The 144,179-nt window shown below is 41.7% G+C and overlaps 4 protein-coding genes and 1 long non-coding RNA gene across 13 annotated transcripts; 3 read left to right on the top strand and 2 right to left on the bottom strand.

The window, feature by feature from the left end:
- Positions 1–3,439: 3,439 nt before the first annotated feature.
- On the bottom strand, positions 3,440–46,389 carry TMEM164 (transmembrane protein 164). 2 transcript variants are annotated; one of them, XM_075107240.1, is made up of 7 exons: positions 46,232–46,389; positions 45,373–45,968; positions 29,269–29,318; positions 27,514–27,580; positions 16,860–16,938; positions 5,626–5,726; positions 3,440–5,237 (listed from the first exon to the last, which is right to left on the bottom strand). In XM_075107240.1, the coding sequence occupies exons 2-7, from the start codon at positions 45,835–45,837 to the stop codon at positions 5,031–5,033; spliced, it is 969 nt and encodes a 322-aa protein (XP_074963341.1). In that variant the 5' UTR covers positions 45,838–45,968; positions 46,232–46,389; the 3' UTR covers positions 3,440–5,030. The 2 variants fall into 2 exon arrangements, with proteins under 2 accessions (XP_074963341.1, XP_074963342.1); XM_075107241.1 differs by lacking the exon at positions 46,232–46,389 and having other exon boundaries at positions 45,373–46,069.
- A 185-nt stretch (positions 46,390–46,574) lies between these two features.
- On the top strand, positions 46,575–52,331 carry LOC142063451 (uncharacterized). The gene is made up of 2 exons (XR_012662768.1): positions 46,575–46,989; positions 49,851–52,331. It is a non-coding gene; the product is annotated as an uncharacterized LOC142063451 (long non-coding RNA).
- An 11,363-nt stretch (positions 52,332–63,694) lies between these two features.
- ACSL4 (acyl-CoA synthetase long chain family member 4) lies at positions 63,695–113,384 on the top strand. 5 transcript variants are annotated; one of them, XM_075107230.1, is made up of 17 exons: positions 63,695–63,772; positions 65,554–65,602; positions 93,586–93,632; positions 96,904–97,140; positions 97,462–97,639; positions 99,383–99,492; positions 99,584–99,722; positions 100,618–100,768; positions 101,931–102,054; positions 103,017–103,088; positions 105,958–106,097; positions 106,531–106,703; positions 106,903–106,977; positions 107,215–107,406; positions 107,941–108,055; positions 108,769–108,926; positions 110,870–113,384. In XM_075107230.1, the coding sequence occupies exons 4-17, from the start codon at positions 96,913–96,915 to the stop codon at positions 111,025–111,027; spliced, it is 2,013 nt and encodes a 670-aa protein (XP_074963331.1). In that variant the 5' UTR covers positions 63,695–63,772; positions 65,554–65,602; positions 93,586–93,632; positions 96,904–96,912; the 3' UTR covers positions 111,028–113,384. The 5 variants fall into 5 exon arrangements, with proteins under 5 accessions (XP_074963331.1, XP_074963330.1, XP_074963329.1 ...); XM_075107229.1 differs by having other exon boundaries at positions 96,901–97,140; XM_075107228.1 differs by lacking the exons at positions 63,695–63,772; positions 65,554–65,602; positions 110,870–113,384 and adding exons at positions 73,552–73,658; positions 109,740–109,947 and having other exon boundaries at positions 96,901–97,140.
- Positions 113,385–119,450: 6,066 nt separating this feature from the next.
- Positions 119,451–119,945, top strand: KCNE5 (potassium voltage-gated channel subfamily E regulatory subunit 5). The gene has a single exon (XM_075107224.1). The coding sequence runs from the start codon at positions 119,515–119,517 to the stop codon at positions 119,830–119,832; it is 318 nt and encodes a 105-aa protein (XP_074963325.1). The 5' UTR covers positions 119,451–119,514; the 3' UTR covers positions 119,833–119,945.
- Positions 119,946–125,571: 5,626 nt separating this feature from the next.
- On the bottom strand, positions 125,572–143,870 carry NXT2 (nuclear transport factor 2 like export factor 2). 4 transcript variants are annotated; one of them, XM_075107220.1, is made up of 4 exons: positions 143,757–143,870; positions 131,071–131,157; positions 129,767–129,911; positions 125,572–128,866 (listed from the first exon to the last, which is right to left on the bottom strand). In XM_075107220.1, exons 2-4 carry the CDS (start codon positions 131,086–131,088, stop codon positions 128,685–128,687), a joined length of 345 nt encoding a protein of 114 aa, XP_074963321.1. In that variant the 5' UTR covers positions 131,089–131,157; positions 143,757–143,870; the 3' UTR covers positions 125,572–128,684. The 4 variants fall into 4 exon arrangements, with proteins under 4 accessions (XP_074963321.1, XP_074963324.1, XP_074963322.1 ...); XM_075107223.1 differs by lacking the exon at positions 143,757–143,870 and adding an exon at positions 133,632–133,723; XM_075107221.1 differs by lacking the exon at positions 143,757–143,870 and adding an exon at positions 132,748–132,861.
- Between the last annotated feature and the right edge of the window lie 309 nt (positions 143,871–144,179).

The following is a 144,179-nucleotide window of genomic DNA, read 5'->3' as shown; positions in this document are numbered from 1 at the left end:
TGCTTAAGCAGGAGCAGGCTTTGCTGAGCCCAAGCCCAAAGGAGCTGAACCAAAACCAAGTATAGGTGCGAGTTCATAGACTGTGGCTTTTCATTGATTGATACAAGCATGGTTGAGGGCTGTTAATTTTCACGCTTCAAAAGAAACAAGACGCAAATTCTTCTTTGGCGTTTAAATAGGCAGCAGTTAAACAAATAGCTACAGCTCAAACACAGCGTACAGCGCCCAAGTCCTTGAGAGACAGCGCTGCGTGGATCCTGGCCAGCTACAGCCGTGGCACGGTAACCGCGGCGTTCACAGGCTGAACGGCCAGGTGTTACGGAGGGGGCAGAGATTTCACTGGCTCCCTTTTCTGCTTTGGGGGGGCTACTTACTCTAAGGCTGCGTGAACAAACCCATCAGTGAATGAGTTTATTGTAGTTACTAATGCTTCGTTTATGTGTGCATTTGGAGGCACATTTCGACACTCATTCACTGGCGGAAGAATCAATGTCATCGCTCTTGTTTCTTTTATTTGAAGCGCCGCAGTACTAAAAGGAGAGTAGAGGGCTCTGGGCAGACACCTGACCGCGTACCAGCTTCTCTGTGACATCCAGGAATTGGCACTGCACAAGACTTCTGTCCTGGTATTGCAGCTGACTTGCTAGCGAACAGCACGCCAGTCTATTCCAGGTTAAAACTTTAGACTCAGCTTAAGCAACTGCTGGAAGGACTAGCCTGTCTGGCTCTATAGGCCACCTCCTGCTCTGCCCCATAGCTATGGCTAATGTTTTAATACCTGGTACTACTGTGAAAAGAGACGTAGGAACACTTGACCTGGGAGGGCCCTTTCAGTTGCACGGCTGCAACGTGAAATCTCATCACCAGGTACCGGGCAACAGCTTCAAGTTACCTTGACACAGATTGGGTGCGTAATACCGCAGGAGAGAAACGCCAATTAGCTTTCAAGAAAAACAGTATAGTTTTGCTCTTTCATTTCCAGCATAAATAAGCATAAAAGCAACCAAAGGAATCATCTGTATAGCGAAACTGCCTACAAAACAAACCATTCAGGGAAAAGAAAATCAGCCTTTGCCAGGGAAGAGAATAAATAACCCCTATGGAGATGAAGTATTTGCTTTCCCTTTCAAACCGATATCCTGCAGATTGAACAGGCTCTGTCTGATGCATAGTCCAGATACCAGAGACAGCTGAGGAATAAAGGATGTGAAGTTCCGCAGCATTAGCTGCAGAAGTTCCGCTCCCATTCTGACCTGTTCTTCACCTTCTGTGAAGCTCCTGTCAGCTATGCCGACACAGCTTCTTGTGACCCCATACCATAGACCAGAAGGAAACACTAAGTTTAAAGAGCCTTCAAGATGGGGCAATGGGAATAATTTAACTTTTGGGCCCCTCAGGACAAGAAGGACATGGAGGTGCTGGAGTGTGTCCAGAGAAGGGCAGCGGGGCTGGGGCAGGGTCTGGAGCACAAGTGTGCTGGGGGGCGGCTGGGGGAGCTGGGGGGGTTTAGCCTGGAGGAGAGGAGGCTGAGGGGAGCCCTTCTCGCTCTCTGCAGCTGCCTGAGAGGGGCTGGAGTGAGGGGGGGGTTGGTCTCTGCTCCCAAGTCACCAGTGACAGGATGAGAGGAACCGGCCTCAAGGTGCACCAGGGGAGGTTTAGGTTGGATATTAGGAAAAATGTCTTCACCAGAAGGGTTGTCAGGCACTGGAAGAGGCTGCCCAGAGAGGTCGTGGAGTTGCCATCCCTGGAGGTATTTAGGAGAGGTGTAGCTGTGGCACTTCAGGACATGGTGAAGCAATAGCTTACTCTCAAAAAGAGGTGAAGGTTCCACTTCCTTTCCTCCAGCCTGAGTCCAGTTGCACCATTTGACTATTTTACAGCAGCTCTGGTAATTCTAAAATCTTTACTGAGTGTAGCAGTTGGTTTACCTCGCTTCTTTCTTGCTGAATTACCTTGTTCAGTTCGCTATTTTAGCGACTTCAATGGATATAGGTGAGTTCAACAAGCTCCAGAACCTGCACAGGTAAGGTTTGGAAGGGGAACACAAGTGTCCCATTGGCCTGGGTGAACAGCTGCATCAGCATACTCCAATTTCTGAAATTATGCCTGAAATTTCTAGTGTGACTCCAAATAACAGGACCGGCGTGTCAGGGAAAAGCACAAGTCATGGCACAGGAACAGCCACCTACGGTAGGGGGTGGGAGGGAGGGGAGACGGGAGCAGTCACTTACAGTGGCTCGGCCAAAGTCAACAGCCAAGCACTACACCATGAATCCTTTCATCCAAAATGGCCCAAGGATTTCTCTCGCGTTGGCTATATTTAAACACTGCCATTCCAGCTACTGAATTTTAAGTCCAGAGAGTTCACAAATTTTGCATTCCAAGCAAACAGCTCACACTGAGTGAGACACCTGAGCTTATTTAAATGCTTCTGCATTTAAATAGTCTTCATTGCAGTCTTCATGCAGTCTTCACTGACCAGAGGCAGTCAATGGTGGCAAACAGCAGCTGGTTTATACTTGCTTAGAATGCCCTGGAGCATATGGCTATGGATAGGAAATGCTGCAGTTTTAAAAAGAAAAAAAAAAAAAAGGCTGATACTTTCACATAGCTCAAATTTTTCTGGTAGTTACAATATTCTGAAGAAAAAAAAAGGTACAAGAAAGATTCTTAAACAAAAGAACAAAACAAAAAACCCCATAAGTAAAGTTAAGCAAATAGTAATGCTAAATAACACTGGCAAAATTTGGCGAAAATCATTCTGTCATAATATCAAACGTTCCTTCTAAATAGGAATCCAACATAAGGCATTTGGCAAAATTCTTCAGTAAATAAGCCACGATACCCTTGTCAGTGACTATGGGGAGGGAAGGATCAGTGCGTTTCATTCAGCCACCCGCAGGGGATGAAGCGTGTTAGTGGGGGGCACGTTTGAACGTCCAGCACGGCGCATCTCGGCTTCTCCCAACAACATCCTGTATTTCATCATGAAATACTGAATCTGCTGAAACGAACAGCATGAATTTCTATCCTTCAGCAGCTAATGAAGTGGTCTTGCACAGACAGATTCAGGCCTCCAGTACCAACACATTCTTTCTTTATGCCCCACTCCACAAATACTTAAGCAACGCACGGCCAGCTTCACTGAGGCAGCAGTCAGGCTGCTCGATGAGACTGTCACGTACTTAGACATTCGCAGGATCAACAACTGACATTAACTCTCTAGGCTGGTAGTTCTCATTACCAGGTGCTTAGCTTTCACAGGTTGAATTTAATTAAAAACACCAGGAGCCGAACAGTCCGTATAACTGGGGTTAGCTATACACGTCTGATGGATACTTTAGGTATATGATGCATGTTCTCAAGTTGTGAGAGTACAGTAGTGTATTATGTATATATATACACACAGCAAGGCATGGAAGAAAGTCAGAAACCAGGCTGTAAATTGGAACGTGGGACACTATATCTGATTGACGTGTCCTTTTTTTAATCATAAGGAATAAAAAAATATTTGAAGTAGCCAGTTGTTCCCTCTCCCATTAAAAGTTTTCTTTTTTAAGGGGGGGTGGGGAAGCCAACGACTTCTCATTCTTACTTTTCCTTCTTGAGGTATAAATGACTGTACCTTAACTTCACAATATATCTTCAGGTGATCCAGCTGGAGGAGGTATGATGGTTTTATCTTGCAAGTCACAGCTTTGACAACAATATGAATCTATAAATTGCAACAAACTTTTGTACAACAAAATTCCTGCAGCCCTGAAACACAGTCTGCATAATCGCCTCAAAACTCACTCTCTGGAGGAACACACTCAAGTTCTCCCATCTTTCTGCCCAACAGTTTCTCCTCTAGCCTTGGAAAATTTGATCAGTGACGCACAGTTTACTATTTATCATTCTGCCTATCTTCATCCTGTTCTCCAAAACCTGCGTTGACAGCAAGATATAGTCATACGAGTAAACTAGAACGCTTTCTTTTCAGTAGAGGCCTGCACTGATTTGATGTTCTTTTCTATATCTGTATTTTTAAATCAGTATATACAGAACGAGCCGTAGAGAGAGAACATTGTTTCTGTTTGTGACTTCACCAACCACTCTACTGAGTGAGGATCAGTACAGAACAGAGGAGGAATGTTTCAAAACTAGTAAGTAAAAAAAAAAAAAAGAGAACTCTGATGTTTACACCGGACTTTGTATCTCAACTCCCTCTCCAGTCTAAGCTAAGTGAAAAACCCATTTTGTTCAAAGTCAGGTCAGAACAGTGGATGAAATATCTTATCATAGCTTATATGTAAACGTGGCCATTTGAAGTTATTTCTACATGGTGTTTTTATTTGAGCAAGTGGAAAAACATCTCCAAATCATCAAGATCTGATGGGACTTACCCAGATAGATATTTATCCACAGCAGCTTAGAAATTAAGTAGCTGATTAAAGAAAAAAAAATTTTTTTGAATGAGTTATTGTTCCCCAACATTTTCAACCAGCTTAAAGAAAATACAGAACCACCTCACCGTTTTGCACTTACGACTGGGAGGTTAAGTGCACATCGTTTCCCCGTGACCATTCTGCAACACTCGAGTGCTGAGAGTTAAGCCAGGATGATGCACTTCAACCTGTGTTTTGTTCACATCTGTGCAGTGTTGTAATTCGGCTTTGTTTCCTATCCTATAAGTGTACTTATATTTAATGGAAAAAAATCAGTCAAAACGAGGTAGCACTGCCACTCTCTTTGCTGGAATGTGGACAGATCCTGGCCTAACTTTAAACAGTGGCTTAGCAAGATTCTACTGTCATCTACACAAAATGTACAAAACACGAACCTTTTCCAGAATAAGGCCACTAATTTTGCCATTGGCAATAGGCAGTGAGAAACAGCAGTTAAAAAAACCCCTCGCTTGATTATAGAGGTGTTTCTGAGGCAATAAACTGTGGGGAGAAGTATAAACACGTTGTCCTCTCATCCCTCCTCTTTGTTTTCCAGTATATGTATCTCTGCTTCCTGTACGTACTACTCCGTGGGGAGAAATTTCAGTCTATTTTCTTAGCTGGGAGTCTAAGCAAGTCCACGCTACATTTAAAGATGGGGACAGCACTATAAAACAGCAGGATGACAAGCTTCCCGTGAGTCATGGTCATGACAGTCTGATGTCCAGATGCCCAGATTCGATACCAGGGCCCATAAAAAGGATCTGAGACGGCTGGGCACAACATGTTGTTCAAATTCACTTCTGTAACCTGAGAAAGTGACAACAGATTTACAAATTAACAATATTTTTTGTGTTGCACTAATTCAGACCCCTCAAATGGTAATTTTAGAATTACCATAATAATCAGAAATGTCTGGGTGACAACCCTCTGTTCAACAGCAGCAGGGCAGCTTTCAGAAGGAAAGCAGGTCCAAATTCAGTTGTGCGTTTAACAGATGGATTTGTGCAGGTACATAACCAATTTATTAAATATTTTACTGATATTTGTGAGATACGAGATACAAATGCCCATTAGAACATGCAATTAGAAAGTTGCATGCAAGTAGTCTTATCCATATATTTATATATGGACACTTTGAAAAACCAGTCAGTGTTTTTACTTTGCAAACTATCCATTTTAACCTGTATTTACTTACCAGTCCCAGAATCTGCAAGATGCTAAAATGATATACGAACATAAACCCCGTGGATAAAAGAGCCCACCAGAAATTGCAGAGTGGTTCTGGAGTGTAGATACCTTGGAAAGAAAGGAATACGTTAGCATGCAGCTGAATAGCTGTGTCCGTCAAACACTCATGAATAATCCTCTCCTCCTCTGTGGATGTTACGGCATCTGGCCTTAGCTGATAACCTGCTCAACACCATTATAGTAATTAATATTTGAGAGCCTTGTTTCTTACCTGGAGTGTCCTGATGAGTTTCTTCCCTCCTTCAGGTCCAGCAGTAAAATGTACAACACATTACCTCATGAAGCTTGCCTATTTTTCACCAACACCAGTGATTCTTCCTTCTACCACAGAAGTACTAAATGATTTTTAAATACAGTAATGGTATACAATCAGTCTTCAAAAATCAGGTTATTTATACTTAAACAACTGCTTCTTATGGGGGCTGTGACTTCAGCAGGCACAGAACTAACGTAGGTAGCGGCAGTTCCTGCACAGCGCTGTGTTGGAGCAGAGCCTTTTCGCCATTTCCTAATTCTATGGTTGTTTAACAAGCATTAAAAAGCAACTTGCACCAATAACGCCTAGGAACAGAAAAGCTGTGTAAAGTACTCAACCTGTTAATGACCTGTAAAAATGTGCTTTTAAATGAAAACTGCTGTGGAGATATTTTCAGATGTACACTACAAGCAATTTTATAATCAGATATCACAGACACTGTAAAATATTTTCCCCTTCAAATGAAGTAAGCAGCTATCACATTATTCCTGGGTTCACCTTTCTCCCTCCTCCTGAAACTAGGTTTTGTCAATTTACCAACAAAACAACACGTCACGTGATCTAGAATGTACCAAGGAAATCAGATCTAATGAAAGTACCTTTAGACACAAGACTATTTTTGGAATTAAATATTCAAACATCAAATGGTGAGAACAAAAACAGTTCACAGAATTCTCAAGACTCACTGGCAGACAGGAAAATTTCAGTGTAAGATATGGGGAAAAGATATTGTTTTCCTTATGACTTTAACAACTTAACCTAGGGACGCAAAAGAAAGATGCACAACGTCATGCTGCTCAGGTGCTGTAAGAAGTTGTAGAGTTTCAGATGATTATGAAAATACACTGGCATTTTTTAATCTGCCTTTGTCTGCTCACTGACCTGTTAGACATCATTAACTATTGGAACGTGTCTCCAGTACTCACAGGACAGCTTACAGCACAGAGCGCAATATTCACGCTAGCCTTTGCCAGCTAGCACAGCCAGGAATTGCCAGAAAGATTCGACAGACTTCAGCACATACTGCACAAGGCTACTGGGAACTCAAGTAACTGCACGCGCGAAGCTCGCTGTGACAGAACTCACCAGGCCGACGCTGGTATGATCATGCCTGTGTATGGTATCGTGTGTAGATAAAGGCAAGTAACTGCTGTTACTTGCTTTACCACACCACCACACAATGGTGCATCCTGTCTCAGGTTGAAAAATCTCTCGAGGATTGCTTTATCAATCCCTGCTGCTCTGTTACGATTCTTTTCTGCATAGTTTTCTTCCATAGTCTGCACCCATCGTGCCTGTTCAGATTGATTTTGCAGTAGCTACCTGAAAGAATCTAATTTAAATATCATTTTGCTAACATTAAAAATTCAAATTTACCTACAGTTTATTTTCTAAGACTGTACATCCATTCATTGTCCATTCAAAATAACATGCCTTCTCTGTCGCTAGTCGACACGAGTAAGGAGCTGATTGTATGCTGGAATGACAGCAGCACGTATGCACCCCAGAGATCACTCGCTGACCTTACTGAGCAACAACATTAGCGTAATTACCCAAGACACAACTGCACACCATGCTTTAGTAAGCAAGCTGTGACTTGGTACAACCACGATAAATATGAGCAGAGAAGCTACTCTGCAAACATAAGGCAGAGCTGATGAGATATCTGGTCCAGCGGGTAGGTGAAGGTGAGAAGTGTCTGAACATAAGCAAAACCCAAAGGTAAAAACAAACTCCACACAAATAACTTAAGTAGAGTGCTCTACCGGTAAAGGGAAAAAATTCACAACAGCCTGGTTCTTCAAACATACTTAGCAAGCGTGATCTAAGAGCTGGTACCCTATTTGGAAAATGCTACAGGAGACTTTACTTAAATAGCAATGATATTCATTAAACTCCACTGCCTGAAAGCACCAGATACGTGACACCACCTTGAATATGAGTTTTTCATTACAGAGAGCAAAAGAAGAAGGAACTAGCCCTGGTGTCAGGGTTCAGGAGACAGTGGCTCTGGTTTTGGCTGCACCAACTTTAAGGGACTTGGTCAAGCTATACAGAAACACTCTGTGCTCCCTCCTCAGCTGTAGAGTAAAGAAAACATCGTTTGACTTGCAAAGTTTCTTTTGTATTGTCTTTGCAATTTTAGGTGCATGGTTAACCTAGATGCAAAACACAAAATAAAATTTAAATAAAGTATCTGAAACAGCTCCCAGGAACTGGCAGAGTAGTGCTATACCGAGTTTGGTTTCACGTGAACTCGCCTGGTCAGCAGTTGCCTGTGTTATTTCGAAAGTATTCTACAAGGCCTGAGAACAGATGGTAGCAGTCTAAAGAAGTAAACACTCAGAAAAGCTAGAACCCAGAGACCTTGGTATGTGGGGCACTTACAGTGCAGGTAGTATATAAACACTAAAACAGACAAGCAAACCCAGCTCCGAAACAAGACTGGAGGGAGAAAGCAGTCATTTAAAGAGTAAGGAAATTGCACAAGATGACAAAACAGATCAGCGGCATAATTTGGCTTTGAACCCAAGCTTTTCATGCCCAGCTTCAATCTAGTCAGGGAATCATGTTTCAGAAGTCACTTAGAAGAGCTGTTCAGGTTCCTCCTGCAAAGAATTTCACACTGCTACATCTGTTGCAAAGCTTAAAAAAAATACATTACCAAATCTCACCGTCTACAGATTTTTGATCTCACTGTATAATAGAAAAATCCCTCCTTGCTAGCCTTTGCAATCTGAAAATAATAGTGTGATTTTCAGCAATATCATTATTTGGACATCAAGGGACAGAAAGGAAACAATGACCTCACACAAAAACATTTCAGAGCGCTCTGGATTCCCAAGTGTGCTTTGGGAAACTAATTTGAAATTCAAACCTGGGATATTTTCTGTACATTTCTCATTAGATAAATAATCACTATCGATTTTATTACTCTATGGTCCTGCTGTTCAATAGATGACTGTTTAAGGGAGCAGCGTGGTCTGTTGCTGGTAGTACAGTCTGTTAACAGAAACATACGAACAGGAAAATTGAGACCCAGCTGAGCGGTTGTTCGAATGGCCTGTGTTGGCTTTGGCAAAAGCTACTTGCTGCTTACATAGGAAATCAGTTTCAATAGGTAGCAGTGAGTTTCACTCTCAACAAATAAGAATTCCTGCGATCCTTAGTGAGTAAAGCACTTTCAAAAATTTAATCCAAGTGCCAAGTCTGCCACTAATCTTTCTCAAAAATGCTCACGCCCCAGACAGTTGAGACCGGTCCTAACCGGGGTCATCAGGTAGGCTATATATTTGCTCTTGTGTTGAAAGAGCACAGCAGTGGATATTTCAAATTTAAACTTCATTATTTCAATAGCCTTGATAGGAAGGATTTAATATAGATAGAAAAGTTTGGGGTTCATCATCTGCTTCTGCAACAAGAAATTGTTGACCTGAAACATGCCGAGTGATTCGTTTTGCCATCTAGGAAATGGAAGCATGGCTTTAAAAAAATCTAAAGATCAATGAAGAGACTCAATTTCTTTTATACTGCTTCCAACCAAATGTCTCGTGCTAGTTTAGTGTTCTTATGAACTATTATTCTTATTTAAAGTTCTCAAAATATAGGCTTGTAAAAATTTGAAAGCAACTTAATAGAAAGTAATACTCTTCTATTTCTGTGAAAACGTATTGCAGGAGAAAATTACTCCTCTGTTTGAATTAAAGAATTAGAACCTAAATATAGTATAATTTTAATTTAGTAGGGTATTAAAATAATATTTTTCCTAATTACTGTCTTGTTTTCATTCCCACTACATTTGAGCTTTACCCGTTTCCCATCCCAGCACGCTCTCCTTCAGTAGTCTCACAATTACAGGTAGACCTGTTTAATCCAAAACTCAGAGCAACTAATACAACTCCTTCATTTTCAAGCTTAAAAATGTCAGGGCAAATTTATTCCATTTCACTTCCCTTGATCAAAGGGTTAATTCTAATAGTGTGGCCTGTTGAGCTAGACTAAAGACCAAACTTCCTTTTCAGGGGAAAACAGGAAAACCGTTCTCAAGAGGATGAGCCTGAAATCCACTGTTTCCCCTACAGCTGTTCTGAATCTATGCGGAGATGTCAAAATACCTTATGCCAGGAGATCTGTTCCCCTGAATGCCAGCTACTGCCATTAGAATCAGCTCAGACAGGTGTCTTGTATTACCTGCTCCTCTCAGAAACCATTTTTTGTATTCCATAAAGAACCAGCAGCAGTTCTTCATATAATAGTAGTTCTTCCATATACTGGTACATACCCATCTTACCTCCTCTGCCTCCAACAGAGAGAGGCTTTAACAGACCTCGACCCACTCAGAGAATGCCACGTTAACTTCCTTATTTAGTTTTTAAGTGTTTCATAACAGGCCACCATAGTGTCAAAGGAACTGTAACTGCCCAGTGCATAACGCTCAGAGGGTCACAGGACAGACACGTCCCCTCCTCTTCCTCTCCAGCTCCCTTAACTCATCAAACAAGATTATCCTGAAATGATCAAGCTCCGAGAGGGACTGCAGCCTCAGCAACAGCACACACTTCCAGGTGCTGACAGAGCCACAGCTGCCCTGCTGCTCGAGGTGCCACAGTACGAGCACGCCTGGACAGTGAACCAGGCACTTACATCTAATATGTGGGATTCAGGAGGTACAAAAAGGCTGGAACGGGAACATGGAAGCTGCCAGGAAAGTAGGAGAACAATACACGGGAGTTGACAGGTCTCCAAATAATTAAAGAGTTTCACTGAAAGATCTGTACTGCACATTATCAAGTATTTCAGTGAGGATGGAGATAAACTAGATTTATGACTACCTAACTATATTCAAATATATAGTGATTTTTTTCCTGGATTACTACTGGGGTATATAATAAAGCCTGCTTTATAACACCATTTAAGAGCTATGGAAAGATATTGCTAAATACAGGTAAGTGTCACAAAGTGGGGAAGTGGCTGAGAAAGGGTACAGCTGCTAGATAGGACTTGCCAGTGAGTGAGGGATTACCTAACAGCCAATGGAAAACACACTTTTAGACCCCCAGTTGGTTTAATTTCGCTTTGCTAGCATACAGCCACAGGAAAAATGATCCTTTCTTCTCTACTTGATATCTGTGTTCTACACCTTACAACTTAGCCCAGCTTCTCATTAGGTAAGAGACAGTGGACTGCCCTTGAGAAAGCTGGCTATGCAGAGCTGCGCCTGCCTGTCTTCCGAAGTGCGTCGGAGGTGTGCTCGATGAGAGGGGAAAAGAAAAAACCAAACCAAAACATCCACTTCTACTGACTTTCTGCCAATGCCACAGATCTTCATCTCTTCTGGTGCCACTTTTGAAGACGCTTAGATCAAAAAAGGGCTTTATGACTTGAATCAGACAGTTTCTTTATCACTTTTAAAGATACAGCACTTGCCTTATAAGCCAAAAATTCTGACTCTATTCCCAACAAAAACTCACCTACTTCATTATTGAGAGTGTATATGTCTGCCCACGTGTGCACAGCTGTACAACAGTGAATCAGTGCTTAAAACACCTGGGGCCATACCACAGGACTGTCCAGAATTTGCATTACTGTCAGTTTTGGCCCCAAAAGAAGATTCTCCCCACAAAAAATTACAACCAAATCAACTCACCTTCCACAGTGTGGACAATCTGCATTTGAATTGTGAATTTTGAGAATTTATGTAGCCATTTTGATAGAGTGGATGCTGGAGACTATCTCCCCCTGCAGGCTGAAGTGTCAGAGCCACACAACCCTTCAGTGACACCAATACAAAGGTCTCTGATGAAGCATACACGATATCCTGGGGCTTCAGGTACGGTTGTTCCTACATCAGATTGCTCCTTAAAGTTACAAAATCCTAAAAAAACTCATCACCAACATCCTTTTCTATTTCATTAAGTTAACAAAATAACGCTGAGGATCTCAAAACACGAGAAAGATTATCTCCTGAACTCCACTGCTAGGGAGGTGCTATAAAGTAACCCTTATTTCAAACTGTTGTGGATATATAATTTTCTCACAGCACTGGAGAAATAACAATTCCACTTTGATTAAATTTCAGTATGATTTCAAGCTCTGAAAAAAGGTGCACATCTGATCTTGTCAAATCCATCCAAAAGCCTGACCAAACCAGCTTAAGGACTGAGACAGCCAAGAACCGTGACCCCCCCAAGGCAGATGCAGTGCAAACTAGATTTTTTACATTACATTAAGAGTATATAGTTTGAAAAACTAAGTTGTCCTGAACACCACTGAAGGTCTCTAATACCTTGATCTTAGAGGGTCAGGTTAATGAACTGCTGAAGTAGTTGTGGCAGTTTGAGACATTACACTTCCTCAGCTGCCAGTTCCATGGTCTAAATTCGCACTGCTGCGGCTCCTGCTTCTTCCTTCCACCCGAGAGCACTGAGGGAGCTGCCGGAGGAGCTCACCAAGCCACGTCATTTATCAGCAGTGCTGGTTAGCAGGGGAGGTCCCAGACAACTGGAGGCTTGCTGATGTGACACCCATCTACAAGAAGGGCCAAGAGGAGGATCTGAGGAACTACAGGCCAGTCAGCCTGACCTCAGTACCGGCAAAGATTAAGGAGTGATACATCTTGAGTGAGCTCACTAGGCAAGTGCAGGACAACTAGGGGATTAGGCCCAGCCAGCACGGCTTCATGAAAGGCAGGTCCTGCCTGACCAACCTGATCTCCTTCTATGACAGGGTGACCCGCCTGGTGGGTGAGGGAAAGGCTGTGGATGTTGTCACCCTGGACTTCAGCAAAGCCTTTGACACTGTCTCCCACAGCATCCTGCTAGAGAAGGTGGCAGCTCATGGCTTGGACAGGTGTGTTCTTTGCTGGGTAAAGAACTGGCTGGATGGCCGAGCCCAGAGAGATGTGGTGAATGGAGCGAAATCCAGCTGGCGGCCGGTCACACACAGGGTTCTCCAGGGCTCAGTTTTGGGGGTCCATCTTGTTTAATGTCTTTATCAACGATCTGTATGAGGGGATCAAGTATGCCCTCAGCAAGTTTACAGACAACACCGAGTTGGGCAGGAGTGTTGATCTCCGTGAGGGCAGGAAGGCTCTGCAGAGGGATCTGGACAGGCTGGATCGATGGGCCAAGGCCAACTAACTGTATTGGGTTCAACAAGGCCAAGTGCCAGGTCCTGCCCTTGGGTCACAACAACCCCAGGCAACACTACAGACTTCGGGAAGAGTGGCTGGAGAGCTGCCCGGTGAAGAACCTAGAAGCATTGGTTGACAGTGCCTGAACACGAGCCAGCAGTGTGCCCAGGTGGCCACAAAGGCCAACAGCATCTGGGCTTGTGTCAGCAATGGTGTGGCCAGCAGAAGCCGGGCAGGGATGGGGCCCCTGTGCTTGGCACTGGTGAGGTCCCACCTCAAATGCTGGGCTCAGGTTTGGGCCCCTCGGGACAAGAAGGCCCTTGAGGTGCTGCAGCGTGTCCAGAGAAGGGCAGTGGAGCTGGGGAAGGGTCTGGAGAACGAGTGTTCTGGGGAGTGGCTGAGGGGGCTGGGGGGGTTTAGCCTGGAGAAGAAGAGGCTGGGGGAGCCCTTCTCGCTCTCTGCAGCTGCTTGAGAGGGGCTGGAGGTGTGTGAGGGGGGGGTTGGTCTCTGCTGCCAAGTAACAAGCAATTGGATGAGAGGAAATGGCTTCAAGTTGTGCCTCAAGGTTTAGACTGGATATTAGGAAAGATATCTTTACTGCAAGAGCGGTCAGGCATTGGCACAGGCTGCCCAGAGAGGTGGGGGTGTCACCATCCCTGGGGATGTTCAAAAAACATGTAGACATGGCTCTTGGGGACACGGTTTAGGAGGCCTGGGGGTGTTGTGTAGACGGTTGGACTTGATGACCCTAGAGGTCTTTTCCAAGCTTAATGATTCTATGATCGACAATTCAGTCATTGCACCTCCCTTTTGCTAACCCTAGCACTCAGATGATGTAACAGTAAACCAATCCAGAAGCTACAAAAGCATTCATACTTTTTTTGACAGGGAAGCAAGGGCCTAGCCTCCTAAGGACCAGAGAAAACAGTGATCTAGAGCTCTATAGCTCTACAGTTCAGGCTATCCAGCTATTTCAGGAATGCTATGTGCTACCCACATGCATACTATAATTTTTGGCATGGTTCACAGGTGATACAAGGTGATTCATTCAGCATAAAAGCTGCCAACTGCAGATATACTCATTTAAGAACTGCCTTGAGTTAGGAATCTGCAGTGCTAACCTGTCCTATCCGCACTACATCTATTTTGCATGAGCGCCTCTCATTGCAGCCAAGAAAGATCTGAGGCATAGTGCACAGGTGTTTATTTTGTCTAGCCTGGCATGCCTGTGTATGTATACATGCATATGTGCACTTGGAAATAAAATATGTTAGAAAGGGAAATATGGAAATTTACAATCACTCAGTACAGAGGGGAGGGAGAGGGAAGAGGAAGAGAGAAAGAGGTCTTAATCCCCAGGAGGGAATACATCCTTCAGAGAGTTTGCTGTGCAACACTGAAGCCTGAGTTCTGAAAATCTCTCTCATCAATTTGATCCTACGCACAGTAAAGCCCCCACACTTACATGGGGGGATGACACGAAGGTGATGCTGCCAGTGCAACATGATCCGTCTTCACCACTGTAATGAATAGCAGGGAGGGAAAGAAAATAGATGATTACAGCCCTTGCTTACTGTCACCCAGTTTCCTTTCAAAAAGGAAAACTTCAACAGGTAATTGAATGTGTGTGCATGACTGGTATGATACTTGATGAGCAAGTCAGTCTCGGGCATGCAGTTCTGTATGGGATGAGCCTCAAATCACCTCTGCTTCAGGTGTTCTGCTCAACCTTCTTTTGAGAAATGCTAATACTACAGTTGAGATCCCATTAAGGCCATCAGTAATACTGGCAGATTCCTAATATAACTGAATTAGTATATTTTTCCATACACAATCCATTCCTTTTCATTTTTCCAAGTCACCCTTCAATTACATTCTCCCAATCATAATCCATTGATTCACTGATGGAAATTTCTATTTAAGATACAGAAATAGAGCTGCATGCTGTGATCAGTGATGAAAAAGCAACTTCAACAAAATACAATTAGGATAAAGGGTGTGATCTACTCAAAGTACTTTAAACAAAGGTGCTCGTGAAATTACAAAATATTAACAAAATGTTTTCAGGCTGAGTACTTGTTCCATTAGAAATCATGCATCAGGTCTCCTGCGGCACTAGGCTAGCCATAACTACTACAAGAGTCCATGGGTGTTTTGCTAATGAGGTATTAGTCAGTCAGGTGATCAAGAGCCAGTTGTGTAAGAAAATGAACAGTTATAAGTTACACAGCCTAGGACAATCTCCACTGATATATTTAGCCAAAGTTCTTTTAGAAATTTCACTGCTACCATGTCAACGTTAGATGGCAGCAAATAGCTGTAAATTAATAAAGGGCAAAAATGCTGGAAACTGCCCTAGGGTGACAACTGTAAAACAAAGTCCTTCAAACTGCAGAAAGAGCCCTGTCAGCCCCAGAAAACAGGTGCTGAAGTACCCAGAGAACCTTTACTTCAAAACAAACAAAACACCAAACCAAAGCGACCCAACAAAAATCAAAGGAACACATCAAGTGGCATCCAAGGCCAGACTTTAAAGCAAAAGAAATACAGGTCTTCAAATGAAGTTCTATGGGAACTTCAAGGCCATCAAGGGAAGTGATTTAGTGACATCACAAGAGCGTGGTTTGTCATTGCCTACAGCGTACTACGTGGCCGTTTACACTTTCTTCCCACTCTCCCCACCCCCTTTCTGCAATGATTAGGAGTTTGTGTGACTTCTACAACTATACTGAACTTTAGCATGATTTGCCAGGGTTTTAAGATATCACAGTGGATTAAAATTAAACATTGTTGGCATACTTCTCTGGTAAGAGAAACAAACAGAATGATGCTTTGAACCATATTCACTTTTTCCTTTGGATTATTTTTATTTATTTTCATTGAGCAGTGAAAAAATAATAAGGTTACAGACCTATAGTGAAATAAGTGTCACTGCTGGTATAAAACACAAAAGATTCAACAGAATGGAAGAGGCTGACTATACTTGTCTGAGCATTTGCTAAATTGTATCCCATTGCTTGATATCTGATCCTCAGGGTTTTCATTAAAGGCTACTACTGAACATCTGGACCATAAATTATTATCTTTAATTTCCTGGATGAAACAATTTAGCTCTGCTAGAAAATGCAGCTGGAGGCAAGTCAACACTAGAGGGGAGCAGAGCATCATACCAGATGAATACGTACTGCATTCCCTCCTAAGGAGCAACAATTAGAAAAATCACTGGCCAGCGGAACAATTTGGGATTCCCATACTTACTGAACTATTGTGGTATAAGTGAATGCAAGATGGTAAGCTTGTTAGAAGAGATAACAAGCAAGCTAGTTCATTGCACTAATACGCATCACTTTCATTAGAGCTTCAGAATTTCAGGAATTTATCTAACAAGCCAACTGATATTTACATGGGGATATAATAAATTTTTTTTCAGCTCTTTTTAAGTTGCAGTAGTTCTCACGAGACATTCCAGAGGGCAAAAGTCTTAAAAATACATCCCACCAACACCTTAGGATGTTGCAAGATGGCAGAGATGCTACTCTGTAGAAGATAGTGCACATTATGCCAATAAGTTCTTGATATCCCTTTGGGCAAAAGACAGGGTTTTTTATTCCCATTTCAGTGCCTGACAAAAGTCTTTGTTACCTGGGTTACAATTCCAGCATAACATCGGCAACTATTAAGTAACAACATAGAGAAAATTTGTAAAAAAGAGTAAGAGTAAACCCTGTGGTAACCATTAAGCACAGCTATTTCATCACGTCAGACCAATTCAATAAGTAAATTGCCAACCTACCTCCTTTCCGCAGCAGGTAGATGGGCACAACATAAAGCATCACGTGCTGGATGTAATAAATTTCCATTTCAAATGGAAGCTGTGGAGTAGGAAAAATATTTGTAAATGTTTTTCATCACTAACAACTGAGTAACAAGGAGCCATTCTCCTCACAACCCATGAAAACCCCTTCAGTTCAGTTATTTTATTACCTATGTACATTAACAAAGAGATTACATTAATGGTCAGTGCTTTGAAAGCACAGCTGACTGTACCCCTTCCATTCCCCTTGCCACCAAGGCAGTGCAGCACTGCAGGGAGACAATTCTCAATTAGCCAGAAGCACAAAAAAGACGGAACAACATAAGATTGCTCTCTTCCCTTTTTTAGTTAGCATAAATTAGCAATAACAATGCAAAACTCTGAAGTAATCAAACTAGAAACTATGCACACCCCATATGACACATACATATGACACATAGCCTGTTTAGAAAGAAAAGATTATTGCTACCTTGAGAGAGACAGAACTCTATAAATGAGGTCCTATATATATAAGTATATAAATAAAGTAATTACAGGAGGCCTGTGCAAAAATCAAAAGACCAAGTTATAGCAATCTGCATGGATGTATGAAACTGCTAGACTTCACCAAATAGAAAATAAAATATAAAATAACCAATATTTTATTGTTTTTAAGGAGAAGCTGCAGAAGTATGTATGTAAACAAGTTACCGGTTCATAGTAAATTAGGTTTTTCTCCCACCTGCTGACAACTTTTGGGAAACAACAATTAGTCATTTGTGTGTTTAGTTGAATTCATGTTATTTCTTAGAGGAGAAGCCAGAGAGTGTGTGCTAAAATAACACCGCGCTAAAAATAACTTGGACTACAACTCTGAGTCTAATTTGAGCCCCTTAATCCAGACCCAACTAATTCTAGCTCTTTCTCAGTTTGGAAAGGTGATACACTGTATTTCAAAGTTATTCCCACCTGTAAATGTCTTTGCCTATATCTATTTAATAAAGTAACATGGAAAGTTGCGTGCAAAGCAACACATTTAAAACTGAACAGTAGTAGGAAAGATTCCAATCCAAAATTCAGAATTCAACTTCTTGCTGCAGCTCATATACAAAGCTGAAAAGACATACTTTTCCATCATTCTTCAGAAGTGAAAACTGGACAATACCACCACACAACTATGAAATCTCACAGGAATAGTGCAAAGCCATTAGCTTTGGTTCAAATGCAGACATATCCTATCATTCTACAGGCTAAAATGAATCCAGATGCAAGTCCTACCGTTGTGGCTTGTCTGTTGGGAAGGAGGAAGAAAAAAACCTCCAAACCAACCCTCCTGTTCTGAGACACTGAAGTAATACATTGAAACAGAAACATTACAAAAATTTGTACATCAACTAAAGTAAAGAGAGGTTGAAACAGAGTTTGGTTTTCTTCCTAAATAGCAGTCAGTAAACAGCTGGTAATGAATGTAGTGATCTTTTAAATTCAACAGCAATTCTTACATCCTATTTTGACTGTAAAAGATGCTAAAACCAACAGCTGGATTGTGCTAGTCCTGGCATCCCCCAGCTGAACACTATCAGTGTCCTGACTGCAACCTCCAATATGTTCAGCCAACTCTTGGGAGACTAAGCTAACAAAATATTCCATACAAGCTGCTGGGTTATTTTATTCCAAGTACTTTGTTTCAAAACATAAAACCAAGAAAGATAACAGTACGCAAAAGCAAGAACTTCACGGAAGTTTTGAGGTTTCCTGAATCTGAACCTTTTCTGCTGTTGCTTTTTGAACGACAGAGGGCAAAGCGAGGGAATCAAAATTATTTGGAAAGAGGCTAAAGCAGTTTTCCAAACTGGAGAAAAGACTGTAGCTCTCCCAGCTGGACAGGCACACTTCAGGAAACAATAGCTCCCGATATAAACAACACAACGTGAGGCACTCACTCCTGCCAAGGAGCGTTCTCTATTTAGTAGCTGTGGTTTCATAAGGGCTTCTACACTCGGCAGAGTTGTGAGGGCCAGTTACACAAACACCACGCTCAGGACACTTCTGAGAACAGAGTGGCAGTTGTTCTGCTGCAGTAGCGCTAACAGTATTTTTTGTGTGTGTAAACAAAACATCTTTTTTCTCTAGAAAAGATTGCTTGTTCTGAAGCCTGGCGAATTATGCCAGTGCATTTCCTGGTATAGAGCTTCAAAAGCAGAATTTCTGTACAACCAAGCACTCAAGTTGTACAGCCAGGCTACAACAAACTGAAAAAGAACAAACACACAAGATGAACTATAAAGTTGTATGGAGCAACTGACTCACCTAGCTCTAAAGGTCTTGTCTATAAATAGGTTTATTCAATAAAAGACTCTCTCACAGATAGCAGATAGGTACCTTCTATATGCAAAGAGAAATTGCAGGTGAAGAAAAGGTAGAAGGGATTACCCATCAGTCTAGGATTTGAAGAACCTCTTTGTGAAAGAGGTTCACTTCAGCAAGTGGTAAAGCTTGAGAAATTTAAAAAAAAAATAAAAAAAAAATCAAAGCAACACTTACAGATCAAGGTAAGTCAAAATATTGAGTTGGTGCCTCTAATTATATTTGATCATAGGCACCCCTGAAGGCCACATGTATTTAAAGCCAGACTCCAACAATCTCCAAAGTGGACCCACTTCATGGGCCCCAAGAGTCTTGTCCTCTCCTGTTGGATGCCACTGTGGAAACCCAACAGCCACTCTGAAGAGCAGTATTACCCTAGTAACAAACCAATGATGTTCATGGCACATTTATTCAGCCACACCTGTGCCCACAGAGATTCAGAATCACTGGATATTTGTTACCAAGATAGAGCCATCTGAACTCTGCATATTAATTGTCATTTATTTGCCTTTTTTTTTTTTTGTACTAAACTCCTGCCTCCCTTACAAGCTGCCAGATTCACTCTTCCTGCATTTCATCTTGTTTCCTTACTGAGACTCTTAAAACAACTAATGGTACAAAACAAAGGGACAAATTACCTATTTCTTCTACTAAATTATAGTCTAGGCTCCCTTAACAGTGCACATGAATACATAGGACAGGCTATTCTGTACTCAAGACAATAAGTAATTTTTTCTCCTTTAAAGATTTACTTGTGGCAAAGTAAAGCTGCTTCACCTATTCATAGGTTTTAACACGGGTATAAAATCACGTATGTTTCAAAACACACTCAACTAATACTGACATACACAATTCTTCTAACATACTAGATCAAAACACGCAAACAAAGTACTCTGGACAGGAATATTGAGACTATCACTTTTTACATTTTGTAATGAAGTTTCTGTTAGAAAAATAAATGGTGTTTTGTTCCTCCAGGAAGAGCTTGGCTCAAAGCAGCCACGTGTGCTTCTGGCGCCTACCTCAGCCTGGTATGATGCAGATTCAAAAGCACCACGTTCCCTGGACACATGCTGAAGGCCCTCTGGAAAGTACCAAGAACAGTGAGCAGGCAGCAGACCTCCACCCCGGGATCAGGTAAGTTACGTACAGTTTTACTAGTCTAGCTAACTGCTAGCAGCTGCTTACATTGCTTGCAAGACTGTGGAAAGGAGTGTATCACAAAGGGTTAGAGCTCACCTTTGCACCTCTGAGCAGAGTGACAGCCAACAACAGCAGTCCTCTGAGCACATACTTGATGTCCTAATTTAAACCAGCTGCTGCCCTAAGCGGACAGCTAGGTCTTTCCATTGACTGCACTAAGCTTTAGAAAAATCTCTTCAAGACGCAGTAGAGTTGAATCCAAAAGTCAGATAGTCAGGTGAGAGTTTCACCCCAAAAAAGCATGGCACACAATACTAGTTTAAATCCACTTAGACACAGCAGTTGGTTTTCAGTGGGCTAGGAGGTTACTACTTTGCTCTGAAAGCAGTATTCCTCCCACCATTAATTATTTATACCTTGGCCTGATATTTGCAACAACAGCTCAAGCACTGTACTGTGCAAGAGTTCTCCCTCCATCATCCTCTACAAGGACTGCAGAGTATGGCAGAAAAAGGAATAGAAGGAATTTTACTCCCAGATTCCTGTCTTTTCTGCAGCACATCTAGCATGGAATCTAGTGAACATTAAATGTCATTCTGTACCAGTCACCTGCTTAAACGTAATCAGTAACTTGGATTCATAAGGTATAATCAGTACTATTTCTTTCATTACTGATTATGTTTAGGAAACTAAACTAGAAATGTAGGTTTTTCCTTTTTACCCACAAAGCAGACCACAGAACACATTAAACAACAGAGAGGAGGAACCTATATAAAGCTATACAATACAAAAATCATGGGGCAAACAGCTACAAGGCGCACATAACATACTGGTTGCTATCACAATCCTAAATACGCTGAGAAGTTAATTGCTTATTTGGCAGTGAAGAAACAGCTGCCAGAGAAGCTTAGAAGAACATTCTAAAAGCAGACATGAAGACTTAAAAGAAAACACCACAAACTAAAACCAAAACACAACTGGCATTTGGAAAACAGACTATTTCCAGTCTTACCAGGAGTCATTTCCCCAGCATACATCCAAACTGGCAAACAGCAAAGAAGCCGACCCATGCTTAAGTTAATGCTACACTATTCAGGCACTGTTACAGCTCCAGCACCAGCTTATGCATCTGGCATAGATCAGAAGAGACATTCCCATATATTTGGATATTGGGAACGAGTAAACCGAGAAAACAATTTATGTGACTATCGGCATTAATGCCAACAGCCAAGCCCCACGAAATAAAGGGGTAGCAGGGCTGTCACCCAGCTGCATGACGGTCTAAAGCAGCATCCCAGATTTTATTTGCAACAATTCCTTTTCATTATATTTTTAGGGCAGTGTGTTTTATTCCGATTTCCTGCCGTACACCCCCTTGTCTGAAATGGATATGACCGCATATTGATCAATCCCAATTCACAACCTCTGTTTCAAGGAGGTGTCTCAACCAGTAGCCACCTTCCCAGCACAATCCAGTCAGTGCAGGGAATTATAATTCCCTTAAAGTAGCATTAACTGATCAGTTTTATGGATGAATTTTATTTAGTTCTCATTTTCAATTAATCCTGTTAGGGTGGGGCATATACAGGGGGAAAGAATCAGAATCTGCACCTGCTACCAAAGGCAGCATTTGCACAAGAGACCTATAACTCAAGAGTTTATAAAGAGCATCTCTTGTGCTGAGTCTGTAGAGTGAAGAGTAGAACACAGGACTAGAATAATATTCTGCTACAAGGGTGGAGGGGACGAGAAACCTAACAAAACAAGAAACAGGGATGTATTTTCACTAGTATGAGTTACAGAAAATCCAACTAGGGCACGGCCCCAGGATTCCAACTCACAACATACCCAAATTCTGGCAAATTTTAAGATAATTTTTTTCTTAATGTGCTGGTTTTGGCTGGGATAGAGTTAATTTTCTTCATAGCAGTTGTTTGGGGCTGTGTTTTGGAGTTGTGCTGGAAACAGTGTTGATAACAAGGGGATGTTTTCATTCCTGCTGAGCAGGGCTTGCACAGAGCCAAGGCCTTTTCTGCCCCTCACCTCACCCCACCAGTGAGGAGCTGGGGGTGCACAAGGAGCTGGGAGGGGACACGGCTGGGACAGTGACCCCAGCTGACTCCAGGGATGTCCCACACCACGTGGCATCATGCTCAGCATATAGAGCTGGGGGAAGGGGGGGACATTTGGAGTGATGGTGTTTGTCTTCCCAAGCCACCGTTACGCGTGATGGAGCCCTGATCTCCTGGGGTGGCTGAGCACCTGCCTGCCCGTGGGAAGGAGGGCATGAATTCCTCATTTTGTTTGCTTGTGTGCACGGGTTTTGCTTTACCTGTTAAACTGTCTTTATCTCACCCCACAAGCTTTCTCACTTTTACCCTTCCGATTCTCTCCCCCACCCCATCGGGGGGAGGCGAGTGAGCAGCTGCGTGGGGCAGAGCTGCTGGCTGGGGTTAAACCACGACACTTGGCCTGTCACTACAGAGGACTCTGTTCACCAGGAAAATCAGGAGAAGGCACTGTTCAGTGCACTGCTGATCTCAGCTGAATGCATTTGTTTTGACTTTTACCAGTATTTTGAGTATTTGACTAACACTATATTTGATGTTTACTGTGTCTCATAAAAAGACACCACTGACTTTGATTTAACTCAATTCAATATAACTAGCTCATATGAATGGCGCAATGGACACTATCAGGCATTTGTAGAGTCAAGCCTAAAAACAGAAGTTATGAGGTCAGTAAGACCAATTTCAGAAACAGTATTTTTCCAGTTCCTCTGGAGATAATACTAGGACTTCTTATCACCACCAGCAGAGGTAGATTTACATTACAGAACAACAGTGTGACTGTATGCTCTGCTTACACACCCATACCATTTCAATGCACATAGCATAGATAACGGCCAAAGGATGCAAAAACCTTGGCTTTAGCATCCACCAGCAACCAAGGCCCAATCTCCAACAGCCCCCAACGTACAACTGTTCTGTTAGATTAAGCCAACTGAGATATGACATAATGTGCTGCCATAACCTACTCCATTTTACTGTGTAGGACAGCTGTATTTCAGGCATTCTATTTAGTACAGTGAATTATTACCTTAACAGCCAACAGAAATGCCGCAGGCAATGATCAGAGGCGCTACAGAGAGTGCACTGGAAGTACTGCTCAGAGTATGGTTCTGTTCCTAACACAGATTTAGAATGCGTACCTCTCAAGCCAAATAGTTCTAATAATAGAATACAGCAGCTTCTGGAAACATTAAAACTGCACCATCTCAGCTGGGTGAGCAGAGACAGGAAGTCCAACACCTCCGGGACATGTCCTGTTTCTTACTTTATCTATATGAACATTTTCAGGTCGTCAGCTTGCAAAAAAACCCACTTTTAAACCAGTGGAAAGAGTTTCCTTTAAAATTTGATTCATGCAATATGAAAGGTTAAACAAAAACAGTTACCCTCCAAACACTTCCAAGTCTTTGTGGCAGTTAGATGAATTTACTTGGGTAGCTAGGTTATCAGGACCAATACTGTACTCCATATCATATAAATACAGAGTAAAAAGAAATCTTTCTACTCCTGTATATCATCTTATACCTTTCTAGGGTCCCACTTTGGAACCTAATGTTCTGACTCCCTCAGCAGCATCTTCTATATTTACTTAAAGGTCATAAAAGATTAGCCTGTTTTCCATGTGAATTATTAATGCTGACCAAGAATGATTTGCATCATGATAAAAGAAGGAAATTATGAGAGAAAATTAAAATACCCTTTATTTCTGAAAGGGTAGTAAGAACTCACAAACATTAACTGAATAAGAAACTAACTGTTCTGTCTTTATGCAATGATTATTGAATGCACGAAAAATAACTCCATCAGCACATTGCAGATACTTTTGCAAAACTGGTATATTAGTTGCCAAATAAATACAAGCAGGTGCATCTGTTGCTCAAGACTTAATTGCTGGCACCTCAACACCACGCCAAGGCAGGAAAAGAACAAAATAGACTGACCTGATCTTTCCGACTACTTTTTTTAAAAAAAAAAAAAACACACTTTCCCAGGTGCCCATTACAGTCCAACAAGATTTTTCATAAGTATAGTGTCACTGAAAGGTTAAAACAACAGAAAGCAGGAACTTTCTGCTGTAGTTTCAATGAATATCTCAACTCTCCATTCCACTGGCAACAGCCAAGCACTTAAGAATAGTTTTGAAATGACTGAGGTTCTAAAATAATTTAATACGTACATTACAAGACAATGGAAGATGTCAAGTTATGCTAGAAGCTTCCAAAAATTTCTTTTTAGCATTGAATCATATATACAAAAAGGATATTTGCAATGCATTAAGTAATGTAACTGGTAGCAAAATATGTGACCCTAACAGACTGCGCCACAAAATATTGTGAGAGGTGTTCTGGAAATTATTTTAAACAGGTTAACACTGAGAACCAAAACCCTGACAGCGAGTTCCTGAACAAACATCCATCATCAGCTGCTAATTATCTTTCATTCTGCATCTTCTGCCTCTTGCCCTGTTCCAGCTATTTATATGTACAAATAAAAAGGAACATCTAATGTTTTCCTCCTGCATCTCACTGCTTGCAACGCCATAATGATACACAATTTACTAGCTAGAATGTACATGCCTACTGCTGAACATGCTAAATTAGCAGCCTTCTCCCAACAGAGGCTGCAGCTCTTTTGCAGTAATCATCTGCTGCTGCAAGATAACTAGCAGGCAATCCAGGTGGAAGAGGGAGATTTAGGAGAATGTCAGCTGAAGACAATGGAAGCTACCTACAGCAAGACAACATGCAGCTGTATATCAAATAACTCATAAGGATAGATCACATTTTACACTGTGAAAGGTAACAGCAAGGCATTTCAGTGCTTACGGCATTACATCGGTTTGGTACAACCTCTCAAAGTGATGGGAGGTGATAGTCTCCTGCTTGCCCATTCCCACTGACCTCAAAACTCTGCCCTAGACAACATCGCTCTGCTCACTTCTAAATTAATAGTTGGGTTAGGCCCCTAATTTTTCAAGCTCTTTGTCTCAAATGCTATTTATTACGTCTGTTTACAGATGCAACTCAGCATCCAAAATTTTTGTATGAAACGTGCACACTAAAATATGTCTTAACATATCATGAAATGTTGTGTCTCTATGCCTCAACTTCTTAATTTCCAATTCTCGACTGAATCGAAAGTTTTTCACTTAGATACTACAAACCAGAGCAGACAGCATGGACAAAATTATTGTCATTTTTTGAACTTCCTGCTAAGTTTTAGGAGACATTTATTGCTTTCAGGACAATGTCAGTGTAAATAACTACAGCAACAGTTGCAGAGTACAACGTGTGTCTACCACAAGAGAATCTGGGTCAAAACAGCAGTGCTTTAAAACATCACCCACATTATCTTGTGCCAGAAGAAACACTGAAAAGGGAACAGCCTAGTGAGCAGCTGTTGGGCCAAAAATATCCTAAATTGTATTTATTCCAAAAATATTTGCTCTTGGACATTATCCTTTGGCTCCTCCATCTTTAATTAAGGAGAGAATTTTATAAGTAGTTTGTATTTTTCCTGTTTAATCACCACTGCCCTAATATGAATGAGATCTATGATAATGGCAGAGAAAATACAAGCTAAAGATTTACTAAATATTTCAACATTTTTTCCTTAGAAGGTTACTCAGAAAAATAATTCTGTTGTGCTAAAGTTTATATTTACTTAAAAACTAGATAGTTAGAAATACAAAATAAAGAGGTCTCCTTATCAGGAAAACACACTTTTATTCATTTGATGCCCCTTCAGCAGTATCAAGTTTTATTAAAATATAATTGCACTCTGCACATAAGCTGTTAGAGTTTAGAAAAGAAGATCTGCAGTTACCAGATTAGGAAGGCCAATGTAAATCTTGAAAGCACTCTAGGGTTATATTACACTACTAAATCCTCTGAAATCTGAAAAATATGATCCAACCTCCTGTGCATGTATGTGTCATGCTTCATGGAAGACTAATTTTAACATGTAAAAATTTACAGATGTATTATCCTCTCTGTAGTAATTAAACTGTCCCAGTGCAAAATTTTATAGCCTTAAAGAGGGAAAAAGAAACCATTTACAAGCCGACAATATTCAGGTCTCCTAGCTACCAGTGTGGCCAGTCAACACAGCATATCATCCATACAGTTCAACACTGATGCAGATTTTGATACTTAATCTTATTAAGACAGTCCAGATTTGCACATGGAGAGCCACTAATGAGATTTGTAATGGAGTCTGAAGTCCACAACAAATTTGTTAATGATATAATTAATTCACATGCTATATGGATATAGATATGAGTACTTTATCCAAACACCACAAACACATAAGCAGATAAACTTAAAGTGAACTCTATCTTAAAACAGACAAATAACAGCAACCACAGATTTTTGCACGAGTCAAATGACAAAAAAATGAACAAGCATGTAGGCATCCATGCACATACACGCGCCCCCTACATGTGCATGCATAACAGCTCTTGAAAATGATCCATAGAAATATTTCATATGGCTCAGACTCAGGACAACTTTTCTTACCATTAACTTTCAACACCTTTAAGACTCTTACTGAGGACACCAACAGGCTGATTTTTTTATCCAGGAGACAGGAGTTTCATAACAGATTTGAAATCTTGGATGGAGAAAAGAAACCTGCTGTGCCTAACCTGGGGAAGAGAGGGGATGGCAGCCACCAACAACATTTGGCATTTTCCGTGCCTAAGGAATCTTACATTTACATATTGTCTGAAAATCCTGAAACTGCATTGTGACCACAGGCCACAACACTAACCTGTGAAAGCCTCTTTCAAAGCCATTAAGTATTCCCTCCATTTAAAGGCTAGAATGGAATTGACGAAGTATTTTTTTCTACACTTCCAATACAGCAGTGTTTGCTTTCCACACTGGTTTATAAACACACACCAAAAAAATAAATCCAAGACTGGTGTTTTGGCTGCATTTTAGTAACCTGTACCAGGAACCTGCAGCCTGATTTAAAGTTCATTTTAAGGCCAAACAAAGCAAAAACACCTTTCCAAAGAAAATCTTTCAGAAATAAATAAAAGAGGAAGAGGAAAGGTACAGTACACTCACCAGGCGTGTATTAACAACAGGAAACAGCAATGCCAAGAGGGCCCCATTCAGCATATGCATCTGCAACCTTAGAAAAGAGATGTCGTATTATTTTCAGAAATGGAAATAAAACACAATGTTTTCACATATTTTGTGTAGTATCTCTTCAGTAAAAGTAAGAGATTTAAGAAAATTCTTTTGGCTTAAATTTGAATAAAGCCACTGTTAAATGCAATACCCAGATACTGTTAAATGCAACAACCAGGACAAAAACCTCTCTTTAAATAACTTCTTAACGTAGGACTGCTTTCTATAATGAGCTTTGGATTCCTAGAAAGCCTGGACTGCCCATTTCTGTTAATCCTGTTCATGATGCAAGCTGCTAAATAGTTGGAATTTTGCTGTTCATTTATCTTTCAAAGCTTAAAATACCCTATTTGATACAGGTTTTTACTCCTGTCTAACTCTATAAATGTACAGCTTCAAAGTAAAGCTTCAGGAATTTGGAAGAAGTCTCTTAAATAAAAGAAGAATTACATTTGTGAAAATGCAACAGCAAGTTCTAAACAAAGAATAAGGCAGGAAAGTAGTATTATAATATTGCATTTTGTACAGCTTTCGTCCATCATCTTCTGAACGACTGCTGCATCACAAAAACACAAAAATAGCATCAGTACTGTTTCAGTCTATTTTACATAAGACACTAAGCAAAGAATAAACTGTCTACAACCACTGCCTGTTATAAACTGCTAGGAATTCAACAGTAACTTGAGGTGGGGGAAGGTATTACAATTTCAAAACAGTTTTTCTAAGCGTGATTTATATGCTGTCAAGGTGTTAGAAAACAGAAAGGCTCATTCTGAGAAACAACAAACATTGTGGCCTCTGCTCTGCAACCAGCCTTTTACAAATGCAGAGTAAATCCAGGATTGCCTGGACACCAGACACACTTTTCACGCTCTCCGAGAAGGAGGCATTAACACAGTATCTCTGTATTCAGCCTACTCCCTGCCCAAATAGGGAACAGCAGCAAAAACTTGCAGACAGACAGTAACAGTTCCAAAATAATTCATGAGGCATGCCCCCAGCATCACTCTTCCAGTCACTGCCTAGACTAAGACAAGAAAGAGCTGTGTTAACTGTCACTATGGTCCTGACTACCATTCCGCCTGGGAAGTCCTGCGACCCTGCCCACAATACGACCAGTTACACTCCTTAGCTGCTTACTGGACTCTATTGCAGTAGCCCATCAGAGCTTCCTGCACATTAGAAACAGTTCTGCTTCCTAAAGTTAGTAACGATACGGAACATTTTAGAAAAGATTGTGTAGGTTTGAGAAATATCCAAAGTCAGCAAGAATTTGCTTTCACTATTTAACTTGTATCTGCAGTTTTAGAACTAGACCCTTACTGTACACATGACCTCCAATGAAGCCCAGTTATTAATTTTTGGTGAGGATAATAAAAAGGTACAAGGCACATGACATAAATTACACAAGCCCATGTGTTAATCTGTAGAAAGATGCCTGCACTCTCATCTGTGCCTGCGCTTGTTCATGTTACTTAGCGAGGCCAAAACCACCAGTACAGAAGAGCCAAGGGTACGGCTCAACACCCACAATTTAAGCCCTGACCCTTTTCAAGGTGTCATTTTTCAACCCAATCAATATGCCTTTCCAACTGAATAGATATCTTAATATTTTATGACTTAAGCTGTGATTAACTACTAAAATACATTATGCAAAAAGACAGAAATACAGTAGGGAAGAGGCATTACCTGAAGAGAATCATTGCAATCCGGCATGGAGGACAGGCAAGAAGAAAAATCTGAAATGTTAGAAACAAATTTAAATTAATGATATGATCTCTTTTAGTCTCCATTTTCTATAGCCTTCTTTCCCAGTTCTGTATGTCACAAATCATTTCTAACAGGCAGAACTGTTTTACAGCAGAGCTAGGAAAGACTAAACATCTTCAACAAATTAAAAGGTCTCACATTACCTATATATAAAAGGATTAAAGTGGTACAAGCAGCACCTAGGGTTCGGCTTCTGCCCATGCCTGAGAAACAAGTCAAATTCTAGCCTCTGATATTGTCATTATAAAAGGTCTCCCATAAAGCAGATTACTCTATTACCAACCATTTTACTACCGCAGCGCTCTCAGCCCTCAATCATGGTAAGGTCCTTGCTGTGCTAAAGCCCAAGCATTTACAACGGCAATACTTGCCTTCACTTTAGCAGCGCATGACCCAGCTCTTGAAGATCTCACGTGAGATGGCTGTCTCTAAAAGCCTCTTAATACGTCCCAAAATAGGGCCACCAGAGTATTTGCTCTATACATAAGCTCAGCAGTCATCTTTAAATATGTCCATTGCCACACTCGAGAAAGTGGTTTTTAAAGTACCGTAAAAATTTCATCAATTATTAGCTACCTGTCTCACAAGACCAAAAGTAACTGAATACAATTCGTAGTTTTTCCTATATAGGCCACACTCCTACCATAAATAGGACCTGACTGAAATTTTTATGTAATAAAGCATTGTTGATTTGCAACAATGCCTCATGTAAATTTAGAGGATAACCACCATCTTTTGATACTGCTGTCCAAAACCTCTCACAGCAACTTAAAGTACTTCGTATCAGTAAGTCTTACTCTAGATACAGAGAGATTGCTACATAAGTGTTTAGTGATAAAAATCCTATTCCTTATATTGTCCACTACTGCAAAGATAAGACTTTGGCCTACTGTCTGATAAAAAGTATTTCGGGGAAAAAAATGGATCACACTTTTTACTGCTGTTAAAATAAATTCACAATAGATTATTTCACTGCCAACTTACTAAACAAGTTGTCATTAAATCAATACAAGTGACAACATCTGGAGAATACATCTGCTTTGTTGACAAGATTAGGCAATTAACCAAACATGTTTCTTTGAAGCATTGCAGGGCTGGGAAGAGCCCTCTGATGTACATTAAAATTCGTTACCACCTGATCATGTACTTGCTGCAGCCACATCAGAAATGTTGATGCCTAAATCACTCTACTGAGCTCTTGTGTGTAAAAGGGGCTTACTGTCATTGCCAAACAAATACATGTACAAATTCCAAATATTTTACTTACAGTGCAAGTTCTTAATATACAGCCATTTATTTCTCTGATCCACTTATTTGTATGCTTAATTCTAGTCAGTCTCAACAACAGTTTAGAACATGCACATGCACACACACAAATCGTTTTTCCTAAGTCATACAGAACTGTAATAAAGGCACAGCAAGAAAGAGGCAGCAATTAAATTTAACTGGATGTACCCCAAGACATTTTCTTAGTGAATACTGTTAAAATCCAATCCGTTTCTCTTAGGTTTTGTATTTAAAAAGCAAGGAATTCCAACTCATCTGGGCAGGTTAAAGAAGAGGACAAAACAGATGCATGATGACAATCCACTAACGCATGCCTTTTGTGGTAAGAAAAAAAGAAAAGAAGAAAGTATATGCCAGAAAAATCTTACGAGGTATCTATACATCACCTTGCACATAAGGCCCATATGGCTTCTGGGAATAAGTGTTTAACAATTATGCTTCACGATTCCATCATTGCATGTTTTTGCAACAAGCTGTTTACTAACTAAACTGAAGTTCCTTGAATTGTGGACTACATTTTCCCTTCTTTGGAGACCATAAATATCTTCTACAGGTGTCTTATAACAACTATTTTTCCCCATGCTACTTGTATGCGTTAGTCAAACTTTTTAAACATTCTATGTTGGAGGTTAGCAAAAGGAGATAGGGTGTTTTGTCTCACTAGTTCATTCAGAGTTCTAAACTCAGATTATTTTATGATTTCCTTAAATTCAGGAATCTGACAGGAGACATGTTACTTTTGAAGCATAGTTCATACCTTCATGGAAAAAACTGTGTTCTTCCAATACAGAATTTTTTCTTTTTCTTTCCTAAAGCTTAAAACAAACAAACAACCCCCACCAAAACCAAGCCAGATTGACCTTTCCCCTATATCCGCAAAATAATCAAGCCAGAAATGTGTCTTAATCACACCAGTCGTTTCTTTTCCTGACAGACAGCAGAGTGCTCCAACTACCACATGGTAGAGCAAAAACTACCGCACAAGTCTGTACTGTATAAGACAGTGCAAGTACTGTGTGATTCTTACCACCATGATAAAAGATAGGTATTATCAAAAAAGGATGGTGCTGTTACAAAGACTGAGATGGACATACCAACCTTAAACACTTCACCAGCATGGAGACAGGCAAAGAGAAAGAAGTTTCACAGCTGCTTATTTTTAAGTCAACTCTACTGCAAGAAACAGTTTCAGGAACAGATGAAGGAAAAATAAATATTTAATATTTTTAAGCAAGCAAGTCCCTCTGTTGTGAGGGATCTTTCAGAAAACAAGCCTGACCTCCATTTTTATGGCAGCAATCATAACTAGAATGTTTATGTTAAAACTTCAGGATAATGGAAGAGTTCTTAAAATGTTTCCACTTCAGCAGTTTAATATCAAGCACTTTCTCTCTAAATATGTAAATACTTCCCATGATAAATAAACCCCAACTTCTTAAAAAGGATGTTTTACAGGACACCCTTGTATCTGATTTTCAAAAGAACTGTATCACTGAGTAGATTGAAACATTACCGAGAGTGTCATCATTCAGCTCAGAGTAATTAGCAGTCTTAAAATATCTAGTTCACAGCAGACAAGCTCACAAGCTCTACTGCAAGTGTTCACATACTTAGCCCATAATCATATTACATTTCACTGTCACACTGGAAATGAAATTCTTTGCCTTGCAGGAGGAAACAGCTATGTTTTATAAACCAAACAATGTCATATTAAATTAGCAGCATGGCTGTGAAGAGTTGCCAGCCTCTGTTTTCCTGCTGGAACTCTCAAGGTTTTACGCGCTCCGGGTAGCACATATGTTAGGCCCCTTCTCTGGCACATTGCGCAGTTCTAGTGCGAACAGGCCAGCGTGTATTTTAAAGCACACTGAAGTAGGCTTTTCCTTGCTCAAGGCAGAATAACTAAACTTTCAATTTAGAAGAAACACTACGGAACAACTTCAATGTCCCTCCTTATTCTGTCAGATCTGTTACATGTTACATTTGTGTTACAAATGAAAAGAAGGACAAAAGAATTAATCTGAAATCCAAAATGTACAAAAGTAACTATTTCAGGAGGGGAAAATAAGCTATAAAATATACATCATCTGATAGGCTGAATTCTGAGCACAGTTCTGATCATTCCCGTCCCCTTTAGCCTCCCTCTCTCTAAAAAGAAAACAAACAGGCAGATTTAGAAAAGGGTTATGGAGGTCCACAAGAATGATCAAAAAGTATAGAACATCTTCCATACATTAATTGATTTAAGACACTAAGACTCTTCAATCTGTGACAGACCATAGGCTAATTAGAGCAAGGGGAAACAGAGGGTACAAAATCATGAATGGCATTGACAAAATGTAGAGATAACAAGTCCTAGGTGGGGGCAATATTGTGAGTCGGGATGTCCGAGTCTTTCACCAGCACAGAAGATTCTACAGTTGTTCTCAGGCAATAAACTGCAAAGAAACTTGCAACACTGGTCAATTCGCAAACTGAATCATAGAATCACAGAATTGTTAAGGTTGGAAAATACCCTTAAGATCATCGAGTCCAACCACCAAGAAGTTCACTTCGAGGACCCAGATGAAAAGTCAGAAATTCTGTCAACCTACTTCATAATTGCTCCTGAAGACCATAAATATCAGTGTCCATCCCCATGGGAAATATTTCTGGCATGAAGAACCACATGGCCAGCACCCCCCTGCATAAGCCTAAATACAAAGGTCACAGCGCAACACATGATGGATCAGCAGGGCTGTTATAATTTGGAGACTGTAACGTACAGGATTGCACTGCTTAACTGTTCCTTCGCTGAGACAAGGTCTTAAAGAGACTGAACTCATGGATGCTCCAAACTAACCCAGGACCAGGCAAATCAGTCTCTTCCACATTCCCCTCTTCCAACCGTGCACTAAGATGAGAAAGCTCCAAATGATAGACAGGTCTGGGACGGACTGGAAGGCAAAAAGAAAAGGATGGTATTTTTCCACCTGTAGTAGTATATTTTTAAAAAATTTAAGAGAAACTTGTGCAACCCTGTCATTCAGTATTGGATGGGGTTCCCAAGAAATACCTTTTGAGTTCAGTAAACTTCAGAGATCGTTATTTCTTTAAATCTGATTGTATTACTTATTTGTGCCAGTGTAGCAGGTAGGAGAACCTGCATGTAAAAGGATTATTCTGAAGACATTAAGAAGGTAACATTGCATTAGCTTATGCAGAAAGCTTCTTTGATCACAAACAGGATCATGTGAAAGACCACAAACCTGTACAGTGTTATTTTTAATCTTTTGATCTAGGAAGATGTGACCTAGAGAGAAATATTTCTTCATTTGGTTATAGATAAAACGTTCTCTTTAAGAAGTGACTAGAGCAAAGTCTGTTAGGATACACTCCACTGTTAAGGGAGGTCGATACAAGGTTTCTTTCCCTGCTACTTCCACAGCCTCTGCCCACATAAAAAGCAGAGAGAGATAAAAGGCAGCCCTTCCTATTCCCATGGTATTGTGTGAGAGGTGGATCCTCTAGGGCTTCAGCAGCACTTGCAACTCTTCATCTGCTCACTAATCCAAAAATAATACTTTCAGACTATGCATTTCCTACCTTTAGGTTTCCTGGCAGGACGAACCAGAGAGCAACAGGTAGGTATCACAAAGCATTACACTGGCCCTCCACAAGTCCCTGGCAAGTTCGCTCCCTTTTTAACCACTAAAAGAAAGCATAGCCAAAAAAGGGAAATGTTGCTGTTAAAGAGGAACTGGGTAGCTGGGGATAGATTTAAAAAAATAATCATAAATTCATTTTTAGAAGTCAGAATTAACCAAAAAAAACATACTCCTTAACCTTGCAATAGTGCCTCTAGGTAAAGTCAAACTCACATGCATGGAAAAACAGCTAAATATCAACCATATGGAGCTGGTATTTTTCAGCAAGTTAGGTTTTTTAATTTATTATATTGTTTTCCTACTGCCAAAATATGACAAGAAAAGGTACCCAAATTTCAGAATTGTGGGAAAAAAATCTAAAACCAAAAAGAACTACATTAACTTTAATCTGACCTCCATTTAATACAATCCAATTTCCTAAACTCTATGCACTGTGTTAACCCCTAATAGTATTTTCACTTCTTGCACTCCAAGCATCACCTGTGCTGTAATTATCCATTAACTTGGAGGTGTCGGAGGTTTCCATTATTTGATTTTTTTTTTTTAAGTTCATATGGAAAGAATTTTATTCAAACAACCTCTTTTACAGTTTGCACATCCAGACTTCAGCACTGGGCAAGTGCATCTGTATAAAGAGGTGGGGAAAAAAGTGAAGAACACAAACCATCAAACATACCTGGTTTCCTATTTTCTATTTAACTGTATTGCTGGATTCAAAACAGTAAGAAAGGAAAGGTTTTTGTATTTGTATAATTGTGCATTTTTAATCCAGCAGTGCTTTTACATAACATTTGTTATGGATTCCTTTTTTTGGAGGGAAAAAAAGAAAAACAAAAAATAATTTAAAAAATAGGTCATGAGGTAAGATGATTCTACTAAATCTGCCTTACTGCAACCCCAACATACTCAGATATTGAGAAACTCAAACTCTAACATATGGTCCAAATATATTAGTGACCTATTGTAGCTCAATACTATACTAGAATGCCTGCAAGCATTTTACCCAGCCTGTCACTATGAGCCATGGCATGCCTAAAATAGAAATCTGAAACACAGTTGATTAAATACCTAAAATGAGAAGCTGTGGTACATGCTGGAGTTATGTCCAGGAAAATTCTCAGGTACTGGCAAGGATGTTTATATTTATGTTATGTTACGGGTTCCAAAAGCTTTGAGACCACTGTCATAAAATTATTTCCCAGCTGCAAATTCTCTCGTTTGCCTAATATCTCCTAGTTTGACATGCGAAGATGCCATATTCCACCACTAGTTTTAGTAATCAACATTTCAAAAATCAAGACTAGTAAAAATCTCAAGAGCTATTCTCAAGAGAGATGCACAATCTTTTGTTCAAAAAGGCTGGGACTGAAGGGTGTAACAGCGATACTAAACTGCAGTAAAACACCTCTTAAAACATCTAAGCCTGGATACCATTCTAGTCATCAAATGTTACTGGCTCACTCCATGAGCACTCTACAGAAGGGCAGCTCACCGATTTGATATTTCCTTTGTTTTTTGGGGGCACGGGTTGTTCTATGACTCGGCTGGATCTCCAGGTTGTTTCGATTACAAAACATTCCAAGCCTCTACAAAATATTACACCTAAGAGCTCCCTTCAGAAGTATTTTAATGATGCTATTTTTCAGTTAGTGCAGCAAGTCATAGAGTGCAGTCAAAACTTGTCATGAAAGGCTTTTTTTTCTATGAGTCTTAGTCCTGCTGAGACAAACATGCATAACACAAAGAAAATCGTTTGATCAGGAACAAACTAAAAAGACAATTCCAACGGTAGTGGGGGAAGAAAAGAACAAGTCACACAACCCTAACCATTCCAGATCAAACATCACACAAACTAGCACTTTTATTATCAATGGGAACACTTACGGATGTCTGAGTACAGTGGTTTCTGGCAAAAGATAGCTAAGCACGCTACAGGCAAAACCCCTGCACCCCACATACGCAGCACAGATTTCATTCACCTTTCAAAGCAGCAGCTTCTCTGTCCCTGAGCCACCCGTTTGATTTAGTATCATGTTGCAGCAAACTGGAAACATATCTTTCTTTTCAAACATTCCAGTCATGGTCACTTAAGCAGGTCATAAATTGATTTTTAGCACAAAATGAAGACTTCAGGAGGTTAGATTTTAATTTCTACTTGCAATATTCAGAGCAATATGAAAAATTCATGGGAACTAGATTAATCCAAAACTGAAATAAATTTTAAAAAAAATGAAAGAAAAAAAAAGAGAGAGACACACAGGTTTTGGTCAATCTGCACCGAAATAAAAAATTTTCACCCTTTCTTAGGTGTATCAAAGTACCCTCCAGAGCAGAAGAAATTGCAAGGTATGTTTAAAAGTCTAAGATACAGTGGTAAAGTTAAGTGTATTTTACTGTGCATGTGAAAACCATCCATTTTCCCGTGCAATGGTAAAACGTAAGGCAAGGAACATTCAAGCAGCTGGATAATTGAAAAGATTTAGAAGACTTTGTTAATTATCTCTAAAATTAACTTTTTAAGTGAGTTCAAAAAAATCACCCTGTCATTTATCAGAATGTAATGGTTTAACAACTCCATCATACAGATTTGATTCAGCATCGAGGTACATGTTAAGACATCAACTGTTTTTGCATAAACTATCAATTCAGCACAGAACAGCCATATCACTTAACAGCCATCTGTTTGCCTTCTAAAAGGTAACTTTAAAAGAAATTATAACTGTGTTTTGACAAGTTCAGACTGCCAAATCCGAAAAGAGAACAGAGATCAAAAGGTGCTACATTCTCATTACTGAACAGCAGCAATGTGAATGTATTTAAAGTTTTAGCATAAAAATCACAGCTGCCTTACTACAGCTCCCGGAGAGGTTCAGGGAGTAATTAATGTGTCCAGTGGAACTGCTGATCTAGCTTTAAGGATATTCATGAGTCAAAGCAACATTGCTGGCAGACCATTAAGTAATTCTGCAGTAAAAGTACTTTCTGTGTTATATAAACCAGACTGGGAACACAGGAAGCTGCCTGTCCCTCCTTCCAACCTCCCAGTTTCCCAGTTCTACCCAGGGGTGAAAGAAGTGTAGCAAGCTGAAGAATTTCCATCATCTCCAATCTACTGTCTTGTAAATTATGTATGGTCATTGGGACATTCTAGATTAGTCTCCCCTTCCACACGCTTGTTTACTCAACAAAACTGTGCTTACCTTCCTCCCTTTTACCATCTTAGGCAAAAGATTTCTAGACTTCTCATATTTTAAGATTAATTATTAACATAAGACTCAGGTCTTCATGTGTGCAGTAGCATTAGTTATCGCATCTTAGGAATCAGTATTTCAGAGAAAAAGTGTCACTGAGGTGATTTTTCTTCCTTTTTCTCTCTAATCACTATCTGCATCAGCCCATCACTAGTAGTGGGTTACTTCCTTCCCCATTCTGAGCTTAATGCTTTAGCAAAAACTGACAATCAAAAATTTATCTGGGGTAAAAGAACAAAAAAAAGGCTGAATTAAAAAATATTCAGAAGTCCAATTTCTGAAGAAAGTTTAGTTTGCACTGAATTTAGATTAACTTGCATTCACATCTGTCCGTGACAGCGTGGAAGCTTGTCTGAGTTCACAGTAAGATTTTCATGTGTATATTCATACACATTCACTTTTGTACCTTTTCGCCAAGCATGATGTTTCATATCAGCTTCCTACAGAAGCAAAACCATCTTAGAAAGCCCTGCTCTTCGCTGCCTCAAGTCACCAATACGTTTTCCTTGTCACAGTCCACAGTTCCTCAATTTGTAGAATTTTACAACAGAAATTTGTAATCTTTAAAAACAGCAGGTTAATAGATATCTAATGGCTTTATTATTACAGACATTTTTTGCCAAAGAAACAGAAACAGTAACACAATCCATAAAAAACGAAGGCCTATAATATCATATTCCTGATAATTTAGGTAGGCATTTCATGAACTACCGAGGTATTAAAATATAAACAATTGAAGTGACTTGACACTGATTACTTGGCAATCTGAATAAATGTAAATCCTTACCACATCTATCTAAAGCCCTGGGGAAGTGTCACAAGAAACATGAGTCCCATTACACTCTTCACAGGTTTCACATTCATGGTGCAGAACTTGCTCTCGGTGAACACCAACTCAGTTCAAATTGCTACAGTGAACATGGTTGATGTACAACCACTGCAGTAAAACTCAGCCTCTATGACTAGGCGTGTAAACATTTACAGCAGTGCAAGGCAGGCAACAAAGAAGGGGTTTTTAGAATTAAAATAATCAGATTAAAAGGTCTGTGATGATCTCATCAGAACAATCCAATATCTGATTACCTAATTATTCACCTAATGGCCTTTAGGTAATAACCCTCAGTGTAAATATTTGGGGTAAGAGAAAGTTATGTTTTTCATTCTGGAATTTCCAATCATGCAATTCCTGCTCCTTTTCAGAGAGTAAGATTACTTCTTGTCAACTCCCCACTTTTTATATTCTTTTCTCCTAAGGATATACAGAGTAAAGGTGAGAATTACCAAAGAATGCATTCTATCCTCAAGCACAGCGGGTATTTCCAAATTCCAGCAACTTCAAAACAAAGGCTTAATTTAAGTGAGAGCTTTAAACTCCAATTCCTCAGCTAGAGCATTCATTGGGAGCATGACCTTACCACGATCCCCATCACCTTGACTAATGCACACATATTTCAGCTCAAAATAAAGCATGTACTGGCCAAATCTTCCCTAAATTAAAGTGGCTTAACTGTAGTCTCTTCAAACAAAGAAAACTGATTCACTGCCTTCAGACACATTTGCTATTCTTTTTACACTAAATCAAAAGTTACCATTATTTCTGCATAAGAATCCTTGTCTTGCCTCAAACTATTAGTTCCCTATTTCTATGCTATGTGCTGGGAATTACTAAAAATAAGCCCAATGAGGAAACAAACTATATATATGGTGTTAAAATTGTCAGCTCAATAAATAACCATTACATTAATTACGGTATCAGTTAAAGCCTCTAAACTTCAGTTGACAGTGTTTTTTAAACACAACAAAATCATTGCTTGAGAATAAATTGTAGCAATTAAGAAAGAAATTACAGTTATTGGAACCAAGGGCAGATTAAATTATACAAGCAATCCATGGGCGGGTTTTTTAAAGCCAAATTTATAGTTCTGGAACATCCCAGACCCAGTATGAAGGAACTGAAGATGTGTCTCATGACCTGTCACTTCATATCTACGCCCCTTGAGCTGCTATCTTCTTTCTAGCAGTAAAATGCACTCTTTTGCAAAAAATAAGGCCTGTCATCAAGGAATACTGTGCTTTCAGTGCTTTAATTCAGCTGCCCTTTTTCAACACGCACTATGATGAATTTCCTCTCTAGCCATCAGCTTTAAGAGGCAGTATCACAAGTTGATTTGCAGTTGTAAGAAAAAAGCCTTGTGTATTATGCAGATCTAAAAATCAAGCTGCATACTTCATAATCCCACCTGTTTGTGAGCTCCAGTTACGCACATCTTCCACTTAAGTTTAACTGAGGAATGTTATGTCTACCAGATGGCATTTCAGAGCACTGAAAGGATTGTTGACCTTGCTGCAGCAGACTCACACACCCCCTGAATGTACTGATTTGGGAATAAATCATACTATACACCAAATATATAGCCTTGATTTCCTCAATTATTTTTTTAAACAATCATTAACATATAAAGTTCTACTAAATTTCACTTTTATCATATCTCCTGAAATGAGTCCTACCTTCTGGGGTACTTTAAAAATTACAAGGTCTGCAAGTAGAAGTACCAGGTTTTGGAACATGGGAAGTATACAAAAAATTTATGTGCTAAGGGAAATATGCACACGTATAAAAAGGGAGATTTAGAAGCTTATATTTAGATACTTATATTTTGAAAAAAATGTGTATATATTCATAGGAAATTTTTCCTTCGCTGCTCTACATCTGCCCAACAGTCTTAATACACTAAGCATTGAATGAAACTATTGGAAAACATCTTTGATTTAGACTACTGCCACCCTTTAAAGACTGAATAACTCATAAAACTTTTACTTGCAGGCTGTTGCTCATGTAACCCAATACCATTATTCAGTGTCACTTCTATAAAAATGTACTGAATTTCTGTAATCAAGGGTTCTTCATACTCACTCCCAAATAACAGGACATGAACGTCCCTTTAACTTTAATTCAAGGTTTTGAAGAGACAAAGTATAGAAAACCATACACAATTTAACTGGATTCTTCCAAATATTACAAAGCACTTAGGAGCAGTGTACACAACTTAAATCCAGATTCACACCTGAAAGAAATCACACTTTTTCCAAGTTTTTGTTTTTTTTTTTTTTAAAAAAAAGGGATGGGAGGAGGGGAGAGAGAGGGAGATAATTATAATTGGTTAGTTATATGTTGGGACATATCCCCAAATAATGCAGGATTCAGTCAAGCTATGTTTATTATGTAGAGTTCCAAAACCAGCCCATTGTTTCCAAAAACACAGTAGCGTCTTTTGCAGAGGACAGAAAGGATCCAGGCCACTAAAAAACTGGAAATAATGAACACAGGATTTAGTATTTACTGAACTGCAGATGCACTTAGCACTGTTTTTCGTCACGCAAACATCAGATCGAGATCTCGGGACAGAACTGGACTCCCCTATACTTCTTTCCCTTGCCTTTTTTCTACCTGTCACTCCCCCTTGAGTTTACTTCCCTTTGCCTGAAAAGACCACTGTTTGAAGAGTCATCCAGCAAGACAGATATTTCCTATAAAAACATTTTCTTTATTCCAGACAAAAATCAGTCCTTATCTGTCTTAAGTGCACTAGTTAGGTGTAGAACTGGAAGAGAATTACGACAACTTACCAGCTCAGGATGTACCACTGAGAAATGATTCTGTAGGAAGAACACTTGCAAACCTCTTCCCAAAACAAACAAAAAAATCCCAAAACTCATTTTGCAGACTAGTGTTACATCACCCTTCTCAAAGAAGGCATTGGCATATTAAAATCAAGGAAGCTGATAATTTACAACAGTTTAGGAGAAGGACTAGCTGTACCTATCGTGTTAGGATTAGGCTATAGTCATATCTCTGCCACATCCCTAAGCAAGGTTTCAAGAAACTTACACACATGCTTTTAATTTCTACAAACTGATTAGTCATAACCTTCAGTGTTTAGAACTGAATAGGCTTAGCAAAGCTCTGAGAAACCAACTTAAAACTACCAGCTTCAAGATGCAACTCGCAAACCTAAAATTCAAATTTTAAAAAAGAAAAAAAAAATATTCATGTAATCATTGAGGTTTGACAGGGCTTTTGAGATCACTTCACCCCACCATTGTTACCCGCCTACTCTGATGTAGGCGGCTTCGCCTAATAGTTTTTCCTTACATTTTGTTTTCCAAATGTCCCTTTTGCAGACTAATTTTATCTCTGGGTCCTGGTTTGTATTTGTCTACATGTAACCTTACTTGCCTGTTAACGCCAGCTTGATACCTTACAGGACATCAAGACACACCCATGTTTACACATTTTCATTAAATTACATTGATTACAAATAACAGCTTGAAAAATACATGTCAGAAATTACAAACTGGGGCTACAGGAACAAATAATGAAGAACACAGTTTTTGATGGCAATTCTAATGCTGTAAGTATTTTGATGCTCATATGCAGGGACACAACACTTGCATACGCTTCTCAACAGCCCCGCTCTGAATGCTGATAAAAGTCTCCTTTACAAGGCTTTTAAAGAAATCAGTAGTGCTGTAATTGGCTACTAGGTGGATCCTCCCTCTTACACTGCTGAATCAGAAACTTAAAAGGTTTCCTTCACATCTTCAATTTCAATACCATAATTAAGGGTCATAAAATACTGAAAAGGATTAATGTCTTGAAAATATAACACTTGGCCCCCTAAACATATGCTGACTTTTTTCTGCTATGGAAAGGAGAATAGGTTTGCAACACCCTAGTGGACTTAATGTTTTCCTCTTAGCATACCCTTCTATGTCAGGGTTACAGCAGTATCATTGGGCCAATCATTTCCTCAGTCCTAAAAACAGAATGCTATTTTTTCTTTTTTAATAGAGGTATTCAAATAATTTTCAGTAAGACCACTCTTCATGTAAAGGAAGAGCTTAGTATGATACTCCTTCATAGACGTCTCTCCTGCTGCACCACATACTAACTAAATACTGTACTGCACAAGGACACCTCCATCCTCATCAGATAGCTGTCACAGAAACCACAGACATTTCCATTCACCTTTTTAAAATACATATATACATACAAATTTTAAAAAAAATTTAAGTATTTACCTCTCAGCAATGGTGCACTTATATCACTTGTGAAGGCACAATATTGCCCTTCTTCCTCCAAAAGCTATGCAAGAAGCCAAACCCAAGATTAGGGCGGGAAATGAGCAGTACTGTTTCTAGATAATGCAACTAGGTGGCAGGACAGCAACAAATTCTCTGAATCTGATTAACCACGAGAATCAGCAATTAAATATGTTCATTTGATCAACAATTCACCCTTGCAATAACAGACCTAAACTAGTTCTTCCCACTTATGAAAAACCTTTTCATAAGAAAAACAAGAAAATTCAAAGATTTGAACATGGGTTGGCAGAAATCAGACACCTGATCAGAACAGACTCACTTGTAGAACTCAGTATCCATTGTATTATATTACACAGTTCTGCCTGCCCAAATGCACCACAAATGTAATTCCCATTTTATTTTGTGATTTCATTTCAGTCTTGGGTCTTTTAAAAGCATGACTTTTGCTTTTATGCAGAGGAAATCTGAAAGATAATTTCCAGTTTCAACTATTTTTGGCTCAGAGCCCAGAGCTTTTGTTGCTCTGAGGTGAAACAGTTAGCTGAACGAAAACAGAAATTGAGTGAAAGAAGAGACCTTTACCAACAGCTACTGTTGGCTTCCCTTTGAAGTCATCTTGATTGCTGTAGCATGTTTCATCTCTTCACCTACTTTGTTCATCCTAATGTTTAGGCACAGCAGCAGGATTATGTACAAACTACTGTAAGAACAGAAGTGAAGGATAAATTATCTTTTCATACATTTCATCTTGCCAACCTGTTGCCCTCAGCAAATTCAGGCCAGAAGAACAACGCTTGCAAGATGCCAGCTACTATGTATTACTCTTCTGGTGTTGGAGGTCATCAACTATCTTTGCATCTAATCTGTTTTCTCTGCTGAAAGCTATTGGTTTTGCAGCTATTTTCATTCTCCACATTAAGCCCAGGCCTATTTCTGTTCTATATCTGTTTGAGGATGAAGAGGTATGATTTCTGAATTTTGCTGAAATATCCACCTTCCAATTTCACAAATGCTGGAACACCATTTCTAATGAGTAATTAGCAGAGAATTATTTAAAAAAACCTTCACAATTGGTGAAGAAGTGATTAAGAACCACCCATGCCTGACTACAGAGGCTAAGTGTCTTCCTGGGGGAAGCATTAATGAACAAGGTAAACAATACAAGCTTCCCCATTTATGTATAAGCACTAGATTTTGCTGAATACTTACTACGATATCATGTTCTGTGATTCTAATTCCATATCAAGACAACTAAACTTCCAAATTATAATGGTAACGTATCCTCACCTCCTTCCCAGAGAATTAATAGGAAGTTTTTCCAGTAAATATTGAGTACTGTCAAGAAATGGAATGTGGTTATATTATTTCATTTGAATTATTTCTACAGTTCTTGCATACCTTCTACTTTCCCCTTCATTACCAATACTGACTAACTGATTGCACAGCAATTGTTACCACTTCAAGGGAAGTTAAGTGTCCTATGGTGTAAAACACTAAGCTAACATTGCATCACTGCTCAGGACTTTACATAACCTACTAATTAAGTTCTGGAAATGTAAGTTAATTGCTACAAAGGTATTGAATATTGCTGTAAGAGCTTGTTTTTCTCCTCTTGAAACAATATCCGTCTCCCTCAGACCTCTGGTACAACCAGAAAAGATGTTTCCATTCCTGTTAGGAAATGCTCTCCAGGAGTGAAAGCAACGACTGGCTTGATCTGATACAGCCCAGATCATTTCGCATTCTGTAAAGGGAGACTAAGCTCATTTTTTACCTGTTTTGGTGAAACCAAAAAATTGGTCCGATTTTCACCTCTTACTGATCATAGATGTTATCACAGCAGCTTTTATGAAAGCCTTTTTGACATTCTTCTATTAATTCTTGAGCTTAAATTTTGTACATTGTCCAGTGTGAGGGTACAATATTAGCATAATTAAAATAATTTTTGACATCTCCCCCACTCCTTACCAAGCTCAGTGAAACAGAAACTCAAGTGCATGCACAGGACTATTGACAAACACAGCTTCTAAGCTTTAGATACCGCCTTTCAGTAACTGTTTATGAATGCTTCCATTATTTTGGAAGCTATGCAAATTGCACATTATCATGCACCAACAACTAAGCCACAAGTCATTAAAGTGCATAGTATATCCACAGGTATTAAGCCAGATAGGTTTGTGCACCCCATGTATGAGACATGGTAACTCCTGTTTCCTTCCTATTCAGCTTTGAAAATTAGAAAGGTAAACCAACATTGCCTGCACAAAATGAAGAGTAATTTGTCGCTTCAACATCTTCACAAAATACATTCACAACCCTAAAAGTGACTTGCTTGAAAAAGCTGCCTGTAAATTACATAGCTGCTTTAGCAATAATCTTGTTTTATTAAGTTTGGTGCAAATTTTACCACCGCTGTTAGTGGAAACAGCATTTTCTATCCCTGAAACAAAGATTAGGTGATAGCAAGTGCTGAGACAGCTTTAATTTTTTGTATCTTCAACTAGAGATTTGGACATTAGTCCAAATTTCACCTTTTCACTTGACTTGTTTTATCCACAGATTTCAACTCAGCTGATTAAAAACTAAATCAGATTTAAAGCATTCATACTAGTTTTTGGCATTTGTGCTTTTGCTACGCACTTTCAGTCCACAAACCGACTACGGGGAAAAAAATACTGCTTTGCAAGTATAAAACTGAAGCAAATTTCCCGGTAACCATACACAAGCCTTACCTGCATCATAGTGACCACATGGCAGGGATTCAGGAGGTAAATGACAGTCCTGGTGGCAAACTTGAACCCCACCTCCAGCCCAAAGATGAGGCAGAGCACCACCAGCAGCACATTCTTGCCCAAGCTCTCCTGCTTAGTCTGGGGCTGCTGCAGCAGGTGACCCTCCAGCTCCCTCAAGTGCAGCTGCCTGAGCTTCCACAGGGACAGGAGGATCTCCACGACGCCCACGCTGAGGAAGACCAAACTCTCCAGAAAGCGCTGCTGCCCGGAGAGAAAGGCCGCGCATTCTGGCCCTCCGTTACCAGCAAAGCTGGGGTCCACACCCCCGTACATCCAGTCCAGCAGATTATGGAGGCTGTAACGAGACATGGTGGGACGGTGCCTCTTCTCCTCCCCGTCACTGTCCAGGAACAGGTAGGAGCAAGACGGAATCAAAGCCAAAATGCTGTCGGGCTGACGAAACATGAAACGCAAGGACGGCCCCTCTGTAGTCCCCTTCCTCCCCAAGCTTCAGGAGAAGCGAGCAGCTCGGCTCGGGGCAGGGCTGACCCGGGGCTTTTCCTTTCGATGCCCGGACGAGACCCGCAGGCAGCAGCCTGCAGGAAGGGAGGAGCCACCGATGAATGGAGCCTGCGAGCAGCGGCCGAAGCCCCTCGCCTCAGCAGCCCTCCTCCTCCCCGCCCGGCACTCTCCCTCCGCCGCCGGCAACGCTCGTCGCTCTCCCCGGCCGTGGCGGGGCCGCCCCCCTCGGCGGGGCGGCACGACGGCCGGCCGCGACGCCCTCCTCCGCCGGGCCACTGCCGCCCTGCCCGCCGCCGCCGCTCCCGCGCCCACCCCTGCCCGCCGCCGGGCCCGGTACCTCCGCCGGCGGGAGCTCCGTCAGGGAGGCAGGCCCAGCGTCCCCCCGCCACGGGGCCGGCCTCGGCGAGGGAAGGAGGAAGCAGCGCTTCCCTCAGCGGCGGCGGCACGGTTTAAGAGTAGGAGCCCGGGCGGACGGGCCGCTCCCCGCCGCTCTCCCGGCCCCTTCCCGGCGCCGTAGCATCACCCCACCGACGTGCCTGACTCACACCGTAAAATGGACGAGTTCCCGGGATTGGCTGCGCCCGGCCGCCCGCTCCTCCCTCCGCCCCGGCTGCTCCCGCCTCCCGCCACTGCCTCCGTCCCTCGCCGCCTCCTCCCCGGCGGGCCGCGCTCCCCTCTCCCTCGCCCCGACCTCGGCTTCCTCCTGCCTGTTGCCTCTGCTTTCGCCCGGCGGCTCCCCTTCCTCCTCCTCCTCCTCCTCCTCCTCCTCCTCCTCCTCCTCCTGCTCCTCGCAGCGCCCGCGGTTCGCCCGGCCGCCCCCGCCCTCCCCTCAGTGCCACCGGCGGCGAGGAGGCGAAGGGCCCGAGGGAGTTCGCCGCTCTCCGCGCTGCTCGGGCCCGGCGTGCCCGCCTGTCACCGCCGTGCTGCTCCCAGGCCCGGTTCCACGGGCGGCCTTAACTTGATAAACTAGTTTCTCAAGCGCTGTGGCAGCAGGTGGTAGTCGGCCAAGAAATTGCAGTGGCCTGCGTCTTACCCGCGCACCATAAAAGGCCGAAGTTATGAGGGTTTTCAGCTCAGCTGCAGTCGAAGCATGGGGTAAGTGTGTGCAGATGTGCGCTTGTGCGATACCATAGAGTGCAAGACCCTGCTTCTGTGTGCGCTTGAGTTACTGAAGTGTGCCCAAAACTGAGCCTTGCGCAGCAGAAGCCAGGTTTGGTCCCAAGACCCTGCTTGTGTGCATGCACGAGTTACCTAAGTATGTGCAAAACCGAGCCTTGTGCAGTGGAAGCGAGGTTTAGTTCCTGGAGGCAGCTGGGTTATGGCTTTGTGAAGCAGTTGTAGTATTGGTGGTGTAGTGATTGGTGGCTTTGTTGTATCAGATGTCCAAAAAGATCACCTGCGAGCAGACGCTTAGGACTGGTGATGCTGAAAACAAAGTCGTCTCACTCCAGAGTAGGTAAAGAACAGATTAGGAGCACTCAGGTAAATGAAATGTTTTCAAATTGTTAGAGTCTAGTGAACGTGATCGAAAGACAGTTGAAGAATTGACTGACTTAAAAAGGTGAATGAGATGCTGAAAAAACAGAAGAGGCAACTGTAAATTGCTGTTATCAAGGTGGGATGGAGCCAGAGAAATACAGCTCTATCAGAGTAAATAACTGAAACCCCCAGAAAAATCCAAGGACAAATAACCTCCCAAACTATTATTAGCACCTAGATGATAACCAGGGAGCTATAGCAGTCAACATGGATTTGTCAAAAATAAATCACGCCAGTAACTTGATTTTCTCCTCCAGTAAGGAACAGGCCTTGTGGGTAGGACAGAGCCCGTTGTCAGTTTGATTAGGTTTTGACACTTACATGACATTCACATTAAAAAGTTAGAGGAGTACGGGCTGGATAAATGTATTATGAAGTCTATACAAAACTGAATGGAGAGTAAGCAGTAGAAGATTGTGAAAGAGAAAGAATATATTGCTGGGTTCCTAGAGCCTTCTTCAGTTTGGGTCTTTTTGTTAGTAATGATGTAAATAATGAAACATATTTATTAACGTTGCAGGTGATGCGAAGCTGAAGGGGACAGAATGAAATATTAAAATAGTCTTGATCATTCAGAAGCATGTTTTTTTAAAAAAAAATAAAGAAGATATTCAGTGAGATCAAGTTGCATCCAGTATGTTACACTGGTATAAGGCACCTGGTGTAAATCATTGCTGCCTTTCCTTTTCCCCTTGCTACTTATTTTCTCTCTCACTGTCTGTTGTGGTTTAACCCCAGCCAGCAGCTCTGCCCCACGCAGCTGCTCACTCGCCTCCCCCCGGTGGGGTGGGGGAGAGAATCGGAAGGGTAAAAGTGAGAAAGCTTGTGGGGTGAGATAAAGACAGTTTAACAGGTAAAGCAAAACCCGTGCACACAAGCAAACAAAATGAGGAATTCATGCCCTCCTTCCCACGGGCAGGCAGGTGCTCAGCCACCCCAGGAGATCAGGGCTCCATCACGCGTAACGGTGGCTTGGGAAGACAAACACCATCACTCCAAATGTCCCCCCCTTCCCCCAGCTCTATATGCTGAGCATGACGCCACGTGGTGTGGGACATCCCTGGAGTCAGCTGGGGTCACTGTCCCAGCCGTGTCCCCTCCCAGCTCCTTGTGCACCCCCAGCTCCTCACTGGTGGGGTGAGGTGAGGGGCAGAAAAGGCCTTGGCTCTGTGCAAGCCCTGCTCAGCAGGAATGAAAACATCCCCTTGTTATCAACACTGTTTCCAGCACAACTCCAAAACACAGCCCCAAACAACTGCTATGAAGAAAATTAACTCTACCCAAGTCAAACCCAGCACATTCTCCATCCCTTTTCCTGCTCCCCACCCCCCCACCCCCGAGATGTTTATCTGCCTGCCACATTAAACCACAACGCTGTCTTATGCCAGTATAAGCTTTTCTGGGGCTATGTGGTTGACTGTATGAGAAAGCTGATTAACATTACAATTATAATTCCAGAGGTTGTCATAACCTGGGGCACTTAGCTGATCTATTTGATGCTAGTCTGGGTCATAGTGATGGATGAGCTGACCTGATGATTTCTTGTTTTTCTGTGATTTTCCACTCATTAGAAAGAAGGAACATAGTTGGTATAAAAGTGGACATCCTAGTACGATTGATATTTCTTTGCAACAGCACAATATCATTAGTTCGCGTTCAGATTGTCATCCACTATAAATCTAGGAGATCTGGTTTTCTGATCTTGATCTGCTGGGTGGCTCAGGCACACCTCCTTCATTCTCTCTGTTTCAGTTTCTTCAGCGTTTTTGAAAAGTACTCTGAAATCTGTGAATAAGAATTTAGTATTATTGACTGAACAGTATGCTGTTGCTCTTTTCTGTTTGCCAATCATTTTTTCTCATCCTTTCACTAATTGAGGCTCTTCCTAAGATCCATTGTAAACATATATATCTCCTATGTCAATAGAAATGGTTCTCTAAAAGCAATAAATTCCTGTAACTAAAATGTTTGCACGAGAGCCTGAGGCTTGTTCCTGTATCTAACATTAGATTTATTTTTCTGTCTGTAGCTTCTTGAAATACAAAAACGGTGTCCTGGTTTCAGATGGGATAGAGTTAGTTTTCTATGGGAATTAAGGTGATGCCCAAACCCAGGTCATGAATTTCTGGGATTTTATTCAGAAGACCAGACAGAATTCTAGGAATTTTTGTTCAAACACACACGCACCTTCTGGCAGCGGATGAAGCAGTCACCCAATATGTCTTATATCTACAAAACAGTTTTAAAAGAAACAGGATGAAGCTGTAATTACACAAACTTTAGGAGACTATTTGCCTCCATATCAACCAGGAGATTATGTCACAATAAAGATCTTTACGACTAAAGATGCATTACAACCAGGGGGGAGGGTCCTGTGCAAGTGTTACTATGTACTTATTCTGCTCTCAAAATTGCAGGTAAAGACACGTGGATCCACCACTCTCAGGTGAAAGCCGTGCCAAACTCCTGATCACGATCCTCCTTTTGCTGCTGTTGAACACAATCGGAGGACTTCCACTACAACACGTAACTCCGAGTTCAAACCAGTGGCTATTATTAGCAAAGACTGCCTTAAATAATTCAGATGAATTTTGTGTACGGTATGGGTCAGGTATCATGGAAGTTGCAGCTACACATTTATCATACTCTGTTCCCAGATTATTATCCGCAGCATGACAGATTCTGTTTATTAACACACTTCACTGATGAGATGCCAGGCAGTTAACATATACAACAATTTATTAAGTTTTCCACTGTCCTCAAGGGAGTCACTTTAAACCATATAGTAAGCTCAATACATAGTAAGACAAAAATCGGTAGAGCAAGATACATGAAGTCAGGGGAAGGGGGATACAACCTGTTCAGTGTTCCAGCAGTCCGCAGCAAGGTCAAAGGTGGTGGGGGTCTCAGGCCAGCTGAGAGGGAGCTCCTCCGAGTTGCTCCTATTCTCTGATTTTATAGCTGGTGTGAAGCCCCTAGTCCCTACATACCTTTGTATCCAGAGTCTTAATCACCACAGCACACCCTGCTATGACTTTTGGAGCTGAACAGGGTCTGTTTGGGTAGATAAATGAGGACAAAGAGGAAGGAAGGCCTCATGGTTCAGCAAAAATGTTCACAATTTTATAATTTAAAAAAGCAACACAACTAAACCCTCAGCCACGAGTTGCGCTTGTGATTAGTGTTTAGCTGCGAGTGGGTGACGGCTTCTTGATTCGGTTCAAATACTTTCCTCAGGGTGTTTTGTTAGAAACTGTCCAGGCTCTTGACCTAAGTTTAGGCCTAATTTTATGGCAGCTGATAAGCAGTGTGGGGAGTGGCGGGGGCATATTATAGGAGTCTGCACAGTTGGGGCTGGGGGCTAAGCAAGGGGTGACTACCAAGTCTAAACCTAGTTCTGCCCCTCTCCTCGGCCTCATCATGGCATTTTCCACTTCAGCAGGCCCGCGACGTTGGTCTGGTCCCAGGGCTGGGACCCCACAACATTTTGTAGGTGTGAGCACACCCCTGTCACTAATACATAATGACTTAAACTTGCCCAGGTTTAAGGTGAACCTAACCTACAGTCAACATCGTGATATAGGGAAAGTCTCAACACTGGCTGCAAATCAGCATGCTCTGTGATTCCGACTTCCTCAGTGTGACTCCATCTGGATCTTGCGTGTACATGGTTAACGCTGCTGCACCATCAGTAATTCTGAACAACAGTGACTTAATCTGTAATACAACAACAAAGGTTTCCTATTACTCTGCTGATAATCTGTCTTCCAAAGGGATGGTTTCTATTTTGTGGACTTCAGACCTATAATTACATACCCAAAAATGCAGCCGCAGGTCTGTGCACACTTGGAAGACTCACAATCTCCATACTAAAAAGAAATACCTCAACCTAATGTGACACAGAAAGAAGCAGGAGCCCATCTCAGGCCCCACCAGCGAATTGTGACTCAAATGCAAATCTGTTGAGCAAAGCAGTAGCATTAAGCGTATCATTAGCGGAGGTCCCTGCACTAGCACTAGGTGCCAACCTCCCACTGACAGAGGTGGCTTGTACGCTAGCAAAAACTCTGAATGCCACCTCCACTTTGATTCTATTACTGCAAGGGGAACAATGCTTAATCTGGGAAGCAACCCTAGAAAACAGAGCAGCTATAGATTACCTGTTGCTTAGGGCCAACCATGGGTGTGAAGATTTTGAATCTCACAGATAACGATAAAGCAACAGAAGCCCAACTGAAAAACTTTAAAACTTTAGTACAAAATGTAAGAAAGGATCTGAAGAGAGTAGAATGGTGTAACTGGTGGTCAGGTCCATTTCTTTCTATTACCCCAATACTGAAACAATTTATCAGTTTCATATTAACAGTCTTAGGAGTTTTACTTCTTTTAGGGATCACATTCTGCTGTTTTGCTTAACCTGGCGCGCCTAAATTCGTGGGTACAAACACTATTCTGCTCCAATCTAAAGTGTGCAAGTATGCACAAAACAGAAGGAGGGAATGTCACATAAGAAAAAGCTACCATGTAAAGATGGCTTTGAAGACATGCGCAAGTGAACTGGACTGACAGTGACCTCGCACATCACAAGAGGGTCCGCCGTTAGAAGAAACCAGACCAAACAGGCTGAAAGCGGCAAAGTTGCAACAAAACGGTGCAAACTCAGTTAATAAATATGCATTAAGCGTGCTTGCACAGGAAGTTTGTGTGAACAAGTACTCAAAAGTGAATGGTAACAAGGGAAGTCGTGGCCAAAGCCAATAGCTTATGGATATTGTAAAAATGAATATGTGAGTAGTCTTAAAATTGGATATAAAGAATCAAAACATGGGGTCTTCCTCAGGCTTCCAGCCAAGAGGCACCTTATTGCTGGCAATAAAAGGGGTTTTAGCGAGTGCGTACTTCTGCTGCCTTCTTTCCAGTACCCACGCACAAACTAGAAGGAAAGAAGAAAAGTGAGCAAGTCCTTTCTGCTAACGACAGGCTACGGTAAGCGCTGATTACTTGTTTTGTTTTACTTGAGCATGAACATGGGAAATACACCGATCAGTTTTGATTTCCATTTTTAAACCATTTTATTGTACTTCAGTGACAGGGTGAGAGAATATTAAATGTAGTCTTCAAAACTGTTTAGTTTAGGAAAAACACCCAACTACGAATATTTCCTTTCACTGTTAGTTTTGATAAATGCAGGATGCTCAAATTGAGCACGAGTGAGGAGAGATACCAGCTCAGAAATAGATCTCTTTTCCAGTTTTTGTATATAACGTGTAAAAGGTTATGTTCAGAATAATTGTTAGTGGTTCATTCTCAAATTTTGGCAAAAAAATCAGCACACTCCTTGCTGGGGCACAAGGAGATGCCTCCCAGCAGATCAGTAAGGTGGTATTTTTTTTCTTGCATGCTGATACCAGCAAGTGAAATAATCACAACCTAGTGGTTATATTGTTGTTAATCCCTAGAGTAAATAGTCCCCTCCCCCTCCAAAAAATTGAGATGCTTATAGATATACATGTCATGTTGAATTATCTACAGTTCACATTTTGAAAACTACATTTGCCAGAAGTGCCTACAGGACAGCCACCCAGAAAAATTCCCTCTGGTAAGCCACTTGGTACAGGGTGGGGCTTCTTGTTGTTATTTTGCTGTTTGGTGGGTTGTTTTTTACTTGCTACAAATCTAGGTTCATAGAGATTCTTCCATCAGTTATTCTGACCTCCTTCTGTTTAGTCAGTCACTCACATGGGTCTTTAATGAATTTAAAGAAAGGCTTGTGGTAGTGTAATTGCTGATTTCCTCTCAAGGAGTTTTCTTGAGAGAAAGATGAAAGGCTGTTGCATTTATCATATCTCTCCCTGTCAGCTAATTTAGCTAGAACATATGCTAGACAATACTGAAAAAAAAGTAAATGTCAACTTGAAACATTTAAAATAGGAGCTTAAAAAGCATATCACATCTTCATGTTTTTTCAGTTCTGATGGACTGAAAATAATTATATAAAGCACCAACGAAAAACTTGTTAGATGACAACTGTGTGAACCAGCTTTTTGTTGAATCACATTCCTGTCATGTTTGCAGTGTTTGACTTATTTTTCCCTTACATAAAAAGCCGCAGTGCTAATAGACGCAAAAACAGTTGGATGTAAAAGCAGGGAGAAATAAAGAAATGTCGTGAATATGTGAGGTTTCCTTTGAGATAAAGAAGATCCTAGGTAACATCATCTGCATATTTATTACTCTACCTGTTAAAAGGTCAAATGGCATTCTCAGTAACTGTGATACCGGTTGAGGATGCGTCTGAGAAATGGTGATCCATTTCTGTGCAGGTTCATATGTTAAATGAGCAAAAGCATTCTCTGAAGTTGTTTGGAGCTTGGGGAAATATTTTTGTTGAGTGGAAAAATGGATCTGCTATAAAACATATAAAATGTGTTTCCATATAAAATATATGGAAACATAACACATATAAAATGTTTCCATATAAATGGAAAATGAAAGTTTCCATCCAGATGTTATGTGGTGTTCTTAAACTTGAAGTATCTGGAGAACTAACAGAAAGAAGACTGTCCTTTTCACACATCAGTAACTGAACATTTTATGCCTTAAAGCGCTCAACAACATTCGCTCCCTTTTGTGTTTGTGCCCTGTATTGTTTAGCCATTTTTCAGTTTTCAAGGCATTTGCTTTGTTCCATGTCCAGTGCTAGCACCGAAATACTGCTAAGAATAATAAAAGGCACTTCACAAAGAACCACCCAAACTCTTTTTCTTGGAAGCTCGGCCTTAACAGCACTTTTCTCACTGTTGCCTTCCAAGTCAAAATATTACATTAATATAATGCACACTTATAGGTGCTTATATCCAATACATTTCCTAACGACGCTTAGCTGGTCTTTGAGTGACCCAGACCCAAGCGGAAGGTGATCCCTGACATATCTATAGGTAGACCACATGATACTTTTCATGCTGATGTCTAAGAAAAATAAGGGAAGTCAATGAATGAAATCACTGTTTAATTTGATTGCCATATTAGTTTTACAAGAATTGTTTCCCTGGTTCATGTTCGTTAGAGCTGATTTTAGCTGTGGCTGGTACACGTAGGAGGTATGTGATTCTGTAAATCTACATAGATATGCAGGGAGAAGAACCTGTGCTTTCTATTTTTGTTCTCTTTTGCTATAGTTTATTGGGCACATTGACATCCACAAAGACTTACTGAAAACCCTTTTAGTTAAAACTGAGTTCAATCTTAAAAACTGAAATCTGACCTCTGATGATGAGACACTCTCTCACTACTTACGAGTCTCAGCCTGAGCGATTCTGAACACTTGCATCTTCCCTAAACTTCTGTGTGGAATTTGCCTTTATTGTTTATACCAGAGTGACATTTGGTGTCCAAATTCAGGGAACAGCTATGTTTAACATAACGTAAGACAAGTGTAATTCCAGTCTCAGAAACAAAACAACAGGTAGGAAGGAGAACTATTACATGATGTAATCTCGGGTTAATTACATTGTACAAAATTTGTACTATTCCATTCTATCGTGGAATAGTATGCGATCAGGTCTATTATGTCATATTATTGTGTTATCACTGTGTATTTTTATGTCTTGTGATATTTAGGGAAGGAAGTGTTCAGTACCTCAGCTTTTACAGTGATACGTCAGGCGTTGTACCTTTTTTTGCAAAGATTTCTGAGCCAGACATGGATTCTGTTAGATCCTCCTGTCATTTGTTAGCATACATAGATAGCAGTCACACATTTTAACATTTCTGTTGAATATAAGCCATGAAAATAGATGCTGTAACATACCAAAAGGCTGCTCTTACACCCTTGGATTGGGTTTGCGTGGCAAGGTTCTGGTAGCAGGGGTGCTGCAGGGGTGGCTTCTGTGGGAAGAGGCCAGAAGCTCTCCCACGACCAGCTGAGCCGGTTGGTGTCAGTGGTAGCGCCTCTGGGATAACGTATTTGAGAAGGGGAAAAAAAATGCTGCGCAACAGCAGCTAAGAGAGGGGAGTGAGAATGTGTGAGAGGAACAGCCCTGCAGACACCAAGGTCAGGGAAGGAGGAGGGGAAGATGCTCCAGGCGCCCGAGCAGAGACTCCCCTGCAGCCCGTGGGGAAGCCCATGGGGAAAGATGTCTTTAGAGTTTGTTTTAGTAAGTTATTGAGGAAAAATGTGTATACTCGCATGTTTTCTGTGCAAAACTATGCATTTCATAAAGTGTGGGAGCCTCACACAAGGCAGAGGTCACGTTTAAGTTCTTTGTTAAAAGGTTTATTTAACCATTTTGGTAAAAAGACTATATGGAATAAGGAGCCCTCTAGTGGTTGTTCACCCTCTTAAATCCTCATTATAACGCTCTAGTAACTAATACCATTTAAAAAACCCACCCTTTCTTTTTCAGTAGCAGCACAAATTTTGTTGTTTTATCTCTTGAGGATGTTGTTATCACTATTTTTCTACCCATAGTAAATGAAATAGTAAGAATTGGGCTAGTTCTGCTCTAATGATGCACGACACACCTGCGTGGTACACGATACCCTTCTATAAGGCAGTTTTACTTTAAATACCAAGAATACCTGCCTGCTTCTGCGAAAGGCAGCTGACAGGGCATTTGCTCACCGAGGGCTCGGCAGGGGCCTAGGCACATGAAGCATTTTTATATGCTTCATATATGGATACACAAATGTTGGGAAAAGCTGTTAATGTTTGCAGAAAGGAAGGCAGGATTTGTGTTCTCTCCCATTACAGCTCAAAGAGGGAATAGGTTTTGCAGTTCTCTAACGAGGTGGGGTAGGAAGGAACCAGCTCGAAACTGCAGCAGTCACTGGACTGAAATTTAGTGATAGATAATTTGAATTAAGTTTTCTTGTAATGTGTAAGGATTGCATTTTTTGGGAAAGGAATTGGTGTGTAAATATAAGAGGGTTTTTTGGCTTAGGCCAATATAATGCGCAGGAAACAAGGAAATATGTATCTTACGCCGATTTAATATCTCTGCTTATGTCCTTGTCTCAGTATTCAGATGAATCCTATAGTCGATGGCTCCTTTATTCACACTGCCTCAGTGGATGCTGGTTAACAGTTTTCAGTAATAGAAAGGGGAGGCAAAAGAGTGTTTGTTTTTCAGGTCTGTGACTGCCAGACAGCACCGCCCCTTTCAGACTCTTTCACAAATCTTAGGAACAGTTACCACAGAGCTCTCTAAATTTAATCAGGACTCATGGCTTATGTACGTGTGAGCATTTTAACAGCTTTCTGATGGTACGCATCGTGCTTCAGAGCTGGCTGCTTTTTGTTTTCTCCTCTGGCTGATCGCTGGGAAGACTTTTTGCATGATCTCGACCTTGACACAATATTTTGCTGCCCGGACAGGGGCTCACGGCTGTGGTACAGGTGTTTTATCTGGCAGGTCTTATTGGACTCTGTAACAGATTTTTCTGTTTAGAAACTCTGACTAATGGTGAAAAGAGATCCCCAAATTATGTCCTTAAAGCTTTCTTTACTAGAACCAGAGAAAAAGAGATAAGCAGAAACTGCAGCACGGGTGCATAGCTCTCAGGAGTGGCCAGACCTCCGCAAGCATGTAATTGAAAACTTTACCCAATAAAGGGGGAAAGTAGTAACAAAAATCTTTATATCCCAGCTTGAAACATTTCAAGTTATTCATCTTTTTCAGATACATTTGCTGCTGTTTATAAAGTCCAAAGAGCACAAATATCAGCTAGATAAGCAAACTCTAGCTGTTCAGCCACACACGCAGGGTAAGAGACAGCTTTCTCATTAAAAGGTTCTTCAAAACCTTCACCATAATACTAGTACATGCCCTCTCCTATTTCTGCAATGCTGCGAGACATCTGCAAATCATGTAAATGGAACAAGGTATGTTTCAAATATACTTGGTGTCTATATAATTGGTATCTTTACTTGTGAAGGTGTTTTCACTGGTATCTTGTGAATAGAGAATACTACCTGCTATTACTTGACAGGGAGGTGATATTAATATGGAAGAAAGTGCAGCATACTCAGTATATGGTATTATCAAAATAATTCCTTGTATTCTGAGAACTATGTTGTAATGTGTCGGAATCTGACTTTGTTCCCCCCAAAAAACTGACAGAGGCGAACAAATTATTTGGTGCAAGATCAAGTTCAAAACATTCTACTGATACAGAGTAAATTCTAACAAGAGTGCAACATCCTACCACAGCACTGATTTCTGTGCTGAGATCGTAACGCCTTCCCAAAATTCTTTAGTATCTTTTGGTTGCACAGTTTTGCTAGCTGGCAGGTCTGCTCCAGCTCCCACTAAAATATGAAGCAAAAATTGCATCATGACTTCAATCAGTCACCTGAAACATGTAGCCCTGTGTGAGCTTTTGAAACCTTCATTGAAAGAAGACTTCCAAAACAGCCTTCAGTTTAGGTGGTGCTTTATACATATTATCTCAGGAGATAAGTGGGGAAAAGGTTTAGGAAGGGAATATATCCCCTGTATTTCATGGTACTGCATCTGTAAATGCAATGTGTACACTTAGTATATACCTTATTAAGAACGATGCTTGACATTAGGGTTCTAAATTTTCTCATTATGTGCACTCTTGCAGAAATGTTTATTTTCCTGTAAAAGGGGTCTATAAAAGCCTAGAGAAGAAGTCATCTGGAGCTAGGAAACTCTCTTTGTGAGAAGATGTAGGACAAGAGCGACCATTTTGCAAAGCCATCTAGGTAGAGCTACAATCCTGGCCCTGAGATATAAAATAAATATCAAAGTTTGGACTAACTAGTTTGTTCATGCAGAAACTATGGGGTTTGGAACTCTGGAAGAAAAGAATTGAAGAGGAATTGAAATATGATATTCAGCAGTAGCGTTGAGAACGAAAAAGCTTCTTTGAGCCATGCTTTTTCTGCTTTGAAATGCAAGCGAGTAGGTTCACTGCAAGGATCTAATTAAACCTGTCTTGGGTAGAGGGGTGAGTTCGGGAGAGGGCTTCAAGTCTTTCAGTGATGTTCAGCGGAGAAACACCCATCACTGAGGCATTGTCAGCAACAAAATACCTTCTGCAAGTATGTACTGTTATAAACACGATGATTTTTTATGTTCAAAAGATCTTGCAAATGTTTTCCCAGTACCTACTTTGTATTTTTAGTTAGCATTCATCAGTATTTTAGTCAACTCACCATCTTTCCCCCAAAAGTTTTAATAATAGTTGTAGAGAGCACAGGCGCACTAGTGATCAGAGAGAATTGAGCTATCTATGTAACAAACACAACGTCAACCTCAACAGATTAAGTTTTACAAGTCTTCTTATTTTCAGGAATTTCTGTCTGCCCTCACCCCAAGACAGTATTTAATATATTGCACCTATCTGGAATAATTCTCATAAGGAATTAAAAGAGCTTTCCAAAGTGACTCAAGTCTAGTATTCCTCTTATTCATTAGGTATCTTTGTACTTCAGTAAGAGATGGGTGGAAAAGTTCTGAGAGAGACAAACATTCTTTTTCATAGCGGGCTGCTTACCTGGTAACAGAAAGAAAGTCTGCTGGGAAGCCTTATGTGGCTGATGTGAAAATTTCTTAGCTGAGGCAACTATCCTGTGACTAAGGAAGCCACACAAATCATCTGCTTTTCTTTAAAAAAAAAAAAAAAAAAAAAACCACAACAGGAAGAAACCCTGGGTCAAGCAGGTGAGTGCAATTTGGCATGATTAACGCTTAGCCTAAACTTTGTATTATCCGTAGGGCTAAAGATAGCTCTTACACGTTCATCTGCATACTTTCTAAAACAGTTTAAATGTCACCAGTAGCTGGAATTTTGAGACTATTTATTTTGTAGCGATTGAAGTATATTGGGTTGTAAACATGCAGCCAGTAAACTAATGTCACAGAGAAGATTTGTGCAGCCTTGTCAGCTGAGCCACCCACCTGTTTGATTTTGCACGAAAACACTGGGTGCACACAAGTAAACACACCTATGCTTCAAGAGACGTTTCTCTCCGTTCCCATGTGTGTCTAACTCCTCTCCTCTAGAGGATTTTTTTATGAGAGAAATTAGGCAAGTGATCTGCATTCTGCAATATAATCTTTTGTTGCAAAATTGCTGGCGTTTTTAATTGAGCTATAAAATAAAATTCCACAGCAGGTGGCAGCACAGGTCCTGCTTGATTTTAGCCTGGTTTGCACCTCAGGAAAAAAGTCAGGCTTCCGGTCTTGTAGTAGTTACTGCTATTAAAGAGGTGTCCTTTCCTTTCATCGAAGCTGATGATTTTTAGCAAAGAAATGGAAATTACCCGTGCCACTGGTCACTGCCGTGCTGCAAACACAGGGTGGTTTGGGGGAAGATCGTTAAAAAAAATATATCAGTAAAGACTGCAAACAGCATGACTCACTGGCAATTTGGGATAGAGCTTGCTGCATAGACACCAGTTGTGTCAATAGAATGTCCAAATAAGCAGTAAATCTAACTCTTGATAATTCTGCTCGAGCACGGCTGCACAGGCACCTGCAAACATCTGCCTATTAGCAGAAGCAAGTGGCGTCCACGGTGTATTTTTGGATGCTGGATGGCCTGAATAACCGGAGGTATTTTGGCTGAACTGTGAGGATTAGAGCGTAGTACTCTAAACCTTGTAGAACTGAGGATTTTAAAATTCTCAGTCAGATTCTGAAATTTAATTCCCAGGTTGTTCTTCCCTCTCCCCCCTTCTCTGATCCTTTAAAGGGATGTGTGTTAGGGAAAGGGGGAGGGTTCATATTTTCTTTGGAAATGGGGTATTTTGCTTTGAAATCTCTTGAACCAGAATTCTCAGGAAGGCCACTCATCAGCTCCAGCATTTGCGCCCATTCTGTCTCCAGACAGGCGTAAAAACTTGATATTAATCTTAAATATTACACATCCCTGTTCAATTTCTTCACCTAGCCTGTGGGGAAAAAAGCAGGAATCCTTCTGGGAATACGTTGATCATTAGACAAAAACTTGACAGCATTTATTTATTATTACTTTTGGTTAATGGCAGGCATTTTATTCATGCTCTTCTAAAATTATTTATTTGTTTATTTGCCTGAATCACATATTTCAGTATTTGGCTAAAGAATCACCTAACACCCATGGGAATGTCTTAGAGCTACAGACTTATGAGATTATTAGGCTTAATTGGTATTATTACTGTAGACCTTCCATGGTATTGGATATGGCTTGCTTATTTTAAACGTTTTAATCCAGTATTAAGAGGAATTGCCATTAAGTTACACCATAGAAAAATAATTAGCCTAAAGTTAAATCTTGGGTGGTTGGTTTAAAACTGTTTAAGCTTCCTGTTCATCACAAATCCTCTCCCTTTTCCCTGAACTCCCTTCTGTTTGTGCCAACACTTTCTATGGTATGTGGGCCAGACTTGTGCCCCGTGTAGCCCCAGAGAAGTCAGTGGGGCCATCCTGGAGATTAACTGGATAATATTTGATAATATTTCAGTTGTCTAAGTTGCTGGCCTCTTAGTCAGAACAGAGCCCTGTGCTGCTAAAGTCAATGAAAGCTCATTAACTGCCTGATCCAGTTCTCATGGAGTCTTGTTTTTGTGGAAATATCTGTCCTTGTTCCTTTGCTTTGTGTGGTAGCTTCCCCAGGTTTCATTATGTCTGTTTGCAAGATGAATTCTGAAAGGTCTTGAAGTTTGTGCATGGGATATAAAGTAATGGAAATGTCATTGAGGTAGAATTTGTTGTTTTTACTACATAAAAAAAGAAAAAATGGATAGAAATCTCTTAAATTAATGAAGTGATAGGTTTACCATTAAATGAGTAACAGAAGTAAAAGCAGATCTTTAGAAATTAGAGTGTCATTTTTGTTTGTATTGCTTCCCCTATACCACAGGGACCATATGCATTTCTAGTGCTGTTGTAGTACATGGGAGAGGCATATAAATGTATTTAACGTTTGAAATTATTAATAGGGGGAAAATGGAGAAACAGTAGCATTGATTATAAATCCAATTTTGTGGATAAATTTGAACAATGAGACTGATGCTTTAGTTTCTTCTTATCTGAAATTTCTACTGGAGGCATTGGAAAAAGCTTCTTTTACAAGATAACGAGGACTGACCCAAGACTTCACTATAAAACCATATAAGCTTTTTAGTGGCTCTAACCCTGTGTGTGGGCTGAAGTTCATCAGATAACTTCCGTACAACAGTGTAAACAGCTACATGTGACTCAGCTAGTTAAAGGCCTGAGCATGTTTTTAAACTTGCGATCAATTTGCTTTTTTGAAAAAAATTTGATATTGGGTCAAAATTTCAGTGTACAGGATTTGCATATGCAGGGTCACGTGGCAACCTGATTTATCATGGGAATGTTGAATAATGTTGAATGATCTTTTGCATTAACAGCACAAGTTGTGCAATGAGAGGTCAGTCCTTATTAAGCAAGGAATCCATGGAAGAAAAAGAGCGAGGAATTCAAATCTATTTTAAAAAGTATGTAGGCTTCATTAGATCTGCTGTTCATAGGAGTAATTGTTTATCCTGCACAGCAATATTTCAGTCTATAGACTTTCTCTCCTGTGGCCAGCCATTTCTGAGAAAGGAAGTGAACGTCAGTGTAACATTGAATAAGGATGTAGCTTTTAATTCTCTGCAATTCAGCAGTATTGTCTCAAATGCTCAGCGTGAAGTTTCAGACTTCCTAATTGTAGTACAAAAGTCAGATGTGTTTCCATATTTCTACACGCTCTGTACTTCATGGGCTAATACTAAGAAGCATTTCAATACAAGATGGTATCTGGAATTACAAGGTATTGCAGGCACTGTTGCATAAAACATACAGTTAAATGGCTGCCATCAGTACTACTTTGGATAGAATGAAGACATTAAGAGAAGAGCAAAACTCAGTAGCCCAGTTTATGCTAGTATCATTCAGACTGGTACTGGAATGGCACATAACTACAGTCAAATGACATAAAAATGAATTGAAAACAGAACGGATAGCTACTGCAGTTCTGTAGTGTTCAGCCATGCCAGCAATGTCACTCCACTTTCAGTCATCAAAAATATTTCAGTCTTACTCTTCAAAATTTTAGAAGTAAAATACAGTGGGAGGATTTTGGAAATCCAATTTACCCCATTGGTTTTGTTGGTTTCTTTCTACACCATACTCGGCTTGATGATATTTGAGTACTCGTCTTCCTGTGTCTAAGGAGAAAGGCTACCCGATCAGTTGTGTAACAAGTTGCAAGAGTGGGTCTTCTCCCAGTCCACGTTGTAATAACCACTTTATGCATCTTTAAGTTGTACTAACACTGCCTACTTAATTTTCACAGCATCTTTGAGCTACCAGTACCCCTAAATTGAAAGGATAAGCAGTTTATTTTAGTGGCAGAACTTGAAGGTTACTAATGCCAATCACTACACTCACAGCTCCTTAAAGCATGGTGTTGTGGCTGCCTGGATTCCTTTTCTCCCTCTTAATGGGTAATTTAACAGGGCTCAAAATCCGAAAGCGATCTAGTTTTGCAGTCTGTGATGAGAGGAAATTGAATCTGGAAGTTCTCTGCTCTTTCATTTCTATGATACTGCTTCCCAGGGAAATATAAATTGCACTATTTAATTTTAGGGAACAACCCCCCACTTGGGTAGATGAACAGGTAATGTGGAAAGTAAGCCAGCCTACCCAGCACAAAGGTTCTGTGTCCCACAGAATGAATCATTGAGTGAAAGCTTCTTGGAGTCAAACATGATGCCAAAATTCCAGATGAATAAAGATTGGTTTACACTACGGAAAGATAAATTAAATGCGAGTTGCAAAGTCTATCCAACATACATACGTACTGCCTAAAAACTATGCCTGTATCTTACAGATCCTCCAGGTACCGCTTTCTGAAAAATTTCCCATTAACGTATCTGAAAACAGACTCTAGTGATTTGACGTTCATATTTACTCACTCTTAGTAGTCCAGGTGCAAGTCCCTTGAGAGTACAGATGTGCTGTGGATGGCCATGGGCTCAGACCTGTTTCATGGTGCTTTCATGGGACAGGAGCATAGACCTGTGCTGTTCCTTTATTTATATTTGAAGGTTTCTAATCTAAAAGACCTTGGTGGACTTCCTTTTCTTTTTCCCCTTTACCCTTGATTTCTAGCTAATGCTTGCTTTTTCTGGAGTTCATTGAAAACCAAACAAACAAAACCCAGGGATGCTGGAATTGCATTAGCATAAACAAGTAGTTTCTTCTGTCATGGGTCAATGTGACATCTTTTGTCCTGCACAGGAAGAGCCCTGGTCTGGATCTGACTGCTGAATCATGGTCTTTCCTGATGAATTGCCAGTGCAAGCTTTCTGCTTAAGGTGATTTAACACTTCTGTAACATTTAAAATCAACTGTTTGCACTCCAGCTGCACAAAAAGCATTGCAAAGCTTGTGGGATGTCTGGGGGAATAGTCTGCCCCTTCTCCCAGCCAGCCAGGTCTGCTTTGGTGAACGTGGATGCAAAACACGATCCCTGCAACAGCTCTGGAAGTTTGCAGTTAAGTTCAATGGAAGCAGATTGCAGGCTGGATTCATAAAGAAAAGAAACAGTCAGAGTAAATGACTTTATAAGGGTGTGTGTTCAGATATAAACCAAACTCTGATAGACCACAGAGATAAAAAGGGGAAATGGTGAAATTATTTTGTGAGTCTCCAAATTATAGAATTTACTTTTTCATATGAGAAATTTGCTCATAAGAAGGAATGAACTTACTACACCAGCCCAAAACAGATGTAGCTTGTATTTTGCAAATTCAGAGCTTACCATAACATACATAAATCTAGTGTGAAATCATGTCTTAGAAATATATCTACTTTGTTTTATGCTAGCCTTTAAATTCTGAGAACTAGCACCTAATCTGCTGCATACTCTGCACTTAAGATTTTCAGAGCTCGCTGAACAACCTCTGCAGGCAGAACTGATACTTAAACTGTGACGAGGGAAGGTGCTACCACCGCTGTGCTCCATTGTCCTAAACTAAGACTTACGCCACTCCTGACTTTCCTCCTGAAGGGTGTTACTGTAAACACTGATCAACAACGCTTAAAGCTAAAATAGCCATAGTGCTGTCTGTAGCCTTGTTGATCAGGACATCAGCAGGGCAAAGTTTCTGAAGAGTAACATCTCCTTTTAGGTCCAGTGATAAAGTTGGAAGAAGTCATGAAAATAATATTCAAAAACTTAGTAAGAGATGGAATTGCTCAGGATGTTTGTCTAGTGAATATAATGGACCTGTTGTTACCCTGCCTATTTTTGCACTACGTCCTAATTTTCTCAAACTCCTACAAGTCTTTTATTTGAAGATGCTTCTGTTGTATATTAATGAAGTTAAATGATCTAGGCAACATGGGCTAAAGCTGAAACTCCCCCAGCATCATCTTTCTTAACGATCATTGTCCAGTAAGAAAATAGGTCTGTAAGTGATACTACTCATCTGAACAGAAAGAAACTGTTACCGTGGTATTTGTCAGCTGTGTGTAATACTGATATCTGTGCTGGCCTTTGGAGCCAGATATCGTTACTGATAATGTGATGGTGTCTACTTTCGGGCAGTTTTGGGTTCTGAGAACAAGACCAGCAGGAGCAGAGAACACCTCAGAATGCACCATTCCCCAGCCCTGCTCCAGCGGCTGCGAATATTCAGAACTAGGTTTCATTTACTTCTTCTAGAACTACTGTGCAACAACAAGTATTTCTGCAAACAATTTGCACGTGTAGTGCAAATAATAATTTCGTGAATAAATAAAATAATTGACTCCAGGAATCAACTCGTAGTAGAACTACTGACAGAAATGAAAGCATAGTCATTAGAAGTATTGTGCATATGAAGCATATTCTGTTAATATTTCTTGCATGTATGACGTTAACGTGTTGTCATGGCTTTGGCTGGGAAGCCCGGGGAACAAATACAAGTAGGTAGCAACTACTGATATGACAAACTGATTGTGTAAGTAGAATTCTCTTCTGTTTTAATGGCAAAAAGGAAGTCAACGTCACGAGTGGAAACATTGGAAACAGTCACAGTGGTGTTAACTTCACCACAGTGTTAAAGGCTGAAGTTCACCTGGACTCTTCATTAAAAGTGCTTTTACTTTACAGATCTGAGCGCCGAGTCAAATCCGTGATCGCACCAGGAGTACTTTTTAAGGTAAGAATTCAAATATCTTTTTGAAAGACACTGTGTTAAGATGTAGTTTTCATCTTTGCATGTCATTTCTGGGTTTTTTACAATTAGGTATTTTGTGTACCGCAAATGTTTATGAATGGAAACAGATCAATTTAGACCCAAAGATTTTGACAATGAGGCTACTATGCAAGGGAAATGTTGACTTGTTGACTGAAAAACACTACTAAGAATGTAGGAACTTGTTACTCTGGAATCTTTGTCCATGGAAGCAAGAGCCTGTGTAGACGTATCTGGATGGGAGAGATAAAAGTGCATAAGGGGAGTGTTTTCTAGGTGACTTCTAAAGGGTCTGAAAAAGGTGACCAAGAAAAAAAAATCACACACATTACATTGTTCAGCATAATATGCAAAACTGCAGAGGCGCGTCTGTACCACTACTGCAAAATGTCTGTAAATGACATTTTAAAAGTCTCTTCTCCTGGAATTCGTGTTCTTTTTTCAATGGTGCTATGGAGGCGATTCTGCTGGACTGATGGGAAACAATGCAGTGATCAGTCAGCATCTGAAGAACGAGGCTGTGCTAGAAAAAACAAGATGTGACTGGAAGTTTTGCTGCAAAGACAGAATGAAAATAATATAATTTGAATCCCAGCAAAGTCCTGACATTTTGACAAGCTGGATAAATGAGATTCTTACAGGTACTCCATCTTGTAAATCATGACAGAAAGGATGGAAGCTGCAAGACTGTCTTGTAAGGACTCTCTTACAAGTTCAGGAACAAGCTGAAGCAGAACTGCTGGAGCATGTCAGGGCAGACTGGCAGCTTGCTGTAATTTAGACAGGATGTGTAGAATATTTTCAGACTGCAAGTTGCTTTAAAGCATATATAATACTTCTGTCCTTGGGCGGAAGTTTTATGTTGTGACTCCGCAATTTTACCTTCTGGGCACAGCAATCTCTGAAACAAAAGGTCTATCTGATGAAAGCAGGATCAGTTTGTACCGATTCTTATAGGGATATATAATCACAGAAATAGATGTTCCAAGAGTCATTTATAGTTTGTTTAAAAAATAAAATCACACAAGGGAGTTCACAATAACAAGATTGTATAAGACTTGCCTGAGTAGATTGCCAATTTATCACCAAATTATTTTCAGAAATTACTCTTAGGTGTGATTTTACATGAAGAAGTATATAGAGGAGCTCATAGTCTGTCAGTGTTAAGGACTATGAGTTGATTTATGGTTTTTGCTTTAAGAAATGAAGCATCAATAAAAAAAGAAACACATAATTTAACCTTTGTCTAATAGTTACATTGTTACGTAGGAAGCCAGTTATTCTAAAACAAGTAAGTATTCCTTCAAGCACCAAAACATGTTTTGGACATAAGATTATGTCTGTCCTTCATGCAAATCTACTGACGTATATTTGCTTCCAAAACTTACAGGAATGACTGCAAACAGATAAGCAGTAAGTTGAGTCATTGTAATCTTGCCAACATTACTTCTCACATTACAAATTCAGAGGAATATGTGCAGATGCAACAGCTCCCTGCGAGAACAATTTGTATGGGGGTACGACAGAGGATATTACTTGTACTTGCCTGTTACATATTCTTTGAAAAAGTGCCTGAAGTGGCGGGCGGCCCACAGACAAACACCATTAGGACTTGTCTTTTTTTTTAAATCGAGCATCGTATTTTTATAAAAGTTGAGCTCAGATGACAAATTGGAACGAAGTTAAGGTGAACAAGTCTTTTTTTGCTCTCTAGGTTCTAAATAAAAAATGTAATTGTGGAAAAAACTATTGATTAGGAGGTTGGCCTTGCTGTTTCTGTCAAGACAAACTTCTGCCATGGCATATGGAAATTGAAAAACCATTGAGGTCAAAGTCCTCGCTGAATTTTAGTCTTTGCTCAAATGAATTGCCCAGACAGTTTCATACTGAATTAGGACACTGTAGTGTTTAAAACGTTATGATTCCCTTAAAGGAAATTGTAAGACTCAAGAGATCCAGATGAGAAGAATGTGGAATAGACCCGAAAAGGACAATTATTTACCAATATTTTTAGCCATAATCTATCCTAATCTAACAGGCTCTTTATAGTAAGCCTGGCCTGTTGTGGCCATTGCTAACTGTGGTTATGCACTTTAGACTGGATCTTGTGAAAAAATAAGAAAACATTTCATTTTTATAGCATTTTTTTTAATGTCTCTGTGCAGCTGTAGAGCATATTTCATTATGTAAGAACTTGAAGTCCTCCTTGTAATGACTGTTCAAAGTTCCCTCTAAAGTCCAGAAAATAATTTTTAGGTACATTTTTATACAGCAAAATAATTATTGCACAGCTGCATATGTTCTACTAATAAGATGTGTAACAGTTTGCACCAACAAAGTTAAATTTAGAGTGCCAAATCTTTCCCTAGATTTATTGTCATATAGATCAGAAATATCTCTGTCAATACTGCTTTCCTTTCCTAAAATGTATATTCTCCAGCCAGGAATTCCATGTCCCTATAGCATCCTATTTAGGATCGACTACTCTAAAGCTCTGCTCCTGATGGGGTTTTCAGTTTTGTCACAAGCTGTACAATAAGACAACACTGAAACTGCATTCTCCTTTGACTTCATGTAGTGTGCAAACCCACCGATGTCAATGGTGCTGTCTGTGAAGGGCTGATTTGACCCAAGGTCATCAAATACCTAGGTGCCACTCCCATGAAAGAATCAAAACCCAAGCACAAAACCATGACTTTATGTGCTCTCATAGCTATGGTATCTTGAAGCCTACTGGGCTGTACATATTGATACCTAGTGCAGCCCCCTGTATCTGATTAATTGAGTATATCACAGTCTCTGAAATGCTGCAGATATTTAGGTGTTGTCGGGCATAATAGGTATCTGGGTGATACTACAATAAGTTGTCTCGCTTGCTGCCTAAGCAGGCAGAAAGTTAAGCATTGCCTCTGGAAAAGACAGTAGCTCTAAACTCTGCACAGATCTGAGGAGGTAATGCATGTGATGTTTTTACAGAATACAGATGTTATGCCTGCAAGAAGGTACATGCTTCTGTTTCATGCATGGAATATGGCTTAAAACAAAGATTTAATTACGTAATGCAAGTATATGTTCAACGCTTGCAAGTTTCTGTATGTTCTTCCACATGACTCACAATGAGAAGTCGTATCTGTGTAGATCAGAACTGATGAAAGGGGTTTAGTTCTGAAGACCTATCAAACTTTGTCTCTGCCTTCCCCCGCTCCTTCGCCAAAAGGCCCAGCATTTGGCTGCAGATACTAGATGTGATATAGATTCTTTTTATTATTCTTTATGTAAAATATAGAAATTGGTTATTTTATGGCAAGTGTTATAAACAGATTTGCAGATAATTTTCCAATCTGGTTTCATGTATAAGAGTAAGAGGGGAATAGAACTAGTCTGAACAAAAAGCATCAAAGAGCACAACAATTCATACGTCTGGCAGTAGGCCCCTTGTCTTAAAACACTGCCCTTTCGTCAATAGGCCATCCCTCAATTTCCCCCTATTTGAAATTCCTCCTTGAAATGCACTTCTTTGGAGAGAGCAATAATCCTTTGTGTCACCAAATGTGTATGGGTGACTGCTATGTTGGTTTTGTTGTGTTTTCTTTTAAAACACAACAAGAGAGTTGTTAGTTTAAAAAGATCTAGAGTGAACACAAGTAAGTTACTCCTGACAAGCGGAGTTAATGTGGAGGTTGAAGATGCTGCAGGTGGTTTTTTTTCATGAGGTGCTCTAAGTTCACGGTGAAGTAGCAGAAATACAATTAAAAAAATAAAGGCAAAAGGACCACATTAAGACTTTACCAGCCTGAAACGAAATTATGCTGGAGAGTGCCTGCTACAAAATGGCAAAGTTTCTGTACCAAATTTGTTTTCTGTTGTTTTGATTCTAACTGTACATTCTGTGAGGAAACAGGATTACATCAATGAAATAGTTTATTTCACCAGTCACTGCTCCTAGTATAAATAAACAACCCAGAAGTCTCCAAATATTGATTTACTACTTAGATTAGAAGCGCTAACATTATGCAATCCCTTTGCTGATATCAGGAATGAGGTGAGAAGCTGTTGACTATTTCCGAGCTTGCCCGGAATCGTGGGTGAAAAAAGAGACCTCCTAGACTGGCTTTAGTCTCTCCTCAACATACCTTTCTCTTGCTTCTTTTTGACCTCAGTGATAAGGATGAAAATTAGCATTAGTACAGAACTGTCTGGGGAGTTCTGTTACACCCATCGCGTTCCACAGAGATCATTGCTGCTTTTTTCTTACTAGAAAGATACAAAGCAGTTCCAACATGAGAGAAAACAAGAAGCCTTTCAGTCAGATTTGGTTTTAAAGATAGTGTGACACACTGTTGTATAAAGGCAGTTTTAATTATTCTTGTGGACTCCCAAAATGTTTGCAAAGGTGTTTCTGAGTTCTTGTAATGAATGTAAGCTTCTGACAACACGCTTGCTTTTCTTAGCTACCTGTTTTGAAACCTTTGGAAGTATTCCACTTATTCCCAGGGCATTGCGAGTTGACCATAGCTTGGTCTACAGAGAGCAAATAGATCTCTTCCTGCTTTGCTTTCCAAAAAGAATGTTTGAAAGCTTTCAAAGAACTAGTTTAAACATAACTATTTCTTATGACAAATTAAAGAGCAACTGCTACAGCAGTAAATTGTTAGGCATTTACATACCTGTAGCTACAGGAAAGGCTTCCTGCAGTGCTGTTTCTAAAGCCTCCACAGAACAAGGTACATTTGACTGTTCACTTGGATGCCCTCTCTGTAATAAGTTTAAGTTTAGGACTCATTATTGTAAGCACAACCTGGCAGGTTATATTTTTTCCTAGATTGTAATTAACCAAAATTTGTTTCCAACTCTGCTGAAATAATTAATTTGACTTAGATGGTGTTCATAATTCTGAAACAACCAGCATTTTGTTGAGCACCCCAACACCACCGCTGAACCTGGATGTCATTCAGTACTGCTCAGCTTGGGGACGTGAGTGGACAACCCCCCGCACGCACCAGGATTCCCCATTGAGCTTCTTGCTATGGCACGCAAGGCCGGCTTGTCCAGGGCCAAGAAGAGGTTGATGAGGAGGTTTCCAATAGGGAGGGCACGAAGGAAGAGGGTGAGGGAAGAGTTGCACTCAGTAGGAGTACACAACCTGGAGCGCTTGAAATCCAGGTGGGAGCAAGAACGTGAAGTCTGACGTAGAGAGATGGAAGCTCCAACTTAAATTTGTTTGAGGTACTACGAAACTGCTCCTGGAAAACATTAGAGTCGGAAGAGAGATGAATGAGGTAGTAGCGCAAGGAATCTGTGATACAAATCTATAAAACGAGGAGTGGCACAGAGGCAGTTAAGGCAGAATGATAATTCACAGTTAATTAACACAGAAGCCAAGGGACATCAGATGGAAATACCAGACAGAAGGCTCAAAACCTACAGAAGTGATTTTTACACAGCATGAAGTTAAACTGTGGAACTACATCAAGCTGTAGAGGCCAGAAGCCTGTATGGATTAAGAAAGCAATTGGATATTTCTTCCATTGATTTGTCTATCAAGAGCAGAAACAGACTACTTTTAGCTAAAAGTCTCTGAGCTGCAGAATTCGTTACCTTCCCAGGAGACAACCAGCCAATGTTGGAAACAGCATATTGTGCTAACTCGGCCACTGCTCGCACCCACTGGCCACTCCAGGGCTCTAGCAGGCTTACGCACAGGACATGCTTCCTTACCCACTAGCAGGGTACATCATGGTAAATCCAAACTCAGTTAATTCAAAACACAAGACTATAGGAAGTATAAAATAGCTGGAAGAAATTACAGATATATTCTCTTATCCATTTACTGTTTATGAGAAAGATTTAGAATGTAGGCTAATGTGTCAGTGTTCTAGGTGGGAAAAAAATTGTAGCAAGTTTGTTTGCCTAACCTTTCCTAAATACAGGGAGGTTAGATCAAAAAATATTTAGTCTGCATAGAACAGATGTGCCTTTGGGCATCTTGCACGGTCCAGACCCTCTCATTAGTGATGATTTGACATTAAGCAAAACAATGGGGGTTGAAACAAATTAGAACAAAGTGAGAGTAATAATGGACTGCCCTAAAATTCACATAGCCCAAGCAGAGCAAAAACCACACAGTGATTCAGTTCAGCCTCCATCTAAGGAAGTGATGTGCTTTTTGCTTCTCTGAGAACTATTAAATATAATATCCGCATTGCATATTCAGTTGTTGCCAAAAATTTTAGCCTCCTGCAAGGTATTGTCTTTTATAGGAACAAACTGTTGTTACCAAATACAGCTTTGGCTTGTTTTGTAATTTTGCTTTTTTCACACCCCGTCCCACTCCATATGGGGTGGGGGAGGATTGTGTTGGACTTCTGCTCAGCAGAGATGGAGCACAGAACGTTTCCTCTTCCTTTACACGCCGTTAAGAACTGGCTGTGTGACTTACAAAAGTCAGTAATTTTGTGCTAGTTCTCTTCTAAAGAAGCCTCGGACTCCAAAACATGTGAAACCATCTGGCACGCTCTTGTGTGAATCACAGGGATATTTGTGGCCTCCGGCTTTTTGAGCTGCACTGTGAGTAATCCCAGTTGCTCCCGTCAGCACTGCTGCTGAGACTCATTTCTGGTGTTTGGATGAAGAACACAAAGGCCTTCAACTCAGCTCGGTGGTCTCCAGACCATCAGGAGGAAAAACCAGGCAACAAACCTGTGTGCTAGTGTCAAGTCCAGTGTGAGAGATTTGGACTGGTGGGGTTACTGCTTCCAGTTTAAGCCTCCTAACAAGAGCAGGGTGACTGCCTGCACTTTGGGAGGCTGGGGCTGCTGCTTGAAGTGGTTCTCGCTCTGTGCCCGTAGGTCCGACTGTCCCAGAGCTTTTGGAAGCCTCACGAGACAACCGGGACAGCAGTACAGTACAGTAGGGTGACAGGGCTCTGCCTAAATGATGTTCGCAGCCTGGTTTCCCGTGACATCCCCCTCCTCCCTGGAGCTGCTGGATGACAGTGTCTGAACAGGAGCCAGCAGTGTGCCCAGGTGGCCGTGAAGGCCACCAGCACCCGGGCTTGTGTAAGCACTGGTGTGGCCAGCAGGAGCAGGGCAGGGATGGGGCCCCTGTGCTCGGCACTGGTGAGGCCCCACCTCAAATGCTGGGCTCAGGTTTGGGCCCCTCGGGACAAGAAGGGCCTTGAGGTGCTGCAGCGTGTCCAGAGAAGGGCAGCGGGGCTGGGGCAGGGTCTGGAGCACAAGTGTGCTGGGGGGCGGCTGAGGGAGCTGGGGGGGTTTAGCCTGGAGAAGAGGGGGCTGAGGGGAGCCCTTCTCGCTCTCTGCAGCTGCCTGAGAGGGGCTGGAGTGAGGGGGGGGTTGGTCTCTGCTCCCAAGGCACCAGCGACAGGACGAGAGGAAACAGCCTCAAGTTGTGCCTCAAGGTTTAGATTGGATAGTAGGAAAAATGTCTTTACTGAAAGAGCAATCAGACATTGAAACACGCTGCCCAGAGCGGTGGGGGAGTCACCATCCCCGCGGAGGTTCAAAAAACCATGTGGACGTGGCACCATGGGGACATGGTTCAGGAGGCCTGGGGGCGTTGGGTTGGTGGTTGGACTTGATGATCCCAGGGGTCTTTTCCAACTTTAATGATTCTATGATTCCTTCAAGCTGCGACCCCCTGAGGAGGGGTGACACCCTGAGACGCGTGTCTCCCGCCCGGCTGAGCACGGCGGCGATGGACACTGCCGGGGTCCCGGTCCCCACCGCCTCCCATCACTCCCGCCCGGAGACCCCAGCTCCAGCGGCGGCCTCGCCCCGGTCCCGCCCCCGCCCCTTCCTCCTCCGCGGCGGCGCGTCAGCGCGGCGGCGGCGGGAGGATTGGCCGGCGGGGCTGTCAGCGCGGGGGCTCGCCCCGCCCCCGCTCCCCCGCCCCGCCCCGGCCCGCCCTCCCTCCCTCCCTCCCCCGGCGCCCTCAGCCATTTTAGCAGCCGGTGGAGCTGCTGTCCCTGTTTTCTCCGCCGGTAGCGCCGGGACCGGGCGAGGTGAGTGCGCGGTATAACGGCCCCGGGAGGGTCGCGGGGAGCGGAGCGGGAGACAGGTCAGGTCAGGTTCCCCTCGCTGCCCCTCGGCAGCGTGCGGGATGAGGTGCGGGGCGGCAGGGTCGCCCCGTGCCCGGCGGAGGGAGCGGGGCTGACGCTCCCCCCCCCCGCCTCCCCGGGCCGTCCTCTGCCCCCGCCGGGGGTGGGACCACGCCCGGTGCCCGCCTGGGCGGAGGCGGGTGGGTCGGCTGAGGGAAGGAGCGGGGGTTACGTGGGGTCAGGTCGCTGCCGGGAGCGGCGGGGATGGCTCCCGGGGGGCCGGGCCCCGGAGCAGGTGGCGGGCACTGGAGAGGCTGCCTGGAGGTGCGGAGTCAGGGAGGAGCCGGGCTGGTGACCGAAAATAAACGTGCCCCGGGGCGTCTCCCCCGCTCGCGCCCGCCGGAGCACCCTCCCGCAACCCGCTCCCCGCAGCCCCCGGGGCTCGGCGCCGGGGCTCTCGGCCGGCGGGGGGACCGCGGAGCGATGGGCAGAGGCGGCTGCTCGGCCCCTCGGTGGGCGCTAGCAGCATCTCCCGCCGCCCGGCTCGGCTTTGCGGGGGGCTCCGGCGGGTTTCGTGGGCCTGCCCGGCACCTCTCCAGCGGCCCCTCCTCCCTCGGAGCCCCCCGCCCCTCCTTCGAGATGCAGAAAAGGAGGTTGGGCTCAGGATATGGTCTGATGCTGATGTAGCACGCGCAGAAACCCAGGAAAGCGTGATTCATCGCTCAGCCCTACGCGCGGGGCATGTTTTTCTATTTCGCGTCATTTAAAGCAGCTGTTAAAGCAAGAAGCGGGTTGAGGATCTTTGTTGTCCTGTTCCTCTGAGATAAGTTTCACTTTGGGGGGCCAGTTCTAAAATAGCTTTGTGCATTTTGTGGATTTTTGAAGCTTATTTGCAAAGCGCGTGTACGTGCGCTGCTCACCTCCCCTGCCCCGGCGGAGCCTGGACGCAGGTGGGCCAAGGGCACTGGGCCACTTCTCTGGTGCTGCTCTTGTACCTAATGATTTAAGGAAATAATTACGGCACCTTTTGAACTGTTCTGTGATATAACCCCCTTGTTTTTTTTTTAACATAATTGTTTCATATTTATTTTTTCCCCCCAATGCGGATACTCAATAAATGCAGATGGAGGTTACGGAGAAATTTGGTGTAAATTAAAGATTGTTTCAGATAAAATAAATGGACAGCTGTTGTCCTTGATGGTTGTAAAAGATGACTGCCAGGTTAAAGATAATATCTGTCCTTACTTTGTTGCTCTTTTCATCTCGGACTGTCGTAGCATAAAAATATGAATATGACACACTTCATCACTTACTGTTATAGACAAACTTGTATTTATAGCCTTGCCATTTCAGAGTGCAAAAATTAGCAATTAAAGCTACAAATAGGAATGAGAAACATATGTCTTTTCTCTTTTAATTAAGTTCTACTGTTTGAATCTTTGGGAATTGTCATCTCAGACTACCTGCAACAATTAAAGCAGGGATTTTTTTTTCTAAGATGTGAAAATCTTATATTTTAAACAAATCCCTAAACCAATCTCTTCTTTCCCCAAAAGAGACAGAATTAGCAGCGTTCCACAGTTACAGAAAGACTGTTTTGTTGCATTTAGAAAGACAACTTCCTCCCCCAAGAACCCCACTGTTTTAAGGTTTTCATGATGTGTTAATTATTTGGCTATTTGCATCTCCTGCAAACCTTACTCACGTATTACCTTTCACACTGTCTGTAACGCATACTGTGCAAACAAGTGACAGTGTCACCCCCTGTCTGCTGATTGAATCATCTAAAATTTATCAGCAGCTATAAATTTCCAGCATAATAAATGGCCGGTGTTCAGTGGATGACACCACCTTCTAATGTGAGGATTACTTTTCAACCCTTTTTAAAAACTATAGAATCTCCTCTTGTATTTGTATTAGATACAAATATATTCCAAGTGACATTAAGATATGTTTCTGGTAAAATAGATGCAGCCTATTATGCTGTTTTAAATGAAGTTAATACCCAAATGAAATACTAAACAGTAGCTGAAGCCAAGTAAATTTGCAAAATCTATTGAAGTTAATGATGAATAAATAGTTAGGTAGTTAACGTGACAAATGAGTGCTGGTTTATAGGAATACTGTTCTTAATAAGGAATTACTGAAACTAAAAAAGAATTGGAATTGATAATTAAGGGAGATCGTCATTGTATATGCAACCGAGCATGTGGTCACTGTGCTTCAGGACACTTACTTTCTAAGGAGAGAAGGAAGTTTCACAGAAGGAGGAAAGCAATTTCCTGAGAAACAAGACTTACAGTTTTGTTCCGTTTGTTCCTACAGTAGGTCGTTATTTTGATGGTGCAATGTCTTCCACCCTTTCTGTGGAAGGCACATCTCAGAAGTTGGCCAGACTGTTTAGTTTTTCTGCTTTCTACAGCAGCTAGGCAGTGACTGCTTTGGTGTTCCTCTTTTTTCAGAGTTACCTGGGATCACTCTCTGTCATGTTTCCACTTGGAAGGTGCTTAGTGGAGTAGGCTAGCTGTATGGAAGGGCCCAAGGGAAAGCTTAAAAGAGTATTTCTCCCATGCTAGTAGAGCTGTGCTTTACAGTGGATAGGAATTATTAATACTTTATGGTTGCTTTTCTTTTGCTTCCTTGTTTTTTTGTGTTGGAGGTGGGGAGGGAAGTTAGGAATGTCTATAATCTGCTGACATTCTTAGTAACTGCATATTTCCTCAAAACCTTGAACTCAGTAGATGGGCACATAAAAATGAAAGCTGAACAGAGCACTAGTCTCCTGTGGCTCGTAGGGTAACTTGTATCGCGCTGGAAGTGGAGTGACGGGTTTCTGTAATGATCTGTGGTGGACGTGAAGCCTGCCAGCGCCCAGGCCCTTTCTCACAGATCGCTGTTGGTGGGCTGAGTGGTGGACGGGGAGGACTTTGCCTTCATGCCGGATTAACGCTGGAACTACAAGAAGTCTTTGCTTGGTTTATATGAATGTGACCTAAAAGATGCTGTATAGAAGAAGACTTGAGCTTGCAAAGAGGGAGACTTCTGGCCACTCGCCAGAGTTGCCTAGGAGATGTGTTTTCAGTTTTCTCTTCTGCAGTAGGTACCAAGTGTGATCCACATTGAGCCACTTGGCCAAGATCAACAAAAATAATTGGACAGAACTTAAATTACAGTAGATCTGCTTTCCCTGCCCTACTTCTTAGGGCTATCAGTTGCTTCCTAACACTTCGTGCAAAGTGTACTTATAACGAAGATATTGCTTTAATATTGTGCCAGATGTGCATAACATTATTTACCTGGCCAAGTGCATGATACAGAGGTTAGGAATGAGTGGTGGGGGTGGAAGTTCCTTGTGCTGTTGGTGTCCTAGATAGGAAGCCTTTCTCCTTTTCAGGCCATAGCTCATAGTAGCTTTTTAGTCAGGACTAAACTTGGCGCTGGCTTGAACTTGATCTTCTGCAGAGGTTGGAGATGAGTGTGTGTGAGCAAGGCATGGTGGTACAATTGGCTGGAGAGTTATTTTACATTTTAAGATTATCCCAAATATAGTAGAAAACTCAGAGGGCACTTTGAGTCGTTTTTCAGTAAGGAAATAAATAGCACAGGCAGCCTTGGGAAATGGAGGAGCAGAACAAGTAAGGAAGGGTGATTGGGCATGGGCTGGGAAAAGTTTTCCTTTAGCCAACATGTTGCCAGAATTTCAGTTTGTGTAGTGGGTGATTTTTAAAGTTCGTGTATGTGAGTTGCTTATGATGGAAGTGAGGTCAGAGCTAATGCTGCCGCGTCAAAAGTCAGCATTTATTTTATTTGCTTTGCTTTTGGATTAATAGCAGTGTAGACATGAGGAATTGTTTCCCATTTTCTTTGCTTCAGATAGAGCTAAGCACTTGGGCTTTCCATAGAAATCAAAGAGTGCTTTTCACCTCAGTGTTTTGTAAGGAATCCTAGATAGGGAGAAAACAATTCCCCCCCCCCCGTATTTACATTTTGCATGTTTTTTTTGAAGTACAGTTAATGCCAAATCGATGGATATTGTGCAGCTGGGAGTTCACTGGGCTTCAAGGTGAGATATCTTTATCTCCAAGGTAGAGATAAAGTGATCCACCAATTATCACAGATTTAAGCGTCTCGGATTTGAAGTGATCCAAAGTGGATCCTTGGTTATCACTTTAAATCTGAGACTTGTAAATCTGCTATACTTGACTACCACTGTTGTTCAGTGAGGACAAAACTAATGAACTAGTATCTCCTTCAGTGTATATTGATGTGACTATTGACTCCCTAGAGTATGGTACTGCTTCATCAGTTGAGCTTCTTTTTCTAAAAGCATACTTGTAACTTGCATATTAGGCAATATATTTATATTTTTTAAAATTCTTACTATAAATTCATTGGTCTCTCAGCTGTTAAGTGTCAAAAACCAGGGCAGAATACCTGCACGCACATCTGTTTTACTTCAAACTGTGACGACGCTGCAGCTCATCTTACCGTTTTTGCTCATCACTTCCGTTAGTGTGCAGGGAAGATACCTGTATTTCCACACGCTGGTAACTGGGAGTGTTTTATAGCATAGGTGTATAATGGCAGTTAGAATATTAATGTATATATCAATTAAAAATATCTAGGTATGCTTGAAAGCCTGTGAAATTAGAAACAAGTTGACATGACAAGGACAGACTTAAAATAGCACATTACATTCCGGTACGTGTACTTTTAAAAACTGTACTAATTAAAGAGACTTTTAAATTATTATTTTAATAACTCTGAGGTGGTATTCTGTTTAAGCTTCCCTTACTAGAGAAAATAAGATTGTGAGTAACACCAAGGCAGTTACAGAAGCGCTTGCCTTCAGAGGATTTCTTTAAAAAATTGTTTAAATATATAATAAATGTATAATTTATTTTTAAAAATATCTGTTAATGACCTGTTTAGCCTACATCATTGTGCTTTTGTTCTAGTGTAAGCATGGCCAACATGTAAAATTTTTTTAACATCTAGCTAATGGTTATGTTTTGCAAAATTACTTGTTAGATCTGTACAGCAGACCTGGTTTTGTGGCTTTTTTAGCTATTTCATGATACTGTGCAACCCATTTTAAAGTGAAAGTAGTACAGTGTACTCTGATCCTTGTTCTACTTAGGCAAGTGCTTTACCTGTGTAGCATTTTAAATGTAAATAATGCTTAATAAATGTCACTTACATTCTAGGAGACACAACAGTACATTCAAGCAACGTGAAAGGACAGATGTAACATCCTAAGATACAAGATGTGCATTCTGAACCGCATCTCAACTGAGGCTGCCCTCTCTGTGCAATTACTCGGTTTCAACTGTAGTTACTGCAGTTAGGTGTCTAGTTTATGAAACTGCTTGTTTGTGTGTTTGCTGCGTAGCTTCACAACAGCAACTTGGGTAGTAATAGTCCCTCTAGCTGAGGTTCTTACTGAACGTTGTTGCACAGCAGCCCACAGGCATACGGTGTGTGCAGGGCCGGGCTCCGTGAGCAGCGGTGCCCACCTGCGCGCGCCAGCGTGCTGTTTGACATCGCTGGGCTGCTGCCGTCGGGGTGATCGGGGACCGAGCCCTCCAAAACACCTTCATTTCCGTGCTGAAATTCTGGACCCTTAAACAACGCAGCTCAAAACAAAAGCATGCAAGAGCTGCTGCTTGTTTCTTAACGTGTCTCCTCCAGTTCCCAAACAGTTGTATTTTCAGCTGTGCCTCTGCCCACCCGCACCCTTTGCACTTCTGTAACTGTTACACCCCTTATACACCTTGTGCTCAGCTCCAGTGTCAGAAATGGAGAGTAGCCCATAAAATAATTAACTGTCCTCCTTGGTAAGTGACCTGTAAGCCGGTTTAAGGGTTTTGTTTGTACAAATCCTGCTCATAGAAGTAGAAAAAAATACTAGCACAGAGAGGAACTGAATAAATTACAATATTAAGTATGTGATACCACAAAGAGAAATTCTCTTCAGTGTCAGTAGTTAAGTGTTTTGTATTTCCCAATTCAGTTTATTGTAAAAGAAAGAAATGGTGTCTGCAGAGCACACATGTTCCCTAAGGCACTTCTTCCATGGCTGCCAGAAAATCTTTGTTACGTATCACAGTAAGAGCAGACTTAACACTTGGGTTTGGTTTTTTTCAACAGTCTGCTAGTGCAAGCAAATTCTTACTGTCCCTCCGTTGCACAAATGCTTTTACAGACAGAAACACTGCCGTGTTGCTATATCTGATAGCTTTTCCTATGATTATGTTCCAACATGCCGGTTTCTTGCTGCGGAACCGCGAGGGCCCCAGTATGGCTGGAGGGGCTGATGCTGTGCCTCACAGAGAGGGAGAGAGCCCACTGTTCTTCGTTCGACCCTATGCCTACCCTCCACAGCATCAAGTGGACACACCTGTTGGCTCCTGTCCTCAAATTTTTTGTATCGACCACTCTGCTAAAACATATGAACTGTGCTCCTTGGTTCAGGATCACGTACTGATGAGCCTGAAACTGAAGTCAGCATCTCGCTGGCCCTTTTAAAGGGAAAGCTAAAGGTGTGCTGTGCTTTGGGAAACAGAGCAACTGAGTTGCTCATTCCAAGTCCAGCTTACTTGGGTCAATAGCAAGCTTCATATACAAAAATATGTGCTAAAATAAGACCTTTCCCAAAATAAAAGATCATTTATTTTTGTATTCATATAATGATTGCTCATCTGGCTACAAGTCTGGTTTGATATTTTTAAATAAGTTACTGTTTTGTGAATTTTATTATGTGTGTTTCTGTACACTAGGACCACCCCTACAACTTGAACCAAAAACTCTACTAAGGAAGCTGTGTTCAGAGAAACATTAGACTGCAAATAATGAGTGTTCATCTAGTGCTCTGCACTGTTTGTTTCTCAGTGAGATACAAAGAGCACTCGCTGTCTGACGAGATACTACAAAACATTTGCTCTAACTTCACACCATGTTCAGGTCACAATTCTGCACCTATTTATGGCAGGTGGCACACAGAGCTGAACACATTTACATGAGCGCTGCCATCGGTGTCCTGTTGGGTTGGCAGGGTTGAGTGAAGCTGGTGGTGAGATCACAAGGAGCCTGGATTGCGATGCTTGCTGATAAGAGTCTGCTGCAAGTGTCTTGCTGAAGGAGAAAAAAAGGCAAATTGATATAACTGGTCAGATTTACTGAAACACTTCATGCGGCCTAAGCAATTGGCCAGTGCTTTGTTGTTTCCTTTCTAGTAGTTACACATGCAATCATTTTTTAAAAGATCATGCTATGTTCAGTTCACTTCAAGTACATGATAAGTAGAATACACAGTGAGTCACTCTCAGCAAATGTTTTGTCTTAGAAGCTAGAGGAGTTGAGCAGCCTATGAAATGCTGCTCCCTCAAATATGCTAGTTAAGTCTGAGGAGCTAGAAACCGAATATTACTGCATGCTGAATATTGGCTCGAAGCAAAATACATGGCTGAGGGCATTTGTTTCGTAGCTTAAACTGTCCCCTTGGTGGTCAGCTGCTGTTTCCTGTACCATACAGCCACTTCACATTAAGATTACTTACTCCTGACCTTCAATAAATAAATTATGCATATTAAAATTCTTCGGGGATATATAAAAGTAATAAATTTTTAACAAGATACTTCAGTGTTTGGGAATGAGGTTTGGGGTTGTTTTGCCTTTCAATAAAGATAAAAGTAGGTTGGTTATCATGTTCCAGCTTCTGGTTACCACAAACCCCCTCCCTTTTTTTCCCCCCCCCCTCTTCTCTCTAATACTGCGCTTCCATGAACACACTAAGCTTGCAAAAGCTGCAGCCTGCACTCGCTCATTCTGGTTCCTGGCAAGAGGGACAGGACAGACTGGGACAGCAAAAAATAGGTGGAGACTACTTGTTTAGTGCTTGTAGCTCCATTTTATGCTGTTAAAAGTGCTTACAAAGCTGCGTTGTAAAGGTGCAAGTAATTCCGTGTCAGTGGGACTAAACCAAGGTTACCGCTTCCTTCCTTGCATGACTGAATAGGGAGCTACGTCAGACAACTGGCTCAACTTAAAAGTTATGCATAATTGGCTGCCTGCAAAATTTGCAGCCCAAGGGAGCAGTCGGTGTGAGATCACCACAGTCCAGATCTGGATTGACTTGGCTGCCATGAACCTACACTTGAAGGCTCTGGTAGGGAACCAGCAGGCTTGGTGCACTGTTTTCACTTCCCTGTTGGAGTCTCCATTACACTGGGGTCACGTTATGTCAATAAAGTAATTTGCTTGAGCTGTGTTATATCTTAAAATTTGTTTTAAGTACTAACCTCTTTTCTGTTCTTAGAGTGGCAGGTTTTGGTTTGGTTGGGTTTTTTTTTCCACAATGAAAACATACATACTAAAAATATCACAATACTATATAGGAAAGGTGTTTTACAACATTTTTTCCATATCTTTGAATGTTACATAGAGTTGAGGCAGTAAATCTGCAGCTAGTGGTAATGTCAAATAATGACAAAGTAATATAGCAATAGAAAGGAAAAATGAAAAAGAAGCAAGAGAGAGGTGCTGGTTTGTGGTGCCTATGGCCTTTTTTGCACCAGATGCAGAAGCAGGACATGAGGATGGTGTAGTTTCTGTCTGTCCATAGTAGCCCACTAGTTTGTCATTTTGCACATTACTTTCCATGAAGACAGCTGTATGTACAGCTGATTCATACTGTCTGTTTACATAGTATAATTTAATACTGAATTTAAGATAGCCTTGGTTTTGTGCCTGTTAGATAGACTTGTTTAATTTTCATTATGAAAATGGTTTCTCTGTTTATTTCATAAGCATGCAAATAGTTTTGCATTTTTATGAGCTCCTCTGTTCAAACAACTTGGTCAAAAGTGCTTTCATTATGAAATCCATCACCACAGGGAAGAGGAACAACTGGAAGGTAAAACTAAGCTTGCTGTTCTTCAACGCAAAGCAGGGTGAGAAAGTGAGAGTTGGAATGGGGATCAGAGCAAGATGATGCCTTAGAAAACCATGAGAGCGTCCTGCTTGTATGAGCACGCTACTTTTTGCCATTCTGGGGTTGTCAGTCCTCGGTCTGGCTTGTTCATGGATTATACGTTATCCTTGCTGTTCAAGTTCATACGAGGGGAGCTGTATAGGTATTTCTGCATTTCACCCAAGCTTGGTCTTTTGGGCATATTTTTCTTGCACGCCTTTAAATAACAATACCTACGCAGTGTATGTTACAGTTCCGTAAAACTCGGCTGAAAAAGAGAGCGTGCTAAGAAGTCTGGCAATTTTAGTCTAACATAACTGAAGATAAAAACTTGTTCTAGCCTTGAGCTGAGTTCAGGTTATTTGAATGCTCAAAGATGGTCCGATGAATGAGAATAGCATACACAGAATGGTCAGAAATAAGTGTAAGACTCCTTTCAAATCACATTACCTAATGCAAACTATGAGGTGGTGACCAGCCTTGTGGTCTTTCTCCCCCCATTCCCCAATGTAAAAATACCGCAGTTATTCAGGTACAACCTACACCCACTTAAAAAGTTACTGTTGTTTGGAAAATAATCCTCGTTTAACCTGGACCAAATGAGTCTGAACTGCAGTGCAGAGAAAGAGATGAGCGAGCAGAGGCAGGAGGGTTGATGGAAGGAGGAGCAGGGCTTTGGGGAGACCCTCACTATGCTTCCTGAATATACAGGTCATTTTCGCTGCAGTTGGGTCAGAAATTCTGGAGTATATGCATGAAAATACGATACGTACAGCTTGTGTGTATGCAAATACTACTTTATACCTAAAGTATGGATTTTAGGACTGCACCAACTGTTTTAACACTTGTTTTTCCTACCTCTGAGTCATGGTCTGTGCCCAGACATTGGATGCAAATGTAAGGGGGAGTGTGCGATCTTATTCTCTGGAAGGCCATGGTGGATAAAGTTGCTGTTGGCTGTTCCTCTAAGGTAACTCATCGGTGTTCCTCAAACAGACAAAACAGTTTAATAAATTTGTTACATATTACGATGAAAAATATTTCTGTAACTTGCATAGCCATAAGTAGATTAATCTTTAAGAATGGTAAGCTTTGAATGCTGGGTTGCTGGAGCTTTAAAGTTGAGGCTATTAAAAGCAGTCTAATGTCATAAAGCTGGTTTTAACCAAGAGTAAATTTTAAAACTTTTTGTCAGGCACAGTGTTTGGCCGCATGTTACATCATTCAAACATCTGAGCGCACTCAGAACATAGAATATAGGTGAAAATATAGCACTTGAGAATGATAACGTAATGAATTTCTAGTGGTATCCCCTGACCTGTAAAGTATGTCATTAGCCGGTTGCGTGTTTTGAAGTAGCAGGTAGTATTTTGCAATTGTACAAATGGTACTGGCAACAAACAGCTGACAAAGCTCATATTACCAATCCAGGAAAACGTTGGATTGAACGGTCTATTTAGATATGTTTATAACCTAAGAGACGCCTGGAGTTTTCACTATTTAATTTTTTTCTTTAGATTTTTTTCGTGAATTTAATGACCTGTCTCCCTAGGCCTCCCTAGCAACATTTGAACTGCAGTTGCATTAAAGGTAAAGGGTGACTTGGTTTTTTGTGTGCTGGTGAGCGGTAAGATTGACAATAACTAGGGAGTGGGCACTTAAATAACCCTTACGAAAACCTTCCAACAGGGAGCTTTGTCCTACCATCACTATAATGATCAGTCCTAATACTGATAGGCTTGGAATGGGGACTCTGTATTTTTAGGTTGAAAATTAAACATTTCCTGACAATGTTAGCTTTTTGAGCATCTCTGCATTTGGTAACAAATTAAATATATAGATTTTTTAATTACTAACCATAAATTGCTGTTGTGCCATACTAAGGATTTTTTTCTGTCCCTTTTTCAGAGCAAAATAGTTCCTAAAAATAATTTGAAAGAATGGTCAACAGAGTCAGTTTCCTCTTCATGCTTCCTTCAAAATTTGTTAAGTCTGAGACCACTTTGTCTGTTTAGTCTAGTCTGTACAGTTTCTTACTTCTGCAGTTGCTACTGTGACTCCTGCTTTATTCATAGTAAAGGTGATCTAGTTACCTAAATGTCAAGTCATGCCATCAAGCCACTTGAGTTTTAGCTGGGTGGTTTGCTGCAGATAGTCACGCACACTTTTTTTATGTCTTTTGAGCTGGCGGGGCTTGAACAAATTCCTTTCTGGAAGCTCTGTGGCTGTGCTAGTGCACAGCTGTCCTGTGCTAGTACGTGTTGCTGACGGGTAGGACGTATTAGCGCAGGTACAATTGTGATAATACGGTTACGCCACCTCCTTGGCCAGAGTTGGCTTGTTCTGTGCTTCCAGCCCAGGCTTTGAGCACGTGATATTGTGACCCAACCCTGTAAGTATGTCCTCTGCTGTTTTGCAAAAGCTACTTGGATATTTTGGACTAGGAGCATCAAAAGCTGCCTGCCTCTGAAACTCTACACCCCAAACAGCATGTTGGTGTCTGTAAATAAGAAGCGTGATAAATGTGCCTGCACGTGTATTAGGGGGTAGTAAAGTTCAAAACCTGTTTAAAACTGTCTCAGAGGTCTTTTTTTACTCAATTTTAAAAAGCTTTTCTCTAAGAATTCTGATAGTTTCTACCTTGTTCTCCTGTCTCAGTATGACTATTTATGTTCGGACTACTTTTGCATTGTTTTCCCGTTTTGGTGATGTTACACTGCTCAGAAGGTTGAACAGGATAGTGTGTAGAGCCCTTAAATCTAAAAACTGGAATGTGCACTTTGCCTTGTAGGAGAAAATGTACTGAAATTTGCTTGGTCATATCGCTTCCTCTTTGAAGTGCAGATAAATATCAAAGAACTGTTATGACACAGTAAGTCAGTAAGATTGCCTTCCCTGGTAGAAAATGCCATCACCAGTATTATGTCCTTTGCTGATGGGTAAAATCCCCAACGGCGACTAAATTGGTATACGCTGCATTGTTTTATTATCCATGTACAACTCATCCCAGGCCTATACTTCCAGATCTTTCATATAGAAATTAATACTTGAGTTGCCAAATAATGTTATTAAGAGAAATGTACCCTGAAGATATCTTAGTCTATCATAAAGCACGTGAAAGTTGCAGAAAACAAGTTCACTCACAAAAAGTTTAAAGTGAGCAAAAAGTAGCACTAAGAAGTCCTGTCTTAGATCTTCATCTGGGAATTCCAAGTGTGGATCTAGGGATGGTATCTATCTAAAAATGAATCTGGGTATGTTTGGCTAGAAAGTGATAGGACAGGTTCACCATGAACCAGGCAATGGACTGTGCTAAAATTTTGCATTAAGACCACCATAAAATTCAGTTCCTTAAACATACAAAAGACATCATCGCTTTTGCACTGGAAAATACTGTGACCGTGCAAAAGACTCAGATATGCTTGCTCCTAATTTTTATTGGTGCTCGTAACGTTTTCCTCTGCAGCTTAACTAGTTACACAATGAAAATGAAAAAGAGAGATGATTCATGCCTGAAATCTCAAGGGCTGCCCTCTCAGATGACCATGGGTGGGAACAGTTCTCTTAAACTTGTATTCGTTAAGTGCACTCAGTCATCAGTATATTAGAACATTGCAAGGAGAGTATTTCTTCAAATTGGGAATAAGAAAGCCTAATTCTTTTTGCTTAGTCACAAAAAAGGGAGGAATTTGCATTTGGATGTAAACCACTAAGAGAAAAGGGAAAGTGTATTTCCCAGCTGTGGTGCTTCTCTTGTTGACTGTTCCCACAGAATTTTGAAAAAACCTCTAAGAACTTTAGAAAAATCCCTCCCCAGCCCCCAGTACACTTTTTGGTAGGCAAAAGACAGTTAATGCAGGATACGAGGAGGACCATTTACTTCCCCCACCTCCTTTTTTTAAGTGTATAATTAATTTTACTACCTAAATTATGACCAGTGTCTGAGAAGGAAGCAAGCTAATGCCACTGATGAGAGATGATGGAGTTTTTGAAAAGCAATAAAGGTAAATATAAAATTGGTGGAAGAATTTCTTGTCAGAATGAAAGCTGGAGACAGGTTTTCTGAAATAATACAGAATTATATTTAGAACTTTAGTCTGTGAAATTATACAACAGCTGCTGTTGGCAAGACATTTAAAAAGAAGTGCATAAACTGTCAGAGTAACTACAGTAAAAGGGAGAAACTGTTGTAGTCCATTGTCGTGTCTGGATTTCGGCAGAACGCCGGAGGTGAGTATTACCGGACTTTCTCAATAGGGCATTAAGAGGGATTATGATGATCTCTGTCATTACGCTGCCTGTTTGCCTGCCAAGGCTGGACTTGTGTCCATGCACTTTAACATTTTACTGTTTGAGTTGCTCCTTCCACGAAAAGTTTATTAGAGAGCAATGCTGCTAGATTTCAGGAAACTTATAAATAAAAGAAGTAGCTTTTAATGACTGGCTTCCCTGTGTTCATGTTACTAGGCTTTGGTCAGACAAATCTATTAGCTGAATCCTACTTAAAGAAGAATAATTCAGTGTTTACTTTCTCCTAACTTCTGTTCTTATGTAGTAATAGATTCATGTTGCAATTTTATTTTACGTTGGGAAACACCATTTTACTTTTAAGGATTTCTAATGCGTCAGCACAAGAGTACGTACAATTCCTCCTAGGTCATGCTGTACAGATGTTTGGTAATGTACCAGATTTGAGGCCAGGAAATAAGTGTTAATATTTAATCTGTGCAGCTAGGGTAATGTCATTAATGAATTTTTTTTCCTTGTTTGGTAAAACATCATTAACATTTGTCCAACCCTAATGCCATGACTCGATCAGAGGCTGAACTTGAAAGCGTATATTCCAGGAACCAGTGAAGCAGCTGTATCCAACAGGCATAGGCATAAATACATTGTCTCTGGGTAAATTTTAAAAAGCTTCTACCTGGGGAGATTATTTCCTGTACTCCTTCATCTTCACTTGCAAAATAAAAAGCACCTGATGCCTTAATTTCCTTACGTTGTGAATGGATGTTGTTGAAATGATTCTCATAAGCATAGGGTAATAACAGGAGAGGGGAGGTGAGCACCCTAACTGTTAAACAACCTGCTGTCCATGCGTATGTTTCTAATACTGACAATAAGTTGAATATAGATAAAAATGAATGTTCAATAGACCCAGGAAAGGACCTAGCAGTTAGAGGCAAAATGTTAGTTACACAAGTTATATTCGTACTTTTACCTGTGGTACCCCCATCGCAAGTTTCTTAATATTACAGAACAAGAATACTACACCGGGCTTTGAAGACTGTAGAAGACTGTACCTTCGTTATTTACTTTTATTGCCCCCTGAAAATGCAGGGAAAACAGAGTTCTTAACTTTTCTGTTACAAAAACAGCTATCTCTTCATTCACTGCTGAGTGAGATGAAATGGTGCCATGGTTTAAGAAGTTAAACGAAAGTAGTAACTAGCGTGAGTGTTACTAGTCCCTTTCAACGTGAATTAAAACTGCTCGGCTTAGAACACCACAGAACAGTGTGCCACCCTTCAGATGCCTGTATTTCAGACAGAAAAAATGGAGTCTAAAGTCTCACTTGTGCTTTTGCGTTGTTTTACTTCTCCCTTTTCTAGCGGAACTGTCTTTTTTTGGCCTGTAATTGGTATCTTCAATCTCATTTTCAAGTTAGAATCACCCTTAAAAATGAAAATTTTAAACATTATCTGGTTATAAAAAAATAGGCTTAAATGCTGCTTTGTAGTTACGTATTATGGTAGAGACTGAACAAACAGTCCATGATACAGATCTATACAGAATAGTCGGGATGTTCAGTAATTTTTATTATTCTTTTTATTTAACCTGCTTCATTTGTAATGCTTAAAAATAAAACAAAGATAAAGAGGGCAATTGATCCTCCAGCCTGTAGTTTCAAACTGGTACAGTACAGGTGAATGCAAAGAGCTTCTGTTGTAATAAGCCCTAAAACAACAGGTGCAATAACAGGCTTTGGAATTTATTTGAAGTTGTCTAAAATAAGATAATGTTTTCAACACTCTTTAACTTACCAAGTCTGGACTCAAAGGAGGCATGATTTTCCTGTGGGGAAGCAAGCAACAAACCTTTTTTGTAATGTATGAAACTGGTTTTAGTATAAATTGTATGTATTGGGATTATTCGATTTCAGGTATCAGATTTCTCAAGGACAGCTTTTGCAGGCAAGAAAAATGTTACGGAAGATGTGGCAAATAGGGCTTTTTATTTGTGCGTCTGAAACTGATTTGGACTTCTAGACTGTATAATTCAGCAATCTTAGGAGAGGCCGCCACTTTTGTATTTTTGCAGAGTAGTTTACTCCTGGGAAAGAAGCAGAAAACTGAAAGATGATGATAACTTAAATCTCAGTAACTGGATCATCAGAGCTATGGAAGTCACAGCCTTTCCCTTGCAGAATGATTGTGTAGCTAAACACAGAACTAGCCAGTCAATCCATTTTGTGTTAGGCAAGGGAAGGAGGAGATTATCAATTTTTACTTGACGGTTTACATAGCTTTTGCTGGAGAACTTCCACTGCCACAGAGCCTCTAAAATTTGTCCTTGATCATGCCGCTTGTCTTTTCATGCGCTCGTTTTAAGAAGTTGGGTGGAAACAGTACAATCGCGTATCTCCGCTGTTGAAACATTGGAGTAGGAGCAACTTTTGCCATAATGCCTGAAGAAACTGAGGTATATGTTGAGGGGATTAGGCTGAAATACTTTCTTTTTTATTAGTATAGAATATGCATTTCCCTTTTTAATTATTGTGCCCTTCAGTCCAGGTATGTTTTGTAGATGTTGGAGGAGTTTTGAGGTAATACCAGTATTTTTCAGTTGCGGATTTTCTCCTTTTCCATCCTCTCCTGAAATACTGTCTGCCCAAGCCGCCGATCCTTGCCATGTTCGTTACCTAAAATGCCAATGACACAGAAGGATGCCTCTCGCTTACCTCCTTTACCACAGCAAAGCGTTGACACAGCTGAGTTGCCGTTAGTTACAGCGACTGCTAGCGTTCACGGTACTGTAGCACAACTTGGCTTGACTTGAAGCCTTGCGTGCCCTAGGCTTTGATCAGATCACAGCATAACCAGTACAGACTGTGTACGGGCTTGTGAGCGAGGGAGCGTTGGAGTGGATGAGCCTCGGGTATTTACAGAGCGGATTCTGGATAGAATGTAATGAGGCAAAAGTAACAGAGGTGGGTCTTGAGGAAATACTTTCCCCATTCAGTGTATTCTTAGTCAACAGTTTTCAGTTGTGGAATCTTGCCTTGACCTTTTATGCTTTCTGCCTTTGGGGCACACAAACAGCTCTTACCCTTTCACCAAATATTTGCTTGCCCTTATGTTACAAGATTAGGAGAGAGAGTTTCACACCAGCCTGCTAGGTAATTGAGAAACACGGGGTAAGCGTGGCTGGTCTGGTTTCCATTACAGTAGGTGTTGCAGCAATAGATGTATGACACTTGACACTTACAAATTGGGTTGGGTTTTTTTTCTGATTGACATTAAGTGCATATATGTTCTGAGGCAGTAAAACAGAAGTAGTGAATATAAAGGACAATAATAATATTTTTTAAAAAATAAAAACCTGATCTTTGTTCAGTAGCTAAGTAAAACATTGTATTAACTACTTTTCCTTTTTAAGCAGCAGTAAGAGAAACAAGATTTCCTAATGCTACTTGTGTTTTTGCTATTTCAAATAAAATTTAGATATTGAAACAGGGACCCTCGGCTTACATCAGGATCCACTATATCTGACTTCCCCTCCCCCTGTCTGTTGGGCCATAGGCACTAGTATTCACACTGCACAGACATAGTAAGGGCTCTTGAAAGTTCGCTGGCTTGGAGCTACTATTGCATTGATAGAGCACAGAAGTACTTCTGAAACCTGCTGGCATTTGATTAGATTACCTCTGGACTTTTCGTTGCCCTTTGACGTACAAAATTGTGTAAGAGGAAAATGTGTAGAAATCTGCCTGTGAGAAAGGAACAAAAATCGGATCTTATGTACTTTTTTTCTACCGTGAGTAACTTGCATTAATATTGGCAGAGTTTGTTTTCATAAAAAACACTGGCATGATGTAAAAACTGAATCATTTCCCTTAGTTTTTCTTCTTTCAATCTTTCTAACCAAAAAAAAAAAAGTCATAATTAGCCACAAGATTCTTCTAGCTCTTACTGCTATTTAATCACAGTCTTCTCATCTGTAGAAATGTTCTCTCATTCTGTGTGTGACAGGTATAAAACTGGAAGATTAAAATTGGTAGAGAGACCGGTAGCGTGTACTCATTCGTTTATTGTGTTTAAGCGTGCTGCGTGTTCCTGGCAATGTTGTATTTCTCAGTTTTCCTATAATTTATTTTTGAAATCCTAGCCTCTCTGCTGCTGGAACAAATTCAGGAGTACTAGATACTGCTTAAATTCCCTTTCAAAAACCAACTGTAACTTACAACCAACACACTCATTCTGGTCAACTCATGAGTTTTTTTTCACTGTGTAGGACCAACTTTCCACTCAAAAAAGGTGAATCTTTACTGTGGTTGCTAAAATGTTTAGATCTGCCTGAATGCTGGAGATATTCTGGAAATAGTTCTTACTTATTTATACTGCATCATTTTGGAAGATTTCAGAACTTCCTGAAGGGAGTCAACCCTGAGTACGTGTGCTAAAGCCAGAATTGTGTCTCCATTTGAAGCTGGCAAGAGCTCAGGCGCAGGGGATCCAGGACTTCCGCTGGTGGTGTTTTTCAACTAAACAACTTGCTTTGCAGATTTCCAGATTTTCTTCACAAACTAGAATATTACTCTTTTCCTGTCTAATGTCATCTTTCATACTAGAAGGCTTTCCTTAACACAATGAAAACAACATTTTAAAAGTTGCAGTTAATGTTTGAAGTAGATTGAAAAAGTAGTATGTTTTCTTCTAATCATGCTACGACATAGTAAATTGGATCCCTGGCAGCCTTTTAACTCAAGAGGAAGGAAAATAAACACTGTTATTCATATACTTTCAATATTAAACCTTTACAGTGTTTTGGACTTGGGCTAATTAAAGCCTTTCCTAGCAAAGATTATTTGCTGCCTTATTAAAATTAAACTGCATAGGATAAAATTTCTAGGCACAGGTACTTCTTTAGGTTTTGTTATACTTAGAAATTCTAGTTGTGTGTGCAAATGCTGGATAAATTGATTCTGTTCTGTTTGAATAGTTAAATGCAGAGAAGATTAGGGCATTTCCTTCTCCGTGAATAGTCTCTTCCAGAGGCATAAACCCTCTCCTTGTTCCCCACACACGCTTTTGCTCTTACTTCATCTCATAAGCTTTTGTGACTATTTAAAAGCTATTTTTCTATATTAAAAAAACTAGTTGCCACTTCTTTCTTAGATTTTCAGTTGAATTAGTAAAAAAAATAACAAAGAGAACCTGTGCTCTTATTTCAGACTTTGTTCCATGGCCCTGGCTGCAGGACACGAAGAGAGTGTTGCCTGTTATCTGTCTCTGGAGCTTTTAATTGAGGATATAAAAGTCAGATTAAAGTCAAAGAATATCTCTCCCATCTGTGGCAGTCAATAAAATACAGTGTCAGTGTTTGAATGAGCATTTGCATTGGGTATTTGTTTTCTGTAATAAGCCTGCACTATAGAATTTTTGTAATAACCCCGCATATAATAGTAATAAGGAAAATACTACCTCATGAGTGAGGTTTCTAATACAAACACTGTAACGTATCATTGCAAATGATAAACAAACTCTAGTCTAGAGAGGTACCAGTTCAAAATTGCCAGAAGCTTATTCACCTGAGGAAAATCCGTCAGAGATGCTGAAAACAGCCATCCAGGAGAGAGTCTACATCTAGTTTGGTGTGGTTTTTCGCTTAGACTGTAGTGGTGCCTGATGCACACTGACTGCTCTTGCTGGGAACGTGCATTTCCTACATCGGGAACTGGAAGTTTTGCTGTTTCCAAAAGAGATAGATAAGCGTCTAAATGGGGTAGTTACATTGCACAACTGAGAAAAATGATGAACTTAGTACGTCAATATAAAATACAGATTCTAAACATTCTAGTATTACGTAACAGTTTTATTTTGATACTGTGAAATTTTTCATGTAAGTCCTACTACATTGCAGGAGAATTTCATAAGGGATGTTTAACACAGTTTCAGTCCGTAAAAACGGGTACCTTGATTGAAATCTTATGGGGAAGGCTAATAAAATATAACTAGGTTGAACATCAGTTAAAAGCTTTCTGTGTATAAAACCAAGTAGTCCAAGGGAACGATTTTGCAGTAGATTTTTTGCAGCCATATCTGTATAGTTACATATAGGCATCTTTTATTTTTTCCACTGGCCGTGGGACCAGTGAAGCTGCACTGCCTACATAACCGTGCTTCTGTTCTGTAAACCCTCCTTCTACCTCAGTGCCCAAACTCTACTTCATGGTCCTTACGGCTCTTTTGGGCAGCGTATGCTACGGGTAGTCCTGAGTTAATGTTTCTACTGATACTGATCCATCGATTGTTGCTTCTGCCCTGAGACAGAATAATGGACCATATGGAATCTGGAAGTCTCTCTTCCTTTTCTTCTTTTTTTTTTTTTTTAAATTAAATGAAGCCTCTACATAGCTTTATTCAGAACATGTTTAAATGGGGGTGGGGAGACATAAAAATTAAACTCCTCCTGGGTAGCTTCATCTTCATCTGTCCATTGTAATTTGCAAGCTTAGCCTTTTCTGATATCATTGCTCTCCTCTCGTATGGGTAGTAGGTGCCACCTTTGTCTAAATTCATAGGCTATTCTTTTTCAGGAGCATTAGGGTAGAAATTCTAAAGATTCCTCCCTCTGCAAGGCAAAAAAAACCTAACACTCCCAACCTCTAATACTTTCTCTTTTTCTGTTTTAATATAGATCTAATTGACACTGAAAAAACCTCAGTCATCGCTGTCAGATACTTTGTAAGTATACCTCTCTGTGAGCGTGTCTGTATGCGTGTGTGACAGTTTTTAGATGAGTATGTTCAAAGGAAAAAGCCAAGTTTGTCTTTTTGGGACTTACTAAGTGTTTCCAACTGATTTCTGTTAAGAATTACAGCTGATTTTTGTCAAGATAGAAACACTTTACCACAAATGTGTACAAATTAGCCAAGTTATCTGTTTTATAAACACTTTTAAAAGCATTTCAAACAAATCTGAAATTACAAAATGAAAGAAATGCAACCCTTAACTTTTGCTAATATGAGCAGTAACATAACTGGATGCAAGCACACGAAGTGTGTTTGTACGTGCACTTAATTCAAAAGTTAGAAGTGATTCCAGCAGGGTGCCAGTTTTAGGACAAAACAAACATTCTTTCCCGTTAGGACTTTTTTATCATTATTATTTCAGGCAGTATTTTGAACATTCTGATGAGGTTTTTTAATAATTCGTGGTGTTATTCGCATCTCATCAGTGCTTAGATGACGAGAGGAGCAGGTCCCCATCCTTTTAGATATGGTAAAAAAAGGGACAGCTCTTACCGCAGAGACTTCAGTTCAATTCGCTATTGCACAGATGCAATAAGAAAGAGTGGAAAATAGCAGTGGAAGGATGAGATAATTGCAATAAGGATATATTAATAGATACCATTAGTCAATATAGATTTAATTAGAAAGCAGCGAGCAAATCAATGTGTGAACATATGATTTTCAGTTCTTTGTATCTGTTGTAATAACACGGAGACAGAAAATACTCTGAAAATTTTGTGGTTGTTCAGTGTAATACGAGCCACAGAAGTGCTTAAATATAATTTATAAAATTAATGTACAGAAGGTTAAATTGAATTGAAAAGTTAAAATAAATGTCTTTTTATAGTATTGGTCAGTCCAGAACATTGGCTGAAGAATTTAAGTAAATATGAGCCCATTCCTCTCCTCCTCTTCTAAATTAGTCAGTTCTTGATCATTAGCGACCAGTGGTTTTACCAGTCGGACTACTTCTGAAAAAGCTACTGCTCAGCCTGAGTAAAAGCTGTACTGCTGTCTCATTATATTAAATTGTTTGCGTTAATCCCATAAGTCACTTTTTATCCAAGTCATTGTATCCGGTCGTATGTTTTTTGTTGGAAGGTGGAGAGCATGAGAGTCTCCATGGGGTTTATTTTAACACGTAGCGTTGTGTCTAACGGTGGGCATGCACTGAAGTTTCCTTACTGTAGTCTTAGCACGATGGCTGGCTTTTGCTTTAAATGCAAGCTCAACTGCTGCTTCTGGAGCACTGAATTAACTGTGGTGAAAATATCATACAAGATTTGTAATATAAACCAGTAAATCTTCATTTTAGAGAACTGGAGCTTAGGGGAGGTAAGATGACATCTCTTCTGGTGAGGTTTGATTGCTGAGCAGTTGGTGATGATGAGGTTAACTCGAGCAGAATAAGCATATATGTTTTGAAAACAATGTAGGATTCTCTTTTTGTAAAAAGAAGTATGCAGAATATATTTTTTTAACATGCCTGAGCTTAGTTTAGTACATTATACTGTCATTCAATGGTAATTTTAGTCTATAGATTTAATTTAAAAAAATAATGTGGTGATCGTGTCGTTTTAAGTACCTGCAGATCTCTTAATCTTACATTACATTAAATGCTCTTGATATTGGCTACTGCAGATGTTGGAATTCTCACTTAAAAAATCCAACAAGCTATTAATAGATTTCTGTTATGTTTTTAGTAGCCGTTGTCTTGTTTAACGTGAGATGTTAATTGTAGCCCCCCTCATCACCTGAGGGTGGCAGATAGCGTAATAAAGGTACATTTTGAGGTGTGCCCATGTTCTTTTCATTCTTGATGGAGCCCTGAAAATTTCCCTATTCACATTTGTTCTGCTTATCAGATTCTGTCCGTGAAGGACTGGGCTTTGCAATAAGCCAGTCAGCCTTACGCGCTGCCTGCGTGTCGGAGGCGCTGCTCTTCTGCTAGTGCACCTTTGCCTTTTGTTTTGCCTGCTGTGTGCATCATTCATGAGGTGTTTGCATGCCACGTTTGCGTGCCGTCCAGATGAAGATAAGAACCTGAGTCTTTTACATGCCAGTGCTGGCTAGTTACAGACCAGCGGGCTAGCCACAGCTGTGGTTTGCTACGATGCTTTTGTTTTTCTCCCACTCGCCTTCAGTCTTTATTCAGGCCTAGTTCTCCTTAATGGGGAAAGATTTTTAACATGCAGACCAAATCTTGCCAAATTGTGCTTTATTTTAAATTGGTCAAATTGGATTCCATTTTCCATACCTGGAGTTCTGAAATGCATATGTTGAAGTAGTTTTTGGAGGGGGGAAAAGCAGATCTGTGTAAGCCCTTTCCAAGAGTCTGACGTTCGTAATTGGAAAGTAATAGATTAAAAATGCAGTTGCTGGGGTGAAGTTAATAAAGCAGTTTTGGAATAGGTTTTAGATTACAACTTGTAGAGTTTTGAGGACTTTGTGTCAAGATATGTTTTAATCTGAATGTAAATTGATATGATATTCTGCAAAGCAGTAAAGAAACCTACTGTATCTTTTCTGTGTAGTACAAATATTTAGGGGGAAAACAACTGTTGACCTTTCCCATAATTATGCAATTGTAGCATTACTCAAGTAGCTTAAACACAATATTGTCATGCGAAGGACAGTCTCCATCTCAACAGCCCTGACCTATTCAAACAGAGATAGTGGGGAAAAGTCTTTGAAAAGTAAATATTTGTGGATGCAACAAACAAGCATGGGAAAGATTCATCCTTTCGTCTTCAGAGCAGTACACTGCTCTGTCGTGCAGTGTACACGCCTCAGATCGGTTACTTCAGTCTCCTTTCTCCTGATGCATTTGAAGTGAACTCTTAGAAGGACTAAAACTAATGGACTGACTGTAATATTACTAATTTAATTCTTTTTTCTTTTTTTTTCTCCTGCTCTCTGCTTGGCTCTGGTCTTCACCCACAGGTGTCCACTGTTGGCTCTCAAAGGTTACTAAAATTTTAGCAGCTGCTCTGAAACAGAACTACATAAGCTTCACTTACTGTTGCTTCTTCCTACGCCACACTGCGCTGCTGCTTTGCTCTTGCCTGCTTCAGAACACCATAAGAGATTTTGTTTTTTAAATACCTGCAATGAAATTTAGGGTAGAAGTACATGCCATTCTCTTGCTGCCTGTGTACTTGTTAATATCTGTCTACAGTATGCTTGTATTTATTCCATGGTATTTTCTTACCAATGCTAAGAAGAAAAAGGCTATGGCAAAACGTTTAAAAGCTAAACCCATCTCGGACAAACCTGGAAGCCCGTACCGTTCTGTCACTCATCTTGACTCACTAGCAAACATAAACATTCCTGGAGCAGACACGTTGGACAAGCTGTTTGACCATGCTTTAGCAAAGTTTGGGAAGAAGGACTGTCTTGGGACCAGAGAAATACTGAGTGAAGAAAATGAAATGCAGCCGAATGGAAAAGTGTTCAAAAAGGTAAAACTTATGATTTCGTACTTCGTTCTGATTTGGTTTTGAGCTGCTTTTCATCTTCCCTCAGCAACAGAGGTCTCCTTAGAGGTCTTCCTTAATCATCATCTTACGATATAAAATATCCATTTTATAGCAGCTAAAGGACAACATGCACTACAGGATGCACTATTTATTCTACTTCAAGAAAAGTGAAAGCAATTTTGTTGTTGTTTAATGAATGGCAGCCTGTGTACTTATGGTGTTATGCACCGACTCACATAAGCTTGTAGAGCTGTACCAGCAGCTTCTTGTCATCACAATTTAATTTTTTTTTTAAACCACCAGTTAATTTTAGGAACTTATAGATGGTTATCCTATGAAGAAGTAAATGAGAAGGTGAATTGCTTGGGGAGCGGACTGACTGCCCTGGGACTAACCCCAAAGAGTACTGTGGTCATATTCTGTGAGACCCGAGCAGAATGGATCATTGCAGCTCTCACCTGCTTCAAGTACAACTTTCCTCGTGAGTGCTGAACTTGTTTGCTTCTAATGTATTTTAGAACCATTTCTCAGCACTGGTTTGGCTGTTAAGTACTTTGAATCTGCCAATCCTATCACTGATGGTATAAGAATTTCATAAACTTAGTCTGCCTATAGTCTGATTCTTAGAAGTTTCCAGCCTCTTCTATGCATTGCGGAGATCCCTAAAATTAACTTGCTCGGAATTGTGAGACTGCGTTCTCTGATTTTATTGTAGTAATGTTCTAGCTGTTAGAATGACCAAACAGTACAGTTGCTGTTCAGTTTTTGTTTTTTTTTTCAAATACTCTGAAGATGTCAGTAGTTGCGTTTCTCCCCCAAAAATGTGAAATGTGTTTATAGTATTTTCTGTCTGTATCCTGACTTATGCATCTGAAGCATGAAATGGTTATTAGAAAAGAATAGTAATCAAAATCATATGCTGGTCTGAGGGGTTTTTGGTGACATTAAGCTGCTCAAGTTCATTACAATTAGCCGTCAAAAATCCATAATCCGACTTAATGCACACAAACTTCTCAATGAAGTGGCAAAGGTTACTGTGCACTCACGTGCCCGGTCTGCACACACACACCCAGAGCTTATTTTTATTGCCCCCTTGTGTTTTTGCTTGCACTAGGCTGCCTCTTCTTCTTCCAGTATTAGTAGTAGTAGCTGACTGAGCAAGGAGCAGGTCGTGCAGTAGAGTATGCAGAGGGGCTGTTTAAGGGCGATACTGGAAGAGCTGACACTGCTGTTGAAGTAGGAGAGGATGGTTCATTCGGTCTTGGAGCCTCGTGCTTTGAGAGGCAGGGAGAATCAGCTATATAACATTACTCTCTTTTTGTCCCTTCCACATGAATCCTATTTCACAGGAACATTACATTCCTCTAGTGCTCTTTGGAGGTTAGAGTTTGAGATAGCAGGCAGGACTAAAGGGAGGGATTTTTTTTCAGCAGAGAGATGATGGGAAGAGGTGAAGTCCTTGGTGCCTGTGAGGCACTTAATGGCGTCACTGTAGCCAGTCAGGGTTAAAAATAATCTAGCAACAGCCTGATTCTTTGCCTTGCCCCCATCAATAATTTCACAGGAGCAAGCAAAGTAGCTGACAATGCTGAAAAAGCTGCTTGTAGAGGCGCATAAGCCTCTAATAAGCCGTGACTGGTGCCCTGCGATGTGTAGAGTGGCTGCCTCTCCCCCTGAGTTCTGGTTGCAAAGGGCTCAGGGGCAGAACACATGGTCTCGGTGGCTTACTGTGGGATTGCTTAGGGCGTTATTGGTGGATTTCTTTGTTTTAATGCTTTCTCCTCTTCTGTAGAACCGAACAGGCTCTTTCAGTTGGAGGGGACCTACAACAGCCATCTAGTCCAACTGCCTGACCCAATTCAGGGCTGCCCAAAAGTTAGTGTGTGGTATTAAGGGCATTGTCCAAATGCCTCTTAAACACTGACAGGCCTGGGGCACCGACCACCTCTATAGGACTCCTGTTCTAGTGTTGACCACCCTCTTGGTAAAGAAACACTTCCAATACAACTGTCCTCACCATTACAGAGGTCTCTTGAGGCATAGATTTCTGAGGTGGAAAAACTAAAAGCTGTTCTGTTTCCAAATTAGAAAATTCCCCATTGAGCTAATTTGATGCCCCTGCCCGCTCCTCCTGCAGTGCTTTCCAGTGAGCTAAAGCAAGAGCTTTTGCATTTGGTATTACTTTAACATTTCTTTCATGTTCTCTCTCCCCTTACCGTAACAGTGGTTACGTTGTATGCCACCCTGGGTGAAGATGCAGTGACCTATGGTCTCAATGAGTGTGGAGCATCATATCTGATCACTAGCATAGAACTTCTTGAGAGCAAACTTAAGGTAATTTGGTACCAGCTTCACCTGCTTGCAAGCAACCCTATAATAATTTCACAGTGCAGACGGTACTAAAAATTTGGTGTCTTTTCCATAGACTGCATTGCCACAAGTCTCCTGTCTTAAACATATCATTTATGTGGACAAGAAGACTATCAATAAATCAGAATACCCTGAAAATGTGGAGATTCATAGTATGCAGGCAGTAGAAGAGCTGGGAGCCAAACCAGAAAACTGTAAGTGAATCACTTCACAGGGAACTAATCAAGCAACTTTCACAGTGAAATCAGACCTAGGTTAAGAGGGATGCATAGCAGAATAAGCCCCACCCATGCAGGGCTCTAAAACACAGGCAGTGGCAGATTTCCGGTTCATCTTCTGGCTTTAAACTTAAAAATTTTTAATAAACTTTAAAAATCTCTACTTATTGGCCTGCACTTTTCATTTTCCTAAAAAGCCTGTTTCCCTTGCTGATACTTCTGCTGTCTCTCTAGCTGTGCAAGCCATGAAAGCTAATAATTTTCGTCATAAGAATAAATGGCAAGGGATTAAAAGAAAAATCAAAAGCCAAGCGTTGCAAGCTTACTGCTTTTCCACTAACTAGCAGCTTACCTGAGGAAGATGCATTAAAAAAAAAAAAAAAAAAGGAAAACAAGAGAAGTCTTAGCTCTACAACCTTGGCTTTGGAAGCGTGATTGACAGAAAAGCTGACTTGTAGCTTTTTGGGGTGGGTTTTTGGTTTTGGGTTTTTTTTTTCTTCAACCTGTTGTTTCTCTCCAGGACTGTATTTCTCCCTGTGACAGGTTTACTTGGTCTTCAGAAGGGTTTTTTTAATGAAACTTTAGGTCAGCTATAAGACATAACGGCAAAAGTATCACCCAGATGGGCAAGTATCTGGGCATCTACACACCCCTTTCACAACCTGCCCTCCCTCACTTCCTTTTAAAAACAGACCTCTACTCTCTTCACCACTGACTTCGCATCCACCACTGACCACAGTGTGCTCGCCTTTGCTGAAGCACCTTGTTTCACACTGGTTCATTACAGATGTTTTCGCATTGATTCATTACAGAAATAACAATTTAGGAGGTAGAGAAGAATTAATAACGATTTTTCTCCTGCATTTTGTAGCAAGCGTTCTGCCGAGCAGACCTGTTCCTACAGACTTGGCTTTAGTAATGTACACCAGTGGCTCTACTGGGAGACCTAAAGGAGTGATGATGATGCATAAGAACTTAATAGCTGGAATGACGGGACAGTGCGAGAGAATACCTGGGCTGGGGTAAGAACCACTTACCCCATGTCACGTGTGCAGAGAGATAAAACAGAGCCTCCAAAAGTACGCGAGTTTATAGAAAGTTTGTTGCTGGCATCAGGTGTTATCAAATTTCTTCATTTTGTGAGCCCACTAATTTATAAGAAGTATATGTGGTGTTTGTGAACTTACCCTGTTGGCTCTAAAGGATTCCCTTCCAGCTCTTGTCTCATGTGCTGTTTCTCCTTTTTTTCATTATTACCCTCAGCTTCAGGTCGGTGATGGATTTTTGCACTCTTGTGCATCAGATGCTGCCAGATAAGGAGCTTCCTCCTCTAGACAGACTTGGGAGGTTTTGTTTTTTCAGATGTTTTCAGGCAGCTAGAATCACTTGAGGAAGTATGTCAGAGCCTGCCACTTCCATTGGTCTAGAGACATCGCTGTTGGATGGAGAACACACGCTGCAGAATCTGCTCAAGTACACTTGATAAATGAGCAGAAGAGTAACAAGTTCTGTATTGACAATAGTAAAACCAATTGCAAATTCCCTGACACTAATATTTTAAGGAAATTTTTCAAGAATGTGGGTGTGTTTGTCACAGCATTCACAAAGGGTTTAATAGCTGAAATAAGCTGCACTACTAAACTCCTTTTGTGATAGGATATAAAACCAGTTCTGACTCGATGCTGAAAGCTTCTCCTAAGTGACAGCTCTGAGTTTCTTGCTGAAAATCTCTAAGAAACTATTTCCTGAAATAAGCCTCAGTACTTCAGTGATCAGCTCTCTTCGTACTAAACTATTTTGGAAGGAGATGTTATGATGCCTGTCAAGGATTTGTAAATCATTGGTGATTATTTTAATATAGTGATTTCATCCTTAATTTCATTCCCGGGATGAAATCTCCCACAAGGAGAGGAAATAGCAGTAGAGCACTAAGGAATCTTTGCATTTCCTAGAAAATAAGGCAAATCCTGTAATCCATACTGATTTCGGTAAGGTAGGATTTGCCCCATTTTGTTTATAAACTGTGGTTTGAGATCATGCCCTTCTTGTGTGTAGAAGAATAAGCTTCACTTGTGATCCAGGTCTTTAAAAAAAGTAATAACTAGGCACGCCATAAAACTGTTAAACAGTATTTTCAGTCCGCTTGTGCGTCATTGTTCATTAGATAATCCTTTCCTTTCCTAGACCCAAGGATACTTACATTGGTTATTTACCTCTGGCCCATGTACTGGAATTGACAGCAGAAATTTCGTGCATCACTTACGGCTGCAGGATCGGCTATTCCTCTCCACTCACCCTATCAGATCAGGTGAGGAGGCGGGGGAAGCTTAAATGTGCTCTGTGGTCTGCGTTCCTCTTGCTCAGCTGTCCTCTTTCATTAAGGAAACGATACATATGGCACACGTCAGAAATGTAACTTTTTTTTTTTCAAAAAATGATGCAAATGGACATCCCTGGTTAACTATAGCAGCAGGTCATACCATATAAATCTCATTAAAACCTTTACAGTACTTAGGAAATCTAAAAGAAAACCTGATAAATGCGTATGGCATTATCCACTGGGTATCAGGATAAGAACAGCTGTTAATAGATTAGCTGAACGTAAGGGTGTTTAAAGTGATTTTAAGTTTTTGGTCTCACCTTATCAGTTCTTTATCCAGTTATTGTAGATCTTCTGTTTAGCTCTTTGCTTCTTCTATTTAACAATTAAGATAAATCAGAACAAATTAAGAGCAAATTAAGCTGGAAAAGAATGCTTCTGGACATTTTGCTGGTGTAGAGATCGGATCAGGCAAAAGCAGCTCCTGGAGGAAGGTGGAGGAGAAGGCAAGTGCTAGAGGGAGGACGTGAGAGAAAGATGTACAAAGTGGACTTCACCAGGTTGGGCTTGTAGCACATCTAGTGCTTTGGTTGGAGCAGTTGTTAATTGTTACTTTTTCCATCACAGGGGAAAAATAAGTTATGCGTGAAATGTTTTGGGTTTTTTTTTGAGGGACAAGGGAAGAGATTTAAACAAATTACATAATATATCTCTCTTATTTTTTTTTAACATTTTAAAATCTTTATAGAATGAATATTATCAAATTTAAAATAGTATATTAGATATAGATCTGTCTATAGGTAGAATATAGATGTAATAAAATATTTTAAAATATAAAAATAATACATGTTCTTAAATATTAAATTAAATACAATTTATCTCTTTTTTTAGTCCTTTTCTAAACAGCTTGGTTTTCAGCTTCATAAATTGACATTTTTTCTTTATTACAGTCAAGTAAAATTAAGAAGGGAAGCAAAGGAGACTGTACTGTGCTTAAGCCTACACTGATGGCAGCTGTGCCTGTAAGTATGCAGAAGCAGATATGGTTAGCAAAAAAATGATGCTATCTTGTTCATGCTCGAAAAATCTATTTACTAACAGTTTTTCCTCTTCATGTGTAAGTCACTGTTACTAACAGGAAAAAAGCGGAATATAGACATTCCAGTTGTCATTGCTTGACCCGAGTGCTGATGCTGCGGATGGGCACGAGAATATACGCATGCTAAAGCCAGGACCCTCTTTGATCCAAAACTGTAAATGTGTTTTAATAGTTGCAGGTGATGTTGTACTGGGCTACTGACGGAACACCAGGCTACAGAAGGTCTTTGGCATTCACCGGCTGAAAGCCCTGTTTGCACAGGGAGAAAGCAGGGTGGCCTCGGCTAAGGTGGATGCTTTAAGACAGGGGCTTTTGGCTGAGTTACAGAAGCAAGTTAAGCCGCGCTGCCGTAGTTGTTGTGGTGCTCGATTTCAGCTGCTTGTCTCCAAGGTCACACTTAGGCTAAGCCTCTCTTGCTCTTCTTAGGGTAAGCAGGCCCTGCTTAGTCTCCTCTTATAAGAAAAAACGATGAGGAGACAGTAACTCCTGCTGCTTCTGTAGCTTACATTGGTCTTTGGGCGACCAGGCTTCTGCATTCCACAAGGTCTTAGCGCTATCTGAAACGTACACAAACGTGCGCGTCTTTCTAATGCAAAAGCCTTCCTCGTATGTCCTGCGATCACACGTGCTGCTTTTATGATCGTATCACATCTGTGGCTCGTAAAACGGGTGGCACCAGCTTTTGCCACATGGTGGTGGTGGGTGAGTAGGAGGGTTTCATCTCATTAAAGAATAGTGAGTTGGATGTGGTTGTTCTGCAGCATCTTTTGGGAATAGCCACGAGCTTTTAAATCAGTTATTCACTTGCAACTTTTGTTTTGTAAAATTATAATCATATATATGTATATAGGTGTGGTCTTATTCTTAATAATTAACCAAGTAAAAACTAATATGTCTGAGAACCCCAGCTTTTTGGAAAATAACCACTTAAATTTATTTCTGGAGGGAAATTCAAATGCTAGACTGCTGGCAAAAACAGCGTAAATTTTAAATACAGTCGTAATCCCTCTTGGAAGGACTATATTTTGTGCATGTGCAAGAAAACTCTGGTAAATCCATGCAGACAGCTTCATACGAACAAACTGCGGAACAGTGATAATGCGGAACCCCACCTAAATGCCTTGATTCTACAGACTTACTACCAGAAAGAACTGAGCAGAGAAAAAATAAAATTGCAACTGGTAGCATACAGGCTCAACCTGGACCAGGTTCAGCCATCTACAGCAAACAAGAACCACCTTCAGGAAGCCCTCGTGGGAACAACACTTACACAGCATCCAATAAGTATTTCTCTCCCTAGAACTATGTCTTGTTATGATGTTTTGACAATAAAAACATGAGCAGTGATTAGAACGTATAAGGAATGAAATGGAAAATAACAGAATCCAGAGACACAAATACTTCTAAATATTTGACTCAATCAGAACATTGTGATAAGGGTTATTAATTCCTTATCATGCCCCTGTAGTCTTCCAGAAAGTTACAATTAATTCTGCTTTAAGATAATTGTCTGCCTTTTGGAAATACTAGATGAGATTCTGCAGGTAAACTGGGCTGGAAAGAGTTTACAGTGTTTTTCTGAAATTCTAGTTTGTCTAAATCCCAGTCATGAAGAGTTGAAGGAACTAATCAAAAACACTGATGAGAGCGGTTTCTAACAAGACTTGAGTATTTTGATCTCCAATATTTCAAAGTAAATAATTTTCATAGCTTTCTTTTCAATTTTAACTTTAGTTAGAAAGCACACATACTTCAAAGCCTTGTGCTCTGTAACAAACCTGAAGGAGCCAATCCTTCAACTTCTGTTAAATACTTCACCAGTCTGAACACTATTTATTTTAAGTTCTGTGTATTGTAGCGATCATAAGCTTGTTATTTTAATGGAAACTGATTTGTCTGTGACAGAATTGGGGGGGGGGGGGTGTTGGGTAACTGGAATTACTGCAGCCACATTGCCTTGGAAGTTGAACAGCTTCTGTTGGAAAAGGAGGTGGAGAAAGGAAATCTCATAGTTCATTCCTGGTGCGTGCCAGATGCCGTGCATGAAGTACGGCACCAGGACTCCTAAGCATGATAAACCTTGCAGGGCATATACCAGCCTGTAGCGAAGAGATTCTGCTTAACTTGAATTCAAAGTTTTCTAAATCAGTTTGTCCCCTTTTAAGTACAGGTTAAGGCGTTATCGATAACGTAAGCAACAGAATGTAGCAAGTTTTATTACGCTATGGCGTGTTACCCAAGGTCTGTATCTGTGGTTGATGGCGAAGACCCCTTCAGAATGGGGGGAGGGAGTTATTTTAAAACCAAATCTGAGGTTTAGAAAGCCGTTTGTACAGAAGCAAGTGGTTCTATGAGCTACTGCAGTATGCCTGAAGATGGTTACTCAACCATTTGCCCTTGACTTACCTGCCTGCCTGATTCAAGGCAAGTTTTCTAATATAAGGTGTAGTCTCCAGCGTGAGGGTTCTCTCGTAGCAATACTGGTGTGAGGAGAAAAAAGTGAATGGAGAAAAGTCAGGCTAAGCCAGTTTTCTCCTGCATTTTCAATACTTCATCGCACTCATTTCAAATAGCTCCAAGCTGCAACAGTCTATAAATTGACTAACTGATCACATATTAACAGCATTACAGCTAAGCATTGCCTAACCAATGATGCAGGCATTTCCCCTCTTACTGTATTACCTGCTTTAAAGGAATAATAATAGGGTTTTTGTTTTCTTTTTAGCATGGAACTTTATTTATGCATGCTAGTCTATGTGGTAATTTTCCTTGGTCTTTTTAACACTTTCTAGGAAATAATGGACAGAATTTACAAAAACGTCATGAGTAAAGTTCAAGAGATGAACTATATTCAGAGAACTCTGTTCAAGATAGGCTATGACTACAAACTGGAACAAATCAAGAGGGGATACGATGCACCTCTGTGTAATGTGTAAGTATAATTCCCAGTCCAAGGTTACCTTTCTTGTGATTTCTTAAGACAGTCTAAGAGAATAATCATCTAAGCTGTCTGACGTCAGACAGCAAATGTCATTGAATGACTAACTGAAATAATTCAAGTTTTTACTGGAAATTAATAAGATATTTAATGGTAGGAATGACTCATCTTCAGAACAGATGACTAGTTAGTTTTCATTGAAATGCCTTTTTTTAAAGTAATAACATTGGAATGTTTTTTTTAGTTAAATGAAAGGAATTCTGCCATCCTCAAGGGTTACACAAGAGGCAATGGTTTTTATTACCACTGCTGTCCACTAAAACCTGGGAATGATTAAGTTATTTTTAAAGTAGTCCAGACTTGTGTCTTTTTTTAAAAATGTGAGCCAAGTGAATTATTGCAAATGCTTTTTTTCCTTTCTTTCAAGACTTCTGTTTAAAAAAGTAAAGGCACTACTGGGAGGGAATGTCCGTATGATGCTTTCTGGAGGAGCACCACTCTCGCCTCAAACACAAAGGTTCATGAACATCTGTTTTTGCTGTCCTGTTGGTCAAGGCTATGGACTGACAGAAACATGTGGAGCTGGAACAATTACAGAAGGTAGTTAAAATGCTTCTGGAAATAGATAATTAAAGACACAGATACCTATGAGGGCTTGGTAGGGTTTTCTGTAAAGTCAAAATAGCTGTAGTTCTTAACTGCAATAAAGTAACTTGAGATAAGCTGCTGCCTTATTTATGCTCTGAGTTATACTTCAAATGACAAAAATCTTTGTCTCCTTCCTTGTTCTCTCCCCAAGTTGCCGATTACAGCACTGGCAGAGTTGGAGCTCCTCTTATCTGTTGTGAAATAAAATTGAGAGACTGGCAAGAAGGTGAGAGTATTGAACGTTTTGATTTCAGAGTAACTAATTTCACCACGGCTTAGCTGGTTTCTTTGCCTGTCTGCTTAGCTAGGTGTAGCACATGAAGTTACTGTTCTTTATCTTTTAAAATAGTAATCAGTTTGTGATGCAGTGAGCATTAACTTCAAGCTGAAGTTTCCAAATATTTTCTTGGCTGCAGAATATGAAAGTTAAAAATAATTGTGTGGGGATTTTCTTGTTTTTCAGGGGGCTATACTAATAAAGACAAGCCTAATCCTAGAGGAGAAATCATAATCGGTGGACCTAATGTCTCAATGGGATACTTCAAAAACCAAGAGAAGACAACAGAAGAGTTCTCCGTTGATGAGAATGGCCAGAGATGGTTCTGTACAGGAGATATAGGGGAATTTCATCCAGATGGGTGTCTGCAGATCATAGGTTGGCCTCAATTTTTCATATCTTAATCCATTACAAGATCTTGGCTAAACATAATTGTAAGCGTGCTATTAATCCTGTTGGCTTTGCCAGGGCTAATCTACTTAAGGTTACCTGCTTGCAGAATCACAGCGTAAAACACATCCCAAAGGTCCTCACAGCTGTAGGAAAAGTTTGGAAGGGGTGCCGTTTCCCGTGACATTATTACTATCTAAATTTACCACATGGACTTTAAAGAATAAATACAAGATTAATTTTTGGTATTAATTACAAAGCTTTAAAATCAGAGTCCCCATCACTTCCATACAAGTTGTGTGACAAGAAGTCTAGTGCTATATAAGCTTTCTTACAGAAGCCTTTATGAAGTCGGCAGAATATGTACTGCTATTGCTGCTTTAAAACTGTAATAAGATGCTTTAGTTCATGTTTATTAAGAACCTTGCATAGCATTGCACAGAATACGTATATAGTGGCTTTGCAAGTGATTCAGATGGAACAAGGTTGGTTTTTTTTCCCCCCTTCCCCCTCAACTCGTAGATCGTAAGAAAGACTTGGTAAAGCTACAAGCAGGAGAATATGTATCTCTGGGCAAAGTAGAGGCAGCACTGAAGAACTGTCCATTGATTGACAATATCTGTGCTTATGCCAAAAGGTAAGAGTCGTATTAGTTTAGAAACTCCATTTAGGGTAAACACGAAATACAGGCTCTGGCCCACTTCTCTGATGTTTTGCTACTGTTTTCCATTGAGCATCTGCCCCACCAGAGTGCCAGTTACAAACAGCATCTCTGAAGTAGCACAGGTGCCCCCATTCCCTAAAAGTTGGAAAAATAACTTATGCTTTTTCTGTCGGCACTTGCCCTGTCCTAATTCACACCAGTTCCATCCCTTCCCTTCCCCAAACTGGTATAGCTATATTTACCATGTGCTCTGGCTTTCTGTCAGAATACCAGAGAAGAGTTAATCTGGACACTTTGCACCTGATCCAAAGCTCTCCACTGAGTTTTGGAAATAGTCCCGGTCTCGGTCTCCCTCCCCTCACCTCAAACACACTACATGAAGGGAAACTGAAGAGAAGTAGCTGAACACCGGATGTGGTGGGGAAGCTCAACTGCGATGTGCACTTGTGAAACTACACCAAAGCATGATACCAATCAAACCTAACGTTGTAAAACAACTTAGAATACCTTTAAGTCATCAGTTGTGAAGAGTCAATGTACAAGAAGGATTCTGTATGGGGGAATAACGAGAGTTCAGAAAGCGTTATGGATCTGCGTGTAACAGCAAGTAAGCATTTTACTCCCTGAAATGGAAGCCTCAACTCTTTGGGTCTTTTTCCCTTCCTTCTCTTGCCGTCCTGTGGTAGTGACCAGTCTTACGTCATCAGTTTTGTGGTTCCTAATCAGAAGAAGCTGACGGCATTAGCTGAGCAGAAAGGCATCAGTGGAACCTGGGTAGATATTTGTAACAATCCCACAATGGAAGCTGAAATACTGCGAGAGATTAAAGAAGTGGCAAACAAGAGTAAGTAAAGCATATTGTGCTGTCTCACGGTGCTTATCCAGCAAAAGCTTTCAGTTATCCTCACTAACTGCTCTTCCTTCTTCCTGTTGCCTCTGTATCTGCCAAAACTTAATAGTTTAATCAGAGGCAAAGACCACTCAAATTGTTGCCTGGTACCGCAGGAACTGACATGCTTTTGGGTTGTATTAACTACTTATTTATTTTCTAAATAAATCTGAAATTTTCTTCAACTAAATTCTAGAGACAGCTGGCTTGTCTAACACAGTTAAAACAAGGGCCAAAAGAGACATCAGTATGGAAGGAAAGTTACAAGACATCTGCTGGGGAGAAAACTAGCTAAGCAAGGGATTTCAAAGCTTTTTTTCCCCCATGCAACTTTGTCCCCTACAGCTTTGAACAGCCACAATCCTTGTGGTTGTAATGGCTTAAAAGCCTGCTCTTCCTTGTGGTACTGAACGAGCAAAAGCCTCGTCAATCCTTTATGGGGCCAAAAAACTAACAAACTAACTGGGGAAAAAAGTCTCTAAAGCACTTGGAACCTCATACAAGGAAGTAGTAAAACTGGACTGAAGCGCACGCTAAGAACTAACTGCCTGTTGAACTTTAGAGAGGAGGATCTGCCTTTTCAATCCAAGAGAACCATGAAAGGCACTATAAAGTCTTGCCTTTTTTAAAAAAAAAAAAAATCTGTAGGTCTCAGGCTTGGGTTTAAACATTTTAGTCTGTGTTTTTCTATCACAAACTAGGCAAGTCACTATCCATGTAGCTTTACTTATTCAAAATCTTTGCTTATACATTCTTTCTACCTTGTAGATCGTACTCTACCACTGAGACACACCTATTTGCAAGTTTATTCCAAAACTATTTTAAAGAGATCGTTCATTTTTAGCAGAATGTAACGCGCCGTCATCACGAGCAGGCATGCGTCTAAGCTGAAACAGCCCCTTGCAATACCGGTCTGAGGTTAGAGGGACAGACGGGCCCCGGGGACAGACCTACAGCCGGAGCGCCCAACCGTCCTGCGCTTGCTGCCACCTGGAGGTGGTGCTGCACAGCTGGCCCTGGAAATGCGGCTGCGGGCCCATGTGCAGGAGCTGAGGGCAAAGGCCTTCGAGCATCCCGCACACGCGGTGGGCTGCCCGCCCGGCCCCTGCCCGGCCCCTGCCCCGCTCCTGCCGGCCCTGCCCGGCCCTGGCCCCTGCCCCGCTCCTGCCGGCCCTGCCCGGCCCTGCCCGGCCCCGGCCCCTGCCCCGCTCCTGCCGGCCCTGCCCGGCCCCGGCCCCGGCCCCTGCCCCGCTCCTGCCGGCCCTGCCCGGCCCCGGCCCCTGCCCCGCTCCTGCCGGCCCTGCCCGGCCCCGGCCCGGCTCTTCGGCCCGTTTGTGGCCAGGGCAAGAGATGGGAGCAGCTTTGGATGCAGTGAGGCTGCTTCTAGCTGAAGGGAAAACAGGTGACTAATGTAATAAAAATACAGAGAAGTCCCTTTATTTTTAACTCTAAACAAACTCTTAGGAAGGAGAAATTTGGGAAACAATCAGTCAGCCATGGAGAGTATAGACGTACTTCACTCTGATTTAAATATGAAGCACATCTGACTAGCCTGAGTAATAAAGATACAGCTCTGGATTTCAGTGTATCCTCTTGTGACAGTCTCAGATTTCAGGCTACACAGTCACTTGAAGCAAGCTTTAGATTTTACACTGTCACATCCAATAGGAGCTGTAAGTACAGTGTGTTATTAGACTCTCTGCAGCCTAACCAGCACTCGGCATTGGTACAGGATTAAATTTGCTTGGGGCCGTTCTGCACGGTTACAGCATTAAGTAGGACGCCTTATTATCCAAGCTTCAGGTGCTCACCTTAGAATTTTTTTTAGGTAGTGTGAATTAGTAGTTCATTTGGCTATGTAATCCTAGTCATGCTTTTGTTTCTTCTTGTCCCTGCAGTGAAATTAGAACGGTTTGAAATACCCATCAAAGTACGGTTAAGCCCTGAACCATGGACCCCAGAGACGGGGTTAGTAACAGACGCTTTCAAGCTGAAAAGGAAAGAACTGAAAAACCATTACCTCAACGACATCGAAAGAATGTACGGAGGCAAATGAACACGTTGCGTTGACCAGGCAGTTGTGCAGGTGGTTCCCTCTCATGCCTCGATTGTGGATGTCTTTGTAGACTGTAGATATCACACGTTTGGAAAAATACACCAAATGGATGAATGTTTCTGTAACCTCTATCGAGTACAACAGAGGCTATCTTAGACTCCAAATTCTTAATTATTAGCAGATTAGACACTGATGGTCTTCATAGAGTTTCATGTGATCATCTCCAGTTTTGAGGCAGACATCGTTATGTGAAGCAGTATGACCAGGTAATTTTATTATTATTGTTTCTCTAGCACATTCAGACTGCTTGCAGCTTCTCTTTAATTCATTCTGAAGTCTGGCCTGTGTTTCAAAGAGAAAAATTAATGTAATTGTGATGATTCTTCTGTCATAGCGAGATACTTAGCGAGGGAGGAAGAGTATTTAAGTCTACTCTTCTGCATTTAAAAACAAACCGACAGCATTACTCAAGAACTTGCTAGAGATCACTAATAATGCACTGCTTGAGAATGGATGGATTCTCCTGCACATCAGTCAGCATCGTGAATATTTACAGTGCCTAAAAAGAATATAAAGTACACTTACTGAAATAAAGGTGAACTGAAAAGCTTTCTAAAAGCAAGTTATTTGAAATTTCAATCGAGGATGTTTGAATTCATTAATTCAACTTCCAACTCACCAAAAACGTTTTTACTTGCCACTGCATTTTAATTCAAGCAGAGCTTTCCACTAGGGCACACAGCATAAAGGAAAACAGAGACGTGCGCTGCTACAGGAGGTACTGATGAGAGCTCACCGCCTGAGTGCAGAACGCAAACCTTGTGTCTCGCCTGGCAGACGACAGCGCAATTGAGGGGCAGTTGCCTCTAAGCAGATCTGAAACTCAGAGTAGTTTTGGAGGGGATCTTTTGAGGGGTGGTTGGTGGGTTTGTTCTTAAGGCACTGACCCTCTAGACCTTCACATACATGTGAGTAATGGTACAGGTTACCTGTATGTAATTTAGAGGATCAGGGTCTAAATGTGTGTATTTACCTTATGGAAAGGTATTTCCGTTCACCTTTTAAATACGGTAAGTGTGACAAGGCAGCCGCAAACCAACAGTAGTTTCCCCACATACGTTTTACTGACGGAAAAGTTGCCTGTGGCCAGGGAATCTTTGTTTTATGGAACTTGCGAAAAGGGACAAATCACTCTGTACAGAAACGAATTATAAAAATACTCTCATTAACTGGAAGTCACAGGTGTGATGAAGTGGGAAGAAATAATTTAATAATAGTTCATCGTTTTGTGTGCAGAATCCTGTACTGTGTCTTCTTTTGAATGGAAACCGAGCTCCTGCATCCCTGATAGCTCTTCACACTTGGACCATAAATGCTGTAAAAAGTGGAGGCTTTCGATACTGTTCTACTTTGCACTTTCTTAATAATTTTATATATGTTGCTTACATTTTGTACAGCTGTGGCCCTCAACTGCTATATATTATAAATTCATTTGTAAGTATTTATAGGTTTCTATTCATGATGTGTTGTGTATATGATGGTTAAAATGAAATAATACTGTTGTCACTGTACAGAAAGTAAAGATTTTGTACGATGCTTCTCTTGAACAGGTAGCTTGAAATTTCAGGGCAAGTTTTTCCTTTATCGCATGTACATGTATTTTTCTTCTTTCCATTTGAAACAGATTTTGGCAAAAAATAAATGATGGCTCTGTGCTCATTAACTAAACCATCCCTTCTCCTTGGGACCAACTTAAGATTTCCCTGTTCATAACTTTCTCTGGCCAGTCCAGAACACTGCCAGCTCATCTCCCAAGCGCCCCGGGAGGAAAGGGAAAAGGAAAATCTAGTATAGAAAGCTGCCTGTACCTAGTGGTGACTTGTAGTTCCACGCACCAAAAGGAACAAGGAAATAGCTTTTCTTAAAAAAACAAAGTAAGTTTGGGGTTTTTTGTTGGTTTGGCGTTTTTTTTGAGGCATACAGTTGGTTTATGACAACAGGAAATACTTCCTGTATCAGCAGCAGCTTTTTTAATTACTCCATCCTGAAGCCATGGTACCAATTTTTCCATGTTTAAAATTGGTCACTGTTGACTAGCCTTTAGTCAGGCTGTTACATCACGGAAGTTAAATACATGTGAGGAAGTTACTTGCACTTGAGTCTGTCTGCAGGTTGTATGACTTTTTTTAAAAAAAACACCCATGAATGTATTTATATGAAATGTATTTTATCTAGACTGCAGGTACCTTCTGTGTCCTGGTCGACTGAGGATTACTATTTTCAATATCTATCTAAATGTACACGCACACACAATGTTAACATTTCAAAAGTGGAATACAATTTAAATGGTTCAAGACGTTTGTGTTCTGAAAGATCTTTATGTATTGCACAAGTTGTCTCTAGTTACTGTTTAGCACCTCACAGTCGCTCCTAAGGCACGCTGCGTTTCGGAGAACTTCTCAAAAGCAGCAGCAGCAAGTACCTGCTACAGATGTTGAAAACGAAGCCTAGAGTGGGCCTAGTTTTTCTTGTAAGAAATGAACTAAATGTGGATGTGCTGAGAAAGAGGATTTACTGCACAGCCGCTTTTCAAACATGGAAAAGGGGAAGGATTCCATCAGCCTGCCTTAAAGTACGGGGATTATTTGCAGATACAATACTTAGAGTTTGGCAAGAATTTTATCCGTATTTTTAAGCATTTCTAAATCCTTTTGTGCCAGAGCTTGTGGAAGAGCAAGAAACAGAGGATAAGCAAGAATGTCATCCTCACCTTTAAAACTAAGGAACTGGGATGCAGAGGAAGCGATAGTATATGGCTTCCAAACCTACATGATAGTTACAGATTATATCCAGCGCTTGGCTGGAAGGACGTACAGTACGGGACTGACATGTGAGGGAGCAGTTCATTTACTGAATGTAAAGGATCCAGAAAGCTCAAAGTAGCTGCAGATTCTTCAGAAACCAGGTTCAGCGTTTCAAATTATCCTCCTAAGTCTGAGACGTTCAAAGAGAAACAAAATCCAGTTTATATCGAGGCCCTCTAGAGGTCCCATGGGGCTTGGGGTAGAGAAAGCCAGAATATACCTACAGTAATGTTGGGACTAGAAAGCTTGAGCTCTGAAGGAAGAGCACAGTTGAGTTTAGCTGGCCTGAAGAGGAATGGCACAGGGCAAGAGATGATAAACCTTCAACTACGTACAATGGTACCTGAGTAAAGGCACAAAAGAGCCGTCGCCAGTGGAAGAGGAGGAACAGAGTAAGTTTACACAGTGACACTTGCGATTAGACATTTTAAAAGGAACACAGAACTTTAAAACAATTCCTTACTAAATACTGAGCTAGTTGCTCAAGAGCTCTGCCACCAAAAGGCTTTGGAGCCTCAAGAGTCAATGAAGGTTAAAGAAACACCTTTCAGGAAAAGCTTTGGTGCAGAACCTTGGGTGGGGGCTGGGAGAGGGGCCCTGGCTCCTGCCCGTAACAGCAATGCTGCAGGGGACAGTGAGGTGTTGTCAGGGGGTGTGCAAGGGGAGAAAGAGTATGAACAGAGAAAGTAAGAAGTTATTCCCTTAAGGGTAGGTGAGGTGGGGTTCAACCAACCCAATGCAGCTTTAGCGCCCATTACAACATCGGGGAACTTGGAGCACGCCATGGTGTAGAGAGCTGCCTGCCGGGCAAGCCAACACCTTCAACTGCAGTTCCCAGCAAACGCTTTCTGGCTACAAGGAACAGGACAGGAGTCGAGAATGGCGGTCGCTCATTTTCAGTAAAAAACAAAAAACAAAACCACTCAAAAACCCAAACGCCAAACATACCGCTTCGCAGAGTGACAGGCTCAAATAACTACGGTGTACCCTAATGATAAATTAGCGACGTTCTGCAATTACATGCAACACAAGAAGTAAATTCTCATTATATATTTGGTTTTGGTGTGGGTTTATTTTTTTCCCTAAGCCTGCCTAATGGCTAAGCTCTCTTTATATGTGAGTAGATTTCCCTTTTGGATGCTAAAATTTAAACATAGGAAGCTTAAACGTAACAAACCTTGTGCTCCTTTTGTATAAGGTGCCCCAAAAGCAATTCACAAAATCCTGTCAGTAAAACTTGCGGTCACAGCTTGCGTGGAATCCTGAGTGATGCACGGAGTAAAGCTCGGGTATTCTGCAGTAGCATGAACTTACCTGGAGTAATAAAACACAACACACTTGCAGCAGCACCCAGTTAACTGGAAAGTAGATTATGACTTTTAAAAAAACAAAACAACAAAACAAAACATGCCAGGATTACCTCAGCCACGGCAGAACAGGGCTGACCGCACTATACACACCTTTGTTGGTGGGCCGTCATTGTCACATACTTTAATTTGAATGAGTTCTGGCAGCAACAAGGTGGTGGTTGCACTACTGCTTTGCTACTGGGAGCTGCCATATCTAGAATCTTGCTGCACCTTTACTGGGGGGAGACATGCTTTGAAGACAATCAGATCCATTCTATATTGACAAAGTGGCCTAACGAAGCTGCTTATCACAGGTAATCTGGCCAAAACTGTCGTCAGCTGGACGCGCGTAGGCCTGACATCAGACCAGTGCTATTTAAATTAGACAAAAGAGCTGTGTTGGATCCTCAGAGCCCTCACTTTTTGCTTTTAAAGATAAAAAAGAAAAACAAAAACCCCAACCCCACCCCGTGGCATTTTTCACTCATTCTCCCATTTTGAAACACAATAACCTGCTTAAAGATTACTATTAACACAGATGCCAGGAGTCTCTATGCATTGATTCTGCATGCTTATTTGTGCACTTATCCTCACCTGCCTTCTGTCACAGACGCGTGAGCACCACATCTACACCCACCCCATTATTTCTGAAAACCCAGGCCCTGAGCATGGACACCCTGTCACTCAGGCAGGATCTCATATCGCTCAAATGCCAAAGAAAAAAAAAAAGTAAGTTTTACTATTTTAAAACACAGATAAGGAAGTGGTGGGGGAAGTAATGTAGCACTTCTTGATCTGAAACAGCGCTGGACTACCAACAGGCTTATGTTGAGGCTATTTAAGACTAAAGCTAGCCCAGCTATGGCTTCAGGTAGTGAGTCCACATATTGTTCCAGTGCTTAACAAAAGCCCCAGCCCTGGAAGGCATCACTGGGGGGTTTTATTTGTTTTAAACAATGCGGTATCTACCCTAACCCTTTCCTGTTGGATGTAGATCAGCTTATTACGGTGCTCCCCCAGGGAGTGAGCATGAAGAATGGATCACTGTTCTCTAGAGCCACCTGCCCTACTTTACTTTGTCAAGTCTAAGCAAACCCAACCTCTCCCAGTTAATCAGGGTCATTTAACCAGGGCCACTCTGTCCCTGTGGTCAAACCACGCTACCTGTCGCACACAGCTCAGGGTAATCGCCTCCCAAAGCCGCTGACTGACTGCACTCCACAACATATTTGCCTCTGTAATAGTGTAACTCTCACCTTGTGGGTTCCCCCCGCCCCGGTGTTGTTTTTAAAACCAGGATCTCTGCTCTGAACGCTGGCAGTAGCACAATAATGCTGTTGCTGTGAGGGGTAGAAATGCACAGGTGGTGACAGTGACTTCTTGAGCTTTGCAAACAAATGCTACACCACAACCCAATCTGAATTTCTAACAAGTCAGCCTGACTCAGTTTTCATCTACATACAGCCCACTCCAAGCACTTACTGGCAAGCAGAGTCCTTACTTTCAGAGGAAAGATGCCAAGAAAATCATTCACACCAACAGAAAACCCATACTATACAGAAAAGCAGATTAAAACCTGGCACTGGGTGAAAAAAAATCTCAGACTCTGGTTTTTGGCTCTCTTGAGATGCTAAATGGACATTCAGCCCTTCTAACTGTAGTAAGAACTACCATCTGCTGTATTTTCTGTTTCATTTCTGTTGTCTAGCCACCAATACACTTCCAGCAGGTCACCTCTAGATAATAAAGCAAGATGCCTGCAACATAGCTGAGCCAAAAACTTTGCTTAAAAGACATGATTTTCTAAAAAGACTCATTAAAAAACCCCACCCCTATGGCCAACAGAAGCATGTCTTCCTGGCTGGGCAGCAAACTCTCGCTCACAGCCTATGCTGGGGTTTAGCCCCAGCCAGCAGCCAGGCCCCAGCCGGCCACTCGCTCACCCACCGTCCCTGGTGGGGCGGGGGAGAGAATCTGAAATGCAAAAGTATGAAAACTTGTGGGTTGGGATAAGAACAGTTTAATAATTGAACTACAATAATAAAAATAATTGTAATGAAAAGGAAAACAATGGGAGAGAGAAAAAAAGAGCAACAAAACCCAGGAAAAACAAGTGGCGCCACCGCTCACCACCCACTGACCGACACCCAGCCAGCTCCTGAGCGATCGCTGCCCCCGGCCCGCTCCCCCCGGTTTATACACTGGGCCCATACGGTGCGGAACATCCCTTCGGCCAGTTTGGATCAGCTGTTCCAGCTGGGCCCCCTCCCAGCCCCTTGTGCACCCAGCAGAGCACGGGAAGCTGAAAAGTCCTCCCCTAGCGTAAGCACTGCTCAGCAACAACTAAAACATCAGTGTGTTATCAACATTATTCTCATCCTAAATCCAAACCTCAGCACTGTACCACTACTAGGAAGAAAGTTAACTCTATCCCAGCTGGAACCAGGACACCCTATAGGTTGTAAATTCCACTGATGGGGGGGGCGGGGTGGGTTCAGTTATATTTTGCTGATGGAAAAACAAAAAATAATGGATTGTGACTCTTGGTGGAGGAATCCCATTTTATTAGTGTTTCTTCTGAAGCAACTTAAAGACTACAAGGGCAGCATTACAGGAGAACCAGCTGCTATTCTTTCAAACCCTAACCCAGCAGGGCTGCGCTCTCGCCTGATGCTGCTTACACACAAAAGCTGAAGTCAATTCCACACCAACCTGCCATTCCAGATGCCCTTACAGATGGGCACTCAGTCTGTTGTTAAAATACATCCTTTTCCCTGAAAGCAACGAGAGGAGAATGGGACAGAACACAACAATCAGCCCGAGCCACCTCCTGGAAACAGGCAGAGAAACCGCACAATGTAAAAATTTCTCTAAACACTGGAGAGAGTGTGAATCTGTAACCTGTGCAACCACCACATTCACCTATTAGTGTGGTGACAACTGAATTTAAGAAGTTACCAGATAAACAACCCGGGAGCAGGGAAAACCTGAGGCCCTCAGAGCATTCGTAGGATTAAAAAAAACCCCATAACTATAGGCATGGGGTGGGGGGGGAAGGATAAATTAGGATAACTTGCCTGTCTGCTGCAGCTTCAGTCCCTCTCCATCATAAACATACTGGGAACAGCCCAGAAACCAGCCTGCTAACTTTCAGTCCTCTCCAGGCCTTTCTGCTCAAGGCACAGGCCCTCTTTACCCATTGCTTTAATTACTCCAATTAATTCTGCCCCTGGGTGTCTGACCACCACAGCTGCTGCTGCTCAAGCTCCTGAATCCCACCACCTTTCCTTGCAACACGTCTTGCTTTTCCCCATTACATGCCACTCAATGGCAAACCTGCTCTGTGAGCCTGCCCAGGCCCTCCTGCCAGGGTTTTGGCGGCACGGTGCTGGGCGACAGCCCTTGTGCAGGGCAGCTGCACTCACAGAGCGCCAGGTCCCGCACGGCTCTGCCAGGCTGGGCTCAGGTGCCCGTGGGCTTCGCCACAAAGAGCCCTGCAAGGGGACTGGTGAGCTGCCAAAGCGCGAAGGGCTAGAACCCACCCCTGCCCGGCTTTATTTTGGTGGGCCTGCGGTTTGCCAAGCATTTAATGTCATGAAAGATCTTGCTTCTGTAATTTAGAGAGCCTGTAAAGGGATCTCGGTTTGCACCGTTCTCTAAGATGGAGATTTTTCCCAGTTCTCTCCCTGTTCCCTCCCGGAGGGATTCAGGAGCCCAGCTGGAACTCAGCAGGGCTCAGCAGCCTCACCTGCTCCCAGGGGCACAGGCGTCAGGACGCTCAGCTGCTTCCTACACGACCGCTTTTTTCCAGTTACACCCTTCAAACAGATTATTTTATCGCACCTAGTGTGGGAGTGGACATTTGAATGAAATCTGGCACTGTGAGGAAATGGAATCAGCCTTTTCAAACACGGGGCTCCTTCCTCTGGATCTGGGGGGTGGCAGCAATGCAGGCTGGATTTCACAGAGACCGCAGGGTGCTGATAAGAAGAAGGCATGGCTCCAAGTCAGATAAGAGGAAGGCATGGCTCCAAGTTACCAGGCTGTTGGTGATGCCTCTCGGGTAGAGGACTCAGTCCTTGGATTTCTTGCATAAGCCAGTTTATCTGCGCTCTGGGCATGATAATGATTACACAGTTTCGAGGCTCTCCGGCACCGGTGCGGGCGCAGCTCCCAGATGTGCGCTCCAGCTGCAATCCAGGGGGGGAGTGGGAGGTACGTTTCTCCAGCAGCTCCGCCAAAGGGCCCAGCCGGGCGCACCCTCCAGCCACGCCATGAACTGCAGCGAGCCCTGGCAGCTGCAGGACCTGCTCGGGGCTTTGCTGCGGGAGCTCCGCCGCAGCAGCAGCAACGCCAGCGACACCGGGATCAGGACAAGGACCAACACCGGGGGCGATGCCTCCCTCTACATCCTCCTCATCATGATCTTCTATGGCTGCCTGGCCGGGGGGCTCATCCTGGCCTACACCCGCTCGCGGAAGCTGGAGTCCAAGCACGACCCCTACCACCTCTACATCGAGCGCGACTGGGGCCGCAGCGGCAGCGGCCCAGGGGAGGGGGGCGGCCCCGCTGAGGGCCAGCGCCTGGTGTGAGGACGGGTGGATGGACGGTCGGACAGACGGAGGAAGGGCCCGGGGGGCCCCCGGGGCACCCCCACCCACTGCCCGCCCCCACCAGAGGAGCGGAGGGGTGCCCATGGACCCCGGCATCAGCGCGAGCATCAGCTTGCAGCGGCGGCCGCTCTCTGACCCTCTGGGTGGATTTGTATCGCTTTTCTACAATCAGGAGCTGCGTTATCCACGCCCAGAGACCTCGCTCGTCAGTCCTCCTTGGATCTTAGCTGAGCATCTTCTCCTTTCAGATCGGTTCGTATTCCACCTTGCTGTCTGTCCACAACGCTGCAGCTGCCGGCAGCACTTCACGTAGTTAAAAGCAGCTCTGTTACTGCATTATTATGCACCCTTCCCTTGCTCCAGAGCACTGACAGGCCAGGTACGATGGACCAGAAGGGTCGGGTCTCATTCTGTTAAAGCAAGATTGTTTTGGCTTATGCGGAAGCATTTCTCAAAACAAAAAGAGCTTAGAAACTGGAGTCGCTCCCATGAAGAACGCCTCAGTACCTCAGCTTGGTACCGTGGCATTGCCAACACACAGTAACTTTTAAAGGCATCGATAACATCCTTCCACACACAGAGAATTGTAATTCCAAGAATATCTTTGTACCAGTTAAACCTTAAGATTAAAACAGCATGCAGCATATGTTTCTGCAATAAAACCTAGGCAGGCAAAGGTTGTTGCAGATGTTTTAGCCATGTTAAGAGTCTGTCATTTCTTGGTTTGGCTTTGGGGTGGGTTTTTTTCAGGTAAAGATTAATGAACAATTCCAGGGAAAAAGTACCCCCACGGGGAATGCTGCACCACACAAGATGAGTTACTGCTTGGATCTTATCCAAAATACAGTGCAGGGAAAAGATTTTCATGTTAGAGACTTATATTTCCTATATAACACTCATGCATAGTCTTTCCAGCCACAACAAAGTCTTAGCATCTTATATTTGGCAACTATTGCATCTTGCTATCTCTGCTATAACTTTGTGGTGAATTGTGGTAAACTGGGGACCTGAAGTGATGGGTTTAAAATAAAAAAAAAAATCCCCGAGAGGCCTGGCAGGTGTTCAGTCAGCTTTGTCACTGTAGAAAACTACTGCAATATCCACAGACCAAATGACAAAGTATCATTAGATATCAAAGAATATCTCGGGAACACCTAGGCATTGTGATAATTGAAATGTACGGGATGGGAAAAAAACCAAGCGCCAGAAGCAATTTCCATGGGAGTACACACAAGAGTACTATATGCCAGCATCGTGTCAGTAGATGTGCGTGGAATCCTTAGCTCAGCAAAGAAAAGGTGGAAAAAAGGATGTGGAAAGGTGTGGGAAAAAGGATGTCAAAAAAACCAACAAACCGCCAATATTCTTAAAATCCCCTATTGAGTATTTAGACACCAGTAAAAGTTCTAGTCGGCTGCCTCCCCCTGCGAGGATTCAGGGAGCACCTCCGGAAAATGCAAGTGCTAACCTCAGCCTGGGCCTTTTGAAGGGCCATAAGCAATATATATGCACACACATACATACACACACACATTTTAAGCTGCAGAAGCTGTCTGGCAAACATGCGCACTTGGACAACTAAAACACCCCCTCAGCCCCACTAGGAGCTTTTCTGTGAGGATTTCCTTCAGTACAACCAGAATTAAGCTGACCACAACCAGTGTTTCCCTCTATAAGAAGGAGGGAATCATTGTGCGTAGCCAAACCCTTTTATTTAACCTGTCTTGGTGATTAACTTCTCTCTTTCCGCCTGACCGCGGCCCACCAGCAGGACTCTGGCCCCAGAGAGGCCTTACAGAGGAGCAGCTTGGCGAGCACGCGGGAGCTGCAGTGCTGGCCGACTGCTGCGGCTGCACGCAGCCAGCCCTGACAGGCGTAGGGGAAGGGCTGTTACAGTTTTCTGATACGAGAGGTGTGCACACACCAAAGCTTCAATGCACTGGATGCTAAAATCTGTGCTTACCATGTTTTATTTACTATCAGTTGGTTACTGGCTGCTTTCCACGGCTTCATCCTATAGACCAATCTGAAAGATGGCTGCGGTAGCCCCGCTGAGTCAGCGTCCAGCAAATACCACCGATTTCACAGCTTCATAATCCATCTGTTTCTCTCCCCCCTGAAATGCAAAGTATGTGCAACATACTGTATTTGGTTATATTTTGGTTACCTAAAAAAAAAAAAAAGGCTGCCCTTGTGAAAAAGTTTATCCTTCGTTAGAGAGTTCACAACTAAGGAAACCCAAGCCCTCCCCCAAGTAACTAACAAAACATCTCATTATCTGCTGGTCTATCTGTACCTTTCAACACCTGAAAGAATGACAAGGTCTCGGTGAACCGTAGTAGGCTGTGATTTACATCAGTCCGTCTATTCTTGCAGTTACGCGTCAACCAGATGTTTAAATAAGATAACACCGTCATGCATTAAGTGTAGCTTACACTGGAACGAGATATACACCATATATACAGATAGGCTTAAACACAATATGCATCTACAAATACTTCAGAATACGAACGCCGTTGGCTACATATATGTGTTTGTTCACTTCACACATTTCTAATTTTCAGAATTCTGTATAGGCACGCTGCCCGGTTGGGTAGGGATGGCGTCAGGAGGGCCAAGGTGCGGATGGAGCTGGACTTGGCAAGGGATGCAAAGAATATTAAGAAGGGCTTCTACAGGTATGTCAGCCAGGGGAGGAAGGTCAAAGCAAGCATGTCCCCTCCCTCCAATGAACACAACTGGCAGACTGGTAACAATGGATGAGAAGGCGGCTGAGATGCTGAACAACCTTTTTGCCTCAGTCTTCACCGGCAGCCTCTTCCCACACGTCTCGAGTGGACGGACCGCAAGGCAGGGACTGGGGGAGCAACGTCCCTCCCGCTGTCAGAGAAGACCAGGTTCGTCACCACCTGAGGAACCCGAACGTACAGAATTCTCTGGGACCTGGCGAGATGCATCCAGAGGCCTGTGGGAATTGGCAGATGTAGTTGCCGAGCCACATTCCGTGAGATTTGAAGTCATGGCAGTCAGGTGAACCCCCCGGTGACTGGAAAACGGGAAACGTTGCACCCATTTTCAAAAAGGGTCAAAAGGAGGATCCTGGGAACTGCTGACCTGTCGGCCTCACCCTGTGCCTGGGAGGATCATGGAACAGATCCTTCTAGAAGCCATGCTAAGGCACATGGAGGACAGGGAGGTGATTTGAGACAGCCGGCATGGCTTCACCAAGGGCAGGTCCTGCCTGACCAGCCTAATGGCCTTCTGTGACGGAGTGACTGCATCAGTGGAGACGGGAAGGGCTACAGATGTCATCTCTCTGGACTTCTGCAAGGCCTTTGACACAGTTGCCCACCTCATCCTTCTCTCTAAATCAAAGAGATATAAATTTGATGGGGGGACTGTTGGATGGATGAGGAATTGGTTGGATGGTCGCATCCAGAGGGCAGTGGCCAACAGCTCAATGCCCAGATGGAGATCAGTGATGAGTGGTGTCCCTCAGGGGTCCGTACTGGGACCAGTGCTGTTTAGCATCTTCATCAGTGACACAGACAGTGGGATCGAGCACACCCTCAGCAGTCTGCAGATGACGCCGAGCTGAGTGGTGCAGCTGACATGTCTGAGGGACGCGATGCCATCCAGAGGGACCTGGACAAGCCTGAGAAGTGGGCCCATGTGAGCCTCATGAGGTTCAACAAGGCCAAGTGCAAGGTGCTGCACCTGGGTCGGGGCATCCCCCGGTATCAATACAGGTGGGGGATGAAGGGGCTGAGAGCAGCCCTGCAGAGGACTTGAGGGTGTTGATGAGAAGCTGGATGTGACCCAGCAATGTGCACTCGCAGCCCAGACACCCAACCGTGCCTTGGGCTGCATCCCCAGCAGTGTGGGCAGCAGGGCGAGGGAGGGGGTTCTGCCCCTCTGCTCCGCTCTGGTGAGACCCCCCTGCAGCGCTGCCTCCAGCTCTGGGCTCCTCAGCACAGGACAGACATGGAGCTGTTGGAGTGGGTCCAGAGAAGGCCACAAAAGTGATCAGAGGGCTGCAACACATCTCCTGCGAGGACAGGCTGAAAGAGTTGGGGTTGTTCAGCCTAAAGAAGGTTGAGGAGAGATGTTATTGTGGCCATGGCCTTTCAGTTCTTAAAGGGGGACAATAGGAAAGATGGGGGCAACCTCTTTAGCAAGGCCTACTGTGACAGGACAAGGGGTAATGGTTTTAAACTAAAGAAGGGAGATTGAGGCTAGATCTAAGGAAGAAATTCTTTATGCTGAGGGTGGTGAAACCCTGGCCCAGGTTGCCCAGAGAGGTGGTCAATGTCCCGTCCCTGGAAATATTCCAGGTCAGGTCGGACAGGGCTCTGAGCACCCTGATCTAGCTGAAGATGCCCCTGCTCACTGCAGGGGGGTTGGACTAGATGAGCTTTAAAAGGTCCCTTCCAACCCAAACTATTCTACAATTCCATGAATGTAGGCTTCAAACTATGCATACATACCTCCTGGCTTAGAGAAAGCACGGAGTACAGAAGTAAGTGATAATATTTCCAGATTTATGATAGAAAGACTTACCTAAGCTGCCTTCCTAGTTATTTGAGGTCACAAACCTCAGAATATCTGTTATGTTCTAAAGATAGCGCAAATTTATTACTGCCTGTATTTACACCTTGTTGTAATTTTTGGGTGCAGGAAGTCTGCAAAAAAATAAAAATTGCTTTTATTCCCTATACCTGTCTCGTATCTGACCAATCATCAGGGAATAATAACCTGTGGAAGACCACTACACAAACTGTAATGCCATTTAGAGTCTTAGGATCATAAACCCCTTGTTTGTGATATTACTGTCAAGATGATACAGAACCTGTAACTGTAAAGATACAAAATATTTTTCAGTGCACTGGTCTTCTACATTCTTTTTCCCTATAAACACACAGTACCATTTTTTGTTATAGTCCACACACAGTTTTAAATTCCATTAAATCACAAATTAAAGAAGAGAGTGTACCATGGGGCAGTTACAGAGGGGAGTTAGACTCCTGTGGGACTCTCACTGACAAGAGAACTATCCACTTGAACAAAGCCTTCCATTTCTTGAAGTCTCTCTGACGAAAGCAACACCCCTCGAGTTCAGCTGGGAACCCTGTGAGGTGCCCTACCAAGCAGCACTGCCCCACGAGTGGTTCATTTCTGCTTTGCAGACAAAGAGCAGAGGCACAACAGTGGAAATATATACAATCCAGGGATCTGGGACAAGTTTTGTTTGACTTCATCCAGGTATTTGCTGGACAGCAGTCTAAACTGCAGTGAATTTTAGAGGGAAATGTCAATTTGAGATTGCTACCTTAGCAGCTCAACACCACGTACCACTTGACAGCACTCGTAGTGAGGCATTTGCTACAGGGTTACTATTTCAGATGCATTTTTACCGCAGCACTGACAAAGAGCTCACAGCCAGCCTGTTCTGCAGTGCCCCAGCACCATGCTGCAACAGTCAGAACACGTAACTCACACCTAGAACACAAGTAGTAAAGATAAGGAAGCCAGAAATTATTTCTTGCACTTTTAGTATCATAAGAACAAACTATGAAAACTTCCAATAATAATAATAATAATAATAAAAGCAGAACATCAGGTAGGTTTTTGTGTGTGGTTTTTTTTTTAAATTAATCTTACAAAAGGTCTTAAACAATTTCAAAAACTTACAAAATATATTCAGGTGTGGAAAGTTACTTTACGGATAAAACAGCATTTCTTTAATGTGCTTTACTCCCATCAGGATAAGGAAGCATACATATATCAAAACCGTCAGAACAAACCATTCACACCACCAGAACAAATCACTTTTCTCCATTCCAAGGAACAGCACAAGTATTTTAAGCCAATTTAACTGTAGTATGCCAAAAGAACAAAGCAACATAAAACCAGTGACCGATACAGACGACACAGGGAATATACACAAACGAGAAGACCCATCAAGTCTCCAGTAGCCACAATTCAGTACGTGGAAGCACTTCGCTCTCCAGCCAGCGCAGTTTCACAGACCAGTTGTACATGAGTAACTTGGTATCAAACAGCAAAAAAAAAAAGGCAGTATTGACTCCTGTTTACAGTTCAAAGCATAAACATGCTCACTTTATAGATGCCTATTGTAAATTTTGGATATTAGAGCAGAGTCAGCAGCAGGGAGCACTAAACCAGCCAGATGGTTTTGCTCCGAAGGGGATAAAAAGCCTTTGTATGTTCTCCTCTGCCAATCTCAGCACAGAAGTTTTAACACGCTGCAGCACCCCTAACATCTCCAGCTAGTACAGAAGAGATTTTTGGTCTGCGCCATTAATCAATGATTTTACAACTGAGTAATTAATCTAATAGCTACATTATCACTTAGTATGCTCCATAAAAATATTTTGTAAAATAGCATTTTCAGTTATAAAAAGCAACAGCTGATCACGGTAGTACTGAATCACCCTGTGATCCTCATCGAAGGTGACGGAAGCAGGCAGCACACAACTGGCACTTCTCCCTAGGCCAAAGCAATTATATTTTGCTAAATTTCTCTCCAAAACCCCCTGTATGCATACCAAGTCCAATTCCAATTCCAAGTCTTACTAAGTAAGAGTTTAAACTGGGTTTGTCCAGCTAGACCAGATTGCAGAAGTCAGATTTAAAAGCAGTCTGCATTCGAACAGCATGGAAATAATTAACGTTTGACTGAAACATTGCCTCATATATTCTAAATCTCCCAATCTGCCTAGGAAAAGCTTAAAAACTACTATAAAAATTAAAACTTGAATTAAAATAGCCGGTAAGTATTTATTCCCAGGACAAGCTTACCAGGTACAGATATAAGTGTGCGTTCTGGTGACTCCCTTCGAAGTCCAACAAGCAAATGCTACAGTTGGACCCATCACTACATTTCAGAAGACAAAACCTATTCTGCATATGCAAAGACAATCTGTAGCACTGCTGAAATAGTCAACAGCAAATTAAAAACAAGCACAACATACCACTGTCACAGTCCAATAATGCTGTATCAGTAACAGTCAAACTTAGGGTTAAGTTTTCTTTTCAAACTTGTAGAAATGAGATCGTACAAATATATGCACCTTGCATGTTCTGCTAAGGACAAACAGTAATTAAATACAGGGATCCTTTCTTCACTACATACAGAAATAACAATGTATTTACAGTTTTCAAAAATTCTGGATCTCTTGCATTGTGTTGCAGGAATTCATATTCTTCAGGCTGAAAAACAGTTACACAATAGTTCAGAACATAAACAGCTTCTGAATAGAGAGGTTACCAATTCTAACTTACTGATGTAAAGACTTGCAGTGCTTGAAACATTTCACCCAGACATCCCATTAATGTGGGATTATTTCACAAACTACAGATGTTACCCAAGTTAGATACTGCTCATTTTCACAGTCTCCCGATTTAAGTCATAAAAACAAGTGAGCTGCAGCCATAACCGCTTTTGTGCTCAGGTTGCTGCTGGCATTGCAACCTCTATTAAGATCAGAGTTACAAGCAAGCATACTCACACGTGTATAGCTAATTTTTCTTACTCAGTTTAAAACAGGAATGTACCAGTCTGAAACAAATCTGCGATATACAGATTTACTCTTAAGTTCCCAAGTTAAGATGGACAGTCTTAACCTGTAGTCTTGAAAACTGCTTTAAAGCAACTGAAAGCTTTAAACTGCAAATTTAAGGCAAGACATGCACAAAAAAATCCAGAATCAATAATTCAAGGTAATATTTTAAAAGAACATGAAAACTACAGTAAAAATCTGCATGAGGAAGATGGTATTTGTGTTCAGAGCTGGTTTTCTAAGTTGAAAATCAAAGCACCTGTTCCAAATAACAGTACTGAAGAGAAATTGAAGGCTTCACAGTAATACACGCTTTCAGTCCCACTTTTTTTTACTACAATGCTTCCTGAAAAGACACTAGGGGTTCAAAACTTGCAGACTGAATATCAGAAAAAGAGTCCAAACTTCATAGCAACAGAATTAACAGTTAAAGCAAACAGAAATTATGTAACTGACCTAGTTCTTACACTGTAGGACTTCAAAATAAAAATAATCAGTTTGAAGTCCTTCACATCTATGTGACGAGCTGTCGGCATAGGAGCTCTGAATCATTCGGCATGCCCTACATATGAGTCAGTGTAAATTAACTACAACCAAAGTCTGAGAAGCTTAAGCCAAAAGGAAACCTGATGAGAATATTTAGTTCTTTCATACCAGAGAAAAGGTAACACTACCTTTCCAATGGATTATCTGAGAGATGACACACTCGAGAGCTGTATTTGCTACTTTCACAAACAGTAGAAGTCACTGTCGCTCCTTCCTAGCCTCTTATAACCAGGAGTAGGTAGCTTTGAGAATTCTATCGACGTGCCACAAGCATCTCCTTCAAAAGAGCGAAGATGCTACTGTAAAAACAGATCTTTTCAAGTGGAAAAAATTACACGTTTGGTCAGAATTGTACAATAAGAGGATTTTGTGTTCAAACAGTAAAGTTTCAGCATTCAGCATCACATACAAGAAGCCTGGAAGTGGCAGCATAGCTGCATGTAAGGCATTTTTAGGAATGATTCCAACACAGCTCACTGCCTTCAGCATTTTATTAGGTTCAACTCACACGAGCAACCTCTCACATTTTAAGATTGCTTACTACTAAACCCACGGTCACTGAGGTCAACCCTAAAACATCCATAGACCTTCCGTAACGACAGATGCGACGCGAAGAGTGAGCATTTCCCACGCGTGGAGTGCGGCTGCCGGGACAGCCAATTTCAGCTTGTCGAATGAGAGGTCACTTCCCGTAGCCAAACCTCACGAACTGGCCCAGTCCTGAAAGCGGAAACAGTCACTGGCGATCTTCCACACCGTGTTGGTAGGGGTGGCTTGTGCTGTCAGCAAGAAGTTCTGGTTGAAGTAGCGCTGCTTGTCACCATCAAATTTTACTGTCCCGCTTGTCACCACGAGGACTGTCGTCTGGCCTTGAGTGGCTTGCTCTTCACAAGGAGGAAAAGTATCAGGAAAACAACTCAAAGACTACCAGGTTAAGAAATGTACACAGAAGTTTCACTCGATACTGGTTATACCAGTTATAGGCTAGCAGTTGGTTCCACATTCATGAAAAGTACAGTTTTGTTCTATATGGACAATGGTGCATTCGCTCGTCAACACTGGCTTTAATGGCTTTTCTATTTTCATCTCGTGTTGTTCATTTTAGACCACTACAACAAACACCTGAGTTTATCAGAATAAGCTCTCATTATTTGAAATATGCATATATAGAGAGAGAGATTTACATGTAGCAAGCTGCATACAATTTTTTCCCCACTATTGGAGATATCTTTTTCACAGAAAAGCAAGCATGCTTGACCACAGGCTTTTTCCTTACTTATATTCGCAAAATACCCATTAGAAGTAATTTATTAACTTCTCAGTTATGTAAGCCTTTCTTCAGTAGTTGTTAATGAGAAATCTAAAGAACTTAACATCTGTTCTAGATGTAAAGAAATCAAAGTACACACAGGTTAATGATTTGTTCCACATCATACTGCTGGTCAGCATCAGAGCCTACACTAGAGGTCTCTTAACTCTTAGACATTGTTAAGGCCAACATAACCGATGAGCCACATGTTTTTCAATACATGGAAACACATCACATCTGAATAGGATCCTCACAAAATAAGTCTTTAGAATATTTTCATAGGAATGAGAAAAAGTGTGGAGTTACTGCAACTCTTGATTTGTGCTTCATTTATGCACAACTTGACATTTCAACCCACAGTGTCTTCTCTAAGCTTGCTCCAAAAGAAATACTAAGCACTATTACAATTGCAGTTCACTTTCAGCAGTTAGAAGATGACTGAAAAATAAATAAGTAAATCGTCACACAGCCTTACCGTGAACAGGCTGGCAGTCCAACACATTAACCTGGAATTCACTAGATGGCAACATTTCAAAAAACTTATTCAGTTCTTCTTGCCCGGACACTGCATTACCGTTCCAAACTAATGTTGCTTTGTCCAAATAAAGTCTTGTTAAAGCCTGAGTGATCATGAAAATACATATTTAGGAAAAATATGTAAACACGTACAACAGACAACATACAGAACAATATTCTTTGAATCCTTATATTGTGAATTATTGATTTCTTCTGTTACTTGGACAGATAAAATGCCCTCCTGAAATATTAGCTCCTTTTAACAACTGGCACTCCTGACCAATAATTAAAACTAACTGAAACATTCTGCTTTATAAGTTGCATAGCGACTCATCCGCCTCCAAATTTAAATACTGATGAGATTCCTTTAACAAAGCTACTGACAGAACTGAACCAGTTGCCAACAAAAGGCTAGTGCTTCCTTTCCAGAATAAGCTCATCGATGATTTTTTTTGAGGGGGTGCATGCGTGCACACAACACAGATTACGTCAGGAAACTATAATTTCAGGTAAAAAAAAAAGTGAACAAGACCAGGAACAGCGGAAACTTGAAAAGGACGGTTATTTGCAGCAGCAGACAGAATTTCCCAAATGTTTCATAAGCTGCCAGAGTTGAGTAACTGCCTAAAGCTCCTTCAGGCCGTTGATTCCTCTCTGCCTAACCTACTCATGCGCAAAGTGACTATGAAGTTACATGCAACTGCTGATACTTTCACATAATCTAATGGTTATTAATTACAATTATAATACATTTAAAATTTGAAAGAACAGTCTCCACAGCTCTCTTTTGGTGCAAATATCTATTACATGATACCACATCAATGTGGTCCATGAAGACTTTCAGAGCCAGATAGAGCCGTTTCTGCTTTATCCTCAGGCACTCCCGAAGACTCCCTGAAACAGAAGCGATAACTGCTAATAAAAGCAGCTTAGAAATAAAATAAGTTCAATCCTGACCTCAGAGACAAATAAAACAAGTTTTATCTGCCTGTATTGACCAAATCCTGTACCTAAAAAAAATAGTTGGAGATGAACTGAACTATTATCAGGAAGTGCCTTAGAATTCTTCATAAAAGGGCCCCTTTTACAACAATGCTGCACAGTAACACAAAGAACACGCTACAGGCCAGTCTGAGAGGTCTCAACCTGGCCAATGCAATACACAGTAACCAACTTCCAGGTGCTTTCAAGTGTAATGCTAGTTAGAAAAGCAAGCAAAAACTGCACAAGACAGTGCTAACTAGTGTCAAAATATCTACATACCCTTCTTCTTTTATCCATTGTCTCATAATAAATGTTGACAAATTCATCTGCAGCTCTACAGGCTTGATCCACGTAGGTTTTGAAATCCTGGAGAGAAGAAATCATACCAAATCACTTAAGGTAGGCCATTTTATGCAACCTAGTCATCTAGGCAATTTCTCCAGCAAGTCACTTTTGTTGGTCTTTTCCATCCTCACTGAAAGATCACGTCAAGTAATGTTGAAACGGATGCCAAACTCCCTTCCTACTTGCAGGAGATAGCAGCTTTTAGCAAGGTGACAATTTCAGGATTCATTTTGAATGCTGACATATTTATTGTATTTAAATTGTAAATATTTGGATTGAAAAATGGGCTACAGCTGGCTGCAAGTGGTGTGAACATGCAAGTACTCAGTGAAAATATTTGTTGCTGTGATGGCTGTCCTGAAATAAAGTTAAGGAACAAGATTTATTCAGCTTATTTCTGAAAATTACTGAGAACACCATCACACTGCCACCATAGTCTCATTTTTTAAAACACCTTTATATACACATATATAAAATGTAATAACATATAGAATTGGATATAAAGATACAAAAATATGAGAGAGAGAGAGAGAGAGAGAGAGAGAGAGAGAGAGAGAGAGAGAGAGAGAGAAGAACATGCACACGGGCTGGTTGTATTCCAGTATCAATCACTCCAGTGCTATATCCACAGGTAAAAACCAAACACTCCTCACATCTCATTACTTTCCTCACATCTCTCAGCTTTCATTCATCCAAAGGTAACAGCCTTTGTTGTCATAGCACTGCACTGTGAGCTCACTCCATTATTTGTGCAGTTTATTTAGCTGTTTGGTCCTTGATCTCTTAGAGACCCTGAACTATCACATCCTGGAAAGAAGCGATTCTGAGCTTCCTGTCCATGCACCTATAAAACTGCATCTGCTTCTGCTACGATATTTTGTTTAAAATACTATAGTTTTTCATTATTCTATTTTGGCATTATACTATCAATATTTGCAACTCAATCAGTACTTCACAATTCAACTACTTACGTCTTCTTGGCAGTCTGTAATGAATATACACCAGAACTACCATGAATTCCTCCAGTATTGCCACAAGAAACAGTTCTATTCAGAGAAACCTCCACACTGCAAAATATTTCCCGCATCATCAGATAATCCCTGCTTACTCTACAAAACCAAATACTCTTGTAGACTGGATGGAAGGAAGAAATTTTTTACACTGAGGGTGGTGAAGCACTAGCCCAGGTTGCCCAGGTTGCCCTTGGAGGCCCCATCCCTGGAAACATTCAAGGTCAGTCTGGACAGGGCTCTGAGCACACTGCTCTAGCTGAAGATGTCCCTACTCACTGCAGGGGGGTTGGACTACATGAGCTTTAAAGGTCCCTTCCAACCCAAACCTCCCTATGATTCATGTTACAACAAAACATTCTTTCGACTTCCCTCTGCAAGGACCCCAGCCTGCTCTGCACCTTCCTACCTTCTCCAGCAATTTCTGAACCCACAGGCCAATCCCAAACAAATAAGACAAAGTAGTCTTACAGATGCTGTATTCCAGCAAGTGCCAAGAGATGCTCTTTGGCACTGGGAGACAAAGAGTATTAGACCTCCCGCTAAGGGAGCGCTGGTTGTAGCTCAGCCTGTTACATTACTTAGAGCAGATGGTCCTTACCTCCCCATCAGCACACACCTGCGCACACACGCTTTCTAACCCGCAGCTGAACACACTGCCATGCAGCCGCCAAACAGACCGAACGGGTGTGAGGGAGAGTGTTAGAGAAACACCAGAAGGCTGGAACGAGCTGTTAGGATACCTGCGATATAAGTCAAATGGAAATTAAGCTTTCCTAGCTTTGATACTCCAGACAAGTTCTTTATAACCATTGCCCAGAATATGTTTTTAAATCTGAGAACAGTTTAGGTTGGAAAAAAATTTTGGAGGTCCAAATCCGCGCTCAAAGCAGTGCCAAATTCAAAGCTTGATCTAACTTTAACGTTAGATCCGACTGCTCAGGGTCCTATCTCCAGTCACGCTTTGAACATCTCCGAGGGTGGAGACTTCACAGCTTCTTCGGACTCCTGCTCCAATGTCTAACCACCTCACTCGGGAATCCTTCTGCCTAGTATTTACAGGAAAGTTGAAATGAAAAACACCAACGAAACAAACAACGCCCCCTCCCCGCCCTTGAAGACTCTGATGACATCTCTAAGAAGTTGGCCAATCTACACGGCCTCTGCCGGCCAGGGCTCACCGCACAACCCGCCGCGCTGCCTGCCCTTATGCCTGCCTCCCTGCAAGGATGCTGCAGGAGATGAGGGCGCAGCGGCCTCGGGGAGAAACCCGCCGCAGGGAGAGGGAAGCCAGCTCTGCCGGGGGGAGCGGCCCGGGGCCGGGGGGAGCGGCCCGGGGCCGGGGGGAGCGGCACACACTCCCCTGCACCCGGGCCCGCCCTTCCTACCCTTCCCTCCCTCTCTCTCTCACCTCCCCGGCAGCCCTCCCCGCCGCCCCAGTCTCTCCCTCTGAGCCCGACCCGCCGTAGCGCGGCGCAGACTCACCACGGAGGCGGCCATGGCGCGGCGAGCGCGGGAGGGCGGCCGGATGTGCGCCGCACCCCGGGTCCGCCGCTTCCGGCCGCATGCGTGGCACCGCGAAAAGCCTTCCGCCGCGCCGCGCGGCCCGCGGCGGGGAGGTCCGGGGGGTAACACGGGCCCCCGCAGAGGTTTTATATCAATTCAAGGTGGGAAGCGAAAGCGTTTTAGGTGCTGGAGTTGGCTGAGAGCCAGCAGCGCTTGGGCGAGGAAAAAGAAACGGAAGGTGTCGGCTTGTCCTGTTTGTGAAGTGCAGGTGGGCTGCTGGAGCGAGAGGAGAAAGGACTTCCTCCCTCCTGCTTCTAAACCAGCAGCTCTTGGGTCACTGGGAAGGTCTGAAGGTTCTCAAGCAGAAAACAGCCTGGAGCACAACAGGACCTATGTGGCTCTATCGTGCATTCAGTTATAATTAACGCAGTGATCATTTTCCTCCTTCTTGTAACAGTGATGTTAGTGTTGCAGAGTGGCATTGGCCTTGTACGGGGAGAAGTACGAGGACATTGGATGGCCACTCTGCAGTGCCTTCCAGCTATGTGAAATAATCAATACTTTTATAAATAAAAAACCTGTGACTATTTCAACATCTTCTAGGGTTGTGAAAATGTTCAAGAAGTCTTACATGCTTTGCTACAAGTGGTTAATGGTATTCAAGTGCTCTACGTGGTAATTTGTGAATGCAAACAAGCATAAAGATGCCTTACGTACCCTGGCCGATAACTGGGGTGGAAAAATCACACATAACCGGGTGGAATAATCACACACGTTAGTCTACATCTTGATATCACAGAGAACACAGTCATTGGTGCTGTATACTGTGTCTGGTAGACTGTGAATGTAAAAACAGGTGCATAAGCACTGTGCCCCTGATTTTGCATATGTTTTACATCTCTCTGTGCTTTTCCTACATGCACCTTTTCTCCCATGGTTGTCATCAGTGACGGCAAAGACTTACCAAGGTCCCTGGCTGCTGTGCCGGCAGGGCAGGACGCACCCAGGTCCATGCTCCCACCGCGGGGAGGGAGCCAGGAAAGCACATGAAGGAAACTTGTGCTGTTTTCCTAGAACGCTGAGTCGTAAGGTTGGCTAGTTAAATCTTCATCATGCAGTGCATAATAGGAGAAGACCTGATGAGACCGAAGAGGTCTGCAACAGAGTGTCCAGAGGAGGGCCACTTTTAGAGGGGAAATCATACAAGGAGCGGCTTCCCTTGGTTTGTTCAGCCTGGAGCAGAGGAGGCTGAGGGCAGCCCTCATGGCGCTCTGCAGCTTCTTCACAAGGGGAGGATGAGGGGTAGGCGCTGATCTCTTCTCTCTGGTCACCAACGACAGGACCCGAGGGAATAACAGGGAGATGTGCCAGAGGAGGTTTAGGTTGGGTATTAGGAAAAGGCTCTTTCCCCAGAGGGTGGTGGAGCCCTGGAACAGGCTCCTCAGGGAGGCATCACGGCACCAGCCTGGCAATATTCAGGAAGCACTTGGATAAGGCCCTCAGGGACATGGTGTGAATTTGGGGTTTTCCTGTGCAGGGACAGGGCTTGGACTCTATGATCCTTGTGGGTTCCTTCCAACTTAGGACATTCCATGATTCTGTGATTCTATAATTAATTACTAAAGACGATGTGGAGCTGACTGGGAGAAATCATGTACTGAAGGTGGTAAACACTCTGGGAATGGAAAGGTGCATCTGTGACAGGGCTGCTGGGAGAGGACTGAGTTTGGGTCAGGCATCTGAGGCTGTGCCTTTTTGTATACTGGATGACATCCAGTGGTGTCAGCTGTATACTAATTTGTCATTGCTGTGTAGGACTTGTATCACTATGAAACAGTATATCCAGCTGAATTAATGACTGCTCAGTGAAGATTGCTTAATACAAACATCGTCCTCTTTGAAAACTCAAGTGTCACTGCACCACCATATTATGTATTTGCCTCAAATTCATAAAAGTGCTTCATAAAACCTCTCATATAAAGAAAAGCGATCATCCATTTCCAAATAAAAAAGAAGGCACTGAAATGATATGATTTGTTCAAAGTCACAAAGGGAGACAATTGCAGAACTGAAAACCACAATTCTAATCTTTGACCTTCATCATATAAACATCTTTACTCCCTTCTGAGATATATCAGTATAAAATTAAAAAAGAATCACTCCCATCGGATATGTCCATTACCTATTTCATGTTTGTTTTCAACATATTGTTGGCAATGTGTCTAAAAAGGTAGCGTCACATTCCTTTTCTATAAATTGGATTTGTAGGAAATGACTGGTGTAAATCCTAGCAGACCGAAAGAATTACATTTGTGTTATCACAGAGATTGTGAACAACCTGGACAAAACAATAGAAATGAGGCAATTATCTGTAAAAGCATTACCTCTTCATTTACTCATGTGCATCTGTGAAACCTGGAAGAGTAAGAGGCTTAGTACAAGCCTGGTTGCTGGCAGATTGTGCAAAGTTCTTTATATTTTTCAAACATATTAAAAGAGGGATCTGAGGAAAAACTTTTTTGAACTCTCACTTATCAATGGCTGCTCCAGCACAGGAGTAATGTATAGGGAATAAATTCAGAAACAGTGGAAACTGAAGTAGCTAATGAGTGCACAAGCCTTCTTTCTGTCAGGTCAGGATTGTTTCTTACAGCTCATACTTTTTTCCTTCAGAAATACTTGACGCAGTGGGATCATTATAGTTTCTTTGGCAACAGTTAATCAGAAGAATGCTTCTCCAGCAGGACTCAGTGCAGACCCTCCACTGGAAATTAGGAAGGTAGATAATTTGAAGATTCTCTGTGCCTACTGCCTGTCTGCCTTAACACCAGTCATGGTTCAGTGGTCTGTTAAATGGAAGGTGAATTGAAAACATGGGTGTGAAATTCATTCTCAGCTACTTCTGAAGATGACACAAAAATTTTTATACCATTTTAGAGTCATAACTTCTTGTTGGGATCAGCTAATTGGGGAAAACAACAAGAAGAAAAAAATCTTCCTTAACAGCAAGCGGGTTGTGAGACCTAGTTCAAAATATTATTGCGAAAGAGGCACTCATTGGCTCACAACAGTGGCCAAAATGTATTCAGGTCTAAACTTCTTGGAAAAAAAGAGATTGCAAAAAAAGGCCACCACCCCCATATTGAATTAAAAAAATAAGAGCAGCAAGAAATATAAAATATTTGCAGGTGGTGTGGAAACTGCTTAAAGACATTAGAACTATGGGATACTTGGAACAAATGCATACCACTTAGCAGACATGCTTTACAAAAACCCAAAGAAGTCCAGAATGCTTAATAACAGGCCAATTAGAGAACGAGAAGAGTTAGAGAATTAGAAAATTAGTAAAGAAGTAGAAGTACAGAGACATCCTCCAAAAACTGAAGTTGTTTCCAAATGGAGGAAAAAAAACCTATAAAGTTTGGCTAGTAAGATTTTAAAAGGAAGTAAGGCAAATCAAAAATAGTTCTGAGAAACATTTTACTAAGGCAGAAACACTATGAATGAAATCCTTTTTCAAACACATCAAAAGCAAGAAATCTTGCCAGAAAATCCGTAAGGCCTCAAGTGATCAGTGTGCACCAAAAGAAGACGAGGCTGTAGTAGAAAGCTAAACAAACTCTTCACGTCTTTTATCACCATGAAGGAGTTTATGAAGTATCTCATGTTAGAGCCTTTCTTAAAAGGGAATGAAATGGAGGATCTGTCACGAAGCGGGATGTCAGTATGAAAGGTGCTAGAACAAATCCATAAAACAAAGAGTGACAAGTTATACGCCAGGTTATGTGCTCCTAAAGGATGTACTGACTACGGGATGTAATCTGTAATTTACAAAAGCATTGGTAATTCCTTCCAAGGAATGGAAGGTGCCAAATTTCAGTCCAACTTTCTAAAAAAGCTCCAAGATGGACCTGTACATCTGATGTCTCTCCTACACAGATTGGAAGAAATGATACTGAAGAACAGAATTGGTAGGTTCTTGGATAAACCTGACACATTAGGGTAGCCTCAACATAGTTCTTTAAAGATAAGCTATTCTTCCCAAATCTGTTAGTTCTTCAAAAAAGACAAGAATCATGGAGGTAATGAGCCTTGCTAGTGAACAATTCTTCTTCCACTAAGTGAGTTCCGTATAATTTCAGATTTTGCTAATCCATGATTCTGGAATTATCATACTTGGAAACAGTTAAGCAGTTTTTATATGAAACAGTTTATTTAAATGTAAAACCCCAAGTACTATTCCAAAGTATGTTAGTGGAATAATGAGACTCTCTGCTTACCTCTTCTCACTTCTTTACCCAACCCAGCTACTAGGAATCTTTGTAGCATTTTGCTGGCATTTTTGCTGGCTGAGCAAAATTAGACTTCCAGAACAGTAAGCTGAGCCTGACTCCCTGAAAATACATTTTCTTTACTTAGAAAGTATCATTTGCACAGGGAACAAAGGAGTCCGTCTGAAACATATCAAAGATTTTTTGCAAGACTCCTCCTTCAGTTGCTTTCCCTGAAGCAAGTCTTTAATTTGCATAAGTCTTGAGTAGTATGAGCAGACAGAATTTCCACTTTGTATTGAACAAATTATAGCCATACTCTACATTGTCCAAATATTCCCTAAATATACATTTGGATTTAGTTCAAGCAACATCCAAGTGCAACTCATAATTTCTCTTCAAAAGCCTGGATATTCCTAACAATTTCTCAGCCTTCATCTGCAATACCTCAAGCGAACTCACTCATGCTCCCCAGCCCTTTATATTCCAGAAGGAACATATAAAACAGAAATGCCAGATTGACTCAGCGGCAATGACACTGAACTCCCATGCAGAGTTCAAGCAGTTTACATCAAGATGACTCATTAAAATACCTTTATTTTCTGAGGATGGTTCCTAGAATATGCAGCTCCACTCCACCCACTTACCATATGGAAGGGGAAATTTTAGTTAGTTTAGATCTTACAGAACAAATTGGAGGCAAAAAGTGTAGCTTTGTTGAAATAGCTGGGATCAGCTATTACACCTGTGAGATAAACTTAGATACATGGGGTATTTTCGGTTCTACAATCGATATTGCTAACCTTTAAAATTATTGGTTGCTGGAAATCTTCCCAAATAGTTGATACTAAGAACAATGAATTAAAATTGTAATCACCATTAAATGGCAAATAGGATTATGTATCTCCATGTCTGTATGGAGACAGGAAGTAATTCTTAGAAGTGACTGCTTTATAACTTCTGTCAAATTTACTCAGAATATAATAACTAATGATAAGTAAAAAAGTATTAAGCTTTCAGAAATACATTCAGCCATCTGGGTTAGGCCAGATTTTCTTTTGTTTTCAGCAGCCAATCAATTAAAATCAGTTAAAACTGATAGTGAAGCACTGGATGATTTCAGAATCACTGACAAAATGCACGGATTTTTATTGTGAATGATTTCAATACTGGGCAAATAATCACCACAGATGAAAGCAGAATTCAATCTCCAACAAGATGAAAAGAGTTCACATTTTTCTCATGGAATTTTCACATGACAATCATGTACACTTGCATTAATATCCTTGCAAAAATGAAGCCAGACAGCATATTGCTAGGCCACCTTTCAAACTAACCTCGTCCTGTGCCACAGAAAACTGATATTTCTGTAATGACTTCAGTAACAGACTAAAATGAGGTCTACAGGTCCTGATTACCCTTGATAAAATGAATAGTCCTTAGTTTTGCAAATGATCTTGCTGGGCTTAGATTAATGCATTTGTAATTTTCAAGGGTTTATGATTTATTCCCCTTTAAGGTTACATAACCAACACTGACAGATTTCAAATAGAATATCCTCTATTAAAAGAACCGAACAAACTACTACGCTTTTTTAATTCATTGATTCAGAACATATGTAACATTACTGAAATCATAACACGTTTATACTCTGCAGGTTCAAAATCTCACTGCAGTGCTGTCCACAACACTGAAGGGCAAGTCCAGGAGGCAGCAGAAGGCAATGTTCTTGCAAATTTCAGTAGCCACTCTACTGAATAGAGACCAAAGAAATGATCCATGGCCTATGGCAGTGATTAAAATTAAACTGGTAGGTTCACTCTCTTGTTAGGTTTATCAGCCTTCACCTATTGCATGCCGCACACAGCACCCTTGTTAACAATGTCCAATTAACGGCTCAAAGATTTTGCAGGTATGGTGACATTTACCGGAAGAATTCCCTCAAGGTCAGTGATTCACACTCCACTTCAGCTTTTAAGCTGGTACAGCAGTACCTTTAAAGGCCTTCATGCAGTCATACAGGTCATATACATGGTTCTCCAAGACCATGAATCTTTTTGAATAGTGAATGGTTCTTGTGAAACACAGTATTCTCAGCTTTTGTTAAAGTTACCAAAATGTGTAGTAATGTTACCCAGATGTACAGAAGTTTAAGGAACTGTCACTTAAAACAAGGGAAGCAACTGATACTAGCCAAATCCAGACAGGTTCTCATTAATGCGATGCCAATGAAGTTGGATCATGACTCAACATTTGAGGGTTTTGCCTCAGCAAGGGCTGAATGAGAACTCAAAGATCACAGAATCCCAGGTTGCACGGGACCTCAGGGATCATCTAGTCCAACCTTTCTAGGAAGAGCACAGTCTAGACAAGATGGCCCAGCACCCTGTCCAGACGACTCTTGAAGGTGTCCAACGTGGCCGAGTCAACCACTTCCCTGGGGAGATTATTCCAATGGTTGACTATGCTCAATGTGAAAAATTTCCCTCTCATGTCCAATCAGAATTTCCCCAAGAGCAACTTGTGTCCATTCCCCCTTGTCCTGTCCATGTGACTCCTTGTAAAAAGGGAGTCTCCATCTTCTTTGTAGCTGCCCCTTAAGTACTGGCACACGGTGATGAGATCCCCTCCAACCCTCCTTTTCTCAAGGCTGAACAAACCCAGTTCTCCCAGCCTATCCTTGTATGGCAGCTTCCCAGTCCTTTGATCATCTTGGTGGCCCTTCTCTGGACCCCTTCCAGCTTGTCCACATCCTTTTTGTACAGTGGGGACCAGAACTGTACACAGTACTCCAGGTGTGGCCTGACAAGCACTGGATAGAGTGGGATAATGACTTCTTTATCTCTGCTGGTGATGCCCTTTTTGATGCAATCCAGCACCCTGTTGGCCTTCATGGCCGCAGCAGCACACTGTTTGCTCGTGTTGAGCTTCCTGCCCACCAGGACCCCCAGGTCCCTTTCCACAGGGCTGCTCTTCAGCCAGGTGGATCCCAGTCTGTGCTGCACTCCCGGATTATGTGTTCCCACATGGAAGACCATACATTTGTCATTGTTGAACTTCATAAGGTTCTTGTTAGCCCGCTCTTCCAGCCATTCCAGATCTTCCTGCAGAGCAGCTCTCCCTTCTGGAGTGTCTACTTCCCTACTCAATTTGGTGTCATCCGCAAAATTCATCAGGCTGCACTTGATCCTGTTATCCAGATCACTTATAAAGATGCTGAATAACATTGGGCCCAATATTGATCCCTGGGGGACCCCACTTGTGACAGGTTGCCACTTGGAAAAAGAGCTATTTACCACCACCCTTTGGGTGTGGCCTGTTGGGCAATTCCCCACCCACTGCACAGACCACTTTTCTAGGCCATAACGCATTAATTTCTCCAGGATGAGGCTGTGGGGAACTGTATCAAAAGCCTTGGAGAAGTCCAGGTAGACAATGTGTCCACCCACCCCATGTCAACCAGGTAAGTCACTTTGTGAAGCACGATCTGCCCTTAGTGAAGCCATGTTGGCTTTTCCCAATCATGTGCTTCATTTGACTTGTGATGGCCCCCAGGAGGATTCGTTCCATAACTTCTCAGGGATTGAAGTAAGGTTGATGGGCCTATAATTACCCAGATCCTCTCTCGAGCCCTTCTTGTAGATAGGGGTAACATTTGCCTTCCTCCAGTCCTCTGGGACATCCCCCGTTCTCCACGACTTCTCAAAGATTATGGAAAGTGGCCTTGCAATGACATCAGCCAGCTCTCTCAACACCCTCAGGTGGATGGCGTCAGGGCCCATTGATTGTAGGGGTCAAGCTCCTGCAGTAATTAATGTACTAACTTCCTTCACTGATGGTGGGTTGGTGTTTGGATCAACTGGGAATTTCAATCCCAAAGCCTGGGACCCAAAAGTGTTGGCAGAGACAGAGGTGAAGGAAGTGTTGAGGACCTCTGCCTTTTCAGTATCATTGGTGACTGACTCTTCCAATCTGTTTAACAGTGGGCCTATGTTTTCCTCCTATTTCTGCTTGTGGCTGACATACCTGAAGAACTCTTTCTTGTTATTTTTGACATCTATGGCCACTTTCAATTTGAGCTGGGCTTTTGCTTTTCTGACTGCATCTCTGCACACTCTGGCAATGCCCTTGTAGCTCTCAACTGATAATCCTCCGCTTCTCCATGTCTCCTATGCTTCTCTTTTGGATTTGAGTAGACCCAGGAGGTCACGGTTGAGCCAAGGGGGCCTCTTGCTCTGCTTACTTCCCTTTCCTTTATAGGAGATAAACTGGTTTTGTGCTTGCAAGAGAGAGTTCTCGAAGAACTCCATTGATTTTAATGGGAACTGGGAGTCGGTCTCAGGTGCTCAGCACATTCACGCTTTGACCTACATGCTGAATACAAAAATACTGCTAAGGCTGGAGTTTGGATTTATTAAAGTACAGTGGACTCAAGAAGGCCTGGTTTGGCCAGTTCATTCTCAATATAAAAGGCTTTTTACTCTGGATAGACCCAGGCAGAACCTGTGTTTGTTACAATCCCATGGGGATTCTGCACTTTGCACCACTCCACCTCAAATTCCTGTCATACCAAAACTGGAGGAATGTAATTACTCTTATCCTGATAAATACCTCTCTTGTTTTTTAAAGAAAAACAGGACTTGCTATATATTCATAGAATCATAGAATTGTTAAGGTTGGAAAAGACCCTTAAGATCATTGAGTCCAACCACTAACCTATCACTGCCAAGTCCACCCCTAAACCATATCCTCAAGCACCACATCTACCCTTCTTTTAAATACCTCCAGGGATGGAGACTCAACCACCTCCCCGGGCAGCCTGTTCCAATGTTTGACAACCCTTTTGGTGAAGAAGTTTTTCCTAATATCCAACCTAAACTTCCCCTGGCGCAGCTTGAGGCCATTTCCTCTTGTCCTATCGCTTGTTACTAGGGAGAAGAGACCGACCCCCACCTCTTTACAACCTCCTTTCAGGCAGTTGCAGAGAGCCATAAGGTCTCCCCTCAGCCTCCTCTTCTCCAGGCTAAACAACCCCAGCTCCCTCAGCCGCTCCTCATAAGACTTGTTCTCTAGAGCCTTCACCAACTTCGTTGCCCGTCTCTGGACACGCTCCAGCACCTCGATGTCCTTCTTGTAGTGAGGGGCTCAAAACTGAACACAGTACTTGAGGTGCAGCCTCACCAGTGCCAAGTACAGGGGCACGATCACCTCCCTGCTCCTGCTGGCCACACTATTGCCGATACAAGCCCGGATGCCATTGCCCTCCTTGGCCACCTGGGCACTGCTGGCTCGTGTTCAGCCGGCTGTCAACCAACACCCCCAGGGCCTTCTCCTCCAGGCAGCTCTCCAGCCACTCCTCCCCAAGCCTGTAGCGTTGCATGGGGTTGTTGTGACCCAAGTGCAGGACCCAGCACTTGGCCTTGTTGAATCTCATACCGTTGGCTCCGGCCCAACGATCCAGCCTGTCCAGGTTATTGAAGTGATAACCGTTCCACTGACCCGCTGGGGTATGGTGAGATCAAGTACAAATAGCCATTCTGTTTGAATCCATGTCAAAGCAATTCCGACTGGGGATAAATTTTCAGAACAGGTCTGTTCAAAGTGTCACCAGAGTTGCTAGTTAAAGGAATTTTAAAATCCTATCCATTTCATTAGGGAATGAAGCAGTATTTGAGCTCGTATGAAAATCTGGCCATATGTAAGTAAAACCTAGGTAAACATATGTATTACAGTGGACTCCGCAATAGTTAAATGTAGCAAGCTGATAGCCAAAGTGTGTATATGTGCACACAGACATATTTATATACTAGAGGGAGGGAACCTATAGTCTTACCTTTAAGGCTTGGAAGGTAGTCCTGTTTGCACTTATCCTTTTATCTCAAAAATTTAGACTGAAATTTTGATCGTGGCTTTAGCAGTATATTGTATCACTTAGCAGTGTAGTATCAGCTTCCAGTTGTGCCCTGTAAAAACAAAATAAAGGTGTTGCAAGTAGCTTTTACCAAGATATCTGAAGTATGAAATGCCTGTACAATGTCTTGCATCACACACACCAGCTGAGAAGGATTTTACAAGCATCACTTACAGCACATGACCATGGTTTTCTTTAACTTTTGTGTACCTGGACCAGCACACTCTGTAATAATTTCTCATCGGGGCTGCAAGCTTTGTAGCTGCAATAGTTTGGCTGCCCCTTTTTCCTGTCTCCATCTAGTACTGCTCAGTTTTCACTAAAGCCTAGAAGGAAGAATGTCTT

The sequence above is a fragment of the Phalacrocorax aristotelis genome, chromosome 11, assembly GCF_949628215.1.
Source record: "Phalacrocorax aristotelis chromosome 11, bGulAri2.1, whole genome shotgun sequence".
NCBI classification, from domain to species: Eukaryota; Metazoa; Chordata; class Aves; order Suliformes; family Phalacrocoracidae; genus Phalacrocorax; species Phalacrocorax aristotelis.
The sequence above is the reverse complement of the archived record's forward strand: the minus strand, read 5'-3'. Positions and strand labels throughout refer to the sequence as shown.

Coding starts and splice junctions, on each gene's coding strand:
- TMEM164 (XM_075107240.1), bottom strand. CDS start 45,837: ATGTTTCGTCAGCCCGACAGCATTTTGGCTTTGATTCCGTCTTGCTCC. Junction 27,581..29,268: donor ATTGCAATGATTCTCTTCAG/GTAATGCCTCTT, acceptor CTCTTTTCTAAG/GTTGCAGATGCATATGCTGA. Junction 5,238..5,625: donor TCTTGCAGATTCTGGGACTG/GTAAGTAAATAC, acceptor TCACTTTCTCAG/GTTACAGAAGTGAATTTGAA.
- ACSL4 (XM_075107230.1), top strand. CDS start 96,913: ATGGCAAAACGTTTAAAAGCTAAACCCATCTCGGACAAACCTGGAAGC. Junction 100,769..101,930: donor GAGAGAATACCTGGGCTGGG/GTAAGAACCACT, acceptor TTCCTTTCCTAG/ACCCAAGGATACTTACATTG. Junction 108,927..110,869: donor TAAAGAAGTGGCAAACAAGA/GTAAGTAAAGCA, acceptor TTGTCCCTGCAG/TGAAATTAGAACGGTTTGAA.
- KCNE5 (XM_075107224.1), top strand. CDS start 119,515: ATGAACTGCAGCGAGCCCTGGCAGCTGCAGGACCTGCTCGGGGCTTTG.
- NXT2 (XM_075107219.1), bottom strand. CDS start 131,175: ATGATTTCTTCTCTCCAGGATTTCAAAACCTACGTGGATCAAGCCTGT. Junction 129,912..131,070: donor CAATGGATAAAAGAAGAAGG/GTATGTAGATAT, acceptor ATGATCACTCAG/GCTTTAACAAGACTTTATTT. Junction 128,867..129,766: donor GGACTGCCAGCCTGTTCACG/GTAAGGCTGTGT, acceptor CTCCTTGTGAAG/AGCAAGCCACTCAAGGCCAG.